The following is a 144,179-nucleotide window of genomic DNA, read 5'->3' as shown; positions in this document are numbered from 1 at the left end:
TCACATATAAATCACGACTCTTAAACTTTTCTCTTTGCGATACCCTTTTCTCCATAGCTATGTAAACTCCTTTTGGTGAGAAAAAAAAATGGAGAATTCCTAGTTTTTCCTAATACTAATGTTTTCCTCTTTAAGTCAAATCGAGCCCATGATGTTAATTATCCTATCAAGTGTTTATGATAGGACTCTGGGTGAGGCTGGAGCAATTTGCTGCAAGTTACAGTGTGTCACCACTGGAAAGTATTTAGAATACTTTTTGTTGGGTGGAGTAATTTTCTTTCAAGTTTCACTCAAAATAATTGGACTGGGGCCTGAGGAAAAATAGGCTACTCTATAATGTTGACAGGAGGTAAAGAGGGGGAGTCTGATGGCCACGTTCCTGATAGTATGTCATCATCTGTGCCGTTCTGGGGTTTGACAAACATGATTTGACCTGCGTAGAATTCTAGTCGTGTTATGCTTTAGCGTGTGATAAAGCTCTGCCGTATTCTTGTTTTACAGAGATTTTTTATTGTCATTTTGCTTATAGTGTTCTAAGCTCAGGGAAATTTATTGCTGTTCTGCTATAAATGTTGGCCCCCTCCATCCACTCGCTCACCGCCTCTTCAATTCCAGGGAGCTGGAGATTCTGGTTTGGATGGAAAACAGTTGTAGAGGGGCATCTCCAGTTCTCTAGAAACTGGACTTGGTTAAAGGAGCTACATCTAAGGCCTCAAAGTTATAAAGGGTAAAGAGGAAGCTACTAGAATCTAGCTTCACCCCAGGAGCCTTGGAGGAGGTGTAGACTTTCTAGACCTGCATGTCCCAGCGAGCGCTGCTGGAGCAGTTCTGATGCCTCCGGAGGCCCCAGGGCCAGCCCAGAGATCCCCTAGACCCAGCTGCCAGGCAGGAAATTGTAGAGGGAGAATTTCAGAAGCCACTAGTTGGTGTAACTGTCTTGGTGGAAGGATGAGTGTCCCCTGAAGCTTGAGGAGGACAGCACAGAGGCACTCACAGAGTCAGTTGATCTGATTCTGACTGCCTGGCATACTCTACCCACCTCCTCTGCCCCCTCCAACATCTTTTCTAAGCCCCATTGTGTAAACAATTCTTTTTTTTTTTTTAAGATTTTATTTATTTATCTGACAGAGACACAGTGAGAGAGGGAACACAAGCAGGGGGAGCAGGAGAGGGAGAAGCAGGCCTCCCGCCGAGCGGGGAGCCCAATGTGGGGCTCGATCCCAGGACCCTGGGATCATGACCTGAGCCTAAAGGCAGACGCTTAATGACTGAGTCACCCAGGCGCCCCTGTGTAAACTATTCTTAATGTTTACTCGTGGAGTGGACTTGTGAAAACCCCTGAGAGCACACAGTTTGAGAGATTTGTCTAAAGAGGTGGGATTCCCACCATCGGGGTGCGCTGGGAGGAAGTCAGCCTCGGAAGGAAGGGCAGCCTCCTTTGTAATCTGCCCTTGCCCCTGAGCCCCCTTTCTGTCCAAAAGACTGCAGCCTTAGGCTTAGCAAACCGCTCCTTGGTGCTTGAGCCAGCAGGCAGGGTGCCAACTCTGGTCCCCGCCTTAACTCACCCTGGGGCGGGGGAGCAATCAAATCGCCTTTCATCAACGTTCCCCACCTCCTGCGTGAGCAACCACTCTGTTTGATGTTCCTGTTTGTTTCTGTGTGTACTTGCAGAACTTTTATCATAGTTAAGGGTCTTAATGTTTTTAAATTATGTAACTCGTTCTGTTGCTCAGATCATTCTGTTTCTTTTGTCCTCAACTGGTTGGGTTTTCTTTATTTTTTTTTTAATATAGTTGACACAAAATGTTACATTAGTTTCACATGTACAACAATGTGGTTGCACAAGTTTATATGTTAGGCTTTGCCCACCACAAGTGTAGCTGCCGTGTGTCCCCTCACAGCCATGCAACAGTATCACTTACTCTACTCATCATCGGCCTTTTATTTCCGAGACTTCTTCCTTCCATAACTGGAAGCCTGTATTTCCCACTTCCCCCTCACCCATTTTGCCCAACCCCACACCTTTCCCTCTGGCCACAGTTAGCTTATTCTCTGTATTTATAGGTTTGATTCTGCTTTTTAAGCGTGTTGTTTTCACGCTTGTCCGCGTCTGTGCTGGCTCTGTGGGTATACCCTGCATCATACCGCACAGAGACCTCCACAGATTTTACCCTCCTCTCCCCCGGTGTTGGTTTAGGATGCACAAGTACACTGCTCTGAATGGCTTCCTGCTCTTCCAGCCTGGGAGGCTTTCTTTGGGATCCATAGCCAAGGGCGGAATTGCTGATCAGGGGGATGGGTATCCTTACTTTGACTAAGGACTGCCTGAGTGACCAGAGTGCCCTGTTCTCCCCAGGCTCCACACCCACACAGATGTGAAGCCCCCAGTCCTTACCCATAGCCTGCAGCATTATCCAGCTTTCCAGTAGGTATGAAATGTCCTCTCGTTATGTGATCTTCTATTTTTCTAATAACTGGTGACTTTGGCATATTTACTTTTTGCATTTCCTCCTCCCTAATCGCATGTTCACATCCTTTCCTCTTTAAAAAAAAAAAAAATAGGTTTAGGGGCGCCTGGGTGGCTCAGTCGCTTGAGTGTCTGACTCTTGGTTTCTGTTCAGGTCATGATCTCAGGGTCCTGGGATGGAGGCCCACCCCCCCAGTGGGGCTCTGCACTCAGCGGGGAGTCTGCTGGAGAGTCTCTCTCTCCCTCTGCCCCTCCCCCCACTTGCACGCCAGTCCTCACTCTCTAAATAAATAAATAAATAAATAAATGGGGGGACGCCTGGGTGGCTCAGTCAATTAGGCATCCGACTCTTGGTTTTGGCTCAGGTCATGATCTCCTGGTTGGGAGATGGAGTCCCATGTAGGGCTCCTCACTCTGCGGAGTCTTCTTCCCCCTGCCCCTCCCCCGACATGCACTTGCATGTGTGCGCGCACGCTCTCTCTAAAATAAATAAATACGTCTTTAAATAAATAATTAAGTTATTTTTCATGATTTGCTAGTTCTAGATATTGATCTGTGATCAATTTTAGACATTGCACATATCTTCTGAGTATGTTACATCTATTAACTCAATCCATAGTGTCTTTCATTGAATAGAAATCCTTCATTTGGTATAATCAAATTACTCTTTTTTTTTTTTGCCTTGTGATTTGTGCTTTTGAAAATTTACATAAGAGTTTATTAATTTGAAGCTTATCATCCCCAGTACTCACCACCAGAAATTCAGAGATCAGTACTGTTCTCTCTGCCTTTTGAGAGATAATAAATTTATAATCTGGGGCTATGCCATTCACCTCTCTGGATCACCAGTTCCTCATCTATAAATAAGAGGTTTGAACCAGCTCATCTCTGAGGTGCCGTGCATTTCTAAACAAATCATCCTAAGAAATGTTTTGATCCAATTTCAGTTCAGTGAAATGTTTTGATTCAGTGAAGGGGCAGGAGGATGGGGCAGAGGTACAGAGGCAGGAATCTGCAAGATTCTGGACGAGCCTGGACCAGAGCTGAGGTGGCAGGAACCATGGGAGATGAGGTGGTACACGGCTTCAAGGCCACTCTGAAAACTTTGGGCTCTCCTCTGTTGTCACGATGTGGGGGTGGGAAACTGGAGGTTTCTGCATAGAAGGTGACTGTGGTATAATAAAAAATTGATATTTCATCTTTATTCTCAGTTCCTGACACACAGCTCCCCAAATCCTTGGAATCTCCTGAGTGATGAGAGTCTTTTGTATGCTCATGAGATGACTGATGGCTGGGGACCACTGGACAGCTTCAGAAGGGGGACTGGCAGTCAGAAAATCCAAGCCACAACTAGAGGATTGGAACTTTCCTCCTCCCCTCAACCTCCCGAGAGGGGAGAGTGGCTGGAGATTGAGTTAATCAGCAATTGCCAGTGATTTAATCAATCATGCCTATGTGATAAAAGCCCCCTAAATGACGCAGTTCAGAGAGTTTCTGGTTTGGTGCCGGGAGGGTGGTGTGCCCAGAGAGGGCACAGAAGCTCTACCAGACCCCAGACCCCTGCATACCTTGCCCTATGCATGTCTTCTGCTTGGCTATCCCTGAGTTGTAGCCTTTGTAATACACCAATAATAGTAACTAAGGCACTTTCCTGGGTTCTGTGAGTTGTTCTAGCAAATTATCAAACCTGTGGAAGGGGTCATTGTTGTACACCCAGTTGGTAACCCCAGAGATCTGGAGAATTGGTTGATGTGAGAAAAGAACCTCTCGGTGACATGGGAAAATCACAGTTTTGGAGGATGAGCAGAAGTGGATGGGAGGCAGAAGACCCCCGAGAAGAGCGTGGAGAAGAGGCTGGGAAGCAGTCTAGGGTGACGTGATCCCTGAGCTCTGGTGATGGTTTGGAAAGAAAGGCTGAGTCCACGGGAAAGTTTCAGCAGGTAGGCAGTATGGCATGGGGCTAAGACTGCCTAGGATCAAGTCCCCTCCCTGCCACTTAAAATCTGTGGGCTGAGAGCAGCTTATTTAACCTCATGAAGCCTCCATCTCATGTGTGAGATGGGTGTGGTAACAGTCTTCACTGCAGAGGTTGTTGTGGAGTCAAAAGGACACTGTAGTTCATGGGAAGTGCTAAGCACAGTGCCAGCTCACAGTAAGGCATTAGGGAGTACTGGCCCTGCTCACCCTCTGGGGGCAGGGGTGACTCAGGAGAGGGTACAATCAAAAGATGACTAATAGGGCTCAAGCCAGGTGCACAGGGAGAGTCAGCAGGGTTCGACACTACCACCCAGGAGCACGGACTCTTCTAGTTAACCTTACCCCCTGACGGCTGAAGCCTGCTATTTGCAGCACAGAAACGTAGTCTAAAGGCTCCTCCTGAGCTTACTGGACAGGACTGAACCCCGTGGAACTGTGGCAGACAGGGGCAGTGGAAGGAGATCTGGACGGGACATCACGGCAGCTGGGTTTTCCTGCTTGCCTCTTCCTCCTCATCAGCTATATGAGTTTGAGCAGGGGATTCCTCTTCTATAGGACGGAGGAATTGGAGAGGGTGGCCCATGGCATGTCACTCAGCAGCTCAGGCCCTGTTCTGCCTTCTGTTTTGCTTCTAATCTACCAGTATGACTTGGTTTGTCCCAGAACTTAATTTTGTGTACAAGTCTAAGTTTGCTTGACAACTCTCTTATGTCTCCCCCATGGTTACTGTCATGACAGCTAATTCCTCGTGGAGAGATGGCCTGGGTCTTCTCCCAATGGTACCTTACATTGGACACTGTTTCCAGACGAAGAGGTTCTCAGGATGCGAATGGAGCGTTACTCTATTTGTAATAGAAAATGATGGCCTGAGGGATGATGGGATGATGAGCCCAGTTTCAAGCCTGTTGTCTTTATGGCCCTTTTATTCATTCAGTCCACAAATATTCACTAAGCACTATATGCGCCAGGCTCCCTGCTAAGTGCTGAGCAGAGCAAATCAGACCTGCTAGGGAGAAACCTGCTATTCGGTGGATAGAAGGCAGTGCCCAGTTGAGCCCTTCTTGACCACAGAGAGAGTCCGGGCAAGACCTATGAAGGAGGGTGATAAGCAAAGGAAAGCATAAATGCCTGACATTCTAACACCTGACCATGGGAATTCAAGAACCAAAGATCTGGTCTGTAGAAGACACAACGTCAAGCCCTCAGATGTGTCATACATATCCAAATGCATAGTGGGCATGTTTCCTCTTTTCCCCAGAAAACTAATCCTGAGCCAAGAGAAGTCACCTTCCATTCAGGTGCTTTCCAAGTCTCTCACATTAAAGAAACTCTCAGAATTGCTTTATCTTCCATAACAAGCCCAGGTTTGAGGAAGACAACTTAGCAATGCTAGTGTGTGAAGCTTGAAAGAGGTATATTGATGGCAATGGTTTTTGTTTTTGTTTTTGTTTTCAAGGCAAGTAAAGTCAGTAGCAAAGAAAATTAGACTCAGAGCTCGGAAATTTTGACCGTCTGGGTGTCTGTGGATCCCCGAGCCTCAGTGATGTCAATGGCCCCCACCCCCATCCTGTGGCTGTGGTTGTGGCCTTCCTACTTCCTGTCTTCCAGAGTGAGTCCCACGCCAGAGGTGGGCTGAGTGAGCACCAGAGAGGGAGGGAGCAAAGGCAGGTTCTTAGCTCATCTTGTTCTTGTTCTGGCATGTAAGTTTCCTTAACTAAAAATTGGCAAAAAAACAAACCAACCAACCACAAACAAATCACACATTGAGCCAGCAGCTCTCTGCAGTTCACCCACAAATACACCTGAGTACTGCGTGAGCTCTTTCCATGTCTATTTTCTTCAACCACGTAACTAGAATTTGAAAATTCTCTTGGCGCTTCTTTTCCCTCCCTTGAATAATTGATTCCATGTATAAACCGCAGGTTGGCTGGAGCCCTCTAGCCCCTCAGGGATATAGTTAAACCTGCATGGAAACCAGTGAGGCGAGCAGGTTACTCTATATGCAATATTGTTATGTGCATTTTGCACATAGAGAGTTTGTACGTTTTTCCATCGGATAGGGAAAACCTGAAATCCTGTCTGTTCAGTACTTGTTCATTCATTCTTTCAACAAACATTGAAGTGCTCGTGAGCTGGGTTGAGCCCCGGGATCTTTTCTGTCATTCAGTCAGAGGCCACATTCACCTGCCAGGACCCACATGCCCTAGCCCACAACTAGGGGGTCGGGGGGAGCACAACTCAACCCCAGAAATGGTCTACAACTCCAGAAATGTGTCAACTCAACAAAACCTAACTTGCAGTCGCCCCCTCTTAGGGTGGTTGTTGAGTCTCCCTGAATGATTGGCGACTAAGCCCCATTGTGGAATCGGTCAGGCTCTCCCCGTAAGCCTCCCATTATAGGGTGCACTGCAACCCCCAGTCCTTAGTGGGATGAGCTACTGTGTAAATGACTAGCTAAATACCTATGCTGTGGATTTCTGACAAAGGGCTTTTTGACACTGCAGTTGATTTCCGTGGCTTATAACAAATCATTTTCCTTTGCGTCAAGCATACTGCACTGCTCTTAAATCAATTATTTCCTTCCTTTTTCTTGTAAATTCATGTTTAAGCCTCTTGTCTTCACTTGGAACATTTGAGTGCCTCAGCCCTTGCGTTTTCATTGCCTCGTCTGTTTATACAGTTGATGTCATTTGCCTGTGAGCTTCTCCTGACTGGCACCAAGGAGATGAGGCTCACACTCTGAGCCCCTTTGGTCCTTAGCGAGCAGTGTTTGCCCATGTCTTCGGCAGGCTGTCTCATGCGTCCCTCCCTGTGGTCCCCACGTGCTTTACGTGTGGGTGCATGGATGGACGGATGGACATGCTCATGTCTTGCCTTGTCCCTCTCTGCCCTGTCACCTTCCTGAGGACAAGCACTAGGGCCTTGTTACTTGGCACCCTGGAACCCTGTAGGAAACTAGTTGAGTGATACCCAACCCTTCCAGGTATTTCCGTTAGGTCACTTTGACAGAGTGGTTAAGACCCTGGATGTTTAAGCCTCATTTGTTTTGTTTAGACCTCAGCTCTGCCTCTTGCTAGTGGCAGAAGCACTGTGCCTCAGTTTCCCATCTATGAAAAGGACAAATAATAGCACCTACCGAATAGCTCTGTGAGGATTAAATGAGTCAATATGTGAACAGGGCCTGGCCATGTAGCATGAGAGTCTTAACGATCAATCTTTCTTTTTGTCATATGTTTTGTATTTAAAAAAACTCCTTCTTGAAATTCCCTTATGTCAAACTCCCTGGTAATTTTTACAGTCCTCTGTGAACAAAGCTGAGGCTCTGAAATGTCCCCTTTCAAATTCAGATACAGATATTCTTTGATAGACCAAATAGTTGGTCTCCTTAGCAGATTTCCAATAGGAAGAGATTCTAAAAAGTGCCATTTTCTCCCTAACTGCCATTATGAAATCTAAATAATGTTCTTGTGTATACACACAAGACACACAAAACCGTTCAACAAGCTCTTTTTAAAAATCCATTTCGTTCACAAACAGGCCAGTATGATATTAGTGGGAACGGTGATGCAGTTGGCTAAACTCTTCACCTGCTTCCGAGCAACTTGGTTTCTCTCATTTCACAAGATACTGCTCAACTGTTTACCAAGTTTTGTTGTTTTTTTTTTTAATCCTGCCACCTTTGAAAAGTTTTAATGCCTCGCATACCAGATCAGAGTAAGGTGGAGCCTGTATAAAGGAGCAGGTGGAATGGTGGTTGTGTCATTCATTCAGTAAACAGCTGCTGGGCGCTGATGCCAGGTGTCCGTCGGGGTCACCAAGGACCCAGGGGAAGTCGCTGCCCCTCCTGCCTTTGGGAGAGAGACGTGTGAGCCAACAGCCACAAGGGCGAGTGCTGTTGGAGACGTGCGTTTAAGGTGTGGCTGGTACGGGGGCAGGGGCGGGGCGGGGGGGGGGTCTGCAGCCGAGGTGGCACGGAGGGCTCCACGGGGAAGTCGCTCACCTGAGGCACTTCACTGCCTGGGTAGTTTAGTGTTCCTGGACCTGAGGGCCCCTGAAGTTTGGCGGAAGAAGTGAGCCTGCTTAGGGAGGTCAGGAAGGGGCTGCTGTGGTGTCTGAGGAGTCGGGACTGTGATTTCAGTGGGAAGCGGGAGGCCCTGGAGGAACGCGAGGCAGGGGCTAGAAGCAGCCGCAGGCATGTTTTTGGAAGTGCATTCTCTCGGCCTATGGTGAATGGGCAGGAGGTTTGTGAGCTTGGGGGCCAGGAGACCGACTCGAAGACTCCAGAAAGGTCTGGGTGAGAAGTGAGGAAGCGGGGGCGGGGCAGTGGGTGTGTGGTAGAGAAGAGCCCCTGAGAGACGATGGTGTAGCAGCAGGACTTCGTGGCTGGTTTGGCCATGATGTGGGGGGGGGGGGGGGGCGGGGGGACAGGGGACGGCTGCCCAGGTGTTTCACTGCTTCTTGGGTGTTTCTTGGTAGAAGCTCTTGTCCAACACATGGGATCACATGCATCCTCACAGGTGTCTCGTCCACAAGCTTACTGGGGGTAAGTGTCCTTCCCTGCTGGTCGTTGGTCTGGCAGGGGACTCCTCAGTGGCCGGCAGATAGGGGGGAGTGGGGACCATGGGGAGGGAACCACCAAACCACCCCCAGGTAGCTCCCTAGCATGTGCCCTGAAACAAGAGACAAGAAAGGGGTCCAGGCATCTGCCCCACGGGCCCCGTCCCGCTGGGCACATTGTCAGCGTCTGGCTTCAAGCTGGACAGGCCTGGGATGGAGAGGGGGAGGGGTCATCCAAATCTTGGGGAAAATCTGAATTTTCTGGTAATACTTGGAATAAAAATTCTGCTGCAAGTAGAGTCTGACCCAGGATGCTCCACCGGGAGCTCACCAGAGCTGGGCCACTGTGGCCTCTTCACAGCTTTATTTATTTTGGGACACAAGGCCCAGTTGAGAAGGTAGGCTCTGTGCGAGGTGACGCCGAACAGGCTCTTGGCCTGTGATGCTTGCTCAGGTCTCAGGGCTTTGCAGCTTCCTTGCCTTTTATGGCCAAGTTTCTTGCTTAAATTATTACTCTGTCTGCCGTGACCATTCATCAGAGGCTTTCGAAACAGAACTCTTTACCAGTTTGAAACTAGAGGTCGGGGCGACTGTGTCTTGTAACCCCTGTTTCCACCGCAGCACACAGAGATGTGATGACGCTGGGACAGGGTTCTGGGGGACGCGGAGGAGGCCGCCGGTAGCAACTAGCCCAGGGGGCGGAGAACCAGTGCCTCCAGCCTTGGGAATTAATTCTCTGCCTCTTTCCTCCCCTCCGTTATTTATTTATTTGTTCATTTATTCAGCAAATATTTAGCAAATGTTTCCCCTGTGTCGGAGATACTTTAAATGAATGATGGGGGTCAGTTAATACATATTGTTTAATAATACATGTTGTGTACTGCTTTGATCGATCAGCTGTAGCTGGAGAGATCAGAAAGGGACGATTTCTCCGTAAAAGCAAAACATTCCAGAATAATGAAAGACCTTCATAGATGGCTGTCAGACGGCCACGGACTTCTGTGTCCCCTCCTGCAGACTGTGCCTAAATCCCAGCGTCAGGGCTCAGGTGGACCCACTCCAACAACGGAGCGTTCTCTTACTCTCAGCCGGAGGCGTGTTCTCATTATTTCTTCTGTCCGTGCACTTATTCAGGACCAGGCCTCAAGACCAAAGGGCACATTTGTTTACAGGTGAAAGGAGGAAATGAATAAATGGCAGCTAGGAAGAGCCTTGGGAAAGGAAGAACCTGGGAGTTGGTGCACAGGCTCGGAGGACAGGGTGGTCGGGCACCCTCTCATCAGTGTGGCTGCTGAATTCACTAGCGGGTTCCAGCCACACGACAGGTGCAACGAACACGGCAAAGAGAGACCAGTCAGACAGAATCCTTCCCTCTTTCTTTGAAAGCGTGGCCTCTAACATTTGTTACTCACCAAAGGTCTATTTTATTGTTGTTAGAACTCAATAAATAGATGCCGCACATAATTATTCTCTTAGGGCAAGCATGAAAAATTAATTTCATCTCCAGCGCCAGCCCTAGTTGATTGACAGTAACTCCCTGTGGGGCTAAGGTAGGAAGGATTCTGAGGCTCAGTCCAAACACAGTGGGAAAGATTAATTCAGTCAATTAATTGGCATCTTTCATGGAAGAGGAAGAAGTAGAGGAGAACGACACTATGACATCATGTATTTGTTTGCACTGTAACCAAGAGACAATAATTGAATGGTAGCTTAAATTCTGTTTAGCATGCAGTATATTTGGAAATAAAATGATTATAGAGATGTAGTCACCTCCTAATCACCTGAAAATGTGTCTAAGTAAGGAAATTGCTTATCCACAAAGGGCAGGTTGACTTTGGCCTGTGTCCAGAATTCATGAGAATGATAACTGACGTTCAGACACAAGCTTTCCCCCACTCCTCCCTGCAGGGTGTTGTTAATAATCCAACAAGAAACTTGGAGCCAGAAGTCTTGGAATATCTTCATTCTTCCATTGCTACTTCAAATGACCTGAAAAACCTCTGGGCTTTATCTTTAGTCAACAGAGACTTTCTCCAAAGCCACCGCTAGACTTTGACAAATTATCCACATCAAGTGTAAATATTAACAGACACCTGCAGAAGGTGTTAAACAAATCAGACTCTATTCCTCGGAGTTGATTTAACAAGAGTTTATTTAATAAGAATCACAGAAGAATCAGATGTCCTCCTGTCCTTACAGTTGTGTTTAGCTTTAAATGGCAGCAACATTTCAGGGGTTTCGGTGGTTGAACATGCTGGGCTGGGCTAGATGGAAAGTGAGGAAAGTTCTTTTCATGTAAGAGCACCAGGTTTTTGGTTTTTTTTTCTTTTTTGTCTTTTTAAATAGTGTTTTAGGCTTCTGCCTGGAGAAAGCAGTGAGGGTGAGGAGCCAGGGCTAGACCAGAGGCTCACATTAAATCTCTATGATTTTGATGTTGGAGACACTGAAGAAGGTCATTTTGCTACACTCAGCTGTCTTAAATTACAGAACAGTGCAGTTGGTATGAACTTTAGGGTTTATAGTGAAAAGACACAAGATTGTCATAGCTCTCGAATCAGTGAATGAATAGCGTTAGTAAGTGAATGAGCCCAATATTAGAAATGAAACTTTTGGAAAGCAAAAAAAAACAACAACAACAAAGAGGGAGAAAGCATAAGAGTATGATTTAGGTCAGAAAAAATACTTGCCTGATGTGAGGGTTATAACATTAGTGACAAGTAACAGTTTAGCTCAGATCAGGATGGGTTATTAAAGTCATGGGGGAAGCTTTGGGCAGAGCAGCAAAAAATTTACAAGCACACATAAGGAAAGGTACTGGAATTTTCAGAGAGGACCAAAACAGGTGGAATGATATTAGAGTATGAATTTGCATAAATTTTCTTATGTTGGTGCTACAAATGCTCCTTAAGATGTAAAGGAACGGGGCGCCTGGGTGGCTCAGTCGGTTAAGCGACTGCCTTCGGCTCAGGTCATGATCCTGGAGTCCCAGGATCGAGTCCTGCATCGGGCTCCTTGCTCGGCAGGGAGTCTGCTTCTCCCTCTGACCCTCTCCCCTCTCGTGCTCTCTATCTCTCATTCTCTCTCTCTCAAATAAATAAATAAAATCTTTAAAAAAAAAAAAAGATGTAAAGGAACGTGGAAAGATGACCTGCCCTGATGATATGTTCTATCTTTCATTGCTCTGAGTGCTCTTGGACAGACTCTTTCCGAGGTATTGTCATGTTAATACAAATAATAGAAATGAGTAAGAATCCATGTGTTTCTATATTGTATACCTGAAACTAATATAACACTGTATGTTAACTAACTGGAGTGAAAGTAAAAACTTTAAAAAATTGTATTTAACGCATTTCTTGAGCTCCTCCTGAAAGCCAGCAGGGAACATGGTATACTCAAGTGGGGGGGTATGCTCCTCCTTCCAAAGAGCTCTTGAATAATGAAGTTGTAATAAATGCAATGGAGGAGAAACAGGTTGGAAAACGTCAAGGTGGGGAAATGAAAATATGAGTTTATAAAGAAAATAAGAATTTACCAAGGCATTTTTCTGCAAAGGAATTTTTGTAGGAAAAGTTAGCTGTGTATAGAAGAAAGAAATTTGTCAGAGACTCTTCTGCTCATTCAAGTATTCATTCAGGGGCGCCTGGGTGGCTCAGTCAGTTAAGCGGCTGCCTTTGGCTCAGGTCATGATCCCGGGGTCCTGGGATCAAGCCCCGCATCGGGCTCCCTGTTCAGTGGGGAGCCTGCTTCTCCTCCTTCTCCCTCTGCCTGCAGCTCTGCCTACTTGTGCAGTTCTATTCATCTACCTGTCTGGATTTCAATCAACCAGTCATCATTTATCTGTTATATACAAAGGCACAAAGATGAGTGAGAGCATGAAAACTGCAGGTACTTAGGATTTTATCTGCTAGGCTTTATGCAAAGCTCTTTATATCCAAGCATAGAGGTTAAGAAGGTTAGAGTCAAACAGAAGTGGTTCTAGTCCCAGCTCTACCACTTATTACTTGCGTGACCTTGAACTATTCATTCAGTGTCTCTAGATCTGTTTTCATCTGTAAAATGATAATAGTAATAATACCAATTTCACAGCACAAAACCAGGTTTTCTTAACAAAACCACTTTGCATGATGTTGGCGTGCGGCAAGTGCTTAGTCAATGCTGTTCCATTTTTATTACAACCTTTCTTTTATTCACTGCCCTTCCAGAGGAAGCTGTGGTTTACAAGTGTGCTCTGGTTGACCTCATGAGTGGTGGAGCCAGCCCTGCCTGGTTGTCTCATACTTTAGCCGATGGTGGGTGTCAGAAATAAGGCTGGAGGGGAAGGCAAGACCAGATGGCTCAAGGAGCTCAGGATGTTGAATTTTATCACACGAGCAGTGGAGAGCCACCATAGGACCTTACAGTTGAGCTTGACAAGATAAACTTTGCATTTTGTTTTTTTTTAATGTTTTAAAAGACTTTATTTATCTGAGAGAGAGAGAGAGAGACAGATAGTGATAGAGATACTGAGAGAAAGCACAAGTGGGGAGGAGAGGGAGAGGCCGGCTCCCGCTGAGCAGGGAGCCCAACGAGGGGCTCAATCCCAGGACCCTGGGATCATGGCCTGAGCTGAAGGCAGCCTGAGCCACCCAGGTGCCCCAAACTTTGCATTTTAGAATGTTTTTTTCTGGCAGCACTATGTTGAATGGTTCAGAGGAAGGAATGGCACTAGCTGAAAGCCAGTGAGGAGGCTGTGGCAGTGGTCCAGGAGGGAACGGGCGAGGAATGCATGCGGGGGGATGGATGGAATTGAGCGTTTAGGCAAAGGTGGGATGCTGGTGGGGGGTGAGGAAGAGCTAGCGAGGGGGGCATTCAGCTGCGCCGGGGTATCTGGCTTCCTTGACTGGGTAGATGGAGGCAGCTTGGGCCAACATGGCGGATCCCAGAGGAAGGGGCTTTGAGCAAGGGTAAACATGGGTGCTTGTGAGTCCTTGGAGGGAAGCGTCTGCGTGGCAGTTGGACACAGGGAACTAAAGGTCAGGGGGAAAGTCAGGACTGCAGATGTTCACTTCTGAGTGGAAGATGGGGATGTGAAGGAGCTCATTCAGCTGGTCTCTGCTCAGCCCTGAGCACCCAGATCAGGGCTCCTCTCCCCACAGAGATAGGAAAAGATAGCCACCATCACCGCTTTCAGGGTGTTACACTCAGGGGAGGGGACATCAAAAAAAGTCACAAGTAAATGAATAAGGTCACTCCAACGGTCGCCGAACGCTAGCAACATAATGCTGTGGATAAACAGCAAGGTGGCTGACACATTGGATAATCGGCCATGAAGAATGAGAGAAATACTCACTTTTTAAGACTTCGCAGTTAGGGTGGCGCCTGGGTGGCTCAGTCGTTGAGTGTCTGCCTTTGGCTCAGGTCATGATCCCAGGGTCCTGGGATCGAGTCCCACATCGGGCTCCCTGCTCCGCGGGAAGCCTGCTTCTCCCTCTCCCACTCCCCCTACTTGTGTTCCCTCTCTCGCTGTGTCTCTCTCTGTCAAATAAATAAATGAAATCTTAAAAAAAAAAAAAAAGACTTCACAGTTAGGCAAGACAGTTCATTGTAATCCCATGAGGGAGACTGATTTTGCCACAGGACGAAATCATGATGTTCTAAAGAGAAGACAGACAATTACCCAAGACTGGGAGACCCTTTTAAGACTTAGGTCAGCCTCTAAGGTTGAAGCAATTAGTTAAGAGGAAGAAGTAGAAATGAGTGGGTACTCAGAGCGTCGGGGACGAGGCAGATTCACACATTCTGAGTTTCATCAGGGAGACAGGTATGTGGGAATATGAAGACACTGTGTTGCTTTGTGTGTATAAAGGTACGCGTGAGGATATCATGTGCACGGTTCTTTGAGCCCCAGATGCTCACAGGGTGCCTGGGTGGCGGGTGAGGGGCCACAGTGCTGAGCAGGGTGGGGGCGGGCAGCAGGACACGGCGGCTCAGAGAGCACGCAGTCCGGCGAGGCCCCCACGAACATGCTGAACATGGCTTCAGAGTGCGGAATGTGCTAGTAAAGGAGTGGGGCCCGTGAGAGAATCCAGGGGGGCCCTAATCTCAGTTACGGGTCACCAACCTGCATTTCCAGGTCTGCTCCCAGATGACAACAAAGTGAAGCAAAATCAGGCGTGGTATTTGGAAAGTTTGAGACTCACTGGCGTAAGTACTAAGTTAGCAAACCGCCTGCCAGAGCAAGTAAGCAGGTGCCTGGGGGAGATAAGCTTATGCGAGGAGGCCAAGAGAGAAAGGGAGGGCAGGTGTTTCAGAGGAGGTGGCCGGAATGCCGGGGTTTGTCAGGATTACTCTGGGGGAAGCTGCCAGATGTCAAAGCATTGTTTTGGGCCCAGTGGCCACTCCCAGAACAGTGAGGACTGGGAGAGAGCAAAGAAGATGGGAGGCAAGGGCACCTTTCAGCCATGCCAGCTCCTCACCAACTCCCGTGCTCAGAGCGGGCCAACAGCACTGCACCATCCCGATCTTCCTCGGATGTGAAACTGCTGGGAATGAAACGCAGGGCGGGCCAGAGCTGCCCAAAGGAGGACACCCGTGCCATCCTGTACGATGTAGAGAAAGCCATCTCCTGTCGGCCTTCAAGGATCTTCATTTTCCCCAAAGAATTAGAGGACCACACGGTCGTTGGGAAGAAAGAGTTGTGGGAGCATAAGGGAGGAATGATCCGAGGAGATGCGGCGATGGGACGAGGAGAGGCTCTGGCCTCTCTATCAACAGTACGTTTCCAGTCGCCTTTTGCTACAGTCCTGTTGATTTCAGTGGTTCTCCCAGCAGATGGGCGGTCACAACGGTTGGGTGGGCAAATTGCAACGTGCATTTATGAGAGAAAACAGAACCTGGAAAGGCTGGGGAAAGCTTAGGAAAGGTAGATCCTCGAACTTGCCCCAGACCTGGGGATGGCAGGACGGTGGACGTGTGGCCAGCTTCCCAGGCGACTCCTTCATGCATCAGTGCCACCTCCAGTAGGTGGTGCGGGACCTGGGAAGCAATTCCCAACTGAGCCTGATGATCTGTGTGCCCCCGGGCCCAACCCCAGGGGCAATGAGTCAAATCTCTGGGCGTGAGGATGACAGAGGTCATGCGGTCAGCTCCTGGAGCCCCATAAGGTTTGGGAGCCACTGGGCTCATGTGTCATATTCTTTACAGTATGTTTCTGTTAGAAATTCCGGAGTACCTAATTCTTGTTCTCTTTTCCCTTTCTACCAGGCACTGGGAAATCATGAATTTGATAATGGTGTAGAAGGACTGATTGATCCACTCCTCAAAGAGGCCAAATTTCCAATTCTGAGTGCAAATATTAAAGCAAAGGGGCCGCTAGCATCTCAAATATCAGGACTTTATTTGCCATATAAAATTCTTTCTGTTGGTGATGAAGTTGTGGGAATTGTTGGATATACTTCAAAAGAAACCCCTGTTCTCTCAAATCCAGGTATTTTCTACTTTTATAGCACTCATTGGTTGCAAATAGATGTGTTAAATCAGAGCTTGGCATGATTTTTATGGACTGTGGGTAAAAGCAGGAACAACGTGTGGTGTTGGACAGGTAGTCTACTTAGGATAACATTGATGAAACCAGTCTGGTGGCCTCCACGTTGTTCCAAATTACCTCTTAAAGACATTGCTCTTTTTTCAGTGAACTTCTTTGTTGACATACACAGTATCTTTGTTTAATTCAATGGATTCATAATTGGGCAAGAAAGCTGTTTACGTCCAGGGTTAACATTACAGAGTCATTCACTGGAGAATGAAACATACGGCACTGCCCCTTTTCCTGTGGAGTCAGAGGGCCCAGAGCTAGGGTTTTACCTCAAATTACCTTACCTTTCCTTTTCTAGTATGATCATTATATGTCTAGTTAACTCTCCTTTTTCTTCTGTTTAATGACTTTGTTCAGTATCTGGCTTTCTGAGGAATACATATCCTTGAAAAGTCCTGTGGTATATATATCCTAATATAAATGTCTTATATATGCTATATTTCATACAGCGTGAACATATACGTGCATGCATGTATAATCCTAAAGTTATTCAAGAAACATTTTTGAAATGTTTTTCAAAATGTTTTTCAAAACTTTTTCAAAAAACAGTTTTGAAACTTTCACAGGAACGCTTTGACCGAAACACTTTGGCAGCGAAAATGAAAGTGACATTTTTTCTAAATCATCCAAATCCGTTTTCTTCCCATATTTGAAGGAAAAAAAAAAGGGCAACTGACAGGAATAAAAGGTGCAGCACAGGGGATTCAGTCAGTGGCACTGTAGTCGCGTTGTGTGGGGACAGGTGATAACAGCCCTTGTGGAGAGCAGAGTGTAAAGAAGAAAAAGAAACAGGAGCAGGAAAACCAGGAGCAGGCATTACCCAGAAGCAGGGGTTTTCATGAAGCATTAACTGGTAAAGGCCCTGCAGTCATTTAGCAATTAGAAAAGTGATCTAATGTCGAGGCTAGAGTTGGTCCAGGCCACTGGGAACGACGGGAAGGCCGGCATGCTGGGTCCTGAGCCGCTGTGAGGGCAGAGGGTCCTGCTGCCAGCCCGGGGGCAGGGCCCACACGGGGCTTCCCTGGGGACCGAGCCTCTGCATGCTGTGTGACACCTGGTCACCAAGGAGCTGTTGAGGTCCTTGTGGAGCTAGGAGCTGGCTGTGACTAGGATGAGCCACCGGCTTTCCCCGTGTTTCAGAAGCACTCTTCTAAGAAGCGTGTGGTCCCATCTGCGGCCCCAGCTGACAGTCTCAGGCTGCTCCCCCCCACACACACACACAGCCTAACCGCTGCTCCCCGCCCCGGGGATCTAACCTCCCCTGGGGTCTAGGGGGGCTGTGCCTCCGGCTTCCCGGGGCTTTTCTGCAAAGAGGACCATGCGGGGTTGGCAGAGTGAACCGGGCTGCCTGACAGCAGACAAGCCAGTTGCCAGTGTCGGGCAGGCTGGGATGACATGGCCCGGTTGCTGCCGCCCTTGCCCCTGCTCCCCTTGAACGCTCTTGCTCTGTGTCCCCAGCTCCCACAGAAAATCCCTCCCCCTGAGCAGCTCCCCCGGATAACATTTTTCCCTTACTGTCAGCTTCCTGTGCTGGCCTGAGCAGCCTGAGGACAGAGCCTAGGGCTCCTCTCAGTGAACGTCCAGAACCTACTATAGAGGCCAGAGGGGGAGCTTTAGATAAAGATGTGGACTTGTTGAATAATTGAGTAATTCTGTGTCTCTCTAATTTCTATTGTACCCACTGTTTTTTGAAATTGTTCAAGACAGAATGTAATTAAATGCCCTAAGAGAGTCACAGAGTCAGGGAATGGGGGAAGGTCTTTTAGGAGCAGGGGGTAAGTGAAAGGAGTGATGGCCAGCTTGGAGGTCTTGCGGACTTGAAGAAGCTCCTTGGCCCCCTCCAGGGCACGCAGGACATCCTGGGGCAAAGGGCATTCCAGCGGTGAGGTCAGAGTCACATGCTGGGAGGTAAGCCCTGTGAGGTCAGGGACCTTCTCTGTCTCCTCCACTGCTCTCTGCTCTGTACCGTGCCCGGCATATGGGAAGTTCTCAATAAATGTTGCTGGAATGAACACATAAGAGCAGGGAAGCATGGGGGCCACCATGTCCGAAGAGCGAATAGTTCAGTTTCTTGGAACACAGGTTCCAAGCAGGGAAGGCAAAAAGTGGGGTGAGGAGTAGATTGCAGGGCCTCCTGAATGACTGACCAAGGAGTTCAGGCATGATGGGGAGAAAAGCGTCATCCCTTCTGAAATAGTCACCAGTTAGAAAGGAAGGGTTGTCGGTGAAGAGACACAGGGGCTCCAGAAATCAGCCCCCCTTTGCTGGGACTCTGGTAGCACCTCATATTAGTCCTTGACTGGGCTAATGTATCTGAAGGAGTGATGCCCTCCCAGCAGCTCCCAGAAGAGGAAGGCTGGATGGTGTAGCCATCCAGCCTTCCTGGACTGATGCCAGTGCTGGGGAGGGGTGGAGCAGTGTTTCTGGGACACCTGCTTCTACCAAGACCGCAGGCCCAGTGCACGTGTTCTTCCTGCAGCTCTTGGGCCCCTGGTCCAGCCCCATCCCTCCAGTCCTCATGGCCTGGGTGCCCACAGGTATATAGCACACACAGTTCATTCATTTTAGCCTGACAATGAAACTCCTGTAACCCCTCAGGAGATCCTGAAACAGATCCCATACTTTCTTATGTGTGTGATGACGGATCCCGAGAGGCTCCTAATGTGTTAAGAGAATACATATCTTTGTCCTCAGAAGCATTTCTCTGAACCATTCTTCCTTGTTGCCAGCCAAACAAAAGCAGATGGTAGCCTTCTCTGAAGGGCTCAATATTCATTCATTCGTTGGTTCTTTCCTCTGAGTGCCTACGTGTAGGCATAGTTCTAGGCACCAGGGATGCTGACCAAAACAAAAAACAAAAAACAAAAAACCCTGCCTACTGCAGTTTACAGGAGTGAGCAAATAAATGAGTTAGAATATTTGGTGCGTCAGGAGGTGGTAAGTGCTAAGCGGTAGGGAGAATGGCAAGTGGGGCGGGGGGCGGGTGCAACTTGTTAACTTAAAGGGAGGCTCGGGGAGCTCTCAGAGAAAGTGACATGGCACTGTGGGGTGACCGGGGAGCCCCGGGCTTCTTGGAGTGAGTGGTAAGCAAGAAGCGGATTATTCTTGATGTTTTCATGGCAGACAATGGTGGCCAAGCTGTTACCCCTGCTGTTTAAGTGTCACCTGTGAGCTGGGGACAGCACGACCAGTCCAGCGTGGCGCCCCTGTGAGTTGCTGGGTTTCTGGGCCGTGGGTCCACACAGTCACAGCCACACCCCGCAGCCTGGTCCCTGGGGCGTTCTTCTGTTAGCGCTGCAAGGGGGAGTAAGCGGGGAAGAAAGTGCACACTCCCGTGCCAACAGGAGCTGGGTGAGACCCTGTCTAAGGCGGAGCTCGAGAACGCGCCAGAGTCGGCTTTACCGAATGAACAAGGCGCAGCACCAACGGGTGTGTTAGGATTGACGTTCAAGGACTAGTTGCCGACAAAGTTTTAAGTTTGAAGACTGATTATCCTGAACTGGCAAACGAAGCCTTAGATGTACTAATCTGGGCGCCCCCCACCCCGGTTTTATCGAGATATAACCAAACCACCGCACTAAGTGTAAGGTGTATAAGCAACATGATGACTTGACATACAGATCCTACAACACGCTCGTGTGCTCAGGCACTTTCTGCCTTGGCACAATGGAAGTCTGAATATAAAAACACACTTTTTACAGCAGAGAGAATCATTATAATTTAATTTACAACACCGAATCAAGTAACTTAAAAGAGATCACTTTTAACAAAAATACCAGAACTAAGACATAAAAGTGAATGTTTTCTTACAAAGTACTTTGCTTGGGAAACTGTACATTTCTAAAGTAGCCACTGGTCAAAGAAAGCTAGGACTAATCTTGCAGAGTTGCTCTTAGGTCCTGTGACACAAGTCTTAGGAGTATTTTCAATAATGAGAAGTCTTTGTCTTTTGTGAATGAATTTGCTCGTTGGAAATAAATGCCATTCTGAGCCATGCCTTCTGAACTGGATCAAGTCAAGATGGGTACAGCCATGTCTTGCTCAAAAAATAATATGGCTGAGAAACATCTGATATTAAAAACACGTTTTTAGAAACTAGGGCGCCTGGGTGGCTCAGTTGGTTGGGCGACTGCCTTCGGCTCAGGTCGTGATCCTGGAGTCCTGGGATCGAGTCCCGCATCGGGCTCCCCGCTCAGCGGGGAGTCTGCTTCTCCCTCTGACCCTCTTCCCTCTCGTGCTTTCTGTCTCTCATTCTCTCTCTCTCTCAAATAAATAGGTGAAATCTTTAAAAAAAAATAAAAAATAGGGTTGCAGGTCTGAAGCCTCCTCATAGCTTGAGATTACATTAGAGCAACATAATATCATTCACAACCTTAACCTAAAGCAACGTTAAGTGAATGTAACTAAGGATATTGATGCGAATTTTTATTGGCTTTTTAGGGATTTTATATTTAATTTACAAATATGTTTTGGTTTTAGTAATTTAAGAGCTTTAGTAGATAAAGGTGTTTTTACTCTATGTGTTAGTATGCGTAATAAGCAATATAATAAAAATTATTAATAAATGTCCATTTTACTTATTTTGTTCCTTAGGAAGGAATTTAGTATTTGAAGATGAAATCACTGCATTGCAGCCTGAAGTTGATAAGCTAAAAACTCTAAATGTGAACAAAATTATTGCACTGGGACACTCTGGTTTTGAAATGGATAAACTCATCGCTCAGAAAGTGAAGGGCGTGGACATCGTGGTGGGAGGACACTCCAACACATTTCTTTATACAGGTAATTATTTCAAAAGGATTATACTGGCCAGGATGTCTAGATAACTTACTTTGTCTCTTTGTAACTGTTATCATTTTTACTCCTATTTAACACATAATATATATTACATATATTTTGTAATGTGTAATATATATGTAATACACATATATAGTAACATGTAAATCGTATTCAGAGACATTAAGAGTTAATATATTGGTTTCATGATTATGTCAATTCTATTTATGTATATTATAAATATATATAAAATATGTATAAAATACACTTTTATAGTGTATAAAAAGATTACTGAGCCCCAGTCAAAAATCAGCTTACATCAAAAAGCAATATATCATATAAAAATTTTTAAGTATAGGATCACCTGGGTGACTCAGTCGGTTAAGCATCTGCCTAAGCATTCAGCTCAGGTCATGATCCCAGGGTCCTAGGATCGAGCCCCGCGTAGGGCTCTCTGCTCAGTGAGGAGCCTGCTTCTCCCTCTCCCACTCCACCTGCTTGTGCTCTCTCGCTTGCACTATCTTTCAAATAAATAAATAAAATCTTTAAAAAAAATTTAAGTGGGGCACCTGGGTGGCTCAGTCATTAAGCTTCTGCCTTCGGCTCAGCTCATGATCCCGGGGTCCTGGAATCGAGTCCCGCATCGAGCTCCCTGCTCGGCGGGAGGCCTGCTTCTCCCCCTGCCGCTCCCCCTGCTTGTGCGCTCTCTCTCCCTCTCTGATAAATAAATTAAATAAAATCTTTAAAAATAATAAATAAAATAATTTTAAGTATAAACAAAATAATGTAAATAAGGCCTTCACGTGTCAGGGTGACAGATTTGATTTTGTAGGTTCGCAGGTAGCAGGGGCTGAACTCTGGGCTCAAGTCTTAATTCTTCTTCATACTAGGACCGTGCATTGGAAGTCATAGGCCCCGATGCTCCTGAAAGCATGTCCATTCCCCTCCCTCCCTCTCCCTCTCTTCCTCCCCTACCACTTTCCCTCCCACCCTCCCTCCCTCTTTCTCTCTCTCCTTGATGTTTGGTAGTTTTAGTTAGAAAACCTCTTTGTTTCCCTTCTATGTTGAACTTATAATGTCCCAAAACTTTTGAGTCTGGCTGGCTTCGTGAGTCTTTCCTACCATGCCACCCCCCGCCCCCGTACCCGCCCCCTGACTACTGCATGGAGATTTGAAGGACTTTTAAGAGAAGGAAGAGGAGGAGGAAGGTTTCCTGGTAACTGACTGTTACCGGCTAGTGGGAAGGAAGGCTTTGGCAGGGAACACCCCTGTCCTTGAAGAGGTTGCTGCTTCACCCACCTCCGTATGGCCTAAGGTGATCCTATTTTTATAAAAGCAAAAAAAAAAAAGAAATACCCAAAAATGTTAAAAGGGGGCACCCTGGTTGCTCAGTCAGTTGAGTGTCTGCCTTCAGCTCAGGGGTCCTGGGATCGAGTCCCTCCCCGGGCTCACTGCTCAGTGCGGAGCCTGCTTCTCCCTCTGCCCCTACCTCCACTCGTGTGTGCTCTCTCTCTCCGCTCCCCAATACATAAAATTTTTTAAAAAATGTTAAAAGGGGTTATCACAAAAAAAAGCATACAGGTAATTTTCACTCTTTTCTTAGCACTTTTGAGTATTTTCAAATGAACGCATGTTGCTTTTGCAATCAGAAAGAGAGACACAAATTATAAAAAGAAAGGAAAGAAACAATATTGGGTCCAAAGTCTTCCTTCCTGATTCACGTCAGAGACCATGAGCAGGTCACTCACCCTCTCTGAACCTGTTAGCTTTGCTTCAAAATTGGGGTGATAACGCTCCAAGTGCCCCATTGTTGTGAGAATGACGTGAGGTGGTATATGTATGCGCGGGAGAACACTGTATAAACTGTAGAGGGCCATGTCCTGGCGGGCAGCGATGTGGAGGCTGCCCACCCGTCCAGACAGACCAGTCTGACTGCGGACGCTGGTGAACTCCTTCACAAGGTGGGGCTGGCCTTCTCTTTAGAAAAGAAAACCATGTTCACATGGTTTTGACTCCTTCCTCACGCAGTTCCCTCGTATGTGTTTTACCTCTTGGTAGACACAGGCTAGAGAATCATTTCACACTGGGTGATTCGCATTAGTGGTTGTGAAATCAATGTAGTGGGTCAAAAGCTTTTAATGGACTAGACTACAGTAGGTGAGGCACTTACGTCACTCACAGGAGTAAGTATTTGTCTCGTGGAAAAAGCTGTCTGTGAGTGATGAGGACAGTGCCCATGCCTAGCAGGCGGTAGGTCTGTGTGTCAGGACAGTGGCAGGTGCTGACAGTGAGGGGACTTGCTTAGCGTGAGCAGTGTCGCAGTCAGACGTCTGAGAGCCACTTAGGTAACTCCAGGGCAGCTAGAGGGGAGAGAGCGCCGGAGCGGGGAGAGCCTCACGGGGTAAGTTATGGGGCAGCGTGGGGCGAGCTGGAGACTCGGCCGTCGGGCTGGCTGGGCCACTGCTGGGGGCTCCTGTCTCCGCCTGATCTCCTCAGCAGCAGAATGAGGATGGAAACAACCTGATGAGAAAGGTCACGATGACTTCACGTCTGGAATGGACGGCTGGAGGTGAGGCGCCGCAGGACAGGGCCTCGTATCCGAGCGTCCTTACTCCAGTCTGTCCCAGCTCTGTGGATGAGACCTGTGAACAACCCTTCCCTGGAGCCTCTGCTTAGCTTCTGTCTGAGGTGGTGTCAGAAACCGGGGGCACACGGTGCGAGCTAGATGTGTGCCTCCAGCCCCTTCGTCCTGGGGAGCGGTGGCCTCACACTGTACTGAATTCGATCCCGAGTGAGAAAAGCATTGTAGATGAAGACCCAGCACACACCCACAAACACACAGAGTCACACACACACAGTCTCACACACACAGAGTCACACGCATACCACACACACAGTGACACACAGACAGACACAGTCACAAACACAGAGTCACACACACACACACACACACACACACACACTGAACTTTCACAAAGAACCTGGAGTGCACCCTGGTTCTGTACTGTTTCATTTTTTTTTAAGTGTCAGTTACCACCCATTAAATTAATTTTCTCATATTGTAGCTGGCCCACATTTTGAAAAACTCAGCTCTGAATGAAGCAGGACCAAAACAGCACATAAACAATCAAAGAAATCCACCCCCTCCATTCACATGCTAAAGTCATTCCCCTGTTCTTCACGATGTGCCTTTACACCATCTTAACCACTGCCTCTTCCAGCACCCATTGGCCGTCCATGGCCTTGCCGTGTGACCAACAATTAGTGTGCCCTGCTGGGCCTGAGAAGTTTCGGCGACCATGCCCGGCTTCCCATTAATGCTGCAGCGTGACCTTTTGTCCCTGTCACTTTGTTGCAGCCAGTGAGGTCCTGCAAAACACTGTGTGCCTCTTGCCAAGTAACTGAGTTTTGTTAATGATGAATGACTGGATGAAAGAAAGATTTGGCAATAAAAATTGGGATTTTTTTTATACATAAATCTTGAAGTAGATCATTACAGTCTCTGAAAGAACTGCCTCTAAAGTTTTAGTCACTTATTTCACATTTCATGGTTGCTTAGCAAGACTGCTGTTCCCACAAACTGGTTCTCATGAGAATATTCAATTTTGATACTCATCATTTTGAGGGATGAAGTTAACAATTAAAGGTAATTCCAAGACAAAGGAGGAGATGAGGCATATTTGCTTGTTTAAATAAGTTTTCACAACCTTAAACTCCTCTGAATTGTTTTTGGAATTAGCATAACCTAACTTGAGGTTAAATATGATTTGTTAATAAAAGTGTAGTTAAAATAATTCATCCCGGGCACCTGGGTGGGTCAGTCAGTTAAGCAATCTGCCTTCAGCTCAGGTCATGAGCCCGGGATCCTGGGATCGAGCCCCACGTCAGGCTCCCTGCTCAGTGGGGAGCCTGCTTCTCCCTCTGCCTGCCACTCCCCCTGCTTGTGCTCTCTTTCTCGCTCAAAAATAAATAAAATCTTTAAAAAATAATAATAATACATCCTCTGGAATTTTATGTCTTGCCATGCACAGAACCACACACACACACACACACACACACACACACACACACACAGACACACACACACCCCTGAAAGAAAATTTCACGAAGCATCCAGATTGCACCTGATATTTTCTGTTCCATTATTTAATTTGTTTAATGCTGGTTTTCATCTATTAAATTAACTTCATTGTACTATAACTAGCCCATATTTTTTAAAAAAAAACTCAGCTTTCAGTGAGGCATGACTGAAACAGTACATTAACTGCACCCCCAGCCTGCCCGCCTCCCTCCCCGACAAATGTTGAACGTTATTCCAGGTTCTTCTGAGTGCAGCCATTGTGTACATGCAGCTAACCTAGTATTGCCTGACCATGCTCATGTTGGAATGAAGGGGGGAAGAGGTCCACCCGACTATGCTTACAGAATCTTAAAGTTGCAAGGGGTGAGAGCTAGTTCCCACATGTTTTCTCTATAGGAATGAAATCCTAGTCACGAACTGGTCTGTGTTGTTGCCTTTGGAGAAGAACGTATGTACTAAAGGGAGAGCAGATTGAAAGCTGAAGCAGGTGGGCCGGGGGACCCTACGCCCCGTGCGGCCCTCGAAGGCACACTCAGTGTGCTGTTTGCCTCCCGCTGTGTGAACTGAATTTTGGATCGTGCCGGTCAAGCTCCCTGTGGCCTTGGGTGAATGGAGACATCAGTTTCTGTATCTGCAGAATAGCAGGGTTAGAACTGCCAAGTCTACGACCCCCTGCATTCTAACATAGACTGTTCCCCAGAAAGTCATCCATGCAAAGAGCCTGATTGCTTACTTTCCAGACTTTGGGGAAATAAAACTTTTTTTTGTAGAACAACTTATGACTTCCTTAGGTTACTGCCGGGGACTTCATTATACCTCTAACTTCTTGGAGGCTCCTACCTCCAGGCTCTACCACCCTGGCCCCTCCTTCTTGCTGTCATCGAATGGTCTCTAAGCCACTCCCCAGCATCGCCCAGCCTGTGGTCTTCCTCTCCGCCCCAGCTCCTGCCTTCACCTCGGTGGGGGGTTCCATGTGGATGGCTGACCCCATACCCAAGGTTCAGAGTCCCCTGATCCCCTCAACATGCGACTGTCACCTCCATGCCATTTCAGCAACTTTACATGAGGCTGAAACTGGGTCATCATCCGGGATGGCTCCATCCCCAGAGCCCCATTATCCACCTCCCTTGCCCTAGCCTCCTAGCCTTAACTTAGAGCCTCTCACCCCTTATTCCTTGGAGAGCTGGCCGTCAGCCTTACCGAAACCTCAGTCTCCTGGGCTCCTCTCTCCATCCCAGGCCAGCAGGCTTCACGTCTCTCTCCTTGTTAGCTTGGACGTGTCTGTTAGGGACGCTTGGCCATGTCTGTGGCTGACACCTGGAAGGCAGGTGCCCGGGACTGTTGAGTGAATATTAACACACGCAGCACCTTTCAAAGTAAGAGTTCGTTATTTGACCAGTTTTCACTAAACACCTTATTTTCATTGCTTCTAGACATAGGCACACATTTATGGAATATGAAATTCAAACCACTTCGTTTATTAGAGAACATAGATGATTTTAAGGGCCACAAGATTTCATTCTCAAAACAAATGGGGTTTACCATGTAATTACAAATGGGACAGAGCGAAAAAAGCTAATGCTTGTTCTTCGTGCTGTAGCCAGAGGCCAGATGCAGTGTGAAGGGATGGACCTGCCCTGCATCACTAGAGTAAGTGAGGGAGGCTGAAAGGCTTTGTGGTTGCTTGCAGTCATTGTTCATCTCCATTAATTTTCATTCTTGAAGTTCAGATAATCCTGCCTTTTCAAACAAGAAAATGGTCTTGTTATTTACCACATCCACAGGACAGGGAAACCCTATCCAACAAAGAACCATTTCCTTTGGGCTTCAGTGAGGACGGCTGACACGTGTGGTTTATTAAGTGAGTTGGGAGAACCAACCAGAGGGCAGAGGTGTAGGCATTCGCTTCAGAGATCACGTCCTTGGTGGCACAGGGACTTAACTTATTCCAGTGGTCACTCGCTCAGGACTATTTCAGTCAACTTCTAGCCATACCCCCCAGCCTCAGCACCAGCCCCCTTCGGGGAACAAAGTCAGAGCCTTCTGGTTAATTTTTGCAGCCACATAACACTTACCTGTCTTAACTGCGTCTCATGAGACTGCTTTCCAAGATGAAGTCGGACTGCGGGGCGCCTGGGTGGCTCAGTCGTTGGACATCTGCCTTCAGCTCGGGTCGTCATTCCAGGGTTCTGAGATAGAACCCCACGTCGGGCTCCCTGCTCGGCGGGAGGTCTGCTTCTCCCTCTCCCACTCCTCCTGCTTGTGTCCCCCCTCTCTCTAAAATAAATAAGATCTTCAAAAAAAAAAAAAAAAGATGAAGTGGGACTGTCCAAACCCCAAAATATAAAAAGGAAGAGCATAAAACATGGTCAAGGTCATTTGGCAGGGTTGAGTTATAGGGAAAGCTAATGGCCAACGATTGTGAAATCATAAACCCTTTCCATCATAAAGTACAAGTCTCCTCCTGGGATTACAATTATGACCTCCAGGTTGCCTTAACTTTGCGTCTTCATGGTCTTCTGAGAGGATCTCCTTTTTCCCACCCTGACTGGGAAGCAGCCTGGGGTGTAGAAAGGTCTTTGGACTCCCAACAGACCCCTTCATAAAAATTATACCAGCTGTAATCCCCTGAGAGTCACAAATCCCAAGCTAATTTAGGAGGTCACTCCTCCCTTTAATAAGAAAAAGGCTCTTTATCATACAAAACTTGGAAAATTTGGGGGCTTTTCTTACCCCCCATCTGATAATTCCTTGGGAATCTTGTATTTGTCCTTAGCCCCTTAAGCCTGATTTTTACTTCTGCTGAATTCTCAGGCACCTCTGGCCTTGCCTCTCCCAAACCATCCCTTCCTATCCGTGCGGTGTAGTGCCAGATACGGGAAATTTACTTTTCTTCTGCATCTCCCCAGACTCCATCCGCACAAGGCACTTCCCCTTCAAGCCTGCCAGTCGCCACAAGGGAGTGGGCCACGCAGCACAGCACAACCCATTACCTGCACTGAACCCTCTTCGAGGCCCCCCACTGCCGCCTCCAGAGGGCATGGCTTGCTGGTTATCTTCTTCCTTAGCCCTCCCCACCTCCCAGGCTCCACCCGTCTCCCACGCTGGCGTTCTTTTCATTACTCCAGTCTCCAACCCCTTTATCCCCAGCTACCCCGAAACTCAGAATGCTCCCACCATTTTTAAGCACATAATGGAGCGCTCTCTGTTTGCACTCCCACCCCCATCCACGTCGGTGTCTGGGAGCCGGTTGTCCCAGACGGAGGAGAAGAGGTGAACGGGGAGACTGACGTACCCACACGGGGGTGTGCCTGTTCTCCTAGTCATCCTGTTGGAGCCTTGATCTGTCACAAGTATTTTACTAAACAGAAAATTCTTTCTCCCTAAAATGGATTCTGCCACCCATTCCCCCCTCATTGCTATCCATCCATATATATATGTTTTTTCATTCACACAAACTATATTGGTTATTACCATAGGGTGATGGGAGTATGAGTAATTTTTTCTTCTCCATTGGCCAAATATTCTGTCATGCTAATTTTACTCTTACTAAAAAAGTTTTTGAAACCTCTCTAAACCCTATAACCTTAACTATTCTTAACTTTGTTAAAAGAAACTCTTCCACAGACAGTTTACTGACCTAGTAGGCCTTTATTCAGTGATTCATGAATTGGGCAGGATCCCACCTAGCAGAGAGAAAGGAGCTCCAAAGAGCCGTACGAGGCCAGAGAGACTTCTAGACCAAAATAAGCAGGAACAAGGAAGTTACACGGGGCATTTGCTGATTGGCAAAAGCAGTGTTACTTTCCTTCCGGGGAACAAAGGGAAGTTTGGGAGCAGGCTGGGTGACTTGTGCTGAGCTGGCAAACACTGGCTCGTTGACCTCAGCCTGCCTTTTCTGGGACAGCTGAGCACAGTTAAGTGTCAGTGTGCTGACGTGGGGCTCAACCCGAGCGACTCCATCTTGGCCTAAACTTGTTACTTTAACAACTTGAGCTGTCATAAATAGTTCTGTTAAATAATTTTTATTTTTTTTCTTTTTTTTTTAAAGATTTTATTTATTTATTTGAGAGAGAGAGAGAATGAGAGCCAGAGAGCACGAGAGGGAAGAGGGTCAGAGGGAGAAGCAGACTCCCCGCCGAGCAGGGAGCCCGATGCGGGACTCGACTCGATCCTGGGACTCCAGGATCATAACCTGAGCCGAAGGCAGTCGCTTAACCAACTGAGCCACCCAGTCGCCCCTGTTAAATAATTTTTTAAAAGGAGGTATATACTCAGTTCGAGAATCTGAGCTACGTACATAAATGACCAAATGTATCTTCCTACCTTTAAAAAATAAGAAACCAGGGATGTGGTGCTTTATCCCAAGCAGGCTGGCTGTGTCTTACTCAGTTCTCTTATCCTCAGTCTGTACATTTCGCCCAGACCTAGAAACACCTGCGGTTTTGAATGCGTGACTGCTGATCCAGAAGAGAATTTCCAAATACTCTGTCATGATTTGGAAGCAGACATTTGGTCATGCCAGATGATCTCCCGGTCCTCAGAGATAAACTTGTTTGACTTGTGTCCTCCATGCTTGATTGCCCACCAGTGTGACTGAAATGAATGATTTGTGAGAATCAGCTATTAAGAGCCCTCACTAACCACAAAGACACAGCATTTCACATTGTATATAACTGCTCTGGGAATGCCTTCTCCAGCTAAATGCTGACTTTCCCCCCAAAAATATATCCGGTATACATCAATTTATGGTCATATGTACCTCCTTTTTAATCTCAAGAAATAAAGTTATTACTCCTGAAAAGAGCACTGAGTAAATGGAACTACAAGAAGGTCATGTTAAGATGAAAACCAGTCTCTCTCTCTCTCCCCATCCCATTCCTTTGGACTCGGCATTTTAACAGGCTATAGTGATAGAACAGTGTTATGATTTTTTTTAATTTGTCATATGAAACCCTGTCCTATAATGTAAAAAGTAAATGGGAAGCCTGGTGCCTGGGAAGCTACTGGGCCCTAGGGATGGCTAGATCCTATGGTGAAGAGAGGAAGACGGCGGACGGCTGGGGCACCTCTCCTTCCCCAGCTCTGTCTCCATCAGGCAGCTGCTGCTGACCTCAGGAAGAGAAAGCCCAGATGTTGGGCCTGGCCCTGCGGAGCAGGGGAGATCCAGAGCACTGGGCACCTGTCGGAGCTTGGTAAATGTTTGTTGAATGAGTGAGTGAATTTGTGGTGATCCCTTGCGTACCCTGCAGGACTCCCTTATTTGCTCCAACCCCTCAGGATTGGGTAAAGCCAACGGCCTGGATTTCATGAGGGTTTTGTGCCCACTCTGGGTCCTTCTCCAAGACCCATCATCTCCTTCAGACCTCCCAGTCCTCACGGCATGTCCAAGAGCAAGAATTTGAGCAGTCAGTCGAAGCATGTGCAAAACAGAGGGACAGAGTCCAGATACAGAGAATGTCAGGCGGCCCGTCAAGCTCCTAAGGAAACAGGACAGCTAGCATGTCATGGTTGGGTGCGGAGATGGCTGAGGACACTGCGACTCGCCCCTCCGGTTGTGGAAGACCTCTTGGCCGGGAAGACGGGAGAGAGCCCTGGGTCCTGGACACTTGAAGCTGCTCTTACAACAGGCAGGACACAGAGCCTCAGCTGACTGGCTGGGCACCGAGGGCCCGTCGGCCAGTGGTGTCTGCCCTGTGGCCTGAAGAGCACTCACGGCAGGGAGCCCGGAGCCGGACTCTGGCCCCAGGGCCGCTGAAGCCTGCATGACCTGAGCAGTCTGCTTTACGGCTGGCATTGCCACAAGATTTCCTGCAGGCGGAAGATCTCCTTGCTTAATTTAAAAAAAAAAAAAAGTTAAGCAACTTTTGGGTTAAACCACTAATCAAATCTCTTGTTTTACAAATTTAGGAAATAAACGTAGGCCCCAGGAGCTAAATGTCTCTCTCGAGGTCATGAAACCACATTGAAACTGAGCTAGCCCCAAAACCCATTCTCTTGACTCCCAGCCCCGGTTCTGCTTTACAAGCCCCCACTCAGCTCATTAGTTTAAAAAACTGAATTGGGAGGGAATTGGGGGGTGGGGAGGGCACACAGACATTGCTCCCTTTACATAGGGATTTCACTACAGGGAGAGCGCAGAAGTCTTGTTTGGTCCCTGGGAAAGCGCTGGCTAAACTACTCAAGCTTAGTCATTCAGCAAACATTTATTGAGTGCCTTCTATGTGCTGGGCAAACCCTGGAGACACAGCAGCCTCTGAGCTCCTGGAACTTGTCTTAAAACGGATATTGACCCTGATCAGACTTTTTTTTCAGCATGCAAATAAATCAATCCTCTTATATATAATTACAAAGCACGCTGTGAATGGAGAGGTGCCAGATGCTGTAAGAGCATATATAGGAAGACCTGACCAGGACTGGGGGATCAGCACACAGCATTCTCCTGAAAGGCTGACATTTGGGCTAAGATCAGAAAGACATCCAGGAGCTGACTCGTCAACAATGATCACTCATCTTTATGGAGCATGTACCTGAGTCCGGCTCCCTTAGCTGCGTTAACTTCTGCAATCCGCCCCGCAAGCCTATAGGCCAGTATTTTCTCCATTTTAGAGATGACTGAGCTGAAGCTGAATGACTTAACAAGCGCGCGTGTTGGCCTTTGGTTCCAGGTCGCACCCCATACTCGAAGGCTTCGGTGGGTGTGGCCTGGGAAGGGGAGAAGCTAGGTTCGCTGACATGCCGGGCAGATGGTCTAGGTGAAGCTGGCAAGGCAAGAAAGGGCCATGTCATGTAGGTTATGATCCTCATGTCAAAAACTGCCATGTTTTTCCGAAGACAGTAGGAGATCTTTTAAATCAGGGAGTACATGATCATACTTATGTTTTAGAAAGACCACTCAGGCCCGCTGTGTGGACACTGGATTAGAAAGAGGCAAAGAAGAGCATACAGACCAGTTAGGAAGCCGTTGCAGTAACCCAGGCACGAGATAATGCTGACCATGAGTGTGGCTGGCCTGAGGAAATGTAGAGAAGTAGACAGACCAAGTACTTCCAAATAAGTTAAAAAAGAGACCCAAATCCCTTAGAAGCAATCACGTGAAATATACAAATTACTATTTTTATCCAGTCCTTTCATAGGAAGTATGGAAGTTTTTTTTTTTTTTTTTTTTTGAGTATAGTTGACACACAGTGTTACATTAGTTTTAGGTGTACAACAGTGTGATTCGGCATCTGCATTATGCCGGGCTCACCACCACTGTAGCTGCCACCTGCCACCATACAGCGCCACTACAGTATCACTGACTGTACTCCTTACGCTGTGCCTTTCATTTCCGTGACTTATTCATCCCATAACTGGAAGCCTGTGTCTCCCCCTCCCTTTCACCCATTTTGCCCATCCCCCCCACTCCCCTCCCCTCTAGCAACCACCAGTTTGTTCTCCGTATTTATAGGTCTGGTTCTGCTTTTTGTTTCATTCGTTTTGTGTTTTAGATTCCACATAAGACCGAAATCATGTGGTATTTGTCTTTCTCGGTCTGACTTATTTCACTTAGCACAATACCCTCAAGGTCCATCCATGTTGTCAGAAATGGCAAGATCTCATTCTTTCTTAGGGCTGACTCATATTTCATTGCGTAGAGGTACCACATGGGAAATATGGAAGTTCTTAAACCAGTTCCCACAGACATTAAAATTGTAGCGAAGACTGCCTTGAAATATTCTATAATTCATTCAGCCAACTGAAAACCAAGTCAAAGACCTACTCCCTGGCATCTCTGCCACCACGTGATCCACTGTCTTGGCCCCTTCTGGCTACTGGCCGGGCAGTTGTCCAGGCCTGTACTTGGAACTGTCACATTCCTGAGGAGCTGCTGTGGCCAAGGCTCCCAGGGCAGAGTCCTGATGGTTCTATCAGGCATTTGCACTGTGCTGGGAAGTGACCCATTTACCAAGTCTAAATGTCAGCCCTCAATCCCACGGTTTCTCCACATTTGGTTCCCAGATTATTTATTTGCTTAGATGGCTGAAATAGAGTTCTGGTGACTTTCCTTCCTGCCAAGATGAAAAGTTGGGTTTCTAAAGACAGATGTGTGGCTCTGTGTGGAAATATTTTGGGCATGAGCATCTTTGGCTGAATTGGATGGTACGGAAAATGTGAAGCCTTGGATTGCTTTCCCTGCCAGTGGTTTTCTGAGCTTGCCAAGAGAGCACTCAGCTGTGGAGAAAGCAGAGATGAGCCAAAATGGACCAGCTACTGCCTCAGCCACTGGGAAGCATCCTCCTTGTTCCTGATTAAGTCCCCTCAAGAAGCAGATGACATGTCTTATGGTCTAACAAAAGGAACATCAAGGCCTTTTGGAACTGAGAATGTCCCCTGTCAGACGGGAGCTGGGTTAGTAGCTCCTATTTGTAGAATGCGTGCTGATTTGATGAGGCACTTGACCCGATCGTCGAAATTCCTGTTACATTCATTTTAAGTTTGGTTATGTCTGTATGAGGTAGAATAACAAAGGCTAAAAAAAGGTCAGGCTTGCCCTTCTCTAAGGTTTCCAGGAAACTGCCAGTCCTTTCGAAACTGATTTAGTGCCTTTTCCTCCCGGAGCGGGGTGTTCTCCGCCACCTTGTGGACATATTGGGAACTGCACCTCCCAATTGGCACCTGCATCTCTGGGCTCAGAGGAGGAACCACTGTCCCTAACCTTCCCCAGGTGAGAAGGTGAGAGGGGGCTGCCACGCCCCCTGGTCCAGGCTCCAGGTTTGCCCCAATAAGAACCGGCACAGAACAGAATGAGGATGATGACAGTGTTAACCTTCCCTGCTCCCCTGCCGTGCATGAGATCATCTACAGCTGCTAGAGCCAGTGTTTGACAGTCACCCAGGGGGTTGGACTCTACAAGTAGAGATGGGACAGGCCCCGCACTGGGTCTCAAGTCGGGTGCCTTCGGAAAAGTAGAGTTCCACAACTTTTTTTTTTTTTTTCCAGAGGGAGTGAGAAAATGAGAAATTAAGGTTGGCAACAGCTGTTTCCTGCTTGGGAGGCGCTGGTATTTGCTGCACTTCTGCTCTCTGGTTCTGGAGCTGGATGGGTACTGCTCCTGGCATAAGAGCAGGGAAGGAGCAGGATTTTCACCATATCCACCCCAGTTCGTCTTAGGTGAAAGGAGAAACCCAGAAGCAGCTTGGGGTACAAAGGTGCAGCCTCTGGGCTTGCGTTGGATTTAGGAAGTGGCCCTGGGCAGCCAGCTCTTGTGGGCATTACGAGACTAGCAGTTGTAGGCTGTGTTGGGTAGTGGAGAGAACAGAAGCTCCTGTGCCTCACAGGCCTGCTTTTCTGTCCGCTCTCCTTCACATACCAGACATACTGCACATAACACACATACCAGTGTGACCTTGGGCACGTTGCCTATGACAACCAATGTTCTCAGCTGTAAAGTGGGGACAGTAATAGAACCTGCCTCATGGAATGCTTAGAAGATGAAATGAGATCTAGGGGCCAACTCTCATAACTGGTCCTTGTGAGTAGCTAACATGTGCTGAAGATTCCTGGGCCCTCTGTAAACATCTAATAGGAAGGACTGGTCCAGGGTGTGGTGGGTGGGGGGCTGATAGAAACAGTAGTGGGTTCAAGGGTATCCGTTCTATAGTCTGATTCAGAACAGCCAAACCAGGTTCTTATCTCTGTGGTAAGGTGTTTCTGAAGGAGGGTCGCAGGTACAGACCTGAAACATGCCAAGAGATGAGGGGCCAGGGCCCATGCTCCATGCAGCCGGGCTCCCTCCCCACCCGCGAGCAAGCGCACATCCAGGAGGCAGTGGTGGGGTGAGCCCTTCAGCCTCTGGGTGAGGCATTAGCTCCCAGGCCGTCCCCTGGGGACCCTCTGACACAGAAGGCAGCAGAACCTGGCCGATGTGAGGTCTGGCTGGGTGAGGAGTGTGCATGCTAGTTGACTACCAGTCAACGCAGCTCTTCTGAAAGGCACCTAAAGGGACGCAGATTTTAGCAGCAAAACCTGAGGACAGGCTTTGTCACTTCTGCCCATCTTCCATTAAGGATTCCGAGCTCTAGATCATGTGTCTAGGATTTCTAGAGCTTGCCATCCCCTCATAAGGGAAAGAAATATGCATTTATTTCCTACTCTGTGCCAGGCACTATGCTAGGAAGTTTAGACATTTAATCCTCTCAACAGCCCTGTGAAATCAGAATTGTTATTTCACCCATTTTACAGGTGAGGAAACAAATGCAGGGAAATGAAGTGGCTTGGCTAGTCTACCCGGCTCCTGGGAATGGAGCTTGGATCAGGATGGAGGTAGGAAAGTCTGGGCAGTACTGCCTCTTTGTGTCCCCCGCTGCTCCAGGCACCGGACCATGGACCTGGGAAGAGCTTCTTGCTGAGGTGAAAGTGGAAGGATTCATTTACCACAGGGCCTTTGGAAACAGGGAGAGATGCGCAAGGATGGCTCTAAAAGACCAGCTGTGGAGGGCAGCAGCTAGCTCAGCCATTCAGAAGGCCTTGTCCTCTGCAGCCAGCTGTGTGCAAGGGCGGACGTGATCAGCTTTGGCTCTTCTATTTTAGGCACTCCGCCTTCCAGAGAGGTGCCGGCTGGGAAGTACCCGTTCATAGTCACGTCTGATGATGGGCGGAAGGTTCCTGTGGTCCAGGCCTATGCTTTTGGCAAATACCTAGGCTGTTTGAAGGTTGAGTTTGATGAGAAAGGAAACGTCATCGCTTCACATGGAAACCCCATTCTTCTCAACAGCAGCATTCTCGAAGGTACGTGAAACTCAAGAGAGGGTTCCACCAATCCGAAAATTAGATGGCTGGACTTGCTGGGTTGTTAATGTTTCAGGACAAGACTGTAATACCCTTGAAGAATTCAGTTCTCCCTTAAGTTTGCCCTCTTCATGGACAAGAGGATTGAAAACACACCCAGATGCCCCAAATCCCATTTGCTTCCCCAAGTCCTCTCAGCATCAGACACGGTGTCACTGCTTCTTGTGCCTTTTCAAGCTTCAGCCAGGTATGGGAAAGCCGCTCTCAGCTCGTGTCCAGAGGAGAGCTGCTCACTGAAGCAAAGGGGGTCACACTGAGTGGAGCAGGTCTCCAGCCCCAGCCCCACCACCAGGAGCAGCATGCCTATGGCAAGTTCCTTTCTTTATCAGATGAGGGAGGGTCTTTCTTTCTTCTTTGTCTGGGACTCAGAGCAAAGTACATATTACGTCACCCATTTGCACGTAGGATACATGACCACACTCCTCTGCTCCTCTCACCTGCCTTCTACTGCTTTCCGTGATCGGATCAGGGAAGGATGGGCAGTGGGGTGCCTTGCAGAGCCAGCGGTCACAACGCAGACCTCTCAGTAGCCAGAGGGAGAGGCCGGGACCACAAAGACCTCAGCAGGCCCTTTATACCTGCACTGAACGAGTCTCATCACCCCCCGCCTCCACCAGTAGTGCTAGCCCAGGTGGGCCCACAGGTGCTCATTCAGCTGTGATGAGTTGATGTTAGGCTATTCAGTGCATCTGGAGCACCTGGCTAGCTCACTTGGCTGAGCATCTGACTCTTGGTTTCGGCTCAGGTCATGATCCCACAGTCCTGAGGTTGAGCCCCACACTGAGCCCTGAGTGGGGCTCTGTGCTCAGCGGGGAGTCTGCTTGAGATACTCCCCCACCCTTCCCCCCACCACTTCCCAAGTTGGCAATTTCAGAGGCAGAGAGACAGCAGCCTGAAATGGCAGAATCCATTTCACTCTTTTCTTTTACAAAACAGATGTTTAGTTACAAGAAATAAGTAATGCGTGCATGTACTTGCTCTCTCTCTCCCTCCCTCCCTAAAATAAATAAATAAATAAATCTTTCTTTAAAAAAAAAAAAGGATACTCAGTGCATCTTTAAATTAAGACCCATTCCTGGTCTTATTACCAAGAAACAATTTTCTGAGGAAATTTCACAAACTAAAATGTTGAAAAATTATGATAAAGAAATGTATGGTCATAACAGGTAAGCTAAATGATCTTTGATTCCTTCTCCAAAATGTAGGCCATGTGAGTCCTGCCTTAACTATAGGCTGATTTTTCTTCTTTGCATGCTTCCAGATCCAAGCATAAAAGCAGACATTAACAAATGGAGGATAAAATTAGATAATTATTCTACTCAGGAATTGGGGAAAACAGTTGTCTATCTGGATGGCTCCACTCAATCATGCCGCTTTAAGGAATGCAACATGGGCAACCTGATTTGTGATGCTATGGTGAGTGGTCCCCTGGAGTGTGGGCCCTGTGCCTAGGGACGGAGGAGGGAGCGGGGAAGGATGCAAGGAGGGACAACCTGATAATTACGGAATTGAGGATTTTTTAAAAATTAGTGCCCAAACTAAAGCTTGAGGTGGATTCATACTGAGTACCTTGGGAAGATACCTGATCTAGACCAGCTGACCATCACTTTATTGCTTTACGAGTACTGAAGCCTTTATTGGAAGTTGTTCATTTTGGATGTTGCTTTCCTTTTGTAAGATGGTCTCAATACACAAAAGTTCGCTACCCTGAAGATGCAGACACAGTAGGTAAGACACATCTGCTTGGGCCTAACTTGGCCAGCGTGTCTCCCTGATCTGTCCTCTTGGCTCCAGAGAACCAGGCCTTGTGTCACTAGGAGCCTCCTTCAGAAGCAGAGAATGACAACATGCAATTATATAATAAGTCCTGTGGCTGAACATATCATGCATGAAAACACCCCCTCTAACTCGCTGCAGGCAGACTGGCTGTGGCAGCCCCTTGGGGGCTATGCTGAGCCAGGGTCCCCAGGTCAGACTCAGCACTCCCACCGAAGCCTGCACGCAGGGGGCGGACTCTTGTGCCTGGCGCGGTGCCTGGCATGGTGCCTGGCATATACACACTCAGTAACTGACTGCCAAGGAAATAACAGTGTTCACACTTTGCAAGGTGAGACCAGTGTGGGCTCCCCAGCACTAGGCAATCATGCAGAAGAAGTAGCTAAAGAGAAGTCAGTGTGGGAAGGCTTAGAGAAAGGTCTGGAAGGAAACAAGCTGTTAGCAGTGCTTACCACTCTGTTAAGAGGCAGACGCAAGTATGAGAAAACTTTGGCTTTTGCACATTTTTTTTTTCAAATCAGAATGTATTCATCTTATTTCTTGTAACTAAACAATCTGTTTTGTAAAAGAAAAGAGTGAAATGGATTCTGCCATTTCAGGCTGCTGTCTCTCTGCCTCTGAAATTGCCAACTTGGGAATTGGCTGGGGACCTGACATGGGGTCCAGGGATCATGTTGATAGGAGGTCCTGCCTTCAGGAGCAAGTGCAGGGCCTGCAGGAGGCAGGGGTGGGGGGTACAGCATGGCAGGCCAGTCTGCATGAGGCCCTGTCCTAACACAAGAGCCAGTCTTGCTGAGGCCCACTGGCCTGCAAGGACAGGGGTCTTAGGAAAGTGGGCTCGGAGCTACTTGCTTCTAAAAGTCTGACATGGGACTTGTCTTATTTTTGCTTCTCAGAGCATAAAACTAGTTCTAATTATACTTGAGAAGTCTCTGGGAATGCAGGAGCAGGGAAGAAGCAGCTTTATTTCCCTGGTGGAGCAAACCAGATTCCTAGAACTGATCCTAAGGAGGAAGATCTAGAATAGCTAATGTAAATTCATGCTACCGTTGCAGATTAACAACAATATTAGACACCCGGATGAAGTGTCCTGGAACCATGTGTCCATGTGCATTTTAAATGGAGGTGCCATTCGGTCGCCCATTGACAAAAGGAACAACGGTAAGCTTCCCGGGCTCAGGGCCATTAACCCAGCGTGTTCTGTCTCTGGCCACGCCCACGGGGACCCTCGGCTCATCTCTGCTGTCAGCCACGTACCACAGTGTCAGTCTCTTCAGTTCGGGTCCACTGCTACTCAAGTCAGTGCCTAACCAGAAGGACACACACATGCTTGTGTGTTCTCGTATGTATTCACATGCTGAGGTAGCAGCTGGGGTTAATGGAACCCAGTCTTGATCTAAGCTTCTGACTCACAAAGCTAAATACTAATTATTGCTGACCAATTCAAAATACCGACAGTCTCTTCCTTGATATCAGGAAAGAGAAGGGGCAAATTGCCAGTCTTCTGTACTGGATTAAATGTTTTTAGTGCAATTACAGATAGCCAAGATAATCATATGGGAAAACAAACCAACTAGACAGATATTCGGGACACTCTTGCAATCGTCCCTCACATGCTATCAAAACCAGGTAGTCTCCGTGTGAAGCCCCAAGCTCGGCTCATTGTCAGACAGGGACAGGGGCAGGGACGGACGCATTGCCTGTCTGGAGGAACGGAGCAACACTTAACGCCCACTGAAGATCCAGCCGCAAGCCGAGGATCCAGGGCAGAGCACCGGTGACTTTGGAGCCACCGATGTCTAAGCTCCTGCCCTCTTGCCCAGGGGAAGAGAGCACGGCCAGAGGCCTCTTGAATCTGCTCCCTCCCTGTCAGGAACCTGACACAGCTGGCGTTGTCCTGAGAGCGTTCCTCATCCCCACCAGGCTTAACGGAAACTGGGCTTGGGATGAGCTTATTCTCCAGCTGTTTTTCTTCTTGCCTCATCTACAACTACCCTCAGGCACAATTACCTGGGAGAACCTGGCTGCTGTGTTACCCTTTGGGGAAACCTTTGACCTGATCCAGTTAAAAGGCTCGACGCTGAAGAAGGCCTTTGAGCACAGTGTGCACCGCTATGGCCAATCTACTGGAGAGTTCCTGCAGGTGGGCGGTAAGTCACCCTTCAGCGTGAGCCAGGAGGTCCTGCCGGTTGCCTTAGCTCCCCCCACACAGGACCACCATGGCCAGATTTGTTTCGGTCTTCCCCCACGCAACAAGAATGCGTGGTCTTTCAGTGGCCGTGGACTCCCAGACTACTGAGATTAGGTCAGGGTCAAAGCCCGAGGCCCTGGCAGTGAGCAGTATTTGCTCCCTCTGAGTTGGACATCAGATGGACCCTCTACAGGAACTGGCCCTCCAAATTTTAAGCAGGTCAGCTGCCTTGAGGTCTAGTTTTGTTTCTTTTTAAAGATTTTATTTATTTATTTACTTATTTGACAGAGAGAGGCAGTGAGAGAGGGAACACAAGCAGGGGGCGTGGGAGAGGGAGAAGCAGGCTTCCCACCAAGCAGGGAGCCCGATGCGGGGCTCGATCCCAGGACCCTGGGATCATGACCTGAGCCGAAGGCAGACGCTTAACGACTGAGCCACCCAGGCGCCCCTGAGATCTAGTTTCTGTTAAAATCTTAGTTGTTTAGACATTCACTGTTCTTTGCTAAAAACAAAACAAACAAACAAAAAAACAAAAACACAGCCCTTCTCTGTTCTATTCATAATTGCCTGGAACCATGCAGAGATTCAGAGGAATGCAGAGTCCAATCCGTTTTAACAGGGATGATTTCTGGGAGGGGAAGCCACCTACGTAGACACATTGGGACACCTGGTTCTGGTTCCACTGTGACCTGGGGCAGATTTTCAACCTCTCTGAATGCAGTGAGAAAATGTGCCCTGCTCATCTCACAGATCACAGTGAAAGTGGAATTGAAACAAATGCTTCCCAAATTGACAAGGACTTCTGAAACACTTTGGTCAATAATGATTTCCACAGTTCAATGAGTTATTTTTTAAAATAATATTAATAGCTTTATTAACTTTGTGACACCATATTTTGGCCTCTTTTTTTTTTTAACTATAGATGGTAGGCCTCACTTGATGGTGTGATTGCTTTGTCATGTCCTCCCTCTGTAGAACCCCCCATTCTTGGGATTGAGGGGTTGCAGAGGGTGCTGGAGGCCCACCTGCTCCCTGTCAGGTACCCCAAACATTCAGCATTTTTCCAGGAGAGAGCTGGGGGGCAGCAGGATTTTGATGCTCCAGCACAGTGCTGGGTAGTTACCTGTTTTGTGAAAGTCATCCAAGCCCAAATTATTACCATTTAGTAAGTCTTCAAAAAAAATTTTTTTGTTTTTGGAGTCTTCAAAATTCTAACAAATGTTATGCACCTCTCATCTGTTTCTCATTTTCCAAAGCCATTGAACCAAGTTGCTGACCAATTCATTTAGGATTTTAAAAAGATGTGATTTCTCCCTGCATTGCTAACCCTGGCCCATTGTGAGCCAGAGCCAGTTTCCCTCCCAGTGGGTCTTAGACCTCCCGGGACTTGAGTATAAACCTAACCAAATGCTGCAGTGTCCTTTCAACTCCCCCGCTGAAACTTCACTCAAGCTCACACCCCATGAAAACCAAGCCCAATGCCCTAATTCCAGATTTTGGCCAAAATCTCTTTCTTAGCAATCTCTTTCTTAGATCGCTTGGATCCAGTGAGAAAACAGACTCATTTCTTTTCTAGGAATTCAAGTGGTGTATGATCTTTCCCGAAAACCTGGGAACAGAGTGGTCAAATTAGATGTTCTTTGTACCCAATGTCAAGTGCCGAGTTATGAGCCTCTCCAAATGGATAAGACATATAAGGTAGTCCTCCCAAGCTTCCTCGCCAATGGTGGAGATGGATTCCAGATGATAAAAGATGAAGCATTAAGACACGACTCTGGTAAGCACAAGTGTCTCTCCCTCTCCCTACTCCAAAAGTACTTATAGACAACAGTACTGGTCCAAGGAGGGGAGTTACTCAGCATGCCAGGACTGCAAAGCCAGGACCAGATCCTGCCCCTCTGTTGCCAACTCCCTCCAGCTTTGTTGGAAAACAGCAACACAGCAACTGGGGAGGATGTGCCCTGCCCCTCCCCAGCACACAGACCACCCATCTAAGCCCAAAGTGTTTTAAAACTCTTTTAAGTACATATAAACAGCTATCCAAATTGTGAAATGTAAATGAGTTTTACACTTACAGGAAAACCTATTTCTAGAACTTTAGATTGGATCTGGAAAATCCTGTAAACTTTTTTGAAGCATTTAGAGTGAATAGGACAAGTAGAAGTGGATGGGACATGCTCCCCCCCCGTTTTCAGGAGTGGGTCAGTGGAGCAAATTGTAAGAACTATATTTAACCTCAGTCAGTATTTTTCACAGCATTTAGGGTCATTTTACCCCAGCCTCACTTTTAAAAATCAGTTCTAAGAACCACTTCATGTGGAAGTCCACTGATGGGAGATACCTGGGAGATCTGAGTCCCACAGAGGCCCGGAGGATGCCACCAGCACAGGGCCATTAAAAAAAACTTAAAAAAAAGAACCACTTCACATGCATAAAGTCCACTGACAGAAGATACTACCCCTTCCTCTTCTCCAGGGCAGGAGCCAGTGTGCTTACAAGACACGTGCAAAGCTTCTCTACATTTCCAGGAAGGAGCTCAGCTAGGTTCCTCCTCAGCTCTACCCGTGGTGGGCCTGCTATTTTAACTGCTTGTTCCAAGGAGGGTGGCGAGCAGAGCCAGGGCAAAGGAGGCAGCCCTTCCTGCCAGGAAAGGCACTGGCTACTTCTGTCCATTCCATAATAGAAGATGGAAGGGCAGGCTTAAAAAGCTTTCCTCTTGAGTCCCACATGAGACAGAGGCTGGTGGCTGTGCATCACCCAAGCCCAGACCTATAGGTGTTGGAGAGAAGGAACTCATATAGAAGATTGAGGAAGCCTTGGCCCTAAGGGTTCTCAACCCCAGCTATACACCAGAATCACTTGGGGAGCATTTTAAATTAAATACCAGTATCTTGGCCCCAACTTTGAAGAGATTCTAATTTAATTGGGTTGGGGCAAAAGTCTCTTCCAGTGAGTCTAATGCAGGACTGAGAACTATAGCAGAGAGTTCTTTTGTAAATATTAGTGATAAATTTTTTTATTGAGGTATAATTGACATATAACATTATATTAGTGTTAGACATATAACATAATGATTCAATATATGTAGATATTGTGAGATGATCGATACAATGTCTAGTTAACATCATACAGTTACAAAAATTTTCTTGTGATGGGGACTTTTAAGATCTGCTCTCATAGCAACTTTCTAATATGCACAGTATTAACTCTAGTCACCATGCTGTACACTATATCCTTACGACTGGAACCCTGGACTTTTGATCCCCTTCACCCATCTTGCCCACCCCCCCCATCACTTCTGGCAACCACCAGTCTGTTCTTTGTATCTACAAGCTTGGTGTTTAATTCCATGTATAAGTGAGATCATATGGTATTGTCTTTCTCTGACTTATCTCACTTAGCATAATGCCCTCAAGGTCCATCCATGTTATTGCAAAAGACAAGATTTCCTTTTTTATGGCCGAATAGTATTCCATTGTGCATGCATTCCTGTGTGTGTATGTTTATCACATTTTATCCATTCATCCACCAATGGACACTTTTTTCCACATCTTGGCTATTGTAAATAATGCTGCATTGAACACAGGGGTGCATATTTCTTTTTGAATTGGTGTTTTTGTTTTTTTTTTTTTCAAATACTCAAAGTGGAATTGCTGGGTCATACAGTGCTTCTATTTTTGATGTTTTGAGGAACCTCCACACTGTTTTCCACAGTGGCTGCACCAGTTTACATTCCCACCAAGAGTGCAAGAGGGTTCCCCTTTCTCCATATCCTTGCCAACCCTTGTTACTTCTTGCCTTTTTTGATAATAGCCATTCTAACCGGTGAGGTGGTATCATTGTGGTTTTGATTTGCATTTCTATGATGAGGGATCTTGAGCATCTTTTCATGTTGTCTGTTGGCCATCCATATGTCTTCTTTGGAAAAATGTCTATTCAGATCCTCTGCCCATTTTTTAATCAGATTTTTGTTTTGTTTTACTTTTGAGTTGTAGTTCTTTGTGTATTTTGGGTGTTAACCCCCCATCAGATATAGGATTTGTCAAGTGGTATTAAAACAAAATTTTTGTCAGGTGCATATGAGTTTGTTGTAGTTACAGGCAATTGCTGTTTATCAGGCCTCCTCTCTTTTGGAAATGATGTCTCCATTGTCTCAATGTCAATATGCTAAAATGATTTCTGACCAGGCAAGCAGAAGAAAGCCACTTTTATGTCTCAACTAATTGTTCTCGACCAGTTCCCTAATGCCCTTGTTTTGGAATGGTTCAAAAGCAATAATGTCAATCGCTTTCTTGAGTCATCTCAGAGTAGACTGAGTTATCTAATTATCTAGTAGTGAACAATGGGCACATTTGACATCTGGGACATGAAAAAGCAATCACATTCTTTGCACATTTGATTACCACTCTTCTTTTGTGACATTTTATCCCTGCTTATGAAAGAAGTATCTTCCCTCTTATAATTACAGAGGACTTAAGAGAAATACATTGGTTTTTCCTGCTTCTTACTCTTAATTGATAATTACTTACTCTGTAACTAAAATAATGTATATATATTTTCTAGGGGACCAAGATATCAGTGTGGTTTCTGGATACATCTTAAAAATGAAAGTAGTTTATCCAGCGGTGGAAGGTCGGATCAAGTTTTCTGCAGGAAGTCATCGTCATGGAAGCTTTTCTCTAATATTTCTTTCATTTTTGGCAGTGATCATTGTTTTATACCAATAGCCAAAAATTCTTCTTCCCATTAATGTGTGGAACTGCATTTTTTTTCCAAGTGAGATTCAAGTCTGCCTTTTAGGAAATGGCTTGGTGATGGCAAAGACCATCTTTGCAGGCCCCTAGAAGTTGAGCTTAGAAGACTGTTGAATGAAGACACTGACATCATCACACAGGGCCAGCAAGTTAATGAATACACAGGAAAAAAAAAATGAAAATGAGCCCTCTGACAGGAAGGCCAACCATCTTTAGTTTACATGTGCAAATTTTAATAAAATTTTATTAACAATTTTAAACCATAGAAATTATTCTCTTTTATATCCACTTTAATCTACCAGACAACTATGTTTACATTTTATCATTTACAAGGGAGTTTTAAGCACATTATCTTATTTGATGCCTGTAACTTTGGTGGACAAGGCAGGAATTTCCTGTTTGACAGATGGGAAACTGAAGCTCAGCAAGAGCAGACTTGTTCAAAGCCATACAGCTGAAAGTGATAGATCTGAGACCTGCACCCAGGTTTTCTGACCTCAAGTCCAGCACTCTTTCAACTACATCCAGTTACTGTTCGGAATGATACTTAATGGCTTCCTCTCTTCATAACTATCAATAGCATCAAGCTCCTGGATGATAAGTATCTGCTTTATTTCAGGTCTCTATTTTTCCTTTTTAGATCCTGTTGTTATAGTGAATTTAATGGACCAACACAGGGTAGCATTCTCTCTTGTACCACCCATGTGCCTTTAATGAGTCAGGAAACAGTGCAGCAGGTGATGGGAAAGGTAAAAAACAGTCCAGGGTCAGGAAGAAAGGGAAGGGAAGAACAGGACCCCCAGGATGTATTTACATTACAGAAGAAAAAGAGCTAAAGGGCACTCAGATACGTTAAGGAGGTATTTGTTAAGGAGTAGCAGCATAGTGCCTGACATGTGGTATTAGCTGTTAATAATTTTATGGGATTCCATCAATTCTGCCTCTGTGCTCTTTCCTTCCTTCTTTCTAATATAAAGGTATCATTAAAGAGCCTTCTAAGAGAAGATGTAATCCTAAACCTGCACCTGTCCCTCCCCAGCAAGATGCCAGCACTGTACTCTAGTCACACTACACACACACACACACACACACACACTCTCTCTCTCTCTCTCTCTCCCTCCCCACCCCCACCCCAGTCACGGAAAATCCAGAGGGAAGATGAGACAAGGATTGATCTTTAAAAGTGGTATTATATAAGGATCATTCTCAAATATAGATATGAGAACTCCTGCCTGGGAGTGAGTCCCTCTGAGTGGAAGCTCAAGAAACACCCAGACCGATGAAATGATTTATGCCCAAAAGAACAAATACTTGCTTAAGGTGGTCATGAGGCCATGCGAGCCTGCTCAGCACTGCATAAATTATTCAACGAGAAATGGGAGCCTTCATCTTAAAAAATGGTGAGCAAATAGCAGTAGAGGTTTGGAGAAGCAGTGTGTGTTTCTTAATGTTTAAAAATATTAAGTACACGTGATACAAAAATATACTTTTAAACTCTACAACTTCTTTAAAAAGACTACCACAGTAAACTAATGCCCTCAGTTTTGTGCATATACAGATTAGCTATAAATAAATGTCGGTTAGATTGTGAGAGGAAAATTAGAGAAAGGTGCATTTGGAGTATATTTTTTATGCTTGGCCAGTAAAATAGAATAAATTCTATTGGACACAAATTTTTAAAAAACATTTTTGTAAGTTTTCTAACTATATGTGCGTGTATCGTGCGGTGGTTTAAGAAATGACCTCAGACACTTTGCAATTGTAGATTGAATTGTGCAATTCAGTTGTACAGTAAAACTGAAGATATGCTCCTTGTCTTTGGCAGTTATTTCTTTTCTCAAGCAAACACTATAATCTGAGACGATATGACTGAAGGAAAACTTTGACAGCTTATCACTGGTATCATTTCCCTTGATCGTAAGTCCCTTGCCATCTGATAACCCTCCCTATCCCTTCTCAACCAAAAAATGAGAAAAATGCACACAATTTTTAGGTAAGAGAACACAGTAAATAAAGGATATTTTAAGTAATACTATTACATTTTCTGGTTTTCATGTACAGAATCTAATGTAGAAACTGTTTTGAGGTCTGTAGTTGTTTACTAAAAATAAAAATGATCAAGCTAGATAATGTTGGGAATTTTAATTTATCTGAACTGGTTATACATCTAAGAATCTTCAAGCATACTGATAACACAATAAACCAATTGTTATACATTGATCAATTGAATACATTAAATCCATTTGATGGCAGAGCTGCCTTCAGCTGTTTGCAATGAAGAGTAAGCTGGGTTTCTTAGAAGAGAGTTGAGGCTGCCAATAGTTGTCCATTAGAAAAAGTTGCTCTCTCAAGGACTACAGAGTCCCATGGGTATATGGCTAGACTTGTCAAAATTAGGGAAGGTTCCTGATTAGTTACCTGGGACTGCTGTAATAAACTGACCCAATCTGGATGGCTTAAACAACAGAAATTTATCATCTCACCGTAAGTGTGAGATCAAGTTGGCAGGGTTGTTTCCTTCTGAAGACGGTGGTTAAGAATCTATTCCAAGACTCTCCCGCAGCTTCTTGTGGCCTCAGGCATTCCTTGCCTTATAGCTGCTATTTTCACCATGTTTTTACATCCCTTTCCTTCAGTATGTCTGCCTCCATGCCCCCCCCCCATTTTTTTCCCAGGATTTATTTCATCTGAGAGAGAGAGAGAGCAGGAGCAGGAGGGGCAGAGAGAGAGGAATACAGAATCTCAAGCAGACTCCCTGATGAGCACAGGACCTGACACAGGGCTCAATCTCATGACCCTGAGATCATGACCGGAGCTGAAGCCAAGAGTTGGATGCTTAACCAACTGTGCCACCCCGGTGCCCCTCTATGTCCCCTTTTATTAGGACAAAGTCATACTGGATTAGGCCCACCGTAATGACTTCATTTTAGTCACCTGCAAAAACACTATTTCCAAATAAGGTCACATTCATAAGTACTGGGCATTAGGACAGAAGCCCCACCATCTTTTCAGGGGACACAGTTCGTCCCTTTAACAGTCCCCTGGCACGATACATACAATCAACTGGGGCAACCCTGCAGCAACCACCAGCTTCTGTGACTCATACATTTTGCAAATGAAAGATTATAATGAATGTTATTTTTGTACTGGTAAAATAGGATACATTTCGGAAGTCGATTTGGCTCAAGTACAGCAAATCAAAAGGCACCAGTTTTCTTATCTGATGCAGTCAAAAGGAGGTGCTTTCCCCAAAAAACAATACAGTCAAGAAATGGGCAGAAGACATGAACAGACATTTCTCCAAAGAAGACATACAAATGGCCAACAGACACATAAAAAAATGCTCAACATCACTTGGCATCAGGGAAATACAGGTCAAAACCTCAATGAGATAACCCCTCGCACCGGTCAGAATGGCTAAAATTAACAAGTCAGGAAAGACAGATGTTGGTGAGGATGTGGAGAAAGGGGAACCCTCCTACACTGTTGGTGGGAATGCAAGCTGGTGCAGCCACTCTGGAAAACAGTATGGAGGTTCCTCAAAAAGTTAAATACAGAACTACCCTATGACCCAGCAATTGCACTACTAGGGATTTATCCAAAGGATACAAATATAGTAATCTGAAGGGGCACCTGCACCCCAATGTTTACAGCAACAATGTCCACAATAGCTGAACTATGAAAAGAGCCCAGATCTCCATCAACTGATGAATGGATAAAAAAATGGGGTGTATATATACATATACACACACATATATACTCTCTCTACACACACACACACACACACACACACACACACTGGAATATCACTCAGCCATCAAAAGGAATGAAATCTTGCCATTTGCGATGATGTGGATGGAACTAGAAGGTATTATGCTAAGCAAAGTCAGAGAAAGACAAATATCTTATGATTTCACTCATGTGGAATTTAAGAAACAAAACAGATGAACAGTGGAAGGGAAGGAAAAATAAAATCAGAGAGGGAGACAAACCACAAGAAGACTCTTAACTATAGGAAACAAATAGGGTTGCTGGAGGGGAGGTAGATGGGGGGATGGGATAACTAGATGATGGACATTAAGGAGGGCACTTGATGGAATGCGCACTGGGTGTTCTATGCAACTGATTAATCACTAAATTCTACCTCTGAAACTAATAATACACTCTGTTAGTTAAACTGAATTTAAATTAAACAAAAATAGGAGCACCTGGGTGGCTCAGTTGGTTAAGCAACTGCCTTCGGCTCAGGTCAGGATCCTGGAGTCCCGGGATCGAGTCCCACATCGGGCTCCCTGCTCAGCAGGGCATCTGCTTCTGCCTTCGACCCTCCCCCCTCTCATGCTCTCTCTCTCTCTCTCATTCTCGCTCTCAAATAAAATCTTTAAAAAAAAAATAGTTGCCTTTCTCCAAAGATTCAATTCCCCCGTTCCTAATATGAAGGTAATTATAACTTTTCTAACAGTATTCTTTTTCCTCCCCTCTTTTGTTCTTCTACATCAGGGATCAGCAAACTACAGCCTGAGGGCCAAATCCTGCCTGCCACTGCTTTAAGTAAACAGGGTGTCATTGAAATACACATCCATTACCTGGAGTGTTTGACAGAAAAAAAAACCATAAATATCAAATTAGCAAAATATCAAATTAACAAAAAAAAGTGAAATAAAAAAACTATTTTTCTCTGGAGCTCATAGGCCTCAGGTTAAAGATTTCTCCTCTGTGTATCTAGCACTGTTATAGAGATAACTGGATACATTACAGAAAGCAGAGTTGAAATGGAATATAGTGAACTGGCAAGACCTATTCACTTGTTCATTCATTCAGTCAATCATTATGCTAATGTTGGCTATATCTGGAAATTACAACTTGTGTATACATCATTACACAGTCTGCTAAGAAGAATGGTAAATTAGACTCTATTGTAAAATCAAATGGTTTTTAGTAAGTCAATAAATGATCACTTAAATGCTTGCTTTCAATCATTTCTCAGAATCTTGATACCTATAAATGATTATACATAAAACACAATTTTATAATGTCCCTTTAAATCTGAAAACATCTTTCCATCTATTTAATTTCATTTTATCCCCTCAACCAGAAACACTGATAGTTGTTTCTATAAACACATTTCCAAAATGTGAAGCTCTTGTACTAGAGGACACACATAAAGATGGATAGAAAGTAATGAACAAAGTAAAATATTTCAAATGACTGGGGAACATACTTTTAAAAAGGATCCAAAGAATGCCTACTTTTGGAAATAAAAGCTTCTTTTATGGGGCAACACTGACAAGCACATCAAGTGAGAGACAAATCTAAGTTTGAATTCTAACTTCACTATTCTCTCTGGCTTCAATATCCTTACCTATAACATAGAAATAATATCATCTCACAATTACTGTGATGGATGATAAAATGTGATAATGTATATAAAATGCCTGGTTGACAGAGACTGCATCTAGCTCCTTTTCCTTTTATAATGTCAACGGTTACTTTTGTATGTGTCGATTTTTATACATCACATTTTCTTTAAATAGAGCTCACCCACTATTAATTGAAGTATATCCTCCTAAAATTCTTATGTTGGGGGCACCTGGGTGGCTCAATGAGTTAAGTGTCTGCCTTCAGCTTAGGTAATGATCCTGGAGTCCTGGGATTGAGTCACTTGTTGGGCTCCCTGCTCCTCGGGGAGTCTGCTTCTCCCTCTTCCCTCTGCTTCTCTCCCCACTCGTGCTCTCTAATAAAAAAATAAAATCTTAAAAAAAAAAATTCTCATGTTGAAACCCAAAACCGCTTTAACACAAAAATTCTCCATATTTGGAGATGGGGCCTTTATGAGGTAATTAAGGTTAAATAAAGTTGTAAGAGTAGAACCCTAATCCAACAGGACTGGTGGCCTTATAAGAAGGAGAGAGAGAGATCTCTTTCTCTCTTCCCACACACCTACACAAAGAGGTCAGGGGCACATGTTAGATGGTGAGCAACTGCAAACCAAAAGAAGAGGCCTCAGAATGAAACCTACCTTGTCGGCACCTCATCTTGGACTTCTAGCCTCTAGAACTGTGAAAAATAAATTTGTTGTTTAAGCCACCCAGTCTGTGGTATTTTGTTATGGCAGCCCAAGCAGAATGATGCACTCCTAACATTTTTCTCATCTAAATAAAGAGAATATCACAATTTATAGGAAAGTAGGTAAGAATGGCATATAAAGGGCTGTAAAATATTTTATTTTTTCAGTTTACTGTGACATTTTAAATAACAGTGTTTAAAATGCTATGGATTTAAATGTGAAGAGTTAACCTGATTACTCTTCCACCTGTCCCTGAGAAATCAGTAAATGCTTAAGGCTTGGTATTAAAGCACTGATTCACAGAAACTCATATATATTCTAGAAGTTTCAAGCAATTGAAAATATAATAAAACTACTGACAAAACCTTTTCAAAAATTACAATACCTAATAACCATTTTTTAAAACCTTGGGAAAAAAATAAGTGAATAGTATTAAATAGGTTAGATTTCCAAATTATATTTAGTTTCATATTACTCAACTTAGTATCTAATACATAGCTGAAACTCAGTAAGTATATTCTGAATGAATGCTACAACCAATTAGCAAACACAAAACTCTCAATCTTGAAAGACAAATTTGTTTCAAGGAGAAAAGTAGAGCATGGGAGGGAACTCTGAGTAGAATTCTCAACACTGGCTCTTAATATTTTAAATTAACTTTCCTCAAGAAATAAAATTAATTCCGTATTTTCCGTTTGGAGAGACAACAGACATAAACCGAAAATCTCCTTGACTCAATTGTTTACATAAGATTTTGGAATATAGCTACTACATCCATTCCGTGAAATGTAGTTGCAACCCCACAATCACAAATATCTGTAAGTAGTCAGTTTTCACACCTAAAGAGGGCTATAATCTGTCAATCCAGGAAGAGTAAGGAGAAGTCCTTTGTTTCTTATGAAAAACTCATAAAGAATGTCTTCTTTATAGACATGTAGTTAACTAATAGAAAATGAAAGTAAAAAGAAAAAAATCTACTAAAATGTATTAACTCTAAATAAGAAAGCAAATCAGATCTTACTCCTGTTTCCCCATACTAAACATAATTATTTTCAAAATGATACAATACAAAGACTATTGGTTTTATCTCTTTGCCCTAAGAGGATTATGAATTACCTCTTTTAAAATGGCAATAACAAATGACAGATGTTCTAACAAAATTTGGATAACAGGTTAAAAAAAATTAAAGACTATGAAACCCAATCACTTGTGACCATTAAGTTTGTGTTAGTCTTTATTAAAACAAAAAAAAAAATCAAAATTTCAGACACTGGATTACATGATATATACAAGAATATACAAAGTAAAAGAAAGAAAATACTACACTAATACAGCAGAAATTTGTTATCTATCTGGTTATTCTTTCCCAAATCCAAATGTTTACATCCAGGATGTCACAGAGGTAACTTCTTTTTGTACCTAAAGTAAAAATAAATCTATTTAATACAAGAGAATAAAACAGGGTTCATTTGTGAAGTGCCTAACAATTAATTCCATTGTATAAAAATCCTAACCTAAGATGGATGGATGGACGGATATATATATATATATATCTCCGCCAAGTTCAATACAATAATAATATTACCATTCTCCAATTCCAATTCATTTTGTACTACTGGGTTAATATAAGCTCAACTGCCCCAAAACACTCAAGTCTAACTTATATGGCATTCAGTGTTACAGATAGAGGACAGCCTGAAGAGCTTGGCCCATTCTAGTGCTAGGATTGAAACACACCTTCCTCTGGAAAGACTCTGCAGGGTATATATACATGTTCCTATCTGCTTATAATTAGGAAGGGACAAAGTCAAAACACAGGCTATTCCTTTCCTGCCCCCCCCAAAAAAAGATCCTATGTTTAAGCATGTTGAAAAAAGAAAATATAGAGTCATTTATTAAGGTTGTTCATTTTTAAAAGGATCATAGCCCCAAGGGTTTCCTTAATTTTTGTGTCCCTAATTAAAACAGATGTCAGCATACCATCAAAAACATAAAGAATAAAACTGTTGCTTCTCAGTTACCTTATTGAGCTCTGGAAATAGTTCTTGTATCACAATGTCCAATAAAACATAAGTCAGCTAAAGCACCAAAAAAAAAAATTTTTTTTAAGGCATTAGACAAAAGCCATAAAAATAATAAAAACAAAAATCAGGACTGTAGTTACCTCTAAATGAGAAGGCATGTGTACAGCTTGTTATTATGCTTCATAAATGTTAAAAACACAATGAGGACACAAAATTTTAGTTATATTAAGATCTCAACAAAATATGTGCAGACTGAACTATATACATAATGTTAACTGTGGTTATTCTATGTAATCTGAATGATGGAATTCTTAATTTTTAAATATTTACTTTATTTCATGAATTTTGTATATGTTCCAAATTTTCTACAATGAATCTGTTTAAGTCAAAACAACTCATGTTATAAAGAAAAAAAAAAGTAACTCTTAACTAGAGACAACAAACTGATGGTTACCAGAGGGGAGGTGATGGGGATTAAGGAGGGCACTTATTATGAGGAGTACCGAGTAATGTATAAAATTGTTGAACCACTACAATGTACACTTGAAACTAATACAACACTGTATGTCAACTATACTGAAATTAAAATAGAAAATTTAATTTAAAAATAATCAGCAAAAAAGAATAACAGATAAAATACTTTTTCTTTTTTTTTCCTACCTGAACGTCTGATGTGCACTGCCTTGATTTAACATAGTGTCACTTCACAAGTAATAATATACCAGACACCCTACTATGTGTCGTTCACAAAACCTAGCCAACACTAGTTAACCTGCTTTAATGAATTTTACCTGCTTATTGAGAACTGGCTGTTGTAAGCCATCAAACAGAAGTCTGATGCTTTCATACTTGGCTTCTTCACCAATACACTTGACTATCAGATCTAAAAGAGAAAGCCAAAGGTGAAAACACTTCATATTATAAAGTGACTCATCATTAACTGGACCATGAATCAAAATCTTCACCCTGCTTCCCAGGTATTACACAAAAACTATAAATCCGCATTTCCTAAACCAGTGTTCTGCAAGGGGCTCCTGGAAAAAAGGCTTCTATAGTCAAGAAACTCCTCCTTTTGGAGATTCACACTGCATAGAAGTATACTACAAGCTCTGAAGAATGCTGCAGTAAAGAAATCTACTTATATTATTAAGTGATAAAAGACAGTTGGAAAATAACACATATTGTGTTATCCCATTCAGGAAAAACAAATAAAATCAAATCCTAAAATTATGTGTATACATTTGTACACACATGTATAGAAATGGACAGAAAAAATGTGAGGATTAACACCAAACTGATTAGGGAGAAGATGGCTTCTACTTTTTACTCTATATATTTTCACAATGTTTGAATATCTTAATATCAGGAAAAAAAGTTTAATTTTTTAACACAGACTTTCCTCAATGAATATAACCTCTTTAATTTACTTTTGTACTTTTTTCATAATTATTACTAACCATCTTACAGAACAGTCTTTTTGGGAAATGTTTAAACACTAATTTAGGATCCAAAACGTTCTGATACATGTTTGCACAGCTGTCATTTTTCACTTCTATTACCAAAGAGTTGGTCCAAAATCTAAAAAATCTCTGAACGTTTTCCCCAAAACAGGAAAATAAAATTATTCTTAAGTAAACAAAGTGCTCAAATATTTGTCCTCCCCCCCATCATAATAAAACTCTTAATGATGTCCTTGAAAAGTTCTCCCCTTATGTTTGCTTCTAGGAGATAAATCTAACCCTACAAGGCAAAGGCCAAATTCAATTTATAATAAGCATAGTAGATCCTTGATATTTTCAAGATATGTGGCCCAATATGGATCTTTATGAATCCCCTAATTCACCAATACTACATAGAATTTTCCAATTAAGATGCATGATGCATAATGGACAAAAATAAGTGATCCTTTCAGATCCTTCATGAGTTCCTGAGAAATGAAGGGTAGAGGACAACAAAAAGACATGCTTAGTTTACTCACTAAATTACTCCTCCCCAAAGAGAAGTTTTGAAGTAGATGTGATTCAAATTTGTGCCTTAGCAAAATAACAAATTACTACATTCACTGGCTTTCCATGTTGTCTCTAATATCAAAACTAAGACTGTTAAAGCCATGAACACTAAGGGCTGCTATTACAAACAGGTAAGAAATTACTTCATCATTTACCTACAGAAGACTTAGCCCCAAATAGTTTTATTCACTTTTATATTCAGGCCAGGGATTTAACTTAATTGTCTTCACACAGAGCAGCAGGACTATTCTGAGACTAGTTATTCAATGATGAGAATTCTCTAAGATTCAGTCCAAAGGCCTCTTCAGTTCTTATTCTATATTTTCTCTCTGGGCATTATTATCCACTACACATAACTCCCATATCTCCATCCTTTACCATTCATTTCTCCAATTTCAAAACCTGAATATCTAACTACTTATTAGACATTTCCTCCTGAATAATGTATAGGCACTTCAACTCAAAATATTCTAAACTAAGTATCCTCTGTTTTGACCCCTTAACATTTTTTCCTTTTATTTCTCACTCTATAAAAGGTTACTACCATTCATTTACCTTATGGCTCAAGGCTACCTCCTTTACAGAAGAAGTGATCATTCTCCTCCTCTGAGATACTCTGTGAGTTGAACATGCCTATCACATGTATGTTTTGTCTGTATACCTGTCTTCCTGCTAGACCGAATTACTCAAGTATACTTTTTATATCCCTTGCTCTCTGCATAGTGCCTGACATGTGGAAAGTGCTCAGTAAATTTAGAATGAATTAATTCTGATCTTTTACTCATAAACACTACTGTAGTTCTTCTCATAGTATAATGGGCAGCAGGATTCCAATTGTCCCACAAACATATCACTTTGATCAGTCTGATTATAAGTTGCTATTGAAAGAATCTGGCTACTGCATAAGTAGAAAAAGCCTGTATTAAAGTTCATAGTGCTTATATCATAAAAACCAAATTTTATTTAACTAATGAGTTAATTTTAGTTGGTCTTTATAACTATTTCTAAAATGATAACTCAAAATAAAAATTAGTTTCAATAATTACTATATCGTGAGGGGTGCCTGGGTGGTTCAGCTGGTTAGGCATCTAACTCTTGATTTCAGCTCAGATCATGATCTGGGGGTTGTGGGATTGAGCCCCGTATCAGGCTCGGCACTCGGTGTAGAGTTTGCTTAAGATTCTCTCTCTCCCTCCTCCTCTGCCCCTCCCCCCCACTTACGTGCTTGCTCTCTCTCTCCAAATAAATAAAATCTTTAAAAAAATTACTATACATTGTGATCTCAAAGAAATGCTAATCTATATTAAACTACTTAAATATTATACCTGGAATATAATTCATCATTTCTTCAAAAGTCTGTTTTGCTCGTTTTTGCTTATCTTGGAGAGAGCGAGGTTCAGTGTTTTCACAGAACACAGCATCTAAAAAGACACAAAAAGAAGTAGTTGCTGGAATTTTTACCTATTATACACAAAGTACTTTTTCATTGCAGAAATACTAATAAACCAATGAAAAACAGGACACAAAAGTACATAAAACATGAAACAAACACATGACAAAATACAAACCTCTGAGAAGTGTTATGAGTGAGACCAAACGGTGCTCCTGAAACAGCTGTTCTAGTTTACAATGAAGATAGTAGTCAGTATACATTTCCAGGGTGTTTTTAAACAGGATTCGAGTTCCCATTAAGAGATGATGAAGCCAGTCAGGAACTTGGAAAACCACCCGTCCTGAGAAGGATCATATGGAATATTTTGTTAAGATAAACAGATATTTCAAACATTTTCCAGTATAAAAAAAACACAAATGGTCAATATCTTATTTGTAAACACTAAGAACTTTAATATGTTCGAAACCAATTATATCAAATTCTTATAAAAGAATTATCTTCAATTTAAAAAGAAGTTACAATGGGGCAATAGTGAAGAGCATTAATTTGCATCACAGAAGAAATGATACATGAATGAAAAATAGGTTTTCACAGTAACCTCACAGACCTTACCTACCTACATACATCAGGTAATCATAGACTCCTTCTACAGTCATCATCTCCATAAAATAATTCTGATTTTGCTTTCTTTCTGTATTCTCAGCACGGTTTGCATTATTCTTAAACAGATCACTGAAAAGCTAAAGTAAAAATTGAAATAATAAAGAGATATGTAGTTTATTACCCCTGATAACAATCACTAAAGCTAAAGTGTCTACACAGAGCACAGGCACTTAAACTTTTCCAATCAAAACAGAATTATCAGATAGGTTAAGCTCTGCCTCTGAAGTTTCATATTTATGCCCAAACTTGAATAAAAAATACATATTCCTCCCAAAATAGTACACAAAAGTCTGCATTAATTTTAGACACAAAAGAAAATTCGTTATTCATGAAGAAACCTTTGTTTTTTTAATACCAAAAGGAGCAATTTATAAACATGTAAAGATGTATATATATTAATGATAGCTAATTTAAAAACTACATGACTTACAGATTATAATTCACAATTAAAGGGTGTTTAGATGTGAACATTGAGCTTTAACCAAAATTTATTTGGACAATAACAGTCACAGACCAGAAATGCCTAATCAGTGTGAAAAAAAACAAGATACAGAAAATTACTTATAGTAAAAAATTATGAAGTGCAACTAAACCTCAGTCCTACCTACCCCCAGGATATGCAAAAAAGTCTATTGTTGGTAATAATAATAAAATAGCAGAAATCAAGGAACTAAAACTCTGACAGTAAAGATCAACAAAGCCAAAAGATGAAAAGGACAAAATCTTTGGCAAGATTGATCAAAAGAAAAAAAAAAAGAGAAAGACACAAATAATGTTAAAAATAAAAAGGGACATAGCTACAGATGTCAGAAAAAACAACAACTTTAGGCCAAAAAGATTTCAAATTTAGATAGAATACAAATGTGTTGAAAAATATAACTTATCGGGTTGCCTAAGTGCCTCAGCTGGTTAAGCATCTGACTCTTGATTTTGGCTCAGGTCATGATCTCAGGGTTTAAGATGGAGCCCTGGATTTGGCTCCACACTGGGTGTAGAAGCTGCTTAAGATTCTCTCTTTCCCTCTCCTTCTGCCCCTCCCCCCCTTAAAAAATATATATATATAAAACCTATGAAAACTGACTCATGTTGGGGCACCTGGGTGGCTCAGTTGATTGGGCATCTGACTCTTGGTTTCAGCTCAGGTCATGATCTTGGGGTCATGGGATCAAGCCCTTCATCAGGCTCCACACTCAGCTCAGAGTCTGCTTGTGCCTCTCCCCCTGCTCCTCCCCCAGCTCACGCACACTCTCTCTCTCTGTGAATAAATAAAATCTTTGAAAAAAAACAGACTCATGCAACAAATCTGAATAATACTATATAATCATTAAATTAAGTTGTTTTTTAAAAAAAACCTTCCTACCAACAAAACTCAAGGCTTAGGTGACTTTAACAACCAGTTCTACCAATTATTTAAAGAACTAGAAGAATTCCAATTATAACTTTACCAGCAAATAGAAAAAGGTTAATATAACTCTGATACCAGAACTTGACAAGGATAGAACGAGAAAGAAAAATTATAGGCCAAGTCCACCTATAAACATGAATATAAACTTCCTTAACCTTATTTATAAACAATATCTATGAAAAAAGCTACACTACATGATTTAATGGTGAAACATCAAAATCATGCCCTTTGTACAACAGTTCATAGCCATGAATGAAACAAAGCCATCATTTGCATATAAGTATGTAAATCTAAAAGAATTAATAGATACGTTACTAAAGTTAAGACAAGTCTAGCAAGGTTACTGAATTTATAAAATCAACACACAAAAATTAACTATTTGTTTACCAAAAAGAAAGTTATAAAGTGAAAAAAATATAAAAGATACCTTTTATACTAATAACAAAAAAGTGAAGTTTTTGGGAGGCGGGGGAGGGCTATCCTTTGAGCTCACATTGCTCCCCATGCTGAGCACTATTCTGGAACTAAAGTGAGCTTCCTTTTTTTTTTTTGTTTTAAAGATTTCATTGATTTATTTGTCAGAGAGAGAGTGTGCCAGAGAGAGCACAAGCAGGGGGAAGCGGCAAGCAGAGGGAGAAGCAGGCTGCCCGCTGGGCAAGGAGCCCGATGCAGGAGTTGATTCCAGGACCCTGGGATCACGACCTGAGCCGAAGGCAGACGCTTAACCGACTGAACCACCCGGGAATCCCTAAAGTGAGCTTCCCGCGAACTGGAAATATATCTTTATATTCCAGAGCCTAGCACTCTCAACAGTAGGCACAGGATAATATACCTGCTTAATGAATGGATTAAATATTATATAAGCCATTGAAATGAGACAAAACAAACATCAAAGCAATTGGAAGTTGGTGATTTACTACCTAAGAAAACCACCTTAAAAAAAAATCCCCCAAATACAGAAATGGCAGAAGTTTACAAATACAATTATCTAAAGAAACATTTACCTGTTAATGTAAAGAGGCAAGAAACTACATAAAATACCCTCCTTATACTGTACAACTGATTTCCACATAAAGGATATAAGTCCTATTCATTTCATTAACACATGATGCTCCCTATAATGGAAAAGTCTCAAGTAGGACAACTTCAAACTTTATGACTCTAAGGCAATACGCAGTACCTTCTTGTTGTTTTCTGAAGTAGGGCTGAGAATGGTCAGTTCCGGTTTACTTGGTTTAGGCTTTGGAGATTCACAAGAATTAATGAAATTCATGATGAAAGGTTCCAAATGCTGACCTTTCTGTTGTAACACAGAAATCATGGTATGAAAATCAAAAATCAAGATTATGATTTTTAATAATCATATAACCCATTAAAATTCACTGATATTTAAATATGCTTACAACTATCATGTTACAGAATATACATAAATCACTTATTCACCTCTTTCATTAGTTTTCCAGGAACAGACTTTATAATTTTCCCTGCAATTAAAAGTAAAATATTAATTTTATGAAGGCATAATATATCTCATAATTGCTTACATGTATACTTCACTTGGTAATTTTATTTTTTTTTTAGATTTTATTTATTTGACAGAGAGAGAGAGAGCACAAGCAGGGAGAGCGGCACAAGAGGGAGAGGGAGAAGCAGACTCCCTGCTGAGCAGGGAGCCCGAAGATGGGGCTCGATCCCAGGACCCTGGGATCATACCTGAGCCGAAGGCAGATGCTTAACCAACTGAGCCACCCAGGTACCCCTTCACTAGGTAATTTTAAATACTAATCAGCCAAGTAAAAAGTAAAACAGTAAAAAATTTATACTTTGCCATTTCACATTCAATAGAAATTTACAATAAATATGGTATTCTTAACTATTTATAGATACAACATTTAGGATTTACTTAAAATAATACAGTGGGATTGGGGAGGGTGGGTAAGGGACTGAACAAGCCAAGTGTTGGTAACTGCTGAAATAGAGTGAGAAGTTTATTATACAAAATTCTCTACTTTTGTGTATATTTGAAATTGCCCATAAGAAATGTTTTCAAAAGATTTTAAATAATGAATATATAAAGATATCTAAAAGCATGTAAAAGTCAGTCAAAAAAGTTTTAAGAACTGCTACAACATTTAAATTGGCTATTTAGGGGCACCTGGGTGGTTCAGTCGGTCAAGTGTCCAACTCTTGATTTTGGCTCAGGTCATGATCTCAGGGTCATGAGACTGAGCCCTATGTCAGGCTCCATACTCAGAGTGGAGCCCACTTAAGATTCTCTCTCTCTCTCTCTCTCTCTCCCCCTCTCCCTCCCCTCCACTCACACGCTCTCTCACTCTAAAATTTACAAAAAAAAAAAAAAAAAACATACACACACACTATTTAAATAGCTTATATTCTGAGTTTTAGATTAAGAATACATATTCTAATCCTGTTTGCCAAAATTTCTTCTTGATCTCATCTCTAGGTTCCCTTATTTTAAAATACCAACAAGCATCTTGAGATTTTCTCAAACATTAGAAATGCCTATAAAAATTAGTCAAAATTGATAAATGCAACCTAAAATTTCTTGCAGTTCAATTTAGAAAAAAGTAGACTTACAGTAAAGCAAGAGACATAATAACAAATTAAAATGGGAGATTGTTTTACAACATGAAAACCACCCAACGCTCTCCTATCAGACTATTTCTCCTTTGCTACCCCCATAAGCTATGCCTCCCTCCTTAGAATTCCCCAAGTGCCTGGGGCACCTGGGTGGCTCAGTCAGTTAAGCATCTGACTCTTGATTTTGGCTCAGGTCATGATCTTAGGGTCCTGGGATCGAGCCCTCCATCAAGCTCCACACTCAGCAGGAGCCTGCTTAAGGATTCTTTCTCTCCCCCTCCCTCTGCTCGCTCTCTCTCTCTCTCAAATAAATAAATCTTAAAAAAAAAAAAAAAAAGGATTCCCCAAGTTCCTTAAACTACAGAGCTTCATCCTGTTCTTTTCCGTCTCTTCTACATGCTCTTCTTGAGACAAATTATTTGTTCAATCTGATTTCAAATAACACTCACATCTCTACTCCTTGCCTACCTCCTGGCCTCTCCTGCCTTACAAGGCTTCTTTAACTGGATTCTATAAACCCAACAAGTTCAGAACTGCTATTAATTTATTCATTATCTCAGCAAGTAACAGCATCCCACCAATTGTTTAAACAGAAACCTGGGTCATCTTTGATCATTTCTTCTCCTTCAGTCAAACCTAGTCAGCAACCAGGTCTACCCAATTCTGTCTCCTAGACATCATATATAACCAAGTATATAATGTCCTCACATTTTCCCCTAATAAGAAAACCTCCATGCACAAACATCAAGTATTTTGGCTCAACTAAATGTATTAATTTGAAGAGATACAAATAATAGCCAAATGCCTATTTGTAATATTTAATTCATTTGTTTAGTTCTATATGTACTTAAGATTATATAAAATATATTTAGAAATATTGTTTTACTTCCATTATTATCTTTAACAATTTTATTCAAACCTTGCCTGCTTATATTACTGTGGTCTATACTGAACTTTATATAAAAGAAATCATGCTGTATATATTCTTCTGTGTCTTGCTTCTTTCATTCAACATCACGCTTTTAAGATTATCAATGTTGTTGCAAATAGCTACATGCTATAGGTATTCATTTTATGAATCTACCACAATTTATCTGTCAATCTATTGGTAATGACATTTGTATTATTTCCAGTTTTGGCTATAAAAACAATGATGCTATGAACATTCTTCAATATGAATAAAAGATTCTCTAGAGTATATATTTCAGAGAGGGACTGCTGAGTCATTCAGTTTCATACCAAACTGTTTTTCCAAGTAGTTTCCAATTTATATTCCTCTAACAGCATATAAGAAGTCTGTTAGAATTTGACTCGTGGCTTCACTATATAAACTATTCCTCTAAATTAATCTGAAAATGCTGATTATTTTCAGTTTATCCTCATATACATGATTCTTTAAATTGACTTACCAAGATTTACATCTGGTAGTATCTTATCAAGAAACTGTGTTTCTCCACCATTGGGGGAGAGAAAATCTGCCAGAAGTTGACTATTACTCAGTTCTGGATGCTGCAGAAGTTTCTTGAATGAAAAAAGAAAAAAAAGGGGGGGTAGCTTAAAAGGGTCATCAAAACTATACTAAAATGGTAAGAACATCAATGAAAATTTTTTTAACCCTCAAAAGCTATTTTATATTCAGAATAACAAAACTACATTTGTAGAAAGAACAGTATCGCACAGCAGCTAAGACCTTAGCCTCTATAGTCAGACATGAAAGGGTTTGAAATCCAGCTCTTCTACTTACCAGTGAGGTGTCCCTAGAAACTAAATTCCTAAATTACATAAGTTTTCTCAAATGTAAGATGAAGATAATACTACTTACTTCACAGCATTGTTATATAAAGCATTTAGTACAGTACCTGATACACAGGAAGGAAGATTAAACACTAGCTAATATCGTTTCTGTTTCTCAACAATTAAACAAGTACTACAATATATTAACTTTCTTGATAATTAAAAGAAGTTGGCACAAAGGGTTTTGCAGAAAACTAAATGTGGAAATGTGAAATAACTTGGAAAATCTGTTGTCTGTTCTTGCAACACTATTTTCTTACAAGTAAACTGACTTTTTAAAGCCAAAATTAACCCAGTCTTACCTAATATTGTTTTGTAACTTGAAACAGTTACAAAACTTTATGAGCAGAAATCTGTATAAATGAAATACCAGTGAAATGAAATCTTTACCTCCCTATCACCAGAAAATACTCTTCTAGAATGTGGTGCTCTAGTTCTTAGAAAGATTTAGTTCATTCAAATAATGGTTTAATGGTACAAACAAAGGCAAAGGCTAACACTACTATATACTACATTCAAATATCCTTGCAGTAGTTGATAGTTATTTCAATTTTCACACTACCAAAAAAATTATATAATAAGTATTTTCTGGGTTGAAGTATTCAACCGTTCAAATACAAGATATAAAATATAAATATCCCTTTACACTGATGAATATTTTTAATTTAAAAAGTACTTATTGTGGGCAAGGAGGCATCCAAATTTAACTGAATTAACACTTACTTAATAAAATCTACAAAATTCCATGCCCAAATAAAGATTTTTTTTTTAACAACAACAATAAAAAAAACCTATCCACTTTTTGGTCTTATGCACTTTATTAAAGAAAGATGGTCATTAATTTTAGAGAAGTCTAAATCAATTTTAGTTAAGCATCCGACTCTTGATTTCGGCTAACTGTACTAACAATGGAAATAACATACCAATTACATTGTTTACATAACACTGTGCACACACTGAAAAAAAAATAAAATTCACTTCCAAGTGGTGACTAGTAGAGAATCAGGAGATCCCAAGAAACTGGAAAAACATCTACAAATTGCAAAAGAAAAAAACTGAGGAATAAAACGGGAGGGAAGATTCACAAGTTCAGAAGTGCTAAACACAAAATCAAACAGAAAACAAGACAAAAAGGGTACCTGGCTGGTTTAGTCAGTAGAGTACGCTTCTCTTGATCTTGGGGTTTTGAGTTCAAGACCCACGTTGTGGGTAGAGATTACTTTAAAAAAATAATAAATTTTTTTTTAAAAAGACAAGAGGGACACCTGGGTGGCTCAGACGGTTGAGTGTCTGCCTTCAGCTCAGGTCATGATCCCAGGTTCCTGGGATCGAGCCCCGCATCGGGCTCCCTGCTCAGCCAGAAGCCTGCTTCTCTCTCTCCTACTCCCCCTGCTTGTGTTCCCTCTTTCTCTGTCTCTACGTCAAATAAATAAAATTAAAAATAAAAAATCTTTAAATAAAAAAAGACAAGAACAACAAAAAAAACCACCCAGTATACTTAGAATGCATTTCATCTTTACACAAGTTTTTCTTTATCTTCTCACACCAAAAGTTTTAAACTAAACTCAACATACAATTTTTCTTCTTCTAAGAAAATATCTGCTATTTCATTGGTTATGAACTTTTTTAAAAAGTGTATTTTTTTTTGAGAAAGACAGTGCATGAGTGGAAGGAAGGGGGAGAGGGAGAGAGAATCTTAAGCAGGTTCCATGCTGAGTCTGTAGAGCCCAACACAGGGCTCCATTCTCATGACCCTGAGATCATGACCCGAGCTGAAATCAAGAGTTGGATGCTTAACCAACTAAGCCACCCAGGAGCCCCTAAAAAGTACACTTTTCACAATAATTCATTTTCACATGGAAAAAGTATCTTAAAAGAATTTTAGAAATCCACACTGACAGGTATCTGTAAAACAAAATATATATACACAAGAGGAAAAAAAAGACCAATTAGACAATGCTATGATTAGCAACGTTTTAAACTGAGTTGGTACTGTACCTGTAAATATTCCTGAAACTCTTCTCTCTTTGACTTTAAGAATTCATAATTTTTGGGGCCAATGATCCTCTTGGAAGGAAGCTGGGCATCAGGAAATGTGCCTGAAATTAATATACATGAAAGTAATTAGTATGTTCTGCTACTATTTTAAAAACCTAATTTATAATTTACTATGGCAAATTCAGATTCACAGTGCTCCCTTATAGAGATGCAGCATTATCTTTTCAATAATCTGGACAAGGGGCACCTGAGTGGCTCAGTCAGTTAAGCATTTGCCTTCAGCTCAGGTCATGATCCCGGGGTCCTGGGATCGAGCCCTGCATCGGGCTCCCTGCTCAGTGGGGAGCCTGTTTCTCCCTCTCCCTCTGCTGCTCCCCCTGCTTGTGCCCTGTCAGGTAAATAAATAAAATCTTTTTTAAAAAGATTAATTACATACATACATAAATAATCTTGACAAAATCCATAAGCTTCAAGTCAGAAGTCCAGACCAAAGAACCTGAGTCTACTGATAACCAAAATGATCACCAACTCTTTGTTGACACAGATTTATTTAAGCCTTCTATACTAGTAAAAAAGCCTCAGAAAAATACCATGAGATTATTTTGAAGTTTGTGGGATTCTCTCAGACAAAATCTTACAAAGAAAAATACCTACTCTCTCATGGGGAAAAAAGGTAGCATGTTGCCAATACTATACAAGATTAAAAACAAAATTTAAAAACCATGGACATGGGGTACCTGAGTGGCTCAGTTGGTTGAGCATCCAACTCTTGGTTTTGGCTCAGGTCATGATCTCAGGGTGGTGAGACCAAGCCCAGTATCGGGCTCCATTATTGGGCATGGAGCCTGCTTAAGATTCTCTCTCTCCCTCTGCCCCTCCCCCACTCCCCCTCCATTCCCTTTCAAATAAATAAATAAATCTTTAAAAAACAAACTATGGACATGCTTTCTCAAACAGGGCTGACTTTAGAAATTTAAATACCAAAAAGGAAAATATTGTTGGGAATACAACCAACCTAGGTTGATCCAGGGCTTTAAAGTATGGATTATATGTCTTCTCTCAACCCCAAATCCAAAGGAAAAGTTCTCAGAGAAAGGAGACAAGGATGGTACTGCACAAGATTGGCAGAGACAAAGAGAAAACCATTTTCTTTTTTAGATTTTATTCATTTACTTGTGTGAAAGAGCGAGAGCACGCACAAGCAGGGAGAGAGCGCATAAGCGGCAGGCAGAGGGAGAAGCAGGCTCCCTACTGAGCAAGGAGCCTGATGCAGGACTTGATCCCAGGACCCTGGGATCATGACCTAAGCCAAAGGCAGAGGCTTAACTGACTGAGCCACCCAGGCATCCCAAAGAGAAAACCATTTAAAGACAAGTACAAATTCAAAATCTAAGCAAAGAGTTTGGAGTGAGACCTTGTATTTTTTATCATCCTATAATCTCCTTATCATGGGCTTTGCTCTTAGTAAAGAAGGGTAAAAAAGGTTCCTGTCCTTCTCAATTCAGAACCAACCTGAATTTGGATCAGGGACACTCCACAAAGCTTCTCTAAAATAAAGATTCATGGGCACCTGGGTGCCTCAGTCGGCTAAGTGTCTGACTCTTGACTTTGGCTCAGGTCATGATCTCAGGGTTGTGAGATCGAGCACCACGTCGGGTTCCATGCTGGGCATGGAGCCTGCTGAAGATTCTCTCTCTCCCCTTCTGCCCCTTTCACCCCACCTACGTGCCTGCTTGCACTCTCTCATAAATAAATGAATAAATAAATAAAATAAAAAGATTCAGAATACACAAATCAAACTCACGAATCTACATACAAAATGACTATAAATACTTCATAACTACATCCCTGACATTAACTAAAATAAATGGATGATAAAAGAGACTGAAAGGTGAGGGGAAGAACTAAAAAGGAAAAGTGTTCCCCTTTTCTGACGAATCTATCCTTAAAAGAAATATTACACTACAAGTTTTGTTTCCATATCTAAGAGCTAAATCAAAACATCGCCATGATGCAGAGCAAACATGTTTATCTAGAAAGATGGCAAAAGAACAGAGCAACTCTGAAATGCCTGTTTTAAATTCTCTGCCACATCGAGATAAACAAAAATTCAACTGGAAAGAGAATCTTTTCTAAAATACAGTTAAAGAATAGCTATCTTTTAATTTTTAACATTATTATTTTAAAAAGCAATAAATGTGCACTGTAAAAACTTTAAAAATATAAGCCAGAAGTGGTGGGGGGTGAGAGGGATGGGTGGCTGGGTGACAGACATTGGGGAGGGTATGTGCTATGTGAATTGTGTAAGACTGTTGAATCACAGACCTGTACCTCTGAAACAAATAATACATTATATGTTAAAAAAAAAAAAAAAAGAAGAAGATAGCAGGAAGGGAAAAATGCAGGGGGGGAAATCGGAGGGGGAGACAAACCATGAGAGACTATGGACTCTGAGAAACAAACTGAGGGTTCTAGAGGGGAGGGGGTGGGGGGATGGGTTAGCCTGGTGATGGGTATTAAAGAGGGCACGTATTGAATGGAGCACTGGGTGTTATACGCAAACAATGAATCATGGAACACTACATCAAAAACTAATGATGTAATGTATGGTGATTACCATAACATAAATAAAAATATATATATAAGCAATAAGATAAAAAGTTCATTCCTATTATGAACAGCAGTGTGCACAAGTGTTACTGTCACATTTTCTTGGTATAATTACTTAAAATCAAAAAATTAATCCAGTTCAATAGCTTCTTCAAGAAAGCTAATGCGAAAATGGAACATTTTACACAAAAACAACATACCATGAAATTCTGTTAGTTTTGATTCAAGTACATAGAATTCTAGATATCTTCTATAGACAGACCAATGTTCAGGCTCATGCCCAACTGTAAATTGAATGAATACACAATAAGTAATAAATAATTTTATAAACTACTATAAGAAATTATTCCAGTCTTAATAATCATTTCTTAACATCACTATTAACATATTTTATCCCATATTTTAATTTTAAATTCCTTAAGAGATGGATAAATTTTACCTATTTATGAAGTTATCTAATAAATAATTTTTCTACAACAGAATCACAGAGCTGACAAATTTCAAAAAATAATGCAGTTATTTTTAAAATGTCACAGAAATAATGTATTTCATAAAACTTATAATCAATTTTAGGTCTCTCAAATATTTACCAATTGTCCTGATCTAAAACAATACAGACAGCACTATCCAACAGAACTTTCTGCAATTCTGAAAATGTTTTATATTATCTGCATTAATAGAGAAGCTATTAACCACATGTAGTTACTGATCATTTGAAATGTGGCTATTGTAAGGAACTAAAATTTTAATATAATTTAATTTTCACTGATACATGTGGCCACCAAATTGAATAGTACAAAGTAATGGTTTACAGAATGACTTGGGTCAGACTGCCTATTCCAATCCCAGTTCCCCCATTTACTAAGTGAACGTGAGCAAATAACCTCACTGTGCCTTAATAAAAATAACTGTACCCATAACATAAAATAATCCACTTAAATCACTTCTGTAGAGTGTACAGCACAGAGTGAGCACCCCAAAAATGTTAACTGCTATTATTAGCACCTCATTTCATTCTCGCATAGATTTGGAAATGCAATGAACAAAGTCAACTAAAACCACAATAACCCAGGGGCACCTGGGTGGCTCAGCCTGTTGAGCATCTACCTTCAGCTCAGGTCATGATCCCAGGGTCCTGGAATCGAGCCCCGCATCGGGCTCCCTGCTCAGCGGGAGGCCTGCTTCTCCCTCTCCCACTCCCCCTGCTTGTGTTCCCTCTCTCACTGTGCCTCTCTCTGTCAAATAAATAAAATCTTTAAAAAAAACCACACACACAATAACCCAAAAACAACACCTATATTTAGAAAAAAACATGATAGGGGCACCTGGGTGGCTCAGTCAGCTAAGCGTCTGCCTTCAACTCAGGTCATGCCTGGGATCGAGCCCCACATCAGGAGCCCGCTTCTCCCTTTCTCTCCCCCTCTGCCTCTCCCCCTGCTTGTGCTCACTCTCTCTCTCTCTCAAATAAATAAAAGCTTTAAAAAAAAAAAAGAAAAAGAAAAAACATGATGTAGTCACAATCTATAAAGGAAATTAAATTTTTCTTCCTCAACACAGGTCTTAAAAGATCTATATCATACTTAGTTTTGGTTTTTAAAATCCTAAAATTGCTGTTTTGCTACCCATATAAAATCAATGCAGTATTTAAATGATGCACTTCTTTCCCCTCATGGGCCATGGCTTCCTAAAAGCACATTACATTGACAAAGTCTGTAGCACTACTGAGAAAAATAATCCTTAGTTTTAAGATTTTTTGGTTTAAATTTTATGGTTAAATTATTAAGGCAAACTTCTAAAAATAAAGCACAAAAATTAATGTCTGTCCAAAAGGCAAAAACATAGTAATTTAAAAGTGTATCATATATAAATCTTTGAAAAGGACATAAGTTACATGTTCACATAAATTTACTTATAATGATAGGAATTTATATCTGAAGAGTCAGAAGTTTAAAATAATTTTCTGAGAAAGAAGAACAGTGTGGGAAGAGCCAGACTTTAAGTACTAAGCACAGAAGTAGTTGAATCCAGAAACTAACTACAATATTTCTTTTCAATTCTTTCCAATGCTTAAAACGCCAATCAGTAGAAACAGCAGACGAAGATGCATACCAAACTATGTTTGAAACTGAAATCAGACTACAATATCACCAATGGTTTGTCTCTACACCTATTAGAATGCTGAGCTAGAAAAGCAACCGGCAAGACTAAATGGCAACAACAGCAAAATCAAGTGGCACTGACTCTGAACTGGACAGAGCAAGACCATGCCTGGTACTTAGTTATAAAAGGAAAAATCATAGATAGCTACTCCGAGCATTCTTCCTTTCCCATTCCTATGTTTTATTTCTTGAAATAGGATTAGCTTCTAAGAAAAATTTTAAAAACCTATTATTTTTTAAAAAACAAGGGGAATTATTAGCACTGACCTTCATGCTAACATTTAGTCACTCCTCTCTCAAAACCTTTTTTTTAAATTTAATTTTATTATGTTAGTCACCATACATTATATCATTAGTTCAAAACCATTTCCTAATACCGCCACTTTTTTTTCCTTCTTTCACCACAGACAGTTCCCTCTGCCCAAGCTCAACTTCATTTTTCTGTTTATCATTCCCAAAATGTGCACAACTTTGATGTGCTTTTGCTCACACTGAATGTCCCACTTCTTGCACAAAACCCAGGGTGGTGACTGTTATCTTGCTATGGATGCTATTTACCCCCTTCTCTATTAGTTCACATCTGAAACTACCAAAAGAAAAAATATAGCAAAACAAGAGGAAAATTTGTCACATTGTGTTTTATCATATTTTTATAAATTCTAATTAGCCCACAACAATGGAAGAGAAATGTTATCTTAATGAAATTGGTATAATACCTGATACACTGCTATATGCGTTACTCATAGTCAATTAAGCATAATGGCTAATGATGATGGCAACAAAACCATTAAAAGAACATTACATAAAATGCCTTGGAGCATTGTCAACATGTCTCACACACATCTACTCAATATGTATTGGTTGAACAAATTAGTTAAATGGTACTAGAGATAACCTAGAAAAGCCTAAGCTTTCATTCAACTTTCTGTTCACTTATCTTTCAGATGTGCAGTCATACTCAAAAGTTAGAAATGGAAAAATGTTTATCATTCCTGATAAATACAGACTAATCAGCATCTTTTAAGAAAGGTATTCATAAACCTTCCTACCTGCTCTTCTATCATTTCTTTCGACATCAATACAAAACACAGGTATTCTCTCCTTTTTCTCTTTCCTTTCAGAGGAAGGATCTTCAAAAAAGTCTACATATGGAATGCTAATTTTCCATGCAGCAAGGTTTCGGGGAGTATTAGGTGTGCTCACAGCTTCCACTGGAGAATCATCTTCCATTACAACAATACCTTCTTCAATCTGGAAAAACATCAACAGGAAAAATTTAGTGTTTCCAGGTCCTTTAGACCTATAAGGTACAACTATAAAGAATATGTCCAGGGGCGCCTGGGTGGCTCAGTTGGTTAAGCGACTGCCTCTGGCTCAGGTCATGATCCTGGAGCCCCGGGATTGAGTCCCGCATCGGGCTCCCTGCTCGGCAGGGAGTCTGCTTCTCCCTCTGACCCTCTTCCCTCTCGTGCTCTCTATCTTTCTCTCTCTCTCAAATAAATAAATAAAATCTTTTAAAAAAAAAGAATATGTCCATATAAATTCCATAATTTTCTAATACAAAACTTTTGAAATTTGGTGATACCAAATTTTCTACTAAATATATAAAGATAAAAAATTAAAAACAAGTTACTAGCATCAACTCCAGGATTTATTACATCACCTATATATAAAAATTCCATAGAAAAGAGAAAATAGGCACTTCAGAGATTAAAGATATTGAAAATATACAAATGCAGAAAATTATTTAACTATGGTAATAAGTAAAAATTAATGTACTGATATTTTTCATTCTGACAATATGTATTGAGAGTCATAAAACAGTTTTAACTGCAAAGATGGCTACTGACTTATGATAGTTCAACTTATGATTTTTCAACTTTACAATGATACAAAAGTGATATGCATTCAGTAGAAACTGTACTTTGAATTTTTAGTTTTTATCTTTTCCCAGGCTCACAGTGTGCAGTGTGATAATCTCTTATGATACTGGGTGGTGGTGCAAGCCACAGCTCCTGGGCAGCCACTCAATCACGAAGGTAAACAACCAATACACCTACAACCATTCTGTACCCAAAAAGCCATTCTTTTTCACTTTCAATATAGTATTCAATAAATTACATGGGATATTCAATACCTTATTATAAAATAGGCCTTGTGTTAGAGGATTGTGCCCAACTGTAGGCTAATGTAAGCATTCTGAGCTTGCTTAAGGTAGGCTAGGCTAGGCTAAGCTATGATGTCCAGTAGGCTAGGTGTATTAAATGCATTTTTAGCGTCACGTTGGACTCCCTGCTCAGCGGGGAATCTGCTTCTCCCTCTGACTCTACCCCTCACTTGTGCATATGCACTCGCTCTCTCTCAAATAAATAAAAAAAGTCTTTTAAAATTTAAAAAAAATTATAAAAAGTTAAATGCATTTTCAATTTTCTAAAAGAAAATGTCCCCCACTGTAAGCTAGGGAAGATCTATAATTCCCTTTCTGGGAATGTAGTCTAATGAAAGTACTTATTCCAAGTAAATTTTTTTTAAACTGTGGAAAAGGCACAAGTATAAATATATTCACTGCAGTTAAGTAATATAAAAAATGAAAAACTACCTGAAAGGGACACACCTCCATAGAATTAAGTTTCTTTTTTCATTTCTTGGCTTCTAAAATTTTAATAATATAAATGTTTAAAATAGTAGTTTAAAATATTACTTGAAGAACAATTGTTTTTAAAAAGAAATTTTAAATATGTTCTAGAAATATACATATAGAAAGAAGGAAAAACTGTCTCTACTTCATTAAATTAAAAGAACCTCTGAATTAACACCTGATCACCTAGACATCTCAAATTCATGTTAAAGAAGGCAAAATATTACAGATAAAATACATCCATCTTGAACACACTTTTTTTATTTTTATTTATTTTTTTTTTGAACACACTTTTTTTTAAAGATTTTATTTATTTGACAGAGAGAGAGAGAGAGAGAAAACAACCAGGGGGAGTGGGAGAAGCAGGCCTCCCGCTGAGCAGGGAGCCTGATGTGGGGGGCTCAATCCCAGGACCTTAGGATCATGACCTGAGCCTAAGGCAGACGCTTAACGACAGAGCCACCCAGGTGCCCCTTGAACATACTTCTTTAAGACAATGAGTCAAAGGCTGTGCACACTTAAGAAAATTCTGAATAGTCTATTCAGAACAAATGGGTAGTAGAGAGAGATTTCTTTCCAGAATTTTAGCACCCTACCTTCACTCTCAGTTTTACTTTTTTCCCACACCTGGCAGTCACCTCTCTTCTAAGTGAATTCTTTCCCTCCCTCACAAAGTCCCTTAGCAATTATCCTTTTCTGTTCTTGTCCTAAAATGGCTTTCCATAATCCCTAATAAGACTGTCAGTGACCTTAGGAGGACCTCTTAATACTCTATTAAAAAGAAAAAGTCTTCAAGTCCTAACAAGAAAAAAAAAACTATAAAAACATGATATGTATTGGTTTTTGCCTTTTTTGGGACAAGGCTATCTTCTTATATACCTGAAAGAAAAACAGAGGGAAGAATTTGTGAGGGAAATGCCCACTCCACTACTTGGAACCTGAGGTACAGAGTAGCATTTTCTATGGCTATTACAACTGTATTTTTGTTAATAATTCAGCTTCTTAGATATCAGAAAGGTAATTGATCATAAAATGACAGATAATTTGTTTAACAAGCTGACTAAATGCCAAAAAACAGACATTCTTGGGGCACCCAGCTGGCTTAGTCAGTGAAGCACATGACTCTTGACCTCAACATTATGAGCTCAAGCCCCATGTTGGGTGTAGAGTTTATTTAAAAAAAAAAATAGACATTCTTAAATAAAAAGTTCCCTAAAATCAATCTAAGAAACAAAACGAGAGAACAAAATTCTTAGCAACATAAAAATATCCATGAAACAAAGGACAAATTTTTAAAATGAATTACTATTACTGTTACCATTTAAATGGTATTTACATCAAAATAGTTTTATGAATAATCTCTAGGGCAGTATTTCTCTAAAGAATTTTCAGGGCTTCCTTTAATGTTATTTGAAAGTAAGTAAATATTATAAACCAAAATTTAATGAAAAGGAAAACAAAGTACTTTTTTGTTTTCATATAGATCTTCCCTCTACAAAAAGGATGGAGAATAAAGGTGGCAGAGGATAAGAGGCAAAAAGATGTCCCCCTATTTCCTTAAGAAATACGAATGTTCCTAATTATTATCTTTTCCTATATGGAAATAACTGCCAACATACCAATGGGCATATTACATTCCAAAAGTTTATTTGCAAATCAATTCTGAACTTGGGACAGATAAACATTTTCAAATAGACTCAATCTTATGCAGTGGACTTTGGTTCCCAGGCCAGCATACATATGTCAATCTAATTCATAATTTACATTCATACATTTATGAGAGAATTGATACTATTATAATACTGTATAATGCTTATTGCCCTTACCATATGCTAGGTACTGTCCTAAGTGCTTCGTGCATATTACTTGTTCAATCCTCACAACACCCTTATGTAAGCTAGATACTATCATCCCCATTCACATGTGAGGAAACCAAGTCACAATAAAATTAAGCAATTTATCCAAGGTCACATAGCAAAGAGGCATTGCCACCAAATGATCACATCAAGATTTCTAAAAGAAAATGTCTTCTAGGTCCCAAATGCGAATCACACACAACTTTAGCCTGGTAGTGAGACTGGCAATTTCCCTTTCCCCTAAACGTCCTCAACAAGACAAAGAAGATTCCTCAAGGTCCCAAAGCTTAGAACTAGCACCGTGCTGGGGTGCCTGGCTCAGTTGGAAGAACATGCAACTCTTGATCTTGGGGTCGTGAGTTCAAGCCCCACGTTGGGGGTAAAGATTACTTAAATAAATAAACTTAAAAAAAAAAAAAAAAACTAGCACAGTGCCCTCTAAATCCTAACTGACGCCATCTTAGTCTGGGTCACCTATTCACCCATACCTTTTCTTTCAGAGTATCAGAGATTAGTTTGTGCTCTTCTTATACTTTTGCTTATCACTATCTTTGCTTCCAAATCAAGAATTTTCTTCTTCCTTGAGCCACTATAAAACAGAACTCTCTCACCTTTTTAAAGACTATCCTTCTATTCCTGAAGCAAAAACAAAAAAAACAGCTTATATTTCAAGTAATCAGGCAGAACAAAAAATAAAAAGTACGTCTTTCCAAACAAAAACTATGTTTTGGAAAGTTCACAATAACATGGGTAAATGCTTTCACTGTAATATTAAGTGGAAAGAAAGTGGGATGTGGATGAGAAAGGAAAGGTTTTTTTTTTTGTTTTTGTTTTTGTTTTTTAATCACCAAAATGTTAACAGAAGTGGTTACTGAGTGGTAGGATTATGGGTGGTATTTTAAATTTGTTGCCACTTTTCCATATTAAAAAATTGAGATAATATGCTTAAAATTTTAAAAATACATAAATAAACATTATTTTGAAAAAAGACTACCTCTTCTGGTCTACTGTCTTTCTTCTACCCACACTTTTAAGAAAAGACCAGGGCATAACCAGAAAAAAGAATGTTATATTTGGATTACCTAAGAAGGAAAAAAAAAGAATTAAGATTTTCTTCTACTTAAATTATGAAGCAATGAATCTCCTTAAAATGTAATATATTTAATATGTACTTAATATATATATAATCATATACATTTATAAGTATATATAAATATATATAAAATATAATAAATTAAAAAATAATATAAAAATATAAAACTATGACCTTCTCAGTCCCTCATTTTTAGACAGACCTTAACAAAAAATTTCTGTCCTCTGTGACTGAAAATTTTTAAGCAAATTTCAACTTTATAATCATATACTCAAAAGAGGAATGAAGTATAAAATGCATCTTACTTAACTTCAAAGTAACAAAAAAAAAAAGATAAAATGCCAAAGGGAATGGTTACCAATAAACATTCATCATGCAACGGGACAGAGGTCAAAAGGAAGGAGTAAGAGAAAAAAAATGGGTTTATATACTCTTCTCTCCCCCATTCCTTCTTCCTGGTCATTGACAATCCAATCACTTCTATTCATGCCTTTTGATATCCAGGTCAGTAAATATCTTAAGGGCAAAGTCTCTCTTAATCATCATTTTATCCCCACTGCTCAGTCATTAAAGAGCAAAATAAGGACCCAAGAACTCTGTTTAATAAGGATTTGTTTAACAAATAAAAAGTACAGATGAGACAATATCTGTCTTTATGGAACTAACTGGTAGAGAAAACAATCATAAACATATTTCAAATATAATTTTTGGTGCATGCTTTAACATATGCTCTAACAAGGGGCACAAAGGAGATGGAATGTTCAGTTCTACTTGGGGACCCAGGTAAGGGTTTAAGGGAAGCAGCTGGATTCTGAAAGATAAATAAGAATTTTCTATGTAAATAAAGGGTATTCCAAGGACAGCATGTGCAAAGATCAAGGAGATAAAATAGCATGGTGGGTGTAATGTGCATATAAATCAACCAGAAATCTTGTTAAAGTACAAACTGATTCAGTAGGTCTAGGATGGAACCAGAGATTCTGCACTTATACTAAGCTCCCAGGTAATACTGATGCTGTTGATGTACCAATCACAGTTTGAGTATCAAGGAGTAAGGGCATTTATCAACAATTCTGTTTGCCTGGACCATATGGTTGGAAAGAGAGAAGATCAGGACACAAAGTAAGAGCCTAACCACACGATGGTAAATTGTTTGACTATTAGAACTACCTCAGCTCAACAGAAACCATTCTGGCCTTAACAAGCAGTTAACTTAGTGCACAGGATCTTTACAAATTAGATTAGCACCATGAAACTATAATAACTAATGAAAAAATAAGGGCTAGAAAAGAAGTCTGATATAAGTAAAATAAAGGAGAGAGAAAACAAAATAAGCATGTCCAATTTTTATGCCACTGCAGGTCTGAATTTATACATATATCAAATTGAAGAATTTTTACTTACAAAGTCATCTTCACCTTCAGCTAACCCATAATTAGGCAACATAGCTCCTTCCATTGTTGTACTTTTAAATACTCCTTTAATTTTGCTACCTATTCTGCTGATTCCAAATGATTCTCCTCTTTTCTGTGTGCTCCTAAATATTAAACAAAAATGTATCAAGTACATAGCGAATTATCACAACAGTCTAGTTTACTCTAAACAATAAAAATAGCTGTGAAAAGGGTAATCTGAAGATAGAGCTAACATAACTTTTATGAGTTCTTAGTCACAGATTGAGTCCCAACATCTTAGAAGACAAAAGTGACAAAACATTTAAAGTTTAAATTTGGGGGTATGAATAAATGGGACAATATTTACTAATAAATGTTTGGAATTTACCTACTATTTAAAACATTAACTGAACTAAAATGTTTAAAAGATGAGAGCCCCCTAGTGGTACACAGTTCTTACTGCCATACATATTTTGAAATAAAAAATGTGGTAAGACCAACATTCAAAACAATGTATCCATTTAGAACTGCACTGCTAAAATAACATAGTGTAACAGACAAAAAATATAAAACTATGACCTTCTCAGTCCTTCATTTTTAGACAGACCTTAACAAAAAACTTATGTCCTCTGTGAATGAAAATTTTTAAGCAAATTTCAACTTTATAAACATATACTCAAAAGAGGAATGAAGTATAAAATGCATCTTACTTAACTTCAAAGTAACAAAAAAAAAAGATAAAATGCCAAAGGGAATGGTTAGCAATAAACATAAGTACAAAAGCAAATGTAGCCTAAGGAAGCAGCCTGGTCTGACATACATATTAAATACTGGTTTTATAATTTTTTTCAAAAGTAAATTTCTAAAAGCAGAAATAGCTGGAAAGCAACAAAAAATAACCCCAAAAGCAGCAAAAATTTCCTCCACTACAGCCTACTGTCCCATGTTTCAACAAAGAAAAGCAGAACTTTTACCCAATTTAAAACTCATGCTCACTATGTAATGCTGCCATACAACAGATACCCAAATAAAAATGCCTATTTTAAAATCCAAAAAATTGGCTTTGGATGCTTAACTTAATGGACAGCTATTATTCCCAAAAGCAAAATTTATTTACTGAAATAACGCAACAATTACAGAAATAAAAATAAATTGATCAAGTTTCAAATATACCTGGTATATTAATGACGTGCATTTTATACAAGTCTAAGGAGCAAATCAAACTTATTTTAAAACTGGAAAAACTCTAATAAGCAGTTAGTAGTAAAAAGGATACTTAAACCAGAAGATTATTTTATTTAAACAAGCATTCAATCTGTTTTTTTTAATCCAGAATTGTAAACACAATTCTGATAGAGTGTTTCCAAAACCAATTATGAAAATGTTAACAAAATATTACTAAAATCTCTAGGATTTAGATAGATTATAAAAAATTGGGCTTTTTGAAATCTGACATTTTTTTAAATATCTCACTTCTGATTATCCCCAGAAATACACAAATACTGTACTTCTTGCTTTAAAAAAAAGTTCTTTAAACACAAGTAATTCTAAGTAATTTAGCAAAAACAATAACAAAAAAATAAATAAATCAATAGCTTTGAACAGGTGGATACTAGCTTTTTATTTTATTTTAAACTGACATTTTTATTTTATGACATATATCATGCTATTTCAAAAAGGAGATATCCTGGGGGGCCTGGTTGGCTCAGCTGGTACAGCCTGAGACTCTTGATCATAGGGTTGTGAGTTCAATCTCCACACTGGGCATGGAGTCTACCTCAAAAAACAGATAAAATCTTAAAAAAAGAAAAAGAAAACAAAAAGGAGATATCTAGAATCAAATTAGAGGTTAATTTTAAAAGGATATCCCAGGGACACCTGGTGGCTCAGTGGGTTAAGCCTCTGCCTTCGGCTCAGGTCATGATCCCAGGGTCCTGGGGTAGAGTCCCGCATCGGGCTCCTTGCTTTACAGGGCGCCTGCCTGCCCCTTCTCCTGCTTCTGCTCCTTCTCTCTCTTACCCTCTCTCAAATAAATAAACAAAATCTTAAAAAAAAAAAAGGATATCCCAAAAATACAGTAAGATGAAAACAGAGGGAGGCAAACCATAAGAGACTCTTAACTATAGGAAACAAACTGAGAGTTGCCAGAGGGGAGGTGGGTGGGCGGATGGGGTAACTGGGTGATGGGCATCAAGGAGGGCACATGATGAGCACTGGGTGTTATACGCAACTGATGAATCACTAAATTTTACCCCTAAAACTAATAATACAGTATATGTTAACTAAATTGAATTTAAAATATTTTTTAAAAATAAATAAATAAAAGGATATCCCAAATAGTTGATATAAAGGCAGTAGTAATAGCAGTATTTCCTTTTTCCCTTTTTGTTGTACTTAGGTTGTTTTGGACATATTTTCTGAACTTAAAAAGATAATTTATATAGAAAAAAATCACATGCTGTCTCAAGACTTACCGAAAATCATCCAAACTTAGGCTACCTCTGCAGTAACAGATAAGTGAAATTTTATAAGGAAAGGAAAGAGAGAAAGCCCAGATATTAAACAAGTTTCATTTTAGAAAACAAAACAAAATTTAAAAGCTTTAACAGTTACACAACTGGATAGCATTTATCTTTGCAAAGGGAAAGAATATGTATAACATAATAAAGGAAAGAGAAAGTACCATGGCTGTGGGGGGGTGGGAATTGGGGGTATGAATTCTAGATCATTAAAAAAAAGTTCTTAAACTATTATGTCAGGAAATAACTGTATTTTTTGCCCTCATTTAGGCACACTATTTGTTTGATATGGTGGAAAGTATGCAGAGACTAAGCCACTAGAAACTTGGCACAGAAAACAAACTCAGTGTTTTCCAACATGAAATTCAAGTCTGTATTAAATATAATTATGTATGCTTCACACATTTTGAAATATATGTTTTAAGCTAAGAAACAAAGTGAACAAAGGAACGTCCCTAAATATATTTTTTAAGTTATCCTTCGAGTATGGAAGAAACAGAACAGGTTAATATTAATATGCATTAAAATTTTTACTTTTAAAATACAATTAAACAGAATATAGACATAAAATATATGAATAAATATTTTACATATTTTAAGTCACTTAGCAAATTAGCAATGCTACTCTAAATTTTCAATGAAAGAACGTTAAGTAAGTCTTTTACTTATTTTATATAGGCAAATGAATAAGTATCACAGAAGCAGAGTCCTGACAAGACTGATAGTTAATATTAAAGTCAGGTCAATATAAAGAAAAACATACTTTTAAAGACCATAATCAGTACCCACAATGTAAAGAGTCCATATTTTCTTCCTGTTTATCTTATATTTTAAAGAGAGCAAAATTAGCATAGTATGTTGGAAGACAACCAGGTGTTCTCAAAGTGGCAAAGAAAGGTTTCCAGCTCTGAAGTTATGACCCTGATTTAGTTCCTCGGCAGGCTTATAAGATCAAAGAACCACTTCCCCCTAAATGGTCCTATACAGGAGACTGATTAAGCTTAATATTCTACTATGGCACTCCAAACATCCTGTCTATAAACAGAAATAAATTCCACCTGCTTCTCAAATGATGCTGGAAAATTTGATAAAAGTCTTAAAAAAGTATTCAAATAAAAGAAGAGGTATTTGGATTGGATAAAGTATGCTCTTTTAAATAACAAGGATAGAATTTTTGTTTGACTGTAATATATAAATTCAACAATCAAAAAATTCAAATCTGTTTCTACATCCCTTGGTTATGTCAAAAAATACAATATATCCTCCTCATGGCTAAGGTTTTCACATTTTTCCTTGTTCTATCTAAAAACACTCCAGTTTCTGACCTACTTCTGTCTTTGTACCACATCTCCAACTTATTTATATATTAGATTCTTGCTCAAACAAACGGGAAAGTGTTGAGAGCAATGTGAGTATCTATTCTGTGGACTGATAGATTTGATATCTGTGTCAATTTTGTACATACAACAATGTATGGGCAAATCAAGACATTACTTATCCAGTTTATAAATGGATAAAGCTCTCTTTTCTGTTATTTCTCTGAGTTACATAACTATGCACATATATTTCCAGAAAGCGAAAAGGGAAAGGGAGAAAAATCTCTCCACATTTGTAACCAGCAAGTACTCTAATAAAAAGTATTCTCCAGAGGGGAAAAAGTCTGTCTAAAATTGAGTTATTTGTAGATTTCATTTATGCATGTAGTCCATAGGATCCAATAAAGCAGGTGATCAAGCACTAATATGTATTAATTATGATATTAGGAAGGCAATGGTGTGTATCTTGTTAAGTTTTTCTAAAAGAATTTCAGGCATTTTCAGGTTACTATATATAGTACAACTCTATAACAACTTAATAAAATGTCTACTTATGTAGCAATGGCACCACATAATCAAAAAAGAACTAATAAAGACAATGCTATCACAAGAATAATTAGCATCAGCAAGTACAAAACAAACCATACAGATGACTTACCATACCTACCTGTTCAATTTTGAATTGCGTGTTGGTGATTCTGCACCTCTTAAAAGTTGCCTGAAATACTTTAAAAAAATTATGATTAAACTATTTTATATTAAAACATGCTATTTTACCATACTACTTTCCACTTTAAAGAAAACAAAATTTAAATCAAGTGAAAACAACCATAGGCAAATAGACCAATTTGGTCACAATCTACCTAATCAGATATATACAAATATGGTTTTGGTATGAGAATTTTTACAGTAAATTTCTAATCTCCATTAATTTCTGTAGTGAAAGAGTATTCACTTTTTAAATTAATCATGTTTTATTTCTGTTTATTTTGTTATTTGAATCACTCATCTATTGATATCAAAGCCACTATGAAATTCTGAAGAAAAATCCTTAAATAAGATTAATATTTTGACTTACCTCATCACTGTGGCAGAACATAGGAGTAAACACATTCTCCAAAAGAGACAGTACATGTTCGTATGCTTCAAAAAGACATCTCATAGTCTGAAGTTTAACAACATCTATATATGGGCCTTCAGCAACTATTAAAAAAAATTACATTGTAGAAACTGTTTATGAACACCACACCATACATTATATATTAGTTTAAAATAACAGTGAGAGAGCGTACAAACAGTCCTAAAACATTGTTTTGCAGAAAAGCCACTTGTTTTTTTTTTAAAGATTTTATTTATTTATTTGAGAGAGAGAATGAGATAGAGAGAGAGCATGAGAGGGGAGAGGGTCAGAGGGAGAAGCAGACTCCCCGCTGAGAAGGGAGCCTGATGCGGGACTCAATCCCGGGACTCCAGGATCATGACCTGAGCCGAAGGCAGTCGCTTAACCAATTGAGCCACCCAGGCGCCCACAGAAAAGCCACTTGTAAGGTATAAAAATCAAACTAGGATGAGGAATCAGAACCACCAAGCTCCAATTCTGGAAAGTATTAGTTATGTGAATTGTGAGTCAATTTCTTCATCAAAGCTTTCATCTCGTTAGTTAAACAGGAAAATGGCTACCTGTGCACCTCACACAGCTGTTGTAATAATAAACACTGACTATAGGAGAAAATTCTGAAAATGTTAAAATTTGTAAAAGGGCTATATTCTCATCAAAATCTTTGACTTACTTTTTTGAATCTCTTCTACAATAAAGGGATCAAATCGAATTTTGTCTATACTTTCATCCAAACAATATGTTTTATAAATCTTCTGCAATTCTTCATGAAGAGAAAGCATTTCATCATTTGATAACTCTGGTCGTAAAATTCTATCATTGAATTCCTCTAGCAAATTAGGGAAAAGTAAGAAAAAATGAATTATTTCAATATAAAATAATATAATATATAACATACTCTTCCCAGTCTTATTGTAATCAATATTAAAAGCAACAATTACAATATATTCATCATTTTAAGCTTTCTAAAAAAATTTAATTGGAAATAAAATTATTACCCAGATGAATGAGAAATTCAGTTAACCAAATATTTTATATGATAATATAAAATATGTAATACTTGCACAGCAATACAAATTTCTAAAATTTAGAATAGGATATTTAAAGAACGTATTCGATTAATTGTTTATACCAAGGGTCTTTAATATTTTGAAATCCAATTCACTAAATAATAGTGAAACCTAAGGTTTTTTAAGTTCCAGTCAATGTTTTTATTTATTTTTTTTAAAGATTTTATTTATTTATTTGACAGAGACAGAGACAGCAAGAGCAGGAACACAAGCAGGGGGAGTTGGAGAGGGAGAAACAGGCTTCCCGCCAAGCAGGGAGCCCAATGTGGGGCTCAATCCCAGCACCCTGGGATCATGACCTGAGCCGAAGGCAGACGCTTAACAAATGAGCCACCCAGGCGCCCCACAGTCAATGTTTTTAAACAATATTTCCTTCTATCATGGAGACTATAGACTACTAATGGAGCTGGGTGTGTAAACAAATTAATCTGTTTTTCTAAAATCACAGATGACAGCAGAACAGACAAAATATTAACTGCCTTTCCTTATTACAAGAGGTATTAACATGGAGTTCACCCCTTAATTTTTAATTATCCAACTGAAACATAAAGAGGAAAGGAAATAGTTTTTAAAAAAGGAACAGAACATATATGATCTTGGGATAATAGCCAATTCATATAATTGGAGCCTTGAAGGGAAAGGAGAAAAAAAAAACAAGGCAAAGTATCTAAAGAGATAACAGACATGAATTTTCTTTCTTTCCTTCTTTCTTTTTTAGATTTTTAGAGAGGGAGAAAGAGTGTGAGTGGTGGGGGTGTGGGGGAGGATAGGGGGAGGGAAGAGAGAGAATCCCAAACAGGCTCCATGCTCAGAGTGGAGCCCAACACAGGGCTCAATCTCACAACCAAGAGATCTTAACCTGAGCCAAAACCAAGAGTCAGACGCTTAACCAACTGAGCCACCCAAGTGCCCCAACAGCCAAGAGTTTTCAAAAGTGATGAAAGATATCAACCTACATATTCAAGAATCTCAGTAAAATCCAAGCAGAACATATAAAAAGAAAACTACACTGTATAGTCAAATTTCTGAGAACCAAAAATTAAGAGAAAACCGTAAAACTAGCCAGGGAGAAAGGGGATATTATAAAAAGAGGTACATACATAAGAATGGCAAGTAATTTCTCCTTAGGAGGAATAGTTATTGGGGCACCTGGGTGGCCCAGTCGGTTAAGTGTCCAAATCTTGATTTCAGCTCAGGTCATTATTTCAGGGTGTTAAAAGAAAAACCTGTCAACCTAAAATTCCATATTTGGTAAAAATAGCCTTCAAAATGAAGACAAAATAAACATCTTTTCAAAAAGACAAAAATTGATAGTCCAAGATGGCAGAGGAGTAGGAGACCTAAGTTTCATCTCCTCCCAGGAATTCAGCTAGGTCGCTATCAAATCATTCTGAACACCTGCGAACTCAACCTGAAATGTAAGAAAAGAATAACTGCAACTCTACATAAAGGTGACCACTTTCTGCAAGAATGACAAGACAGAAAAACACCTCAAGAAAGAGAACAAGAGGCAGTACTAACTGCCAGGGACCTAATGAGTATGGATATAAGTAAGATGTTGGAACTAGAGTTCAGGATAAAGATTAAAAAGATAATAGCTGGGCTTGAAAAAAGCACAGAAAACACAACAGAATCCCTTTCTGGAGAAATAAAGGAACTAAAATCTAATCAGGTAGAAATCAAAAAGGCTATTTATGAGATACAATAAAAAATGGAGGCTCTAACTGCTAGGATAAAAGAGGAGGCAGAGAGAGTTAGTGATATAAAAGACCAAATGATGGAGAATAAAGAAGCTGAGAAAAAGAGAGAAACAACTACTACATCATGAGCAGAGAACTCGAGAGATAAGTGACGCCATAAAGCGAAACAATATTAGAATAATTGTGACCCCAGAGGAAGAGGAAAGAGAGAGAGGGGGGCAGAAGGTACTTGGAGCAAATTATAGCAGAGATTTTCCCTGATCTGGGAAAGGAAGCAGGCATTCAAGTCCAGGAGACACAGAAAAACCTCCTCAAAATCAATAAAAATAGGTCAACACTTCAACATAAAATAGTGAAGCTTGCAAATCTCAGAGACAAAGAGAAAATCCTCAAATCAGCTCAGGGGGAAAAGAGGTCTGTAACCTATAGGTGTAGAAACATTAGACTGGCAACAGACCTATCCACAGAGACCAACATACCAGAGAGGACTGGTATGACATATTCAGGTTGCTAAGTGAGAAAAATATGCAGCCAAGAATACTTTATCCAGCAAGGATGTCATTCAAACTAAAAGAAGAGATAAAAAGCTTCCAGGACAAATAGAAACTAAAAAAACTTGTGATCACTAAACCAGCCCTATAAGAAATATTAAAGGGGATCCTTTAAGTGAAGAGAGAGCCCAAAAGTAACATAGACCAGAAAGGAACAGAGACAATATAGAGAAAGTGACTTTACAGGTAATACAATGGCACTAAATTCGTATCTTTCAATAGTTACTCTGAATGTATATGGGCTCAATGCTCCAAAGACACAGGGTATCAGACTGGATAAAAAAGCAAGACCCGTCAAAATGCCATCTGCAAGAGATTCATTTTAGACCCACAGATGCCTCCAGATTGAAGATGAAGGGGTGGAAAACCATTTATCATGGTAATGGACATCAAAAGAAAGCTAGGGTAGCAATCCTTATATCAGACAAACTTGATTTTAAACCAAAGACTGTAATAAAAGATGATGAAGGGCACTATTAACACAATTAAAGGGTCTATCCAACAAGAATATCTAACAATTGTAAATATTTATACCCCTAACATGGGGCATAAATTATATAAAACCATTAATAACAAAATTAGCACATTCATAATAATATAGTAAGTAGGGGACTTTAACATCCCCCTCACTGCAATGGACAGATCATCTAAGCAGATCAACAAGGAAACAAGGGCTTTAAAGGACATACTGGACCAAATGGAGTTCATAGATACATTCAGAACATTCTATCATAAAGCAACAGAATACACATTCTTCCCTAGTGCGCATGGAACATTCTCCCAAATAGATCACATACTGGGTCACAAATCAAGTCTCAACTGGTACCAAAAGACTGGGATCATTCCCTGCATATTTTCAGACCACAATGCTTTGAAACTTGAACTCAATCACAAGAGGAAATTTGGAAAGAACTCAAATACATGGAGACTAAAGAGCATCCTACTAAAGAATGAATGGGTCGGGGCAACTGGGTGGCTCAGACAGTTAAGTGTCTGCCTTTGCCTGGGGTCGTGATCCTGGGATCAAGCCCCACATCGGGTTCCCTGCTGAACAGGGAGCCTGCTTCTCCTTCTCCCTGTGCCTGACGCTCCCCCTCCTTGTACTCTATCTGTCAAAATAAATAAAATCTTAAAAAAAAAAAAAATGAACGGGTCAACCAGAAAATTAAAGAAGAATTTAAAAAATTCATGGAGGGACACCTGTGTGGCTCAGTCAGATAAGCGTCTGCTTTCAGCTCAGGTCATGATACCAGAGTCCTGGGATTGAGCCCCGGGTTGGGCTTCCCTGCTCAGCAGGGAGCCTGTTTTCCCGTCTCCCTCTGCCCCTCCCCCTGCTTGTGCACATGCATGCTCTCTCTCCCAAATAAATAAATATTTTTTAAAAACTCACTGAAACAAATGAAAATGACAAACAACTGGTCAAAACTTTTGGGATTCAGCAAAGGCGGTCCTAAGAGGGAAGTATATAGCAATACAAGCCTTTCTCAAGAAACAAGAAAGGTCTCAAATACACAACCTAACCTTACACCTAAAGGAGCTGGAGAAAGAACAGCAAATAAAGCCTAAACCCAGCAGAAGAGAATTAATAAAGATTAGAGCAGAAATCAATGAAATAGAAACCAAAAGAACAGTAGAACAGATCAACAAACCAGGAGCTGGTTCATTGAAAGAATTAATAAGACTGACAAATCCATGGCCAAACTTACCAAAAAGAAAACAGAAATGACCCAAATAAATAAATTCATGAATGAAAGAGGAGAGATCACAACCAACACCAAAGAAATAAACAATTATATGAACATATTATGAACAACGATATGTCAACAAATTAGGCAATCAGGAAGAAATAGATGCATTCCTAGAGACATATAAACTAAGAAAACTGAAACAGGAAGAAATAGAAAACATGAACAGACTCATAACCAGCAAGGAAATTGAAGCAATAATCAAAAATCTCTCAAAAAAAAAAAAAAATCTCTCAACAAACAAGAGTCCAGGACCGGATGGTTTTCCAGGAGAAATCTACCAAAAATTTAAAGAAGAATTAATACCTATTCTTCTGAAGCTGTTTCAAAAAATAGAAATGGAAGGAAAACTTCCAAACTCTATGAGGCCAGCATTACCTTAATCCCAAAACCAGACAAAGATCCCACAGAAAAGGAGAATTACAGACCAATATCCTGATCAATATGGATGCAATAATTCCTACCAAGATAATAGCCAATAGAATCCAACAGTACAATAAAAGGATTATTCACCATAACTAAGTGGGATTTATTCCTGGGCTGCAAGGTTGGTTCAACATCCGCAAGTCAATCAACGTGATACGCTACTTTAATAAAAGAAAGAACAAGAACCATATGATCTTCTCAACAGATGCAGAAAAAGCATCTGACAAAGTACAGCGTCCTTTCTTGATTAAAACTCTTCACAGTGTAGGGATAGAGGGAACATACCTCAATATCATAAAAACGATCTACCAAAAGCCCACAGCGAGTATCATTCTCAAGGGGGAAAAACTGAGAGCTTTTCCCCTAAGGTCAGGAACACAGCAGGGATGTCCACTCTCACAACTGCTATTCAACATAGTACTAGAGGTCCTAGCCTCAGCAATCAGACAACAAAAAGAAAAGGAATCCAAATCAGCAAAGAAGTCAAACTCTCACTCTTAGCAGATGACATGATACTCTATGTGGAAAACCCAAAAGACTCCACCCCAAAATTGCTAGAACTCATACAGGAATTCAGTAAAGTGGCAGGATATAAAATCAATGCACAGAGGGGTGCCTGGGTGGCTCAGTCATTAAACGTCATGATCCCAGGGTCCTGGGATCGAGCCCCACATCAGGCTCCCTGCTCTGCAGGAAACCTGTTCTCCCTCTCCCACTCCCCCTGTTTGTGTTCCCTCTCTTGCTGTGTCTCTCTCTGTCAAAAAATAAATAAAATCTTAAAAAAAAAATCAATGCACAGAAATCAGCTGCATTTCCATACACAAACAATGAAACAGAAAAAAGAGAAATTAAAGAGTAGATCCCACCTACAATTGCACCCAAAACCATAAGATACCTAGGAATAAACATAACCAAAGAGGTAAAGGATCTATACTCTAAAAACAACAGAACATTTATGAAAGAAATTGAGGAAGACACAAAATGGAAAAACGTTCCACGCTCATGGATTGGAAGAATACTGTGAAAATGTCTATGCTACCTAGAACAATCTACACATTTATGCAATCCCTATCAAAATGCCATCAACTTTTTTCAAAGAAATGGAACAAATAATCCTAAGATTTGTATGGAACCAGAAAAGACCCCAAATAGCCAAAGGAATATTGAAAAAGAAAACCAAAGCTGGTAGCATCACAATCCCGGACTTCAAGCTCTATTACAAAGCTGCAATCATCAAGACACTATGGTACTGGCATAAAAACAGATACATAGATCAATGGAACAGAACAGAGAACCCAGAAATGGACCCTAAACTCTATGGTCAACTAATCTTTGACAAAGCAGGAAAGAATGTCCAATGGAAAAAAGTCTCTTCAACAAATGGTGGTGGAGGACAGCCACATGGAAGAACGAAACTGGACCGTTTCCTTACACCACACACAAAAATAGACTCAAAATGAACGATGAAAGCCCTAAATGTGAGACGTGAATTCATCAAAATTCTAGAAGAGAACACAGGCAGCAACCTCTGTGAGCTCAGCTGCAGCAACTTCTTGCTAGACACGTCTCCAAAGGCAAGGGATATAAAGGCAGAAATGAACTACTGGGACTTTATCAAGATAAAAAGCTTCTGCACAGCAAAGGAAATAGGTGACAAAACCAAAAGACAACTGACACAATGAGAGTAGATATTTGCAAATGTCTTAACAGATAAAGGGCTAGTATCTTAAATCTATAAAGAACATATCAAACTCAATACCCAAAGAACAAATAATCCAATCAAGAAATGGGCATGAAAGACATTTTTCCAATGAAGACATACAAATGCTGCCAACAGACAACATGAAAAAGTGCTCAACATCACTTGGCAAACCACAATGAGATACCACCTCACATCAGTCAGAATGGTGAAAATTAAAAGTCAGGAAATGACAGATGATGGGGAGGATGCCGAGAAGGGGGAACCCTCTTACACTGTTGGTGGGAATGCAAGCTGGTGCAGCCACTCTGGAAAACAGTATGGAGGTCCTTCAGAAAGTTAAATGGAACTACCCTATGACCCAGCAATTGCAGTACTAGGGATTTACCCCAAATATACAAATGTAGTGATCTGAAGGGGCACCTGCACCCCAATGATTATAGCAGCAATGTCCACAATAGCCAAACTATGGAAAGAGCCCAGATGTCCATTGACAGATGAATGGATAAAGAAGATGTGCTACATATATATATAATGGAATACTACTCAGCCATCAAAAAAATGAAATCTTACCATTTGCAACGACGTGGATGGAACTAGAATGTATTATGCTAAGCAAAATACGTCAATCAGAGAAAGACAATTATCATATGATCTCACTCACATGTGGAATTTAAGAAACAAAACAGAGGATCATAGGCGAAGAGAGGGAAAAATGAAACAAGACGAAATCAGAGAGGGCGACAAACCGTAAGAGACTTTTTTTTTTTTTTAGATTTTATTTGTTTGACAGAGAGAGACACAGCAAGAGAGGGAACACAAGCAGGGGGAGTGGGAGAGGGAGAAGCAGGCTTCCCGCCGAGCAGGAAGCCTGATGCGGGGCTCGATCCCAGGACCCTGGGATCATGACCTGAGCTGAAGGCAGACGCTTAATGACTGAGCCACCCAGGCGCCCCCATAAGAGACTCTTAACTATAGGAAACAAACTGAGGGTTGCTGGAGGGGAGGTGGGTAGGGAGATGGGGTACTGAGTGAAAGACATTAAGGAGGGCATGTGATGTAATGAGCACTGGGTATTATGTAAGACTGATGAATCACTGACCTCTACCTCTGAAACCAATAATACATTATACGTTAATTAATTAAATTTAACAAAAAAAGACGAAAACTAAGAGAATTTACCTCCATCAGATTGGTACTATAATAAATGTAAAAAAAAATATTTCTTTCAGCACAAGGGAAATGATAACAGAAAGCTGGTTCTTCAGAATGAAATAAAAAGTCCCAGGAAGGTAAATATACCAATAACTTAAGGGCCGGAAAAGGGGGGGTGTGGAGGGTTTGAAGAAGAAATACTAAAGTATTGTAGAGTTTATATCCTACACAGAGTTAAAATATGTAACAGCACATCAGGCAGAAGGGGGTAATTGGAAGTACACTGAATTTCTTACAGTGTTCCTGAAGCAGTTAAATACTTTTAAATGAAGACCATGATAAAAACTGACAGTGTAATCTCAGAGCAACCACTAAAACAAGAAAAGTAAACAGAAGAGACATAAATAAAAAGTCAATAGAAGAGACAAAATGGAATACTAAAGAATCCTCAAGTAACCAAAGAAAGGCAGGAAAGGAGTAAAAGAATAAAAAATATATGGAACAAATACCAAGATCAAAGACCTAACAATAAACATACAAAAATTACATTAAGTGTAAAGGTACACTACCTGCCCCAACTAGAAAGCAAAGATTACCAAACTAGATTTTTTATTAAAAAGATTCAACTCTAGGTGCGTCTGGGTGGCTCAGATGGTTAAGCATCTGCCTTCAGCTCAGGTCATGATCTTAGGGTCTTGGGATTGCGCCCTGCATCAGGCTCCCTGCTCAGCAGTAAGCCTACTTCTCCCTCTCCCTCTACTGCTCCCCCTGCTTGTACTCTCTCACTCTCTCTGTTGAATAAATAAATAAAATATTTTTAAAAAAGACAGTGTAACTATATTAATCTCAAACCAAGCAGACTTAAAGACAGAGAATTACCAGAGATAAAGAGCATTTTAAAATGATAAAAGGACAAATTCATCATGAACACATGACAATCCTAAATGTGTCTGCACCTAATAAAGTTCAAAATACATGGAAAAAATACAAAAGATAAAAACAGCAAACCCTTTAAGAAACCAGAAAGAATACAGAATATTTTTAGACAATCCATCAACTTAACCTAACTGACATTTATAGAACACAACACAACACAAAAAAACAGAAGTTCTTCTCACATGCACAGGGAACATTCATTAAGACACACCATATGTATGAGCCATAAATATGGTTCAATAAATTTCAAAAGACTGAAATCACACAGAGTATGTTGTCTGATCAGAACAGTATTTTTTAAAAGATTTACTTATTTGTTTGAGAGAGAGAGAGAAAGAGAGCACATGCATGCTTAAGTCAGGGGACGGGGGAGGCAGAGGGCAAGGGAGAGAGACTCCCCGCTGAGCGCGGAGCCCCATGCAGGGCTCAATCCCTGGGCCCTGAGATCATGACCAGAGCCAAAATTAAGAGTCAGATGCTTAACCGACTGAGCCACCCAGGTGCATTGATGAAAACAGTATTAGATTAGAAAACCATCACAGTAAGAGATCTTAAAAATCCCCAAATGTTGGTAAATTTAAGTCAAAAAATAAACCAGAGGGAAATTTAAAAATATTTAAAGCTTAACTACAATAAAAACACCACATATTTGGGGCACCTGGCTGGCTTAGTCAGTAGAGCATACAACTCTTGATCTCAGGGTCATGAGTTGAAGTCCCACGATGGGTGTAGAGTTTACTTAAAAAAACAAAACACCACAGGGGTGCCTGGGTGGCTCAGTCAGTTATGTACCTGACTCTTGATTTCAACTCAGGTCTTGATCTCAGGGTCATGAGATCAAGCCCCGCATCAGGCTCCCTGCTCAGCGGGGAACCTGCTTCTCCCTCTCCCTCTGCCCGCCACCCCTCCTGCTTGTGCTCTCTCTCTCTCTGTGTCAAATAAATAGGTAAAATCTTAAAAAAAAAAACAAAAACAAAAACAAAAATCCGGAAAGTTTAGAATTTAGCTATAGCAATTCATACAGAAAAATTTATAGTTTTAAAAAAGCCTCTATCCAAAAAGAAGTCAGGAATAAAATTAAGAAACCAGAAAAGGAAGTACAAACTAAACTCAAGGTAAGGAGAAGTAATAAAAATAAAAGTGAAAAATTAGCATATCAAAAACATTAATAGATTTGATAAAACCCCTAGCAATACAGATTAGAAAAAAGAAAATACAAATTACCAATCAAGAGAGGACATCACTACAGCTCCACAATAAGGGACCAATGGAAATAACTTGGTGACAATAACATAGGTTACTGAGATGCATTAAAAGCATTCAAAAAAGTTTAATATCAATTAATGATAAAAAAAAAACTCCCAGCAAACCAGGAAGAGAAGGATACTTTCTCAATCTGATCAAGGATATCTACCAAAAAAAAACAAAAACAGAAACAAAAAAAACAAACCAGACTAGTACCATACTTAATGGTACAACACTAAGTAATATCCCCCTAAGAACAGGAACGAAGCAAGGATGTCAACTTTTACTGCTTCAATTCAACATAATAGTAAAGGTCCTAGCTGTTGCAATAGGCAATAAAAAGAAATAAAAGGCATAAACACTATAAAGGAAAAAGTAAAACTGTATTTGCAAATGACATAATTATATACGTAGAAAGTCTTAAGGAAATGTACAAAAAAGCTACCAGAACTAATAAGTGAATGTAGCAATGGCACAGGATACAAAGTCAATATGCAAAAAATCAATTCTATTTCTGTTTATTAGCCACAATTTAAAAATTATTTTAAATACCACATGCTAATACCTCCGAAAACATAAAGACTTACAGTGGAAACTATGAAATGCTATAGAAATGAATGGAAAAATATTCCATTTTCAAACACCAGAAACCAAAATACTGTTGAGATGGCATTACTCCCTGAGTTGATCTATACTATAGATTTAATGCAATTCTAGTCAAAAAACTCCAAAGTAGGCTAGGCTTTGTGCATGTGTGTGCGTGTGTGTGTGTATGTGTATCCATGAGCATGTGTGTGCATGTGTGTGTGGAAATAGACAATCTGATTCTAAAATATATACATATACAAGCAAAGGACCTAGAATAGCCAAAACAATTTGAAAAAACAAAGAAATAGGAGGCCTTATGCCACCTGATTTCAAGACATACTATATAGTCATAATAATCAAGACTACGGTATTAGGCAAAAAATCAGACATGAATCAGTGGAAATAAAGAGAATCCAGAACACATATATATGGTCAAATCATTTAACAAAGACACCAAAGCAACTTAAGATGGGGGGGAAAAAATGTCTCCTCAAAAAATGGGTATCAGAAAAACCAGATATCCATATCCAATGGAGGGAAAAAAAATGAACCTCCACCCCTAACTAATACCAATACAAAATATTTCAAGATCACAAACCTACATGTAAAATATAAAACTTTAATGCATCCAGAGAAAAACAATCAAATATCACCTTGACTTAGGGTAACAAAGACTCCCTACTCTGAAAGAGACTAACCATAAAATAGAAATACTGAGTATCATCAAAATTTCAAAATTCTACTCATCAAAAGATACTATTCAGAAAATGAAAAGACAAGCCAGTTTGGAAGAAAACATTCTTAACACTTATTTCTGACAAAAAACTTGCATCTAAAATATATAAAGAACTCCTATAATTTAATGAAAAAAGAAAAACAATTCAGTAAAAAATGGGTAGATTAAACACTTCCATGTACAAAGATATTTGAATGGCCAATAAGCATATTATAAAATGTTCAACACCGATCATTAAAGAAATGCTAATTAAAAGCACAATAACATACCACCACACACCCACTAAAATGGCTAAAATTAAAAAGATAAATAAACAACACCAAATTTTGGTAAAGGTGTGGAGCAACCAAAATTCTCACACATTTGCTGGGGAGAGTAAAATAGTACAACCACTTTGGAAAACAATTTAGCAGTTTCTCATGAAACAAAATATGCACCTACCCTGTGACCCAGTAATTCTACTTCCAGTTATTAAACATATGCCCAACAGGGGGCCTGGGTGGCTCAGTTGGTTAAGCGACTGCCTTCGGCTCAGGTCATGATCCTGGAGTCCCGGGATCGAGTCCCACATCGGGCTCCCTGCTCAGCAGGCAGTCTGCTTCTCCCTCTGACCCTCTTCCCTCTCGTACTATCTCTCATTCTCTCTCTCTCTCAAATAAATAAACAAAATCTTTAAAAAAAAGTTAAAAAAAAAAAACGTATGCCCAACAGAAAAAGCCTTATACAAGAATGTGCATAGCAATTTTATTTATAATAGCCCAAAAGTGAAAGCAGTCCAGATATATCCATCCACAAGGAGAATGAATTAAAGAAAAAAAACAAAAAACAGTACACTCATACAAAAGACTACTACTTAACAAAAAAAAGAGCAAACTTCCTCTACACAGTACAAGCCAATCTTAAAAAGCATTATCCTGAATCAATGAAGCCAGGAACAAAAGAGTACATACCATATATTCCATTTATATAAGAAAACTATACAGGCAAAACTAATCTGTGGTGAGAGAAACAAGACCTGTGATTGCTTTGGCAGGAGTGGGAGTGTTTGGGAAGGGCCCTAACTTTCTGGGGTGATGGAAATGTTCTATATCTTGATAAAAGTGTAAGTTACACAGATGTCTAGATTTGTCAAACCTGATCAAACTGTGCATTTAAGTTCTGTGAATTTCACTGTGTAAATTACATCTCATTTTTTTTAAGTTATATTTAAAAAAGAAGTTGGTTGAAGTCAATTATAAATTATGTTCCAATCTGGAAAGAAGTGCATACTTAAGAGACAACTCAAAGGTGACATTAAAGTATCTAATAAAATGAAATTTAGTACAATGACATATGACAACTACAAAATCAGATCTGATCTAAACATTCAAATGTATTTAGAACACAAAATAAATAAATTAAAAAGTGTAAAAATGACTTTGGTAAAGTGCACAAGTAAGCCTCACCCACAGTCAGACATATTTGCAATACATGCACCGCTCCTTCTTGTTTCAGAAAGTTCATAAAACGAAATAAGAGATCTTGCTGCTCTCTGATTTGTTTCAATTCTAACTTCAGCACCTTAACACAATACGGGAGAAGAGTAAGTTAAGGCCATATAAAACACATGATAAAATTGTTTATATCAAAAATAATATACATTATTGCTAAAAATACTTACAGACGGCTTTTTATTTCTAGGTTCTGCAAATTTCTGCAAGAATGGAACCAAGGGGGAAGGCAGTTCAGTTGCTTTTTCAGGCTTTAAGAAAGAGAATTTATTAATTCAATAAAAGTGCCATGTGCTTTGACAGATATGAATCAAAATTCATACTTAATACTCAATACTCACTGGACTGTCATCTATGAAGATGATAAGCAAATGATTCACAGTATCCTAATGGAAAATAATACACATGGGTCAAAATAATCCCATTACTATATCCTTTTTTTTTTTTAAGATTTTATTTATTTATTTGACAGAGAGAGAGACAGAGAGAGAGGGAACACAAGCAGGCGGAGTAGGAGAGGAAGCAGGCCTCCCATGGACTAGGGAGCCCGATGCGGGGCTCGATCCCAGGACCCTGGGATCATGACCTGAGATGAAGGCAGATCCTTAACGACTGAGCCACCCAGGCGCCCCCCATTACTAATATTCTGCCTAAAATTCTCAAAGCATTTTTCATATTGTGAAAGTTTCTAGAAAAATGAAAAAGCAAATGGAACAGTGGCAAAGCATTTGCACATATGTAACATAGAGGGACTTTAAAAAATCTGCAATGCAGGGGGTGCCTGGGTACCTCAGTCAGTTGAGCATCTGACTCTTGGTTTTGGCTCAGGTCATGATCTCAGGGTTGTGGTATTGAGCCCCATGTTGGGCTCCACACTCAGCAGGGAGTCTGCCTGGGATTTTCTCTCCCTCTCCCTCCGCCCCTGCCCCAGCTCATGCTCACACATTCTCTCTCTCAAATAAATAAATACTTTTTTAAAAAATGTGATGCAGGGTCTCACTTTTTGGAAAGTGGGCAAAGAAAAGTTATTCTGACTTCAGCATTTAAAGTGTTTATAAATTATTCCTGTTGCTTCAAAATCTTATTGGTTCAAAAGTAAAAGTAATTCAAGTGTGTATCAATGGGTGCATAAATAGCAAAATGTGGTATATACCTACAATGGAATATTATACAGCCTTGATAAGGAACAAAATTCTAATATATGCTACAATGTGGATGAATCTTGGGGACATTATGCTAAGGGAAATAAGGCAGTCACAAAAAGACAATGCATGGACCCACTTATAGGAGGTACCAGAGTAGTCAAATTCATAGAGATAGAAGTATGCTGGTGGTTGCCAGGGGACTGGGGGAAAGAAGAATGGAGAATTATTAATGGGTATAGAATTTCAGTTTTGTAAGATGAAAGAGTTCTAGAGATGCGTAGTAGTGATGGTTGCTCAACAATGAATGTACTTAATACCACTGAACTGTACACATAAAAACATTTAAGATGATAAACTTTATATGTATTTTACCACAAATTAAAACCACTTTTTAAGCCTTACTGGATCAGCTAGGAAATCCAAAGAAGGAAGGAATACCGAACCGGAAAGGATCTCTCTTAAAAGTAAGGTCAGGGATCTGGAAAAACAAACAATATTGCACATATTTAGTGATTTACATCAGTTCTTACCTGGAGATCTTGTTAAAATGCAGACTATGATTCAGTAGGTATGCCCCAAGATTCCTCATTTCTAAAAAGCTCCCAAGTAATGCTCATGCTAGTGGTTCACAGACCATACCTGGATTCCTGAACTGGCTAAAAGAAAGTATTGCTTAAGAGGAAAAAGCATTTCCTTAACAGGAGGGATTTGGGTGAACATTAGAAAACACTCCCCACCTCAGAAAATTTAAAATATTTAATATATTTTAAAATTAACGTTTAAAACTAGTAATACAATTTGTAATTATAATAAATTAACATTATACATTAATCTGTTTAAAATATTTTCATTAAAATATTTTAAATTTTTAAAATTTTTAATAAAAACTTTATGTTATGGGGTGCCTGGGTGGCTCACTAGGTTAAGCGTCTGCCTTTGGCTCGTGTAGTGATCCCAAGTTACTGGGATCGAGCCCTAAGTCGGGCTTCCTGCTCAGCGAGGAGCCTGCTCCCTTAGATTATCAGAATAATCTAAACAAATTCCTGCCAGAACAAGGAACAATGGTCTAGATGAATTCTAATTATTCTTGCCAGGTATAACCTTAAAACACAACTTTGGTTTGGTCTGTTTAGTTTTTTGTTTTGTTTTATTTTTAAGATTTTATTTCTCTGACAGAGAGAGACATAGCAACAGAGGGAACACAAGCAGGGAGAGCGGGAGAGGGAGAAGCAGGCTTCCCGCTGAGCAAAGAGCCCAATGCAGCGCTCGATCCCACAGCCCTGGGATAACAACGCGAGCCAAAGGTAGATGCCCAAAGACTGAGCCACCCAGGCGCTCCAGGTCTATTTAGTTTATTCAAAGTGTTTCTGTCAATGAGTCACAATGTTTATGTCTTTAAAATGGAACACCAAGAAATTAACAAAGTATAACGATCTCAAATAAAAAAGCTGATTTTATTCATATTTATCTTGATTTCCCAAGATCACCTCCCCCCCGAGCAAAAAAATTCTAAGCAACACAACATATGTTGTGTGTATCACCTAAAATGGCATTTTAATACCTGACAAATTATATTTCTTAAATGAAAATCATCATAGGTTAATCTCAAGTTTTAGTGTACTCCTATTATGATCAAGAATAGCAATATACATATGTCATGGTATGCAAATACTGCTATGACATTTTCTGGACTATTTATACCTGCAGTCTGTTGCTTTAGGAGGCAAAATATAAGGAAAAAGTAGTTCAGTAAGTTTCCTTAAATAGTGTAATTCATCTCTTCGACTCCTCAAAGCCACATGAAGCTCTGGACCATATTCTTCTAAAGCAGCTTGCTGTAAAAACTCTGTATTTTCTACTATAAATAGAGATAAAAAAATAAATATTGAAAGAAGTTAAGTAACATTAAATAACTTCAGTCATTTCCACTAACAAACAGAAAACCATTTATACAGTCATTCCTTTCCTAGCCCTCCCTTCTTTCCAACATGTATTCTACTGGGAAATTTTTCAAAAAGGATATAAAAGAACAATTTTCCTCCTTCCCATAAGTTTTTTAATTTTGCAAAAAATTGATAAAAAGACCTTTTCCCATGGCAAACAAGAATTTTAACTCATATCACTACTTTACAAATGATATTAAACAAAAGCAAATATTTATTTTAAAAAGAGGAGAAAACTACAGAAAACTAGCACATCCCAAGCCATTGTTATCAAATGTTATACCTTGTTCATCCTCTGCAAATACACACACACACACACACACACACAAAAACTGTGTTAAAACTCTTTGTTGTCTGCCAGCAAATTAGACAATCTGGAGGAAATGGATGCATTCTTAGAGATGCATAAACTACCAAAACTGAACCAGGAAGAAATGGAAAACCTGAACAGACCCATAACTACTAAGGAAATTGAAGCGGTAATCAAAAATCTCCCAACAAACAAGAGCCCAGGGCCAGATGGCTTCCCAGGGGAATTCTACCAAACATTTAAAGAAGAATTAATACCTACTCTTCTGAAACTGTTCGAAAAAATAGAAATGGAAGGAAAACTTCCAAACTCATTTTATGAGGTCAGAATTACCTTGATCCCAAAACCAAAGAGCCCATCAAAAAGGAGAATTACAGACCAATATCCCTGATGAACACAGATGCAAAAATTCTCACCAAAATACTAGCCCAGAGGATCCAACAGTACATTAAAAGGATTATTCACCACGACCAAGTGGGATTTATTCCTGGGCTGCAAGGTTGGTTCAACATCCGCAAATCAATCAATGTGATACAATACATTAATAAAAGAAAGAACAAGAACCATATGATACTCTCAATGATGCAGAAAAAGCATCTGAGGGGCGCCTGGGTGGCTCAGTTGTTAAGCGTCTGCATTTGGCCCAGGTCACGATCTCAGGTTCCTGGGGTCAAGCCCCACATTGGGCTCTCTGCTCAGCGGGAAGCCTGCTTCTCCCTCTCCCACTCCCCATGCTTGTGTTCCCCTCTCGCTGTGTTTCTGTCAAATAAATAAGTAAAATTATAAAAAAAAAAGAAAACTCCTCACAGTGTAGGGATAGAGGGTACATACCTCAGTATCATAAACGCCATCCATGAAAAACCCACAGTGAGTATCATTCTCAACGGGGAAAAACTGACAGCTTTCCCCCTACGGTCAGGAACACGGCAGGGATATCCACTATCACCACTGCTATTCAACATAGTATTAGAAGTCCTAGTCTCAGCAATCAGACAACAAAAAGAAATAAAAGGCATCGGAATTGGCAAAGAAGAAGTCAAACTCTCATTCTTTGCAGATGATATGATTCTTTACATGGAAAACCTAAAAACTCCACCCCAAACTGCTAGAACTCATACAGGAATTCAGTAAAGTGGCAGGATATAAAATCAATGCACAGAAATCAGTGGCATTCCTATACACCAACAACAAGACAGAAGAGAGAGAAATTAAGGAGTCGATCCCATTTACAATTGCACCCAAAACCATAAGATACCTAGGAATAAATCTAACAAAAGAGGCAAAGAATCTGTACTCAGAAAACTATAGAATACTCATGAAAGAAACTGAGGAAGACACAAAGAAATGAAAAAATGTTCCATGCTCATGGATTGGAAGAACAAATATTGTGAAAAAGTCTATGAGACCTAGAGCAATCTACACATTTGATGCAATCCCTATCAAAATGCCATCAACTTTTTTCAAAGAAATGGAACAAATAATCCTAAAATTTGTATGGAACCAGAAAAGACCCTGAATAGCCTGAGGAATGTTGAAAAAGAAAAGCAAAGCTGGTGGTACCAAAATTCCAGACTTCAAGCTCTATTACAAAGCTGTCATCATCAAGACAGTATGGTACTGGCACAAAAACAGACACATAGATCAATGGAACAGAATAGAGAGCCCAGAAATGGACCCTCAACTCTATGGTCAACTAATCTTCGACAAAGCAGGAAAGAAGATCCAGTGGAAAAACAACAGTCTCTTCAACAAATGGTGTTGAGAAAACTGGACAGCCACATGCAGAAGAATGAAACTGGACCATTTCCTTACACCACACACAAAAATAGACTCAAAATCGATGAAAGACCTAAATGTGAGACAGGAATCCATCAAAATCATAGAGGAGAACACAGGCAGCAACCTCTTCGACCTCAGCCACAGCAACTTCTTCCTAGAAACACTGCCAAAGGCAAGGGAAGCAAGGGCAAAAATGAACTATTGGGATTTCATCAAGATAAAAAGCTTTTGCACAGCAAAGGAAACAGTCAACAAAACCAAAAGACAACTGACAGAATGGGAGAAGATATTTGCAAATGACATATCAGATAAAGGGCTAGTATCCAAAATCTATAAAGAACTTATCAAACTCAACACCCAGAGAACAAATAATCCAATCAAGAAATGGGCAGAAGACATGAACAGACATTTTCTACAAAGAAGACATCCAAATGGCCAACAGACACATGAAAAAGTGTTCAACGTTACTCGGCATCAGGGAAATCCAAATCAAAACTTCAATGAGATACCCCCTCGCACCAGTCAGAATGGCTAAAATTAACAAGTCAGGAAACAACAGATGTTGGTAAGGATGTAGAGAAAGGGGAACCCTCCTACACTATGAGTGGGAATGCAAGCTGGTGCAGCCACTCTGGAAAACAGTACGGAGGTACCTAAAAAGTTGAAAACAGAGCTACCCTACAACCCAGCAATTGCACTACTGGGTATTTACCCCAAGGATACAAATGTAGCGATCCGAAGGGGCACATGTACCCCAATGGTTATAGCAGCAATGTCCACAATAACCAAACTATGGAAAGAGCCTAGATGTCCATCAACAGATGAATGGATAAAGAAGATGTGGTATACACACACACACACACACACACACACACACACACACACACACACACACACACACACACCTTGGAATATTATGCGGCCATCAAAAAATTAAATCTTGCCATTTGCAACAACGTGGATGGAACTAGATGGTATTGTGCTAAGCGAAATAAGTCAATCAGAGAAAGACAATTATCATATGATCTCACTGATATGAGGAATTGAGAAACAAGACAGAAGTTCATAGGGAAAGGGAGGGAAAAATGAAAAAGGATGAAATCAGAAAGGGAGACAAACAATAAGAGAGACTTTTAATCTCAGGAAACAAACTGAGGGTTGCTGGAGTGGAGGGTGGGGAGGGATGGGATGGCTGGGTGATGGACATTGGGGAGGGTATGTGCTATGGTGGGTGCTGTGAATTGTGTAAGACTGATGAATCAGACCTGTACCCCTGAAACAAATAATACATTATATGTTAATATAAATAAATAAATAAATAAAACTCTTTGTTGTCTCTACTTCCACATCTAAATCATTCAGGTAACCTTTTAAAGCTTTGGCTTCCTTGGTTAAGTTCTGTGTCTTCTGCTCAAGAGTATAGGATATAATAGGTACAGAACTGTGTAAAATAGAAGTCCATGAACAGATAAATTACTTAATGAATATTAAGTCGTGATAAAACTTATATTAACAGAAAGTTTTCTTAAAAGTCCAAGTACTAAACTAATATTTTAGAGAAAGAGAGCAAGTGCAGGGAGGGGGGAAGTGGGGGGCAGAGGGGAAGCATCTTTTTTTTTTATGATTTTATTTATTTATTTGAGAGACAGAGAATGAGAGATAGAGAGCATGAGAGGGAAGAGGGTCAGAGGGAGCAGCAGACTCCCTGCCAGGCGCCCAGAGGGGAAGCATCTTAAGCAGACTCTGTGCTGAGTGTGGAGCCTGACACCAGGCTGGATCTCATGACCCCAAGATCATGACCTAAGCGAAAATCAAAGAGTCGGAGGCTTAACTGACTGAGTCACCCAGGCATCCCAAACTAATATTTTAACTTAAAGGTAATAATATTGTCACTTCTTTTTACAGACCTCAAACGACAAGGAGGAAAACAAGTTATGCTTTCCCTTATTTGCACTCTGTGCCAGGTTTTAAAATCATGGAGTCTATGAAAGGAATCTAAACTCTAATTCAGTGGCATTTATTTTTAACTATTTTCTTCTATTTTTATTCAAAAAGAATGCAAGCACATTTACCCAAAAAAGCCAATATATGCATTCTAATAGTGTTAGTACTAAGAAGGTAAATGAAGGCTATCTGTGCCTGAGGTACAAAAGACGGATGTAGTTATTACAAGAAATGCATTTTATTTCATAATTATGCAATTATTTACTAAGCATTTTTCTCCAAGAATTTGGGGCACAGATTATTTAAAAATGTATGTCATAAAGCCAGAATTTAAAATGAGACTAAGCCATGCTAAATTCCAGCTCTACTTAACAAACTGATCTTGAACAAATGATATAATGCCTATGAGCCTCAGTTCCCACATTACAGTTAAGCAATTATAAACACTGAAAAGTCATAATGCAAAATGTATAAGTAATTATAACATTCAACGTGATTAAGCATTCACACATAATATATAAATTAAAACACAAGATTGGAATCTATTCAACATCTGTCAGACATGAGAGTTTTTTGTAGTTCTAGATAATGAGAAAATAAAGAAATCAGGCGAAAGATAAAAGAATATAGGGAGAAAAATCTTAATTGGGAATATAAGCAAAAAAAATGCTGGAAAACACAGCATGGATTAATCCCCACTAATCATCAGTCCATCTACTGCCTTATCAGTTAGCAGTTTTCAGACCAAAACAGGAAAGGTCTCCGGAATCCATGACAAAGAGATACCTTCAGGATGAAAGACTGGAGAGTAAGGTCCTTCTGCACAATTTATTACTGAATTTAAATTAAGCCAATGCTTCTAATGTATATACATTCAGTATTTCTAAAGGGCCATGAGAGTACACACATAGACAGAAAACATCTATATAATCCCTATTCTCAAGAGACAGATTACAGAGAAAACCCTGAGAGAGTAAAAGGAATCTGAATGAAGAGATGAACCTTTAATTACTTTCTGAGTTATGCACAATTGTGGGGCCAAAGAATTTTGAAAACAAATTTATGCATTAAAGAAATGAAAATTCAAAAATCTGATAACCTTTTTTACAAGTCTATCTAATTCATTGTCGTAATACTTAGAATACCAGGACCTTTAAATAAAAGTCCTTCTAAACTCAGGCCTTTTAATTCTATAAATCTCATTAACTACAATGTTATTAATTAATCGAATCTAGCATTTTATGGTGATTTTATAATTGGGAATCGTTTTTTGCATTAATAGTAGCAAATTAGCAAACCCTCCCTTGTAAAGACTCAACAATAAATTTCAAACTGGTTTGTGTGTGGGTGTGCATATATATATAATACCACTCTCTTAGAAATAAAGTAATTTGGGAATTTTATTAAACTGATTAATTCAACTAAAAATAAAAAGATGTCTACTTTACTCATAGCCTGCAAAGTGTTTGTCTTTAGAACAAAGACTATATTAAAAATACTTCTCCCACATAAAAACCTGCACACAAATGTTTATAGCAGCTTTATTCATAACTGCCAAAACTTGGAAGCAAGATGTACTTCAATAGGTGAATGGATAAATAAACTGTGGCACATTCATACACTGGAATATAACTGAGCAGTAAAAAGAAATGAGCTATTGAGCCATGAAAAGACATGGAGGAGACTTAAATCCATATTTTTAAATAAAAGAAGCCAGTCTGAAAAGGTTACAGTATGATTCCAACTATATCACATTCTGGAAAAGGCAAAACTGTGCAAACAATAAAAAGATCAATGGTTACCAGAGGTTCATGAAGGAAAGAGGGAGAGATGTCTGTGTGAAACCAAGGTTTTTTTTTTTTATTTAAGATTTTATTTATTTATTTGACGGAGAGAGAGAGAGCACAAGTAGGCAGAGCAGCAGGGAGAGGGAGAGGGAGAAGCAGGCTCCCCACTGAGCAAGGAGCCCCATGTGGAACTCAATCCCAGAACCTCGGGATCATGACCTGAGGCAAAGGCAGATACTTAACCGACTGAGCCACCCAGGCCTCTGGAAATACAGGGGATTTTTAAGACAGTGAAACTATTCAGTAATGGTGGATACATGGCATTAAGCATTTGTCAAAACCCACATAATGTACAATACAAAGAGTAAACCCTAATGAAAACTGTGGACTTTAGTTAATAATAATGTATCAATATTGGTATATCAATAGTAACAAATGTACCAACTAATACAAGATGTTAACAGGGGAAAAGAGAGAGAGCTATGGGCACTCTCTATACTTTCTCAATTTTTGTATAAACTTAAAACTGCTGTAAAAAATAAAATTTACTGGGGCACCTGGCTGGCTCAGCCAGTGAATCATGTGACTTGATTTCCAGGTTGTGAGTTTGAACCCTATGTTGTGTGTAGAGATTATTTAAAAATAAAATCTTTAAAAATAGTAATAATAATAATAGGGTGCCTCGGTAGCTCAATCGGTTAAGTGTCTGCCTTCAACTCAGGTCATGATCCCAGGGCCCAGGGATCAAGTCCCGCATCGGGCTCCCTGCTCATCTGGGAGTCTGCTTCTCCTTCTACTCCTCACCCCTGCTCGTGATCTCTCTCTCTCTCACTGTCTCTCTCAAATAAATCTTTAAAAATAATAATATAAATAAATTTACTAATAAAAAAACCCACTTTTCCTATGTTGTTTTTTTTTCTGATAGTAAAGTAGCCTTGACAAAATAGCTACAAGATAATTACTATCTTCTGATTTGTTTTTGCCAGTGACAGGACACTGATTTTTAAGTTAATTTTTTTATTCAACAATTAAATTACACATATTCAAACTCTTCTACTTTAGTACTATGTTGAAAGTAACTATTTTTAGTTGTTGTAATATTATAAGATGAACACAGAAAAAGATTTTAAATATATATATAATTTGAAATGCTTCTCAAAACTGAGGAATTATTCATACCAAGAAACAAATAAAGTAATAATTTGATTTTTACTTCAACTCTGCCTAGAACATAATTTCCCCAAATGAACTGCTTATATTAACTGATATCATGAGGGAGGGAAAATTGGTTCTGTACTCAAATGAATTTGGGATGTAGGAAGTTAAAAAACTATTTAAATAGTTAAAGCCATTTCTTTGCTGTAGGACTACTCAGAGATTTTGGTACGGTGGTATTTGCTGGGAATTTCCATAAGGGGAATATAATGTGTAGTAATTACCAGAAAATATGACCATGAAACCTCTTCTACACAGTTACTACATGGAGTAGTATGCAGCATTGAAAAGAATACCAAAAGCATTTGGGAAAGCACTCACAAAGAATACCAAATGCAAACACAAGGAAAATCAGTTTTGCAAAGAACCAAGTATAGAGCACAGAAGTAATTTTGTTAAAAAAAAAAATTCAGTTTGATCTAAGAGCAAGAAAAATCCCAAATGAAGATTTCATTCATTCGATCATAAAACATTTGCTGAATGTATGCTATGTGCAAATCATGACAGTATAAAGGCCAGGACATTCACAAAAAACTGCAAAGAGGTGATCCCAGCCAACACATAATACATAGTGAAAGACAAGAATAAATCAAAATATTTGACTAGAGAGTATTTAAATATACAATTTAGACTCTAAGTCACTAAATTTTTTTTAGTAGAGAGATAACATGAGAATTGTGGTAGTGTGAAATTAACACGGTAGCAATATATAGGATGGGCTGGAATAGGTCAAAACTATTGAAATCATTAAGAAGAGAAAGGGGGAAGAGATGTGAGAGATACCTCAGAGGGAGTAATAAAGGCAACAGACTGTCATCCAAAAGAAGATGAAAGTCATCAATAGTATATCTAAAAGTTAACTATCTTTTAATTTTCATAGATTCCTGAGTTTTCACAATCACTTATACAATAAACAAAGTATTAAAAAAGGATTTTGGTTTAAAGGAATACTTTCACAGCATTTGTGAATATCAGTTAATGCATCAGTAATCATACATAGGTATTTAAGGTGAAAGCTGGTATATAAAAATCACTCAAACTTTGTAGTAGAAAACTGTATTACCTTTCTGACTGGCTTTAACTATCACCTCTATATGCTTCATTGCTGCTTTTAATAATTTCTTGGTTATAATAGATGGAATATCCACCTAGAAAAATTCAACATTAGAATAAAACTTTTAAAACAATTATCAATGAGTTACAATGGCAGGAGCACTATATTTAAGATACTGGAACACATGATCTTAAAAATTAGAGATATTTAGAATCTTTCAAAAATATAATTTAAAAGCGCTTTATATTCTTGGATCATACTAACTACAACTTTATAGAGTTTCTCTAACACAGTGAAGAAAATTTAGCTTAATATGCATGCACTATGTATACTAAATTTTCCCACAAAATATTGTCTTTATTCTTGATTTCTTTAATGTTTCTTTTAAACATATTGAAAGAAAAATCTCAAGTAATTTAACACTTTGGGGCCATAAATTTCTGTTTATTAAGGTTACTTAAAGATTAAGTATTTTTATTCACCTTACAAGATAAATCTTGGTTTTAAGCTATACAGAAGCATTCTACTTTGGAATGATATTCAATTTCATGATTCTCCACAGACATTTTTCAGCTTAAAGGCTAGAAACTGTAGTGACTGTGGTAGGTTAGTGATGGAGGACTGAAGGCTTATATGTACACACATAAGAGAGACAAAAAATAACTAAAACTAAATTGGAAATAAAATGAATCACCAAAAAGCATGTTTACTGGACTTCAACAGGCTTATCTCCTTCCACAAAACTCAACACATTTTCCCTTTATCAAAGGCATGAAAAAACTGCATCACAGCTAAGTTTTGTATTAATGTTTCAATTATTTTTAAATTCCATATTAAGGAAGGGGGGAATCACAGGCTAATGAATCTAATAAGTATGGTGGATCATAAACCCCCAATATTTAGTGATTTACCAGTAAAACCCAGAGCAGTTCACAGGTATCTTTTAGCTATGTAAGATCAAACATATTCAGTAAGTGGGAATATTTCTGTTAGTAGTATACCTTGTTGCAAATAACATTACTCTTCATTTCTCTCTGGCTTCTTGTCCTCAATGACTATAGGCTGCTGTAATATTTATCAAATAAACAGGATGTTTTCATTTTCAAACATTTTATAAAATCTTGTCTTGTGAGAATACTCATGAAAATTTTCCTTTTTAAGTTCCATTTTAGAGACTTCGGGTCAGAATCAAAATGGTAAAATAATGGGCTCATCACTAAACTTCAATTTAAAAAAAAAAAACACACTGTGGATGATTCTTTGTTTTCATTATCCCCAAAGTGCCAATTTATATTATTTAGGCAATGGTATCAGGGACAGAACATCGTACTAGGAATAAGATGACCAGGCATAATCGTTGGCCCATTAACTACTACTCTGACACTTTGACAAAGGTACTTTCTATAAAATGGGTATGATAATGATCCACTTATCTGCTGGGACAGTGATGCAGATAAAATGAGAAGAAAGGATAGAAAGTTTAACCAACCAGAAAACAGAAGAAAATATTTGCAAATCATATGTATGAACTCTTACAACTCAATAATACATAGACAACCCAGTTAAAAAATAGGCAAAGAATCTGAATAGACATCACTCCAAAAAAAAGATATACAAATGGCCAATAAGCAAATGAAAAGATGTTCAATGTCATAAGTCATCAGGGAAATGCAAATCAAAGCCACAATGATACCACTTCATACCCATTAGGCATGGTTGGAATAAAAAAATGAGATAATAACTAGTTCTGGCAAGGATATAGAGAAATCAGAACCCTCATATACTACTGATGGGAATGTAAAATGGTGCAGCCACTTTGAAGAGTCTGGCAGTTAATCAAAAACTGAAATAGAGTTACCATTCAACAATAATACTCCTAAGTATATACACAAGAAAAATGAAAACACATATCCCTACAACCATCAAAAACACTTGTACACAAATGCTATGGCAGCATTATCCATAATAGCAAAAAAGTGGAAATAATCCAAATGTCCATCAACTGATGGATGAATAAACAAAATATGGCATATCCACACAATGGAATATTATTTAGACATAAAAAAAGAAAGAAGTACTGATACATGCTACATCATAACATGGATGAACTTTGGAAACATTATTCCAAGTCAAAATAACCAATCAGAACAGGCCACATATTACATGATTCCATTTATATGAAATGTCCAGAATAAACAAATCTATAGAGACAGAAAGTAGACTGGCTATTGGCTAGATCTAAAAGGATGAGAGAACAAGGGTTTATGGCTAAGGGGTATGAGGTCTCTTTTTGGGTGATAAAAATGTTATAAAATTGTGGTGATGGCTGTGTAAATCCAGAAATATGCTAAAAACCATTGAATTATACACTTTAAATAGGTGAACTGTCTGGTATACAAAGTAGACCTCGATAAAGCTGTTACCAAAAAATACATATAATGCAATCCAAGTATGAAGTACTTTGATTTTAAAATCACTAAGCTATTGCAAAGCCTAACAGAGCAGAGCTATTCTACTAAGTAATACCTACAAATTTACTGTAATGAGTCAGCTTTTTGATCATTTTATTTGACTTACTCTAAGTTGTAATTTAAGTGGCTTATCATCAACCAATTGATATTTTTACCAAATCTTTTATTCCAGTTAAATAGTCTATACAGCTGCCTTAGACCTTTATTAAACAAGATGATTAATTTTATCAACTTGTTTCTATTTATAAAATGGTAAAAAAACTCATACCAAAAAAAAAAGGTGAACAGAAAGAAATGCACAAAAAGAACCAAAAATCAGCATCAACCCACCATGAAAGAGTTAACAGTGATAAGGATATATATGTGTCCTTAATATACATATTAACAAGCTTTAATATGTGAGCTTTGTTTTCAATGTGGAAAAATACCACATATGTTATTTTCCAGCCTCTTCTACCTGATTATGTAAGAAAAATAATTTCTCATGTAAATAAGTACTATTCTATAAAATGATTTTTCATGGCTGCACAGAATTCTGTAATTGGCATGTACTATATATATATATATATATATATTTTTTTTTTAAGATTTTATTTACTTGAGAGAGAGAATGAGAGAGAGAGAAAGAGAGCACATGAGAGGGGGAGGGTCAGAGGGAGAAGAAGACTCCCCGTTCAATAGGGAGCCCGATGCGGGACTCAATCCCGGGACTCCAGGATCATGACCTGAGCTGAAGGCAGTCACTTAACCAACTGAGCCACCCAGGCGCCCTGGCATGTACTATATTTTAATCAACAATCTTATCATTAGACGTCAGCTTTTCTTTTCAGTTTTCCTTATTATAAATTATACTACAATGAATCTTTGGGCATACATTTTTACATACATCTGTGATTATTTCTTTAAAATATATTAACAAAAACAGAATTAAATTTGGGAGTATAGACATTTTTAAGTCTTTTAATAAAGATTACCAAACTGCCTTCCAGTATAAGAATTATAGCAATTTGAGATTAAGAATTCCTCATATCCGTGAGATCATATGATACATGTCTTTCTCAGATTGATGGGAGGGATGGGGTGGCTGGGTGATAGACATTGGGGAGGGTATGTGCTATGGTGAGCACTATGAATTGTGTAAGACTGATGAATCACAGACCTGTACCTCTGAAACAAATAACACATTATATGTTAAAAAAAGAAGAAGAAGAAGAAGAAGATAGCAGGAAAGGAAAAATGAGGGGGGCGGAATCGGAGGGAGAGACGAACCATGAGAGACTATGGACTCTGAGAAACAAACTGAGGGTTCTAGAGGGGAGAGGGTGGGAGGATGGGTTAGCCTGGTGATGGGTATTAAAGAGGGCACGTACTGAATGGAGCACTGGGTGTTATACACAAGCAATGAATCATGGAACACTACATCAGAAACTAATGATGTAATGTATGGTGATTAACATAATAAAATAAAATTTAATTTAAAAAATTTAAAAAAAAAGAATTATACCAATTTGGATTTGTACTTGCTTTGCCTGTTTCCCCACAATCACCATTACTAGACATTATCATTCTTTATCGTTCCCAATCTGACAGGCAACAGAATAGCACCTCATCAAAAAACGATTATTTATTTGATGTGAGACAACATATTTTCAAGAATTTATTGGCCATTTTTCTATTTTTCTTTGGTGAACTGCTTATTCATATTTTTTGCATATCTTTTCTATAGTGGTTGACTATATTGTTAATTTCTTAAGTATAGAAACATTTAACAAGATTTATATTTACTAATTGCAGATATATACCAATTCTATCAAATGGACAAGGCAGTATACAGTGTCTACAGCCAACACACTGTAACTATATATAGGCAAAGACCCAAACATAAACATAATATGGCTTAAAAAAAATTTTTTTAAAAGTAGATCATAATCATCACCATTTACCCAGTAAATTCATCTAACAGGAACATGACTTTTTTTTTATAGCTGTCTTTTTATTTTTAATTACCACAAACCAGGATAAAGCATTAAAGAAAGCACAATTTATCAATTAATTAAAAGTGACCCATTTATCTTTTAATCTAAAAAAATTAAAAGTGAAAAAAAATACAGTATAGGATAAAGTAAAACTAAGATTTTTAAAAATCTCTTCAGTAATAATAAAACCCCAAATTCCCAAATTTCTCATTATAAATATATACCTTGTGAATCCTTCGAATTAAGACAGATGCAAAAAACCGTAATGTAATTCTCAGTTCATCAACAAAGGACTCATCATCTGTTACATCCCTTCAATTAAGGAGAAAAGCAAGCATTTAAAAGCTCAGAGAAATACACAGCTACTCCTTCTAGAAACCAAGGAAAGTTTAGAACTTCCTCTTTTTTTTATTTATTTATGCTATTTTTCTTTGCTTTTTTAACAAATAATGCATTACATTACAGAATAAAAAATAAAAATGTACAAAGAAAAAATAGACATCTCCCATAATTCTAGTACCAAGACAAAATCATTATTAACTAAATTGTAGTATATACTTCCCTGTAGACAACCACATGTACAAAGTCATATTTTTACAATACTCCAATCATTTTCTAAGCATTATCAAAGAAATTTTTAAGAAATAAAGCATAATTTCGGAGGAGTAACAATTAAATTAATACAAAATTTTAAGTTAGTTTAATATATTTATAGTTAATAATATAAACTAATTCTAAAAGGTAAAAAAAATATGTGTTCTATTTGAGAAAGAAAATAAGCTGAAACTCAAACATTTTTAAACAGAAATTTTGACAACCTTCTTCTGAGGAGCTACTTTTCATTTTCCTGAAATCTTGAGGTCCCTAGAAGAATGAGGGGGTGCTACTAGTATCTCATGTGAAAAGGCCAGGGGTTCTGCTAAATATCCCATAATGCCCCCCACAACAAAAAATTACTTGGCCTAAAACGTCAATAGTGTCAAAGCTGAGAAATCCTGGCCACTGTTGGTAACACTTCATTAGCACACTTAATTGTATTCACTAAAGAAAAAAGGTCTTATAGAGAGAACATACCTGTACCACGGATAAACAAAGTTTTCCAACACTAATTCAAGAACCTGCATAAAAATTAGTTTTTAAAGAAAAATCAAATTAATTAACTAATTCTAGGAAAATAAGCCATACTACCAAGTAATATATATTACCAAGAACCAATTTTATTATCCCAAATATTGACATCTAATATATCTTCACATGACATACATTGTCAACCTTACATGTTTGTTGTGATGATCAAAAGGAACATATGAGAAAACACTTTGAAAACCATAAAACTCCATAAAAAGAAACAATACTGTTAGAATGACATACACACATTTATAAACATTCCCACAATTAAAAAAAACAAACTTAAATTGTTCCTGACTCTCAAGTTTCACTGAACTAAAAGTTCTACGGAAAGAAGGAAAATAATAGATTAGTCTTTGAATTCCTAACTCTCTCTACAAATCAGTATTCCCAGAATAAAACGAAGAAACAAGTAGGTCAGACTTACATAAGGGGTCAAAATTAGCTATCAGTGATTGCTTTTGAAGGGAGAATAGTGACTAAAAGGGAGTAATGAGGGGGGACTTCTGGGGTGCTAATAATGCTTTGTTTCCTGATCTGGGTGCTGGTTATACAGATATGTTCACTTTGTGAAAATTTTAGCTGTAAATTAAAAATCAGTATATAAGTGAAAAAGTAACAAAACAAAAGAAACGCTGGGTGTTAAACTTTCCATTTCTTAACTCTGGGTGCAGCATTATGTTAATTTTTAAAAAGACTCGCAACAGTGGGCAATAACTTTCAAAAGCAGTAGGGAGAGAATGAACAAAGATATCTAATCTGACTATATGCCTATATTCCTTCTCTGGCAGCAGCAAGGAAGGTTGTAGATTCTCTAAATATTAAGGCAAGATATGGTTTTTTATTAGAAAAACCAAGCACTAGTGATACAAGCTGGGAAAGTAAGATACATAGAAACAGGGATATGACACAGAAAGGAGACTAGAAAATTTGCCATTAAATAATATTTGATCTTACTTTAATCCCCACAACTAATCACCAAATATTACTAATTTGACATCCTAAGTAGCTCTTTTCTATAGCTCCACTGCTCAGTCCTTATCTTCTCACCCCTATATTGTAGCAAGAACATCTAAACTAGAATCCCTCCTTCCAAACTAGCTCCCGTCCATCCTCCACAGAGCTGCCAAATTAATCTAAAACATATATTCGAACACATCACTCCCCTGCATAAAATCCTCAATTTATCAAACCACAATATATCAAAGTAAGAAAAGTGGAGCTACACTGGTTTTGAAGGGGTGGAAGAAAGCTGCCTGTTAGCAGCTGTGACCATTTACTTCCTTTTCACTTCCCATTGTATCCTGTGAGTCACAGCTGAGAACTCCAGTTACACACTTCAAAAATCAAATCAGTGACTTCTATGATCAATTAAACTCCTTCAGCAAGGCCCTTTAAGTCTTTTGATGATCAGATTTCTAAAGAGCCATATAAAAACTGGTTAAGAACTAAGTCAGACCCAAGTTTTAGAGAAAGTTCTGCTACCAGCCAGCAATGAACTTAAGAAAATTAAAACCCTCTAAAGCCCAGTTTTGGTAAAATCAATAAGAGCACCTACTTTATAGGTTGTATGATTCCAGAAAATAATGTACAGTAATTAGTACAGTGCTTAATACAGCAAGTAACCAATAAATATTAGCTACTAGAATACAGTCTCTTCAATGTCCACATCCTTCCTCACATTTTGCTTCTAGCTTACTGAACACCTTATTCAAAGCCTCCCTTTCCTTTCAAAAGCTCTTCCCAAACCCTGAAATATCCTCTCTCACACTATCAGTCTGGCAAGCTTGTAGTCATACTTTGATTGCCCCTCTCAACAGTCATGCATTTCTTCCTTGTACTAATAATATACATCGTACATTTCTTCCATTATTGCCTGTATTCACACCATATTGTATTTACCTATTTATATGTCTACCTCCCCTCCTAGACTCAAGTTCCTAGAAGAAAGGAACCATATCTTATTTCTTCTTTTATTCCTGGGGCTTAGTCCAGTTCCTGACTATAGTAAGATCTCAAAAAATGTTTTTAAATGTTGGAGCTAATATTTACTGAAAACCAATATGAGCCAGGCAGTAGGCCAAGAGCTTCATGTAAGTTCTTTCTTTTTTTTTTTTTTAAGAAATGGGTTAAGTGTCAAAGACCCACAAATAGAACTCTTGCTAGAGGTCTTATCTTCAGCAGACCTCAAATCAGCACTATCTAATAGAAATGTAATGTGAGCCACACACCTAATCTTACATTTTCTAGTAGCTACATTTTTAAAAAGTAAAAAGGAAACAGGTGAAATTAATTTTATGATATATTTTCTTTAACCCAATATATCCAAAATATTATCATTTCAACATGTAATCAATAAAATATGTAATAAGATATTTTACATTCCTTTTATCTTACTAAATCCTCAAAATCACATCTCAATTTGGACTGACACATTTCCAAATGTTTATGAACAGCCACATGCAGATAGTGGCTACCATACTGGATAGCATAGTCTTAAATCGAGGAATCTTGAAGATGAAAATGAAGAAGAAAGAAGAAATGAAAAAAAAAAAAGTGCCAAGAGTTTGACATTTATGCAGCATACTTTTAGCCAAAGGATACAAATTGGGAAAAAAAAGATAATGAGGCAAGATTCAGATGCCTAATGCTATTCTTCAATTAATTAGTATTCAATTTAATTCAGTATATGTCTACCAACTACCAACAATGTATCTGGCACCATACTTGGTGCTGGGAACAAATTAGACCCCATTTACTGCCTTCAAGGACTTGACTCCTTTCTCAGATCAATGGGGAAAACAAGTCTCTAAGAGAAATAACTAAAATTAATATAATGTTACCAAAAAAGTACATATAAAATGTGACTGTAACAAAGATAAGGGAGCATGCTTTCTATTCTTACCTTACAGGGAAACAGTGAAAAGTATCCCATTCTCTGCTCTACCCTTCAGCAAGTGTCAAAACTGGGATAATTCAGCAGGACATACTTGCTCCTTCTAGCTCAGGGCTCCTTTTGGAACTACAAAATGGTATTACCCTACCATAAAGATGACTATTTGTTATAAGAACTAAGCAATATCTAGGTAAAACAGTGCTGTCTTTGGCTTAAAATGTTCATTTAAATTAGACATGGGATCCAAAAACATTTCTATCTTACCATTTGAGTCACATATTTCATAATAATCAACTACTTAGTTAAGAACTGATTAGATGGCATATATTAAGATGTTCCACAATTAAATTTCCATTGGTATTTAATATTTTCCACTTGAGTATATTTGGCAATGTTAATTAAACCAATTACCTCTGAGAGAGATGCATCAACCTTGGAAGAAATTTTCAGATCTAGCCACGGCTGGTAGTTTTCAAGTAGTAAGGAAGGCCTAAATAGAAAATCATACAATTAAACTGCCTGAAATCCAAAATGTAATTGGAAGGATCAACAAATAAAAAATGTTTAACTTACCTATGTCGTTTACATTTCACTTTACCACAAACAGCACAGCTACGACCTTGAGGAAATAATTCTTGAAGTCCTAACTGCTAAAAAAGGGAAATGGGGAAGGGGAGAGATTTGTCTTAGTTTACACATCATCTGTACCGAAGATAATCAACTTTTCAAAAGTTTATTAATCAATGTATAAATTCAGAGAATATTTTTTAAATTATTATTTGTCTGCAGTAACACTGAAACCATGCTTTGTAATAACTACTACTGGCTAAACTGCCAAATAAGAGAGAAAAAATACCCAACTTTGGGAACGTCTGTTTTAATTTATTGTATTCATAGTTAATATGCAGTTAAGTTTAAAATTATGGATCCCAACTTTTTGAGAAGTTTGTATTTTCTTTTTATAGCTCCTTGTAGAGCTGTATACCTTAAAAATATACACGTATGTAAATTTCACTCCAAATCATGTTCTAATGTCTTCCATTATTAAATGATAGCAGATGGGTTTTTTTGAAATCACTGCATTAATATGCTTTCAGTAATATCAAACAGCATAGGTAATATATACTGACTCTTTTCAAAATAAGAACACATAAATTTTACCTTGGGTTTGTATTTTATTGTGAAGAATATATTTGGTAAGAGAGAATCCGGTCCCAATGAGCAATAGAATGTAACAACTCCAGCAACAAATGACCAGAAGATCATTAAAACATGAAGATACCTTAGAAATAAATGAAAATAATTATTACAACCAAAAAAAAGTATAAAACTAAAGTTGTCCCTTCATTTATTTGACAAGTATTTATTAAGCATCTACCATATCAGACTAAAGACAGATCTCCAATCATGATGTCTGTGATGTATTTATTTAACGATAAGGATCACAGAAAGCATGCTATCAAATGTATATTTCATTTAAAGTGTAAGGAGGTATAAATTCTCAATATTTTACAATTTGGTACCTAGGTTGTTATGTTTGACTAGCTATACTATATTCTTCCAAAATACCTTCCAATGATATTGTAGTATTCATACCCCATCAAAATTCTGATTATCTTTCATTAAATCAAAAAAAAACTTTACTGAGTACCTATTATTTTGTGCCACCCAGTACTAGGCTCTGGGGATACAGTCAGGAACAGCACTGCCATGTTCTCTATATGCATGGAAAACATGGTCTGGTAGGTAAGAAATGAGTACAATACAGTGTGATCATGTGTCTACATTATGACAGAGTCAGCATACATGATATCGGAACACCTCAGGCAGAATATACAATCCAAATTTAAAGGACAGAAAAGCTTTTTTCAAAGAAAGCAGATCTGTAGAAAAACTTTAAAGAGTAAGTAGGAGAAACCCAACAGAAGAGAATGAGGTAGACTAATGAGGGACTAGGGAAGAGGCAAGGGAATTCAAACTTGGGAAAACTACATGAACTAAGATCTGAGCATAGCTCCAAGGAAGAAGTGGCTTTAAGATGAATCTTTAAAAAAAACAGGCAGAAGCCAGATAATATGGTGTCATAAAATAATTCATGTTAACAGGTCTCAATACAGGCAGTCCTCATATTGCACAGTCCTGATATGCACAAATTTCCATTACCACGATTTTGTGAAACACCAGTCCCCCAACAACACAGTTCAAATTCCAATTACCACATTGTGTTTATTAACTGGTAACTATATAAAGCACAAACTTTAGTGCTAGTTCTTCCATCCACAAATCACTACGTAATGAGAAGAGAATGAAGCCAGTCCACAGAAAGAAAAAGGAAATGAAGAAAGTATCAGTTGTATTTTAAATCTAGGTTCTATGTGCCTCTGAGGCCTACCTACACTCCAGTTCCTTCTACACTTAAGTAACCTTCCACTGATTCCACTCTTTGCCAAACCTAGTGTGGGTTTAGTTTCTGTCATCTACCACTAAGAGTCTTAAGTAATACCCTGGAGGCAATGAAGAATTTTTTTTTTTTTTTAAGATTTTAAGAATTTTAGGGACGCCTGGGTGGCTCAGTTGATTAAGTGTCTGCCTTCGGCTCAGGTCATGATCCCAGGGTCCTGGGATCGAGTCCTGCATCAGGCTCCCTGCTCCGGGGAGCCTGCTTCTCCCTCTGCCTCTGCATCTCTCTCATGAATAAATAAATAAAATCTTAAAAAAAAGATTTTAGGAATTTTAGAAGGTTTTTAAGATTTTATTTATTTATTTGACAGAGAGAGAGGGAACACAAGCAGGGGGTGTGGGAGAGGGAGAAGCAGGCTTCCTGCTGAGCAGGGAGCCCAGTGTGGGGCTCAACCCCAGGACCCTGGGATCATGACCTGAGCCAAAGGCAGATGCTTAACAACTGAGCCACCCAGGCTCCCAGGAATTTTCAAGTTTTAAGGACAGTAATATTGCTAGACTTTATAATCAAAAGACCACTCTGGCTGCAATATGGCGAAGAGCCTAAACTAGAAACATGCAGACTAATTAGAAAGCTGAAATAATCTACCAGAGTCAAAGGATAGCCTATACAAGGGAAGAGACTTAGAGGTAAAAAGCTGATTGTCTTGAAACATTTAGGAGGAAGAATTAAGAGGACTAAGTTGTTGATTAATGTGAGCAGAAGGGATAGGTAAGAAATCAGTTCTCTTTGGGCACACTATAAATTTCAAGTATCTTAAAACATGGCACGCAATTGGGGAGCCTGGGTAGCTCAGTTGGTTGAGAATCTGCCTCTTTTAGCTCAGATCATGATCTCAGGGTCCTGGGCGGGAGAGAGCCTGGAGTCAGGCTCTTCACTCAGTGTCTGCTGAAGATTCTCTCTCTCTCCCTCCCGCTCTACCCCTTCTCACGCTCGCTCGCTCTCCCTCTCTCTCTCTCTAAAATAAATAAATCTTAAAAAAATGGCAAACAGAAATGTTTCATGAGCAATTAAATACTGGGTAGTTTAAATCTCTGCAGAGAATATGAACTAAGGAAAAAAGTTTGGGGATTATCACACAAAGATCACTGAAGTCACGGGAATAAATGAAATGACCAGGGAGGAGCTGCAGAATGCAAAAAGAAGAGGCATTTAAGAAATAAGCAGAGCAAGAGAAATTTATAAAGGAATCTATTAATTAGAAGAGCTGTGAGAAAAAAAAAGAATCAAGTCATAGGGGCGCCTGGGTGGCTTGGTCAGTTAAACATGTGCCTTCAGCTCAGGTCATGATCCCAGGGTCCTGGGATGCAGCCCCGCATCAGACTCCCTGCTCAATGAAGAGCCTGCTTCTCCCTCTCCCTCTGTCTCTCCACACCCCCCCCAGTCATGCCCTCTCTTTCTCTCTCCGTATCTCAAATAAATAAATAAAATATTTTTTTAAGATTTTATTTATTTCTTTGAAAAAGATTTTATTTATTTGACAGAGAGAGAGAGAGACAGCAAGAGAGGGAACACAAGCGGGGGAGTGGGAGAGGGAGAAGCAGGCTTCCCGCTGAGCAGGGAGCCAGACGCAGGGCTTGATCCCAGGACTGTGACCTGAGCCAAAGGCAGATGTTTAACAACTGAGCCACCCACGTGCCCCAAATAAATAAAATATTTAAAAAAAAAATCAAGTCATAAAGGTTGTCAAGGTAAAAAAAAAAATTTCAACAGGGATGTAGTAGTTAACATGATCAAATATTTTAAAATTTAAGTAAGAGAATGAGAAGTTTTAGCAACAAAAAAAGGCACTAATGAACCGGCAAAAGCAGTTAGTAGAATGCCAAAGGAATGCAGTGTATTAAAGAGTGAAATGAAAATAAAAAAGTGAAATTGGGGGATGCCTAGGTGGCTCAGTCAGTTAAGCATCAGACTCGGTTTTGGCTCAGGTCATGATCTCAGGGTCATGAAATCGAGTGTCAGGCTTTGCACTCAGCAGGGAGTCTGCTTGAGATTCTCTTTTTCCCTCTCTCTGCCCCTCCCCCACTAAAAGAAGTGAATTGGTAAATGTGGATAATTCTCTTTTTAAAGGAACAGCAGGCTAAGGTTGTGCCTGGAGAGAGATAATGACTGAAAATGTTTAGTAAAACCTAATCATATTCAAAGGTTGACAGGATAGAAGGAGATAAGAGAAAGAGACATAGGAGAAGAGCTAATTGAGTTAATAATGTCCTAGAGAAGATAGCAGTAGTTGGGATTCAGAGCCTAAACAGAAGAAATAGTTATGAGAGGGAGAGATAACTCTTTCCAAATACCAGAGAGTAACCATAAATGGATGAGAATGCACTTAACCTGTAGATTCAGTAGTGAGGATTAAAAGCAGTATGATGTCCTTTAAGTGAAACGGGAAATGCTGAGAAAGGCAAACGTGGCAATATCAGAAGTTCTAGCAGACTGGGGAAGTTTTGAAAGAGCTGCTGGGCAGAAGTAAAGAAAAGAGTATTCTGAGGAACTGCTGGGGAGTTAGATTTACAGGTTTGGGATTTTCTCTAGCATCATTCAGTAACCAGGATATAAACACTAAAAAAGCAAGCAGCATCACTGATCCAAGATTTGAATTTTGTCAGGTGAGTGCAATAGAAGGGAGTTAAGGATACTGGCAATAGAGTAGTTGAAGTGATGGACCATGGATTCTAAGCTAGACCAACTCTAAACTGCATAGGAAAGTAAAAACAAAAGAGAAGAAATAGAAAGAAAAGCAGTCAGGAGGCTGAGAAGTCAAGGAGCAGGTACAGTGTGACTGACTGAGAGAAGCAGCTGGTCAGCAAGTGGGATACTTGCTTTTTAAGATTTCAGAGGTAGAGCTCTTTCTAGTGATAACAAGAGGTACCATATGTTGATCCAAGTGGGAAGCTAAAGAGGAATCACCTCACAATAGAATATTTATTTGGTGGGTTATTCACACAAGCACTGAAGTCACCTAGAATGATGACAGGATTTAAAATGGAGAGAAAGTCTGTAAGCCACAAAACAAAATCATCTATAGATGAGCACAAATGACCTGGAGATTGATATCAATGAGAAAACAGACAAATGGCATATGTTTCAAAGGAGTAAAGGACTTCTGCTTCCTTGACAGAATGACTGGTACCAGACTTGCCCTCCCACCATAAACAACTATAAAACAGGATGGCTCAGCCAGTTAAGTGGCTGCCTTCAGCTCAGGTCATGATCCCAGCGTCCTGGGATTGGGCCCCACATTGGGCTCCCTGCTCAGCCGGAACCCTGCCCTGCTTGTGCTCTCACACACACTCTCTCTCTCTCTGATTGAAAACAAACAAACAAAAAAACAAATGCAGTAACTATCTCCAGGCACCGGACAATAGGGAATACAGGACTATAATCTTTAAGAGAAAGGAAGCACACAATTGAGTTCCACATCCATCCCAGTTCTCTGACTGATGACAATTTACCAAGTGCAGTATGGAAAAGAAAGGATTACAGAAGACCTGGGAGTTCAGAATTGGGAAATATACAGCACCAAATAGTAAGAAGAGGTGAAGATGGATTAGAGGTGCTTACCTATTACAGACAGTGACCAAGTAAATATAAAAGCTGTGAGGCAAAGGCTGAGGCACCAAACCAGATGAATTGCCTGGTCTTATTGTTGCGTGCAGAACAAAATAAAAACCCCTTAAACCTTTACGGTCCCTTTTGATCTGTCCGGTTCACTTTTCTACCCTTATTTCTTCCCATTCCTTTTTTTTTTTTTTTTTTTTTTAAATAATCTCTACACCAAGCATGGGGCTTGAACTCACAACTCGCATGCTCTAATAACTAAGCCAGCCAGGCACCTCTCTTCTCATTCCTGTATACAAAACTTCACTCCAACCAAAATAGCATACTTGACATCAAGCTTTTAAAAAAAACTTTATACTTAGAAACTAACTCAAATTACAGAGGTATTTCAGAGAGGAAATTATCAAATTCCTATTCACAGCTGCTTACCAAAATTCATTTTGACCCAGACAGACATGACTCAGAATTCAGAATTTTTAGGATTTTTGAACAGTTATATAGCACATATTTCATACATAATTTAACACTCCCAATGAGATCTAATGCAGCACTCCATAATTAGATATTAACATTTCTGCAGCAAAACATAAAAGCAGTAAGAAATAAACAAATCAGAAATAAAGACTATAAACAGGGGCACCTGGGTGGCTCAGTTAAACATCTGCCTTCAGCTCGGGTCATGGTCTCAGCGTCCTGGGATTGAGCCCCACATCAGGCTCCCTGCTCAGCGGGGAACCTGCTTCTCCCTCTCCCTCTGCCTGCCACTCCCCCTGCTTGTGCTCTCTCTTTCTCTCTGTCAAATAAATAAATAAAATCCTAAAAAAGAAAGACTATAAATAGTCTTATGTCTATTCAGGTCAGGTTTTGTCATCAAATATAATCGGTACAAACTTAGCGGAAAAGTTACTTCTTCAGAGCTTTTGGTTTCAGAATTGCACATTAGGAATTATAGACCTATAGATCAAATAACAGACCTTAGACTGAATGACAATAAATACTACATGCAATACATGTGGGCTTTAACTAAGGCAAGCAATAACTAAGGTATTATTTAAGAAGAAAATCTATATCCTTAAATGCATTAATCCAGTGGTTCTCAACCAAGGGTGTTTTGCCCCACAGGTGGTATTTGGCAGTATATGCAGACATTTTTGATTGTCACTGTGGAGGGGGGAAAGGGAAAGTGCACTATTGACATCAAGTGGCTTGAGACCAAGACTGCTGCTGCTAAATATCCTACAATGCACAGGCCAGCACCTCACAACAAAAAATTATCTAACCCAAATTATCAATAGTGCTGAGGATGAGAAACCCTGCATCAATCAGAGACAAATACTAAAACCAGGAAGCTAAGCATTCAGCAAGTTGGAGGAAAAAACAGGATCCAAACACAAAAAAAGGAAGGAAACAATAAAGAATAGAAATCAATAAAGCAAACAACAATAACAAATATAAGCTTGGTTTTTGAAAAATTAATAAAATAAGCAAAGCTCTAATTGGATTTATCCTTCTTTTCCAATTTGAGCTGTACTTTACTGTAGCTAAATAGACCTAACAGGCGAAGTAAAGCAATTCTAGAAGAAAAAAAAAAAAAGAAAGAATTCAAATTTTAAAATATACAAGGAATGAAAAAATGAGAAAATCATCATGTTGCAACCTATAATGAAGTAACTCTTTCAGGGAATAAATAAATGGTAAAACAAAAGAAGTTTGTTGGGCAAAGTATTAGCTGTCAGTACCCAAATCCACAAAAAGTAAGGCAACTCCATCTTATGTGGAATTATCCTCTCATGTGATACAATAAGATGAACAGAGCATCTTCAAAGTATTCTTGCATACACACAAAAATTTAAATCTAATCAAATTTATAAATCGAACACCCTGTCTACAAAAAATATGCAGGTAAGGATAAAAAAATCAAGACACCATGAGGAAACTAACAGCTAAAGTGTGAACAAATGACCCAGTTTCTTCAAGTCAATGGGGGGAGAGGGGAGAGAAGCAGGTAAGGAGGAATGTTCTAGATCCAGCTAAACAAACTATGGCTTGTGGGCCAAATGCCACCTGCTTTGGTATGGCTCTCAAGCTAAGAGAGGTTTTTACATTTCTTAAGGGTTCTTTGAAAAGAAAAAAAAAAAAAAGAATATGGGACAGAGCCTGATGCAGCCCAAAAGTCTAAAATACTTACTATCTGACACTTTATAGAAAAATTTTTGCAAACTCTTACTCTAAATTATAAGAGATTTACAAAAGCTTAAGAGATGTAGCTCCCACATACAATGAGCGGACCTATTTTAGATCCTGATTAGTATAGATATACTACAAATTTTTACACAATTAGGAAAATTTGATTATGGACTTGTTATTAGATGATATTAACCAACTACTGTTAATTTTTTAAGGTTATGGCTTTGTGTAGAAGTGATTTTTAAAATGGAGGAAGATTAGATATTTTTCAAACATGCAAAATATTGATGGTTGTTGAGGCTGAGTGATGGGTGCTTGGAAGTTCCTTGTACTCTCTCTTTTCTATGCATGCTTGGAAATTTTCATAATCAAAAGCTAATAAAAAAGACAAGGTTTTAGCAAGACAGATCAAGGAATAAAAGAAAAAGAGAATACAAATATACAAAATACAGAATGAAGAAGAAATAATGACAGCTAAAACTGAAATGAAAAATTAAACTATGAACAACTAGATCATAAACTGGATAACCTACAGAACATAAATTTTTGGAAAAAGACAAAAATGCTACAAATTAGTAAGTGAAGAACTAGATAACTTATATAGACCAATTATCATTACAGGAATTAAAATAGTAATCAGAGACATGGCTGAGGGAAAAAAAAAAAAGACCCTGGCCCAAATGGTTTTACCAAACTGTAATGAGATAGATAATCCCTATCCTATATAGATGACTTCAGGAAAAAAAAAAGAGAGAGAGAGAAAGCTGCTAATTTAAAAGGACTAATATAATTTTAATTCTGGAATCAGATAAAGACAATATAAGAAAATCATTAGGTCTATTTTACTTATGAAATACTAAGTAAAATATTAGTTAACTAAAACCAGCAGCATATCATAAAATAAAAAATAATACATCATAAGAAAGGCATGTTTTTAAATAGTTCATTATCTTTAAATCTACACCACCATAGACTAAAGGAGAAAAAAAAAATCAAAACAATGATACCTCTTGATCTAACAATGAGTTCACAGGGAACCAGAGAGGGAAAAGAACATACCCACAACACTACAGACTATAAAAACTCCACAGAGGCGCCTGGGTGGCTCAGTCGTTAAGCGTCTGCCTTCAGCTCAGGTCATGATCTCAGGGTCCTGGGATCCAGCCCCGCATGGGGGCTCCCTGCTCAGCTGGAAGCCTGCTCCTCCCTCTCCCACTCCGCCTGCTTGTGTTCCCTCTCTCAATGTCTCTCTCTCTCTCAAATAAATAATATCTTAAAAAAATAAAATAAAATAAAAAACTCCACAGAACATATGGCCCACTTTCTTCAACAAATAAATTGCAAGGTTAAAACAAAGTGGGATGTATGGGGAGGGGAGGGAACTTTCAAATTAAAAGACCATATTTGGATCTTAATTTGATTAACTGTAAAAAGCCGTTTACAAATGATTCATTATGGATAGAGAACAGAAACATCATAAAGCATGTGAAAATATAGTAAAATGTTAATGGTAAAATCTAGGCAGTACATAACTGGTCATTTATTGTAAATTCATACACTGATGTATGCTTAAAAATTTTTTTATCATAAAATGATGGGGGGAATTCTAGCAAATTCAGGGAAATCTGACCATTGAATGGATATTTGATGATGTTAAGAAATTACCTTTTTTTGATGTGAAGTGGTATTATGGCTACGGAAGAAAAAAAGGACTTATCTGTTAAGAGACACATACTGGAATTTTTAATGTTTATAGATAAAATATGTCATGCGGGATTTGCTTCAAAATAATTGAGGGGGGGTGATATTTGACCTGAGCTGATAGTTTTTTAAGCTTGGTACAGGTTTCATTATACAATTGTATTTTTATTTTATGTATGTTTACAATATTCCATAATAAACTCTTTTTAAATGAATAAAAAGCGATTAAAGACAAAAGAACAGATCTGAATGAATGGAGAGTTTATGTTCATGGATGAAACCTTTAAAAATAGTAAAGATATAAATTCTACCCAGATTAATTCACAAATTAATAATACTGTGGTGGTATTAAATATGACTGCAAATTCTTTGACACTCTTCACATCAAAAACAGGAATGTTATTTCCTCCCCCTTGAATAGGGGTAGCCCTAATAACACTACAACTAAGAGAATGTAGCAGAAGTGAAGCTATCTAACCTCCAAAACTAGGTCATAAAATGGATATGGCTTCCGGCAGGCTCCCTTTCTCAGGATGCTCACCTTTGTAAGCCAGCACCATGTTGGGGAAAAAAGCCACACATAAAGGCCATATGTACAGGTTCTGGCCTATAGTCCTTCTGAGATCACAGCCAACAACCAGCATCAACTGTCACATACATGAATGAAGAAGCCAACAATTACTATTCTAGCCCCCTGCCTCATGGTGCCCAGCTGATGATGCACAGTGAATAGAAATTAGCTGTACCTACCAACTCCTGCCCAAATTACAGTTCTGTGAGCAAATAAGATGTTGTTGTTGACTTAAACCACAAATTTTGGGGATGGTTTGTTATGTGACAATACATAAACAACCAGAAACTACAATCAAAATTCCAGCTCAATCTTTTGAGAAATTTAATATGTTCATTCTAAAATGTATAGGGAAAATAAAGGTTTATTTACTTATTTATTTTTAGATTTATTTACTTAGTTGAGAGAGAGAGTGCACACACAAGCACACAGAGGGAGAAGCAGACTCCCCACTGAGCAGGAAGCCTGACGCGGGATTGATCCCAGGACGCTGGGATCATGACCTGAGCTGAAGGCAGACACTTAACCTACTGAGCCACCCCGGTGTCCCGAAAATAAAGGTTTAAAAAGAGCTACACCAACTTTGGATAAGAAGGGCCAAGAGTGAGAATTTGTCCTAGCAGATATAAAACCACACTGTGAAACACAACACTACTGTAAAAAAAAAAAAATCTGGTACTGTTATAGGAAGAGAAAAATAAAGAGAAGAAACAGAACTTAGAAGTTGGGGAACAAAATATATGATATCCTAGAGTCTGTCTGTCTGGGTTCAAATTCTGGCTATGACACAATGCAAATCACCTGCTCTGAGTCTTGTTTGGTCCTCTATAAAATGAGGTAATAATAATACCTAACTCAAAGTTGTTACAATGATTAAATAAGATCACAAATGTGCTTAGAATAGCTTGTCACATACTAAGTTATAAGTGTATGTAAGCAAGTTGTGGTACTTTAAAAAATAAAGAATCATCAGTGAAGTAAAAAGACAACCTATGGATGAAATGCAAAAAAAATATTTGCAAACCATATATGTGATAAGGAGTTCATATCCAAAATACATAAAGAATTCACACAACTCAGGACAACCTTGCACTTCAACAGGAAGAAGCCTACTTTAGTACTCCAGCAAGGGGAAGAAATTTTTCTTGCACAGCAACAAGCCCAGCCAATAAGAATATACCACAACTCAGGCAATGAGAAACCACCACCACCCTGCATTGTCCCTTTCTTCCAATGGACTTTTATTCAAAACAGACCCTCCCATCTTCCTCCTTTTCTCTATTAAATTACATTCCTCTCCTTTGATCTTCAGGCTTATCTCTGGCTTCCCATAGCAATTGCCCATTGCTCTACTATTCCTGAATAAACCCATTTTGCTGGTTAAAAAAGGGAAAAAAAAAAAGTGTGCAGAGGGCCTAAATACACATTTCTCCAAAGAAGTTATATGAAATACCAACAGGTACATGAAAAGATGTTCAACATCATCACAGTCATTCGGAAGATGCAAATTAAAACCATAATGAGATATCACCTCACACCTGTTAGAATGGCCACCATCAAAAAGACAAGAGATTGGGGTGCCTGTGTGGCTCAGTTGATTAAGCATATGCCTTTGGCTCAGGTCATGATCCCAGGATCAAGTCCCGCATCTGGCTCTCTGCTCAGCAGAGAGCCTGCTTCTCCCTCTCCCTGCTGTTCCCCCTGTTTGTGAGCGCTCTCTCTCTCTCTCTCTCTGTCAAATAAATAAATAAAATCTTTTTTAAAAAAATTAAAAATATTTTTAAAAAAGACAGGAAATAACAAATGCTGGTATGGATGTGGAGAAAAGAGAACCCTTTTGTGCTATTGGTGGAATGTGAACTGATACAGCCACTATGGAAAACAGTTTGGAGGATTTCAAAAAAGTTAAAAATAAAACTACTATATAATTCAGCAATTCCAGAAGCTGTGGTGTGTGTGTATATATATATACACACACAAAAGAATATTATTCAGCCATAAAAAATGAGGAAATCCTACCATTTGGGACAACATGGACGGACCTTAAAGGCATTATGCTAAGTGAAATAAGTCAAATAGAGAAAATAAAAATAGTGCATGATCTCACTTATATGTAAAATCTTAAGGAAAAAAACTCACAGAAAAAGAGATCAGATTTGTCGTTACAAGAGGTGGAGCATAGGGGAGAGGAAATTGCAGGAAGGTGGTCAAGGTACAAACTTCCAAGAAGATTAAGTACTAGGGATGTAATGTACAACATGATGACTATAGCTAACAATTAAGTTACAATCAACTAATTAAAACTACAATGAGCTACCTCTACTCACTAAAATGACTAAATTAAACCTACAGACAATATCAGACTTAACAGTCAAATGTTTTGGCAGGAGTGTAAATTAGTACAACCACTTTGGAAAACTATCTGGCAGTATCTACTTCAGTTAAACAAACACATACACTATGACTAAGCATTTCTATCCAGGGGCATCTACCCAAAAGAAAGAAATCTATCAAAAGAAATATATATAACAATATTCATAGCAGCATTATTCATAATAGCTAAAAACTGTAAACAAGTCAAATGCCCTTCAACAGAAGAATGGATAAACAAAGTATGTCATATTCCCAGTGGAATACTGCACAATAACAAAAGAGACTGAAGTCCTGACATACACAACAATATGGACAAATCTCAAAAGAGTTGAGAGAAAAAAAAAAAGAAAAGAAAAAGAAACTAGATACAAGAGGACCATATAATTCCATTTATATGAAATTCAAAAACAAGCAAAACTGATCAATGGTAACTGAGGTTACTGACAAGGGAGTCTACCGGGGTGCTAGAATAAATGAGACAAAAATAACTGCTAACATTTAATAAGAGTATGTTCTACGTCCTGAGCACCATTCAAAACACTTTCGATGTATTAACCCTTTAATCATCAAAATAATCATATAATATGGGTACTAGTATTATCCCCCATTTTACAGATAACAGCACTATGACAGATAAAAGTTAGATTGCTTATCCAAAGCCACATAACTGATTAATGGGGGAGGCAGAATAAAATCCTTACATTGAAGTTCAGATTCAAAACTTTCAACCACAACAATAAATTGCCTCAATAATCAAAGAAAACTCTTAATACTACACCTGGGCCAAACAAAACACTCACAAAGTGTTAGCTATTATTACTATTACCATTATTATTACTAGCATGTAACTTAAAACATTCCTTATTATAACACTGAAATATTCAACACTACCATTAGTAAATGTATCTATGCTCCTTGCTTTCCCTAACAATACTGTAACAGTGATTTCACAAATAATTTGAAATATATAAAGCATGTTACTCTATTCATCCCACAAATCATTTATAATAACCAAAGCTTATAGCTATTTATCTTTCCACAGATAAGATTCATAATCTTGGGGCACCTGGGTGGCTCAGTCAGTTAAGAGTCTGCCTTAGGCTCAGGACACAATCCCAGAGTCCTGGGATCGAGCCCTGCATCAGGCTCCCTACTCAGTGGGGAGCCTACTTCTCCCTCTTCTCCCTGCTCTTGCTCTCTCTATCTCTGTTGCTATCTCTGTCTCTCTCAAATAAATAAAAAAAATCTTTAAAAAAAAATTCATGATCTTTTTTTTTTAAAGATTTTATTTATTTATTTTACAGAGAGAGACACAGCGAGAGAGGGAACACAAGTAGGGGAGTGGGAGAGGGAGAAGCAGGCTCCCCACCGAGCAGGGAGCCCGATGTGGGGCTCGATCCCAGGACCCTGGGATCATGACCCGAGCCGAAGGCAGACGCCCAACGACTGAGCCACCCAGGCGCCTGAAAAGATTCATGATCTTAATTCATTTTGAAAGAAAAATTTATATACTAAATAATACCTTGAAAGAGCTTTATGATTTAAAGTTTCAAGACTATAAGAGAAAAAATTAATCTCAGGGGTGCCTGGCTGGCTCAGTCGATAGAGCATGTGACTCTTGACCTCAGGATCATGAGTTCAAGCCCCACAATGGATGTAGAGCCTACTTAAAATAAAATTAAAAAAAATTTTTTTTAATAATTTTGAAAAAGACTATTATTCTAAGTTTAACCATATAGAAGGAAAGCTCCAAATCTCCATACTAACCAGGAAGGATTTTAAATTGAAAATTTCTTTTAAAGTTATTTCTAAAAACTGTTGAAATGCCTGTGTAGAAGTCATTTAGTTTTTTTTTAAGATTTTATTTATTTATTTGACAGAGAGAGACAGCGAGGGAGGGAACACAAGCAGGGAGAGTGGGAGACGGAAAAGCAGGTTTCCCACCAAGCAGGGAGCCTGATGCGGGGCTCGATTCCAGGTCCCCCGGGATCATGAGCTGAGCTGAAGGCAGACACTTAATGACTGAGCCACCCAGGCGCTCCAAAATCATTTAAAATTTTTTTTTAAGTAATCTCTACATCCAACGTGGGGTTCAAACTCACAACCTCAAGATCACGAGTCGCATGTTCTTCTGACTTGAGTCAGCCAGGTGCCCCAAGAAATCACTTATTGATGGTATACATTAAGCCTATCTTCTCATTTCAAATTTCATCATTATACCCCTAATATTATTATATATATATACATGTTTTTCTTAAATTTCTGAATAAATGTGCCTCATATTCCCCACTCCCAGAAGGGACCACATTTTCTTATATAACAATCTTCCAGAGATAGACAAAGCATACATAAACATACGTCTTTGTATGTACATATGAATGTACACACATATTCTAAAGAAAATCACACAATACACTGAAAAACACACTATATATACTCTGTCGATAGCGACAGCAAGAGCAATAGCAAGAGCAGAAACACAAGTAGGGAGAGTGGGAGAGGGAGAAGCAGGCTTCCCGCCAAGCAGGGAGCCCAAGTGGGACTCGATCCCAGCACCCTGGGATCATGACCTGAGCCAAAGGCAGACGCCTAACAACTAAGCCACCCAGGTGCCCCTAACCATTCTTTTCATCAAGACAGTTCTATCATGGTTAAGGTCACTTTTGCTGCTTTCAACAGTAACAAAAAAAATACCAAAAAATGTATGCAAAAACAATTTCACTCATAAACCCAACCACTCAGAGATAACATTTATGTATTACATCCTTCTTTCTTTGCATAATACAAATAAAGATACAGGGTAGAGATCAGATGGCATCCTATGACTTCTTAACAACAAAGAACACTATATGCTATAATTAAGTAGGCGACCTCAGAAATCTAGTTCAACCTGATCTTGCATGTCCTACCTTGGACGCCTAAACTGACCCATCTACCAAAGGAGATAGGTTAAGAATTCCTGGACAAAACTTACTAATCCCAGAACGTTTACCTATCTTTCATACTAAAGTTATTCATCTAGCTTAGAATACCTTTCAGATGACAGAAAGCAAGTATTTAATAACTCATTTCCACTCTGTTAAGGATTCCCCTTCCTCCATATTCCTAAAATCAAACATCTTACTATCACAATCAAAGCACATTTTCCAGTAAAATATCAATTGCTACTTAAACCTAATACATTAACCCAGAGTCAACTAACAAGAAAGCAAAATGGGTAGGGAAAAAATTCAACTCCAACAGTCACAGGAAATGGTTACCTTAGAGCAAAATTAAATCACCAAATTCCTGGCGAATGCTTTCCCATTCCTATCCTCAGGGATCAACTACCCCAAAATTAAGAGTAGAGATGGTTTCATGTTCAAAACATCAGAAAAAATATCATGCAGATGCCGTTGCTGACAAGTGTCTCAGACTCCTTTCCACCAAGAGCAATTTGGAAATAATCTTAAGGAAAAGTTCTCCTCTGCTACCTATTTCATCGTTACCATTTCTGGAAATAGCTAATTGAAGGAAATCAAATTTATTTCAGGGACAGAACCTTCCCATTTCAAAATGTCAACTGAATTTATCAATTTCAACTTTCAATCTTTCCTTTTGGAATATTCTAGAGATATTGAGACAGGTACTATTTTGCTTTCTGACTTCCAACAAATCTTTACGATCATCCATTTTAACCAACCACCCTCTGGGAAAAGCTTCGGCAACAAGACTGTGTGTGAGGGCACCTGGGTGGCTCAGTCAGTTAAGGTCGGCCTTCAGCTCAGGTCACGATCCCAGAGTTCTGGGATGGAGCCCCGTATGGGGCTCCCTGCTCAGTGGGGAGTTTGCTCTCCCTCTTCCTCCACCCCTCCCCCTGCTCCTGCGCGCTAATAAAATCTTTAGTAATAAAAAATAAGACTGTGAGTCCTTCAGCTGAAGACTGTGTGCGTGTGTGTACTTCAGTTGTAAAAGTGTGTGTGCTTGGGCTGCGAGATCGTGTGCATGTGTGCACACACGTGTGCATGCTTCGACTGCATGATTGTGCTTGCGCGCGCTTCAGCTCTAAGACTGTGAGCATGTATGTGCTTCAGTTGTAAGATTGTACGTGTGTGTGCACGCACTCTTCGGCTGTAAGCGCGTACGCACCCTGCGGCTGTTAAGATTGTGTGTCCGTGTGCGCCCTTCAGCTGTCAGTGTGGGTGTGCATGTGTGCGTGCTTCAGCTCTAAAACTGTGTGTGAGAGCTTCCGCTGTAAGACTATGCGTGCTGTGTGTGCGCGCGCCCCTGGGCTTGAGACCGTGTGTGTGCGTGTGTGCACTTCAACTCTAAGACTGAGCGTGCGTGTGCGTCCTTTGGCTGTAAGACTGTGCGTGCGTGTGCGTGCGCGCCCTTCGGCTGAGACCGTGTGTGTGGGTGTGTGCACTTCAGCTGTAAGACCGTGAGCGTGCGTGTGCGCCCTTTGGCTGTAAGACTGTGTGTGCCTGTGCGTGCAGTGTGTGCGCATGCGTGTGTTGAAAACGAGGGGAGTCCGCCTAAAACCGGGGCCGCTACAAGACCTGGAACCCTCCTTCGTCAGCTGACCGGACCGCCCCTGCAAGGTCTCAAATTGGGATGCACATACAGATTTCACTCCTCTGAAAAACAGCGATGATGGAGCCCCAGGTTTAAGGAACAGGTAAAAAGTAGGTAAGAATCGGGGCCAGGTGTCTCAGGAGACCCGGCCTCAGGAAAGGGGGCACTGGAACGCACTCCACCCCCGCTCGCACTTCCGGGCCCGGACGCTCCGCCCAGCTCCCCGAGGCCACTGTTCCCAAGGCCTCGCAGCCGGCCGCACACGCCACAGCGGCGCAGCCCCGGGCGGTCTCCACACGGTGAAGTAACACGGGCCCCCGTCCGCAGCCTCGCAGAGCAGCCGCTCGCCAGCTCCGCGCTGCGGCGTTACCTGTTGAGGAGCAGGGAGGCGACGCTGAGGCAGAGCAGCAGGAAGCAGAACAGCGGGTACTGGCGGCAGATCTCGCGTCCCACGTCCAGCCGCAGCCGCTGCTTCAGCTTCTCCCCCATCGTCCTCACCCAGGACACCATCTCCGTTGGTGTGACTGAAGCTCTGCTACAGACTGAGGTCGAAGCCACCCCCATCAACCTCTCGCGTCTCAGCCCCGCCGGCCGGGCAGCTACCCACACAGCCGCGGACCGGCGGACTGTCCGCAGGCTGCTGTCGCCCAAGGCCCCGCCCAAGGCCCCGCCGCGCGTGCGCGGCCCCCGCCCCCTCCCCCTCCCCTCTCGCTCTCCTCCCGCGGCCGGCTGAGGGGACTGCAGCACGACGTGCCGGAGGTCACTACCCCCTGCGAGGCCTAGCGCGTCGCCCCGCTCCGCCCTCTTGGCCAGGGTCGCGCGCCGTCCCCTACGAGGGGCCGGACTCCACTGGCGAGTAGCCTTTTTCGGAAATCAGGGGGAAGCTGCAGCAGCCAGTAACCGCCTGTATCGCGGAGGAGAAAAGGAAGGCTGTGCCCGAGCACGGGAGAAACTACAGCCCCGCGCAGCCGCCGGGCCCTGCCTGCGGGACATCCAGAGCTCGCGGGGCCCGCTGGGGACTGTAGTCTTTGTGACGCGAGCCGGCGGAGGGATGGAGTGCGTGGTCGCGGCCCCCGCCACTCTCCACGCCTCCTGCTCTGCTCCGGATGGGGACAGGTCGAGCTTTACGCGACGCCCAAGGGAGAGAACAGGGGGACGACTCTGAGTCCTTAATTGGCGGGGGGGGGGGGGGGGCGGCGGGTGAGTAAAACATCCCTGGAATACGGGAGTCAAACCCACCGGGCCGCCACCCCTGCGAGAGCGTATTCTGCGCGCTCAGGGGAAAGGTAGAGCTCAGGTCACCACGGCCTCGCGTGGCCTAATCAAAATCCCAAGCGTTTGGACAAGGCAAGTTGGCAAGTTAGGTTAAATCCCTTTTGCCTCGCGGAGCTTTCGCTTAAGTCATCCCATTTCTGAATATTAATTTCCTATTTTCCGCTACTCTCAGAAATGCAGGAAGACATCGTAACATTTATTTAGGCGGCGCGCTAAACACTTTCATTTAACCTCCACACCTCATGATGGAGGTACTCTTGATTTTCCCAATTCACAGCTAGATTACTGAGACGTAAAGGAACTTGCTCAGAATCCTACAGCTAGCAAAACCGGGATTTGAAGTAGTTCTAACCCCAGAGCCGGCACGTCATTTTTATTTCCTTAAGATCTTACCCTCCAAAGTGCAGAACAGATATGTTCAGAAATTAGGGTTTTTTTTAAATGGTGCATGTACGCTTTCATGAATATTTTCCCATGTTATTATGAATACACAGATCTTCAGTGATGCATTATTTTCCTTCAGAATGTACCGTCTTTAAACTATTCTATTAATGCTATTTAATTTCACTGACATTATAATGATTATTAACATTTTCTATAATAAATTTAGACACATTTCTAATCATTTTTTTAGGATCAACATCAATACAGTTACTTGATCAAAGGGTAAGAACAAGATACTGTCAAATTTCTTCCTACAATGGTTTAACAATTCCACAGTGGTATATAACATTTCACTGGTCCTCATCATTAGGTATTGTCTAAACTAACATCACAAATACACTCATGCTGTACCATTTCTGATTAAACCATTTAAAATACTGTGTAACATCACTGGAAAACTTAGTGATTTTTTTTAATGTTTTAAGGTACACAATTAAATATTTAGTATACTGATTTAACTTTTGCAGCCTTTTTTAAATCGTCTTTAAATTAATCTAGAACCCCTTGTTTATATGAACATTCTAGAGCACACTAAAGTATAAAAGGTCATATGTTGAACTAATCTACATGTATCAAGGGCCTACTATGTACTTGAGTAATACTAGGGCAAGTTACTGTATTAAACTTTTCTGTGAAGTTATACTGCCAATCCATTTTGTTTAAATATTTTATTTCCTTAAAGGCTTGTTCTGAAATTACTGTTCAACTTTGCACTGAGAACCAGTACATTTCAAAGATAAAATGTTTCCTGTTCAAATTAGACATCTTTAGACATCCAACTTAGACTTTTTCCCATATGAGTTTCTCAGTAGAGGCAATTAGAATAATTTAAATTTTCATATTATTATTATGCTTAGAAATGGGAAAAACAAAAATAAATTTCTTCTATGAAAAGCTATTTAAAATCCACACCTAAAACAAGAAAAAAAATTTACTGTTGATACAGACCTCGTCAAATAAAATAACTTTTTACTTTACTAGATGTTTTCTCCTTAACCTTATGGTCTAGTATCTACTTTAACACATACACAGAGCTTGAAGTTTTTTTTCAAAAACTTGTATAAAGTTTTGAACTTCAAGCAGGGATAGTGCCTGTTAAATGGAAAGTGCCTGCTAAATGTCTTTATACAATGCTTAATACAAAACTTTTCTTAAAAATTATTGTTATGAATCTATGAATGTGATAAAAGCAGCCAAACCAATTACCTTTGGATAATAACCCAAAATGACAGGGATAAGGGATATCCACAATCAATCCTGATTCTGAAACCAGCTCCACCTTCTACTAGCAGTATTTCATTGAGCAAAGTTAACTTGATCTACCTCAACCCCGGCATCCTCAACCCTAAAACAGAGATCTCTCTTCAGAAGTTTGAGAGATTAAGTTGGGTGGAAAGTGCCTATTAAATGTCTTCATACAATGCTTAATACAAAATTTTTCTTAAATTATTGTATGAATCTATGAATGTGATAAAAGCAGACAAACCGATTACCTTTATTTGGATAATAACCTAAAATGACAATGACCTGAAATCACAGCTGATACCTAGTAAGAGATAGGTCCAAAGAGGTTCACTGCCTGCCCTTAAAGTTCTAGACCTGCAGTGTCCCATACAGTAGCCACTGACCATTATCTGGCTACTGAGCATTTAGAATGTGGCTAGTTTGAATAGACATGGGCTGTAAATGTAAAATACACAACGGACTTCACACGGAAAGAGTGTAAATTGTCTCAATTTTTAAAACAAAAAATGTTAGTGATTTTTCGAAATGAGCTAAAAAATATTAATCTTGTTTCTTATTTCTATAATGTGGCTACATTAATGTAATTTTACTATTAATATTTTTAAATTACTTAAGTGGTTTACATTATATTTCTACTGCACAGTGCTACTCCAGACTAATGTTAGCTGTGGAGAGCCAGTACAATTAAATGTGTAAATTTTAGATAAATGCCACAATTACTGTGTATGCCAGGGATACATTTTTCAAACTATAAAAAGTAAAAGATAGTTGATAATGCATTCATCTAAAGGGCTCAAACATCATACTACCATCCAATAAAAGCTCCATTATTTTAATGAATATTTATTGATTTAGCAAATATAAGGCACTGTACTAGATGTGGTGGCAGATACAATGATTTAGATGCATTTTTCTGACCTCCAAAGGCGTACAATCTAGTGGAGACATGTGACACATGAAAATGTATAATACAGGTCATGTTTATATATAAAGGCTGTAATAGTAATAGTTTTTTTTTAATGATAAAAGATGGGAAAGAAAAATTTTCAACTACTGGGGAACTGGGAAGACAGTAATTTAAGCAAAGACTAGGATTTATCTCTGCTTTCACTTAATTTTCACAAGTCACGCAGCAGTAGGCAATGTTAAGTATTTAAAATGCTTCTAATTAAACCTGATTCTCCCAACCCCACCAGCAAACTGCACAAATTGCTTCTATTGGTACAGGAGTTTGAAAAGATGGTGTTGAATACCTGAATCCCAGTAATTAGGCCTACTTAACTCTGATGACCCAGAATATACACGAAATTTTAACTGTTGAGGGCCATGATCTGCATGGCATAGTGGATCAGGAAAAGGATAGATGAATACATACACATTACCCTTAGGACCCATTTCATCTCCCTCTCAGATGCCTCCCATAATTTGGAACATTCTTTCCTGGAACAGGATTGGCATACCCAAACCTGCTTCCCCCCACTGTGTCCAAAACATCAAGGTTCACATTTTACCTTTTTGTGGCACTTGTAATGTTATTTTTAGTCTTTTTTAACGTTTATTTTAGAGACCAAGCATGAGTGGGAGGGACAGAGGGAAGGAAAATCTCAAGCAGACTCTGCACTGAGCATGGAGCCCAACATGGGGCTCGATCTCATGACCCTGAGATCATGACCTGAGCCAAAACCAAGAGTTAGATGCTTAACCACCTGCCACCCAAGCGCCCCAGTCTTAACTTTACATTTCATAATGCCCTCTTCCCCCCACAACCTACCCTTATGTATCAACCTCCGGATATAACATCTGTTAAAGGAGCGGCTGAACTGTCTTAAGAAACATTACTTTCCTTGATTTTCAAAAAAGGAACTACAATGGAGAGTAATTCAAGGAAGAGCATTATGGGATTTTTACAGGTAGGATTTTGAGAAGTTAAAAATGCAGGAAGGCCTGAATGGCTCAGTTGAGCATTTGCCTCTGATTCAGGTCATGATCCCAGGGTCCTGGGAACGAGTCCCGCATCAGGCTCTTTGCTCAGCGGGGAGCCTGCTTCTCCGTCTGCCTGCTGCTTCCCCTGCTTGTGTGCTCACTCTCTGATAAATTTTTTTTTTTAAAAAGGCAGTTATTACTTTCATATTTACCCCCCCCTTTTTTTGTGTGGCCATGATGTAAAACCTCCAATGGGAAGATATGAAGGACTACAACTTTATAGAACCAGTGGCTCAAATAGATCCTGTCTGGGTAAAAGAGCTGTTTTGACCATAGAATTCTGGGAAGTCTCATTACACCTTAGCACCAAAAAATTGAAGCATTTAATGTTTGTCATCTTATTTCTAAGACACGATGGAATAACCATCCTCTCAAATGTCACTTTCATGGAACTAGGTAGTTGGTCATAACTTCAGAAAATGTCAATTATTTCGTAACTGATTACAAACTGAAAATACACTCACCTGCCTGTTGATAAATATTAAAGACTGGAAAAGGCATTTTAATTCTAACACCAGCATTATATTGGATAAGATGGCCAATGTTTCTCTTGCCTACTTTTAAACTTACCCTTTAAACAAGTAAAACATTCCGCCTTATGTCTCGTATTTACAGAGACACTGGTTTCCTTTCATAAAAAGAAAAATGCTAACTGTATTCAGGTGTTTAAATAGAGCTTTCAATTGACTTCACTAACTTCTGAAAGTATTTTGGAAAGGCTTTGCCATCCTTCCCCTTACCTCTAGGTAGGCTATTCACTAAAATATAAAAACAAAAGCATTTTCAGATGGCACCTATAAACCACCATGCAACTAGGCTTGGTTCAGAATTGTGAAAATCACTAATATTGTTACTTCAATTCCAATTCTAGGAAGGTTGCTACCAAAGAATTAAAAATCAATTTTTATCTTCCCTAAAAGGAAGCCTTTCCTATTTTGGTAACCTGAGACTAGCTCTAAGAAAATAAACTTGGGGTGCCTGGCTGTCTCAGACAATAGAGTATGCAACTCACAATCTTGGATTTAAGTTTGAGCCCCACTTTGGGCATAGAGATTACTTAAAATGTTCTTTAAAAAGAAAAAGAAGAGGGACGCCTGGGTGGCTCAGTCAGTTAAGCAGCTGCCTTTGGCTCAGGTCATGATCCCAGGGTCCTGGGATGGAGTCCCACATCGGGCTCCTTGCTCAGCGGGGAGCCTGCTTCTCCCTCTGCCTGCCTCTCCCCCGCTTGTGTTCTCTCTCTCTCTGACAAATAAATAAATAAATAAAATCTTAAAAAAATAAAATTTAAAAACAGGAAAAAAGAAAAGAATACAGGGGCACCTGGGTGGCTCAGTCGTTTAAGCGTGTCTTCAGCTCAGCTCATGATCCCAGGGTCCTGGGATCAAGCCGCGCATCAAGCTCCTTGCTCAGCGGGGAGCCTGCTCCCCCTGCTTGTGCTGTCAAATAAATAAAATAAAAAAATACAGTATATCCAAGTAGAAAAGGTAATTTTGGAAGTATTTTTAAAATACTTTAAAATATATTGAAAGGCAGTTACCGTTTAAATTTAGATTTCTTTAAATTTATAGGTTTCACATAAACTTTAAAACAATTAAAATTTTTTAAAAATTTGAATTTTTAACACTATCATAAAGTCATTTGGTCTCTACTATTCAACTGTGTGAAGTTTGAAATATAGCCTTATTTATTCAGTGTAATTAAGAACTTGGTCCCATTATGTTCAGAGAGCAATTCTATTTCCAGTTAAAATAAAACAGATTAGCTTACTTTACTTCTTGGGGCTAAGAAGAAATCTTCTCCAAGAAATATGTCTAAATGTAAGTAGTTCTTTTCATGTCTTGAGTTTTCAAAGATAGCACATCGTGTATTATTATTAAATTGGTTTAATCCTGTTTACATATTCACCCGTCAAATTTCAAAACTTCGTTTTTTTCCCCAGTGTAAAGCAGCATGTTAAACTGTTACTGATCATGGTAGAGGATGGGAAATTGCAATTAACACATAGCCTGTTAACAATGAATTTGAAGAACAGCAGCACTAAATGAATATAATTTAAATAATCCTCAAGATTCTTCTTCTAATTACAAAGCATTCAAACATCAGACTTTTTTTAAAGATTTATTTATTTATTTGATAGCGAGCAAGAAGGGGGTGGGGGGAGGAGCAGAGGGAGAGAAATTCAAGCAGACTCCCCACTAAGCACAGATCCTGCCACAGGGCTCGATTCCAGGACCCTGAGATCACAACCTGAGCCAGAACCAAGTCACTCAACCCACTGTACCACCCAGGCGCCCCAAAACATGATTTCCAAATGTGGCCAGATGTTTTAAAACCATGGTTTTGCTCCTAAAGTTACCTTTAAGTAGAGGTTGGTAAAATTTTTTTTTTTTAAAGATTTATTTGACAGAGAGAGACACAAGAGAGGAAACACAAGCAGGGGGAGTGGGAGAGGGAGAAGCAGGCTTCCCTTGGAGCAGGGAGCCCGATGCAGGGCTCGATCCCAGGACCCCGGGATCATGACCTGAGCTGAAGGCAGACGCTTAACGACTGAGCCACCCAGGAGCCCCAAGGTTGGTAAATTTAAACCCATAGCACAAGGAAGAAAAATTACCTAGTAGCCCTATTTAAACTCCAAAAAGCCAAAAGCAGGAGTTTTGTCTTGATGTTCTCCTAAGTGTGTATGTTCCTGAGGGATATTTTGTTGATAGTTTTAAGTACCTATAGCAAGAAGACTTTACTGTTTTGGCTGAAGTGGAGTTTTGTTTGAAGGGTTGGCTTGGGGGTGTAGAACGAAAAGTGAGCCAAAGATAGACAAGGCAAGCAGTTTATAGATACATATAATGAAAGGTAAGGATAGAAGGTTGAGCTGGAGCCAAATTACAAAATTTCAAATTACATAATTTTAAATTAGGTGGCTTACCATCTTATTTCTATTGGACAGTGCTGTTGTATACTCTAGATACAGATGTGGCAAGCGATTATAATTACATGTGCCACTTGTAAATGTGGTCTTTAAGAACCATTTAAGATACTCATTCAAAATAAATATGAAGTTCAGTCAGACCTAAACTTCCTAGAATGTCGGTTAGGACTTGGTGAGAGAGGACATTTCAGGCCTATTCAGTAATGGTAAATGATCAATGCAGCTGGATGTGAAAAGAGAAATTGACACAATCACTGACAGCAGAGCACTCTGTGTACAACAAACAGCTGAAATGCAGATCTGCACATAACACAGAAAATAATAATAATAAGCCTGGACAGTAAAACAGGAGTCCACATAGATGTGATATGAAGCTGTGAATGTAGATGAGATCAAGGAAACAAGTATAAATGAAGAAAAAGGGAAATGACAGGTAAGTACGAGGTGATCAGAGATTAAAGAACCTTACAAAACAAAAAAATTTCCCAAGAATTCAGTGTAACAACTCAGAGGTCAAAGCTTTTTAAAAAAATAATTTTCATATCAAGTTATGGATATCTTGTGAACAGCTCTTTAAAATAGAAGGGAGAGAAAAATCAATCTAAAAGGGTACCATTCCAAACCACCAAGCTACCTAGAAAAAAGTGCAATAAAATGCTTTATCCTGATGATGAAAAATGCAGGGTTTCTACTGGGGCAGGAGGGTGGGGGAGGCGATTTGCTGGTGCTATGGTGAACCCTTTTGCTATTTTGGATTATATGCTAGCCCTACAATTTTTAGAAAACATTTGAGCTATTAGCAATAAAGCAAATTTGGGAGGTTGGTTTAGTACTTATATGGCCTTTTATTTCCTGAACAGGTTCATTTATATTAGCATTACAGCAAATGTGTTTTGCCTAGAACTACAGAACTAAGAGACTTGAGATAAATGAACTCTTAATTCTAAAGATTAAAAAACATAGTTACTACCACATAAGATCCATGTTGCTCAAATAGTTGACATCTAAATGATTCAGGCTGCCTCCATACTAGTGTAATATTAACACAGTAATTTAGGGAATTTGGGGATAACTTGAATAATGCCCTATGAACTATATAGGGCTTGATACAGTCTTCTTCCTCAGAATATAGACAGACTTCAGCATTACCCTATCTCTAAGAGAAATAAGCATCCTACTCTCTCCCCTCAAAGAGTAAGGATCACGAAAATATTCCAGAAAATGTTCATACATGTAAGGTATTACCTGTTGATTACAGTTTGCATGAAATCTTTTAACATTTCCTATTTTGTGAAACAGCCTTCACAGAAGTATGAATGAAAGGAAATAATAAATCCTCTGGGTAGAATGTTACCCAAACCAAAAGCTGTACCTTATAGAATGTTGAGAGCTGGAAAAAACATCAGAATTTAATATCTCTTTTACCCAGGACCAAAGAGGTTATACTGTGTTTGTACATAGTACCCTCATTAAATGCCTCAATGATTAGGAATATTTTGTTTTTATTTTTCACCTAGAACTACTGGGAATTAAAAGGAAGTATCTAAATCACTGAAATTGTTGACTGTATTAATGCACACAATTTGGTTGAGCAACCTATATTTTTGTAAATTTAATACACACACATGCTAACATCAAGCTTATTAGAATGGGGAAGCCATACGAATACAAGAGATTAGCATGCTGTATGTCCAATTTTACTGAACGGGTCTAGGTATACTAGAGTTAAGCTTTATTTTCCTCTTCAGTTTCCTGGGGTATGTGGGTGTGGGGGGGTATGTGTCCAGATGCTACTATTGCCATTAAAATGAGCTAAGATTTTTGGTGCCAAAAACCTCAAAAGTCAGTTTCTCCCATGGTATCAACTATTTAATATATAATATCATAAAACCTAATGTTTTAATACCTGGAAGCAGTCCTTAAGAATACCCAAAATAATCTAAGGTATCTGAATTGCCTTTATGTGGAAAAATTTTAAAGGATTTAGACTCTCTAATCAGCAAAGGATATAACAGAAGTATAAAAGAATACATTCCACAATTAACAGACTCCTGTCAAATCTGGAAAAGGAAGGTTTGAGAGAGCTCTACCAAAATAAGGAATTTAGTCATTACCAGGTAAAATAGCATACACAAAGGTAGTTGTGTTAAATATAAATGGAAAAACCAAATATTGCTCAATGGTTTCTTTTTAAATGTTCAGAAATTATATGCTAAGACAAAACCTATTTTACTATTCCCAAAAGGCCTTCAAAATTTACCCACTCAAGAATGTCACTAAATTTGCACCTTTAGTCACAAAATGTCTTCTATGTACCCTTTTAGCAAGCTAGGTGTTTTTTCCAGTAAGACTTATTCAAACTTTTCCTAGACAATTTATTTTAAACGAGCCATTAACATGAATGTGGTAGTACAGATTAAGATAGTTTCTTCTAATAAATTCAAGATAACATACACATATTGTATTTTACTACCTAGTTCCATTTAAAAGTAGCACTTTTTATACTAAGTTGCACAATTTAGGTAGAAAAGATGAAGAACTGAGGCTCATATTAATTTTTCACTTACAAGACTACAAGAAACAGGAGCCGTTTTTCATAGGAGGAGTGGGAAGGAAAAGGTGAGACCTCCAGGTTGCAAGTAAAAGGGGAAGAAATTAGGTGGTGATTGACAGTTGAGAGTCTGCTTTCAGGATCTATCCCCCTCCCCACAGCAAATAATCTGCCTGGGAAGGGTCAGGACTCCTGCAATCAGGCATTCTTCTTTCAGGCATGGGGGAGTACCGTTTGCCTTCCTGCTCCCAAGGAAGATAAAATAGAGCCCGTTAGTCCTTATGATGTTCTCACACACACAGCACTTACAGTCAGCCATCTGTAACAGTCTACTTTTATCAAATCTTTCTTTCATAAATATGAATAAGAACCACCAAACATTTGAAAAAAATTAGAGGCACAGAAAGTAAATAACCAAAGTGAACTAATATTTTAACGCATCCTATAACTGGTAACTTTTAAAAAAAAATCTTCAGAATTCAAGAATGAGCAAGATAGTCTATATATTAAATAAGAACAGACTGGTCTATTGCTAAAATTTAAAGACAATATATATTGTTTTTTAAGATTTTATGTATTTGAGAGAGAAAGAGAAGGAAATGGGGGAGGCACAGTGGGAGAGGCAGAAGCAGACCCCGATGCAGGGCTCAATCCCAGAACTCCAGGATCATGACCCGAGCCCAAGGCAGACGCCCAACCAACTGAGCCACCCAGGCGCCCCAAGACAATATATGTTCTGGAAAGGGCAGGAGGGAGGTAACATTTTTTATAAAGTGTAAAAAGCTAATGATAAATGAAGAATTTTTTTAAATGTTTTATTTATTTATTCATGAGAGTCAAGAGAGAGAGGCAGAGGCAGAGGGAGAAGCAGGCTCCCCGTGGAGCAGGGAGCCCAATGTGGGACTCGATCCCAGGACCTCGGGATCATGACTTGAGCTGAAGGCAGACGCGTAACCGAGCCACCCAGGTGCCCCAAATGAAGAAATTTTTAAACATAAGACCATCAACTCAGTCCAATTCTTTCAATCCAAGCTCCAAAAAGCAAGCAGAAAAACTGAAAAAACTGGAAAGTAAAATTCTCAGCAACTAAGAAACCCTTAAGACTTCAAGTTAAAAAACAAAATAAACGAAAACCTATGCAGTCCCGTGAAACTTTAGAAAACCAAGTAACAAAAAAAATCTGAATGCGTAAGAAAAAAAGATTACCTACAAAGTAAGAACTGCATTCAATCAACTTATAAGACTAAACAGTGGAGTGACACCTCCAAAGTTCTGATGGAAAAGGATATTGCAGCTAGAATCCTATGTCCAAACTGTCAATCAACAGTGAGCGTGAAACATTTTCCAGTACGCAAGACTATTTACAGTTCATGTACCTTTTCTGACAATATTACCAGGGAACCTATTGCAGCAAGAACAAAAGGGAATCTAAGAGGTAGCTATGGAACCTATGAACAGTGGAACCCAGCAATGGAATGGAAAAAGGAATCCTAGTATGATAGGAGTTCATAGACAGGAGTATAGAGAGCATTAAATACGATTAAATAACCAAAAGAACTTAGCAAAAAGAAAGGTAATTAGAAACTCAATAAAAAAATTAAAGTCATGGGATGCCTGGGTGGCTCAGTTAAGCAGCTGCCTTAGGCTCAGGTCGTGATCCCAGGATCCTGGGATGAGTCCCTCATCGGGCTCCTGGCTCAGCGGGGAGCCTGCTTCTCCGTCTGCC

General features: G+C 39.6%; 2 protein-coding genes across 6 annotated transcripts in view; one reads left to right on the top strand and one right to left on the bottom strand.

The window, feature by feature from the left end:
* The window catches only part of NT5E (5'-nucleotidase ecto), a 47,110-nt gene extending 1,906 nt beyond the window's left edge, over positions 1-45,204 (top strand). The window contains exons 2-9 of the mRNA XM_028108066.2: positions 16,244-16,466; positions 21,168-21,356; positions 36,004-36,201; positions 37,523-37,677; positions 39,093-39,198; positions 40,038-40,187; positions 41,805-42,005; positions 44,792-45,204. Coding sequence (XP_027963867.1) covers positions 16,244-16,466; positions 21,168-21,356; positions 36,004-36,201; positions 37,523-37,677; positions 39,093-39,198; positions 40,038-40,187; positions 41,805-42,005; positions 44,792-44,955 — 1,386 coding nt within the window. The 3' untranslated portion in view covers positions 44,956-45,204. The remainder of the gene's footprint in view (positions 1-16,243; positions 16,467-21,167; positions 21,357-36,003; positions 36,202-37,522; positions 37,678-39,092; positions 39,199-40,037; positions 40,188-41,804; positions 42,006-44,791) is intronic.
* Positions 45,205-52,233: 7,029 nt separating this feature from the next.
* Positions 52,234-132,691, bottom strand: SNX14 (sorting nexin 14). Of its 5 annotated transcripts, none has more exons than XM_028108062.2 (29): positions 132,403-132,691; positions 115,789-115,909; positions 115,201-115,277; positions 115,039-115,117; positions 111,678-111,721; positions 110,828-110,915; positions 106,166-106,250; positions 97,826-97,979; positions 96,527-96,602; positions 95,321-95,365; positions 95,150-95,230; positions 94,935-95,049; positions 82,312-82,467; positions 81,600-81,724; positions 81,189-81,247; positions 79,161-79,187; positions 76,697-76,829; positions 70,755-70,956; positions 67,747-67,830; positions 64,937-65,037; positions 62,554-62,665; positions 59,987-60,027; positions 59,724-59,843; positions 57,092-57,215; positions 56,651-56,815; positions 56,408-56,503; positions 53,865-53,956; positions 53,071-53,127; positions 52,234-52,468 (listed from the first exon to the last, which is right to left on the bottom strand). In XM_028108062.2, exons 1-29 carry the CDS (start codon positions 132,594-132,596, stop codon positions 52,430-52,432), a joined length of 2,892 nt encoding a protein of 963 aa, XP_027963863.1. In that variant the 5' UTR covers positions 132,597-132,691; the 3' UTR covers positions 52,234-52,429. The 5 variants fall into 5 exon arrangements, with proteins under 5 accessions (XP_027963863.1, XP_027963862.1, XP_027963861.1 ...); XM_028108061.2 differs by having other exon boundaries at positions 52,235-52,468; positions 97,826-97,982; positions 115,201-115,274; XM_028108060.2 differs by having other exon boundaries at positions 52,237-52,468; positions 97,826-97,982.
* Positions 132,692-144,179: the final 11,488 nt, after the last annotated feature.

Source organism: Eumetopias jubatus, unplaced genomic scaffold, assembly GCF_037043125.1.
Source record: "Eumetopias jubatus isolate StellerSeaLion01/CBP00866 unplaced genomic scaffold, mEumJub1_p1.0 scaffold_6, whole genome shotgun sequence".
Lineage (NCBI taxonomy): Eukaryota > Metazoa > Chordata > Mammalia > Carnivora > Otariidae > Eumetopias > Eumetopias jubatus.
Note: the sequence above shows the minus strand (reverse complement) of the source record. Positions and strands in the feature narration are given on the sequence as shown.

Bases quoted from the DNA above. Each gene is read 5' to 3' on its own strand.
- SNX14 (XM_028108060.2), bottom strand. From the start codon at position 132,596: ATGGGGGTGGCTTCGACCTCAGTCTGTAGCAGAGCTTCAGTCACACCA. The intron at 115,278-115,788 runs GTAAAATTTATG...TCCCTTTTTTAG, and splicing joins CAATAAAATACAAACCCAAG to CAGTTAGGACTTCAAGAATT. The intron at 59,844-59,986 runs GTGAATAAGTGA...GTGTTACAACAG, and splicing joins CTGGAAAACTAATGAAAGAG to AAAGGTCAGCATTTGGAACC.